The 121,896-nt window shown below is 47.9% G+C and overlaps 1 protein-coding gene across 1 annotated transcript; it reads right to left on the bottom strand.

Annotated features, from left to right (window-relative positions):
- Window positions 1-7,170: 7,170 nt before the first annotated feature.
- Window positions 7,171-115,272, bottom strand: LOC138258060 (nicotinamide N-methyltransferase-like). Its single transcript, XM_069205914.1, has 3 exons — window positions 115,096-115,272; window positions 38,130-38,331; window positions 7,171-7,975 (listed from the first exon to the last, which is right to left on the bottom strand). Exons 1-3 carry the CDS (start codon window positions 115,241-115,243, stop codon window positions 7,546-7,548), a joined length of 780 nt encoding a protein of 259 aa, XP_069062015.1. The 5' UTR covers window positions 115,244-115,272; the 3' UTR covers window positions 7,171-7,545.
- Between the last annotated feature and the right edge of the window lie 6,624 nt (window positions 115,273-121,896).

The following is a 121,896-nucleotide window of genomic DNA, read 5'->3' as shown; positions in this document are numbered from 1 at the left end:
TCAAGTGCAGCAAACCACTTGTTAATGTCATCCCCCTCCTTATAAGGGGGAACTATCTTGTGCAGATTCCTGGAATCATGCTCTTTTGCAGGATGACTATGGGGAATACTGCTGCTGCCACCATGGGTATCTAAACCCAACTTCTGTCTTTCCTTCTCTAATTCAAAAGACTGTCTATCCAAATCCAGCTGTTGCTTTTTAAGCTTCAGTCTGGTTTGTTCCACCCTCAACTTATTGAGTTCCCTCTCTAACATTCTGTCATCAGGGTTGGTGGGAGGGACATTTCTAGAAACAGAGCTATGATGGGAATGAACAGAAGGAGACCTGTCCCTTACAGAAGCCACCCTAACAGCTTGGTTTACAGAAACATTACTACCAGTATGGTGAGAATAAATGCTTTTGCTATGATGTGAGACAACACTATTTATTTGGTGTGGCTCATCATCATTACCATCTATGCTAGATTGTCTAGTAATGGGCAGGCTAGGAAGTTTCTTTCCTGAATCTTTTCCTGGGGGAGTCCCTGAATGAGATTGGGAACTATTAGGTACTTTTTCAACAGATGGGGCACCTATGGCCTTATCCTGTTCTCTAAGCATGTTTAGTAATAGTTCCAAGGAAGGATTCTTCCCTACACTCAAACCTCTCTCTATACAGAGACTCCTTGCTCTTTTCCAGCTAAGGTTGTCATATGCAAGTTTGGACAGATCAACACTTTGGCCTGTGCCAGACATTTTTTAGAGAGAGTTAAAGTGATAGAAAAAGAGAAAAAAGTTTTCAGAACTTTTTGGAAAGACAGAAAAAAAACTTTTTAAACTTTTAAGAACTTTTTGAAAGTTTAGAAGTACTTTTCAGCACTTAGAAAAGAGTGAAAAGAGGAAATGCAAAACTTTTTGGCTATGTGTATATACACTGACCTTGTTTTGTATATTTTTCTCTTATGAAAAGTACAATGACAAGAGTGGTAAGTAGTCTCAAGCACTTATCCCACCACTGCACAACCAATGTAGGAGGCTGGACTGGCTTGTAGTGAGTACCAAGGGGTACTTGCACCTTGCACCAGGCCCAGTTATCCCTTATTAGTGTATAGGGTGTCTAGCAGCTTAGGCTGGTAGATAATGGTAGCTTAGCAGAGCAGCTTAGGCTGAACTAGGAGACGTGTGAAGCTACTACAGTACCACTTAGTGTCATATGCACAATATCATTAGAAAACACAATACACAGTTATACTAAAAATAAAGGTACTTTATTTTTATGACAATATGCCAAAGTATCTTAGAGTGTACCCTCAGTGAGAGGATAGGAAATATACACAAGATATATATACACAATAGCAAAAATATGCTGTATAGTCTTAGAAAACAGTGCAAACAATGTATAGTTACAATAGGATGCAATGGGGAAACATAGGGATAGGGGCAACACAAACCATATACTCCAAAAGTGGAATGCGAACCACGAATGGACCCCAAACCTATGTGACCTTGTAGAGGGTCGCTGGGACTATTAGAAAATAGTGAGAGTTAGAAAAATAACCCTCCCTAAGACCCTGAAAAGTGAGTGCAAAGTGCACTAAAGTTCCCCTAAGGACAAAATAGTCGTGTTAGAGGAATAATGCAGGAAAGACACAAACCAGCAATGCAACAACTGTGGATTTCCAATCTAGGGTACCTGTGGAACAAGGGGACCAAGTCCAAAAGTCACAAGCAAGTCGGAGATGGGCAGATGCCCAGGAAATGCCAGCTGCGGGTGCAAAGAAGCTTCGACTGGACAGAAGAAGCTGAGGTTTCTGCAGGAACAAAAAGGGCTAGAGACTTTCCCTTTGGTGGACAGATCCCTCTCGCCTTGGAGAGTCGTGCAGAAGTGTTTTCCCACCGAAAGAACGCCAACAAGCCTGGCTAGCCGCAAATTGTGTGTTTGGCGTTTTTGGACGCTGCTGGGGCCCAGGAGGGACCAGGAGGTCGCAAATTGGACCTGAAGAGAGAGGAGACGTCGAGCAAGACAAAGAGCCCTCACTGAAGCAGGTAGCACCCGGAAAAGTGCCAGAAACAGGCACTACAAGGATGCGTGAAACAGTGCTCGCCAAAGTTGCACAAAGGAGTCCCACGTCGCCGGAGACCAACTTAGAAAGTCGTGCAATGCAGGTTAGAGTGCCGTGGACCCAGGCTTGGCTGTGCACAAAGGATTTCTGCCGGAAGTGCACAGGGGCCGGAGTAGCTGCAAAGTCGCGGTTCCCAGCAATGCAGCCCAGCGAGGTGAGGCAAGGACTTACCTCCACCAAACTTGGACTGAAGAGTCACTGGACTGTGGGGGTCACTTGGACAGAGTCGCTGGATTCGAGGGACCTCGCTCGTCATGCTGAGAGGAGACCCAAGGGACCGGTAATGCAGCTTTTTGTTGCCTGCGGTTGCAGGGGGAAGATTCCGTCGACCCACGGGAGATTTCTTCGGAGCTTCTGGTGCAGAGAGGAGGCAGGCTACCCCCCCAGCATGCACGAGCAGGAAAACAGTCGAGAAGACGGCAGGATCAGCGTTACAGAGTTGCAGTAGTCGTCTTTGCTACTATGTTGCAGGTTTGCAGGCTTCCAGCGCGGTCAGCAGTCGATTCCTTATCAGAAGGTGAAGAGAGAGATGCAGAGGAACTCGGCTGAGCTCATGCATTCGTTATCTAAAGTTTCCCCAGAGACCCTAAATAGCCAGAAAAGAGGGTTTGGCTACTTAGGAGAGAGGATAGGCTACTAACACCTGAAGGAGCCTATCAGCAGGAGTCTCTGACGTCACCTGGTGGCACTGGCCACTCAGAGCAGTCCAGTGTGCCAGCAGCACCTCTGTTTCCAAGATGGCAGAGGTCTGGAGCACACTGGAGGAGCTCTGGACACCTCCCAGGGGAGGTGCAGGTCAGGGGAGTGGTCACTCCCCTTTCCTTTGTCCAGTTTCGCACCAGAGCAGGGGCTAAGGGGTCCCTGAACCGGTGTAGACTGGCTTATGCAGAATTGGGCACCTCTGTGCCCAACAAAGCATTTCCAGAGGCTGGGGGAGGCTACTCCTCCCCTGCCTTCACACCATTTTCCAAAGGGAGAGGGTGTCACACCCTCTCTCAGAGGAAGTTCTTTGTTCTGCCATCCTGGGCCAGGCCTGGCTGGACCCCAGGAGGGCAGATGCCTGTCTGAGGGGTTGGCAGCAGCAGCAGCTGCAGTGAAACCCCAGGAAGGGCAGTTTGGCAGTACCAGGGTCTGTGCTACAGACCACTGGGATCATGGGATTGTGCCAACTATGCCAGGATGGCATAGAGGGGGCAATTCCATGATCATAGACATGTTACATGGCCATATTCGGAGTTACCATTGTGAAGCTACATATAGGTAGTGACCTATATGTAGTGCACGCGTGTAATGGTGTCCCCGCACTCACAAAGTTCAGGGAATTGGCTCTGAACAATGTGGGGGCACCTTGGCTAGTGCCAGGGTGCCCTCACACTAAGTAACTTTGCACCTAACCTTTACCAGGTAAAGGTTAGACATATAGGTGACTTATAAGTTACTTAAGTGCAGTGTAAAATGGCTGTGAAATAACGTGGACGTTATTTCACTCAGGCTGCAGTGGCAGGCCTGTGTAAGAATTGTCAGAGCTCCCTATGGGTGACAAAAGAAATGCTGCAGCCCATAGGGATCTCCTGGAACCCCAATACGCTGGGTACCTCAGTACCATATACTAGGGAATTATAAGGGTGTTCCAGTAAGCCAATGTAAATTGGTAAAATTGGTCACTAGCCTGTTAGTGACAATTTGAAAGTAATGAGAGAGCATAACCACTGAGGTTCTGGTTAGCAGAGCCTCAGTGAGACAGTTAGGCACCACACAGGGAACACATACATGCACACCTATGAGCACTGGGGCCCTGTGTGACAGGGTCCCAGTGACACATACATATAGGCCACAACCTTATGAGCACTGGGGTCCTGACTAGCAGGGTCCCAGTGACACATAACAAACATACTGAAAACATAGTGTTTTTACTATGAGCACTGGGGCCTAGCCATCAGGATCCCAGTGAGACAGTGAAAACAGTGACAAACATCCTGACATACACTCACAAACATGCCAAAAGTGGGGGTAACAAGGCTAGAAAGAGGCTTGCTTTCTCACACAGATGTATATGGTCGATATTACAGAAGACCCATTGGCAGATGTATGTCGACGATATTACAGAAGACCCATTGGCAGATGTATGTGGATGATATTACAGAAGACCCATTGGCAGATGTATGTGGACGATGTTACAGAAGACCCATTGGCAGATGTATGTGGACGATATTACAGAAGACCGATTGGCAGATGTATGTGGATGATATTACAGAAGACCCATTGGCAGATGTATGTGGTCGATATTACGGAAGACCCATTGGCAGATGTATGTGGTCGATATTACAGAAGACCCATTGGCAGATGTATGTTGACGATATTACAGAAGACCCATTGGCAGATGTATGTGGTCGATATTACAGAAGACCCATTGGCAGATGTATGTCAACGATATTACAGAAGACCCATTGGCAGATGTATGTGGACAATATTACAAAGGACCCATTGGCAGATGTATGTGGATGATATTACAGTAGACCCATTGGCAGATGTATGTGGTCGATATTACAGAAGACCCATTGGCAGATGTATGTGGATGGTATTACAGTAGACCCATTGGCAGATGTATGTGGTCGATATTACAGAAGACCCATTGGCAGATGTATGTTGACGATATTACAGAAGACCCATTGGCAGATGTATGTGGATGATATTACAGAAGACACATTGGCAGATGTATGTCGACGATATTACAGAAGACCCATTGGCAGATGTATGTGGATGATATTACAGAAGACCCATTGGCAGATGTATGTGGACGATGTTACAGAAGACCCATTGGCAGATGTATGTGGACGACATTACAGAAGACCCATTGGCAGATGTATGTGGATAATATTACAGAAGACAAATTTTCATTGTTATGAATGGTTGATTAGAATGTGAATGTAAGTAACATAAAGGTGGTAGCATCCTCGGCATAAATCACAGAAGCAGTTAGTTATATTAGAACAGCAGTATTGTGCTTTAGCTTGTTTGACATGTACCTTTTCCATTATAATATTGGCAACAATATGACTTTCTATCGTCTGAATATCTGTTAATATCTGTTTGACATCCACCATTATTTGAAGGGCTACAGACAACCTGAGAATGCAGCAGTGAGTTTATTAACCTATGTACACAGATTCCATATAGAAATAACTGAGAGAAAACAGGTTAATTGAACATATCTTTCAGTATTAATACTATCTAGATTTAGTGATAAATGAGACTTGTGTCTAGAGCTGTTATTAGCGAAACATATACCATGAAGCACACTTAAAACTACTGTGATGCATTATGTGAGATGCAGCCAATGACCACTAACATTGTGGAAGTAGTTGTGGACCATAAGTAAGTCTTTGATAATGTGGTACAAATTAGTATACCTCAGAAAATATGCTCTAGCTATTTAATAGATCCATAAAAACAAACATAAACATTTGTAAAGCTAAAACTAATGCAGGTGCTAGGAATGTAAAAAAAACATGATGGATTCCTGCTAGCAGTCTAGAACGAATACAAATGAGTAAAGACGCATGACTATACTGATTACTTAGTAAGAATGAAGTGATGAAGTATGAAGAAAGAACAAAGATCGATCATAATGTTACAATTGACTATTAAGATAAAACATGCATTCATTTAGGTAAAATTACACTTTAAAAATACAACTTATGGAACATAATTATACTTATATAAGTATAAATATAATGATGATGACAGTTGCTAAGTGACATCATCATTTCACTTACCAGTCTCCAATCCACCAGGGATTCCTGCGAAACCTTCCGTGTGGAGTATTCCATTCTCAATCCTCCCAAAGTTAGAGGTTAATGATCCCAGCCTGCTGGGCCTCCAAGCATCCTTTTGAAGCCAGGGAGCACACTCTGCTCCTCAGATCATTCCAGCACTTTTTAATTTCCTCCGGCGAGCGCCTGTTCACTCATTCACTCTTGTGATGGTTCTCTCCCACATTTGCCTTTTCTGGGTAATAGTTGAACAAGGGCAGCAAACAACCTTAGCTCTACCCTAATTATCTCATCCACCACAACAGATCATTCTATATCTGAAAATCTGGGGTTCCTTGCTCCAGGCATGTTACAGACAAAAATATAATTTTTACACATATCAAGATTAGGAGAGGGAACAACAAAACCTACTAAGAAGACGGGCTAAGCAACAAATATGCCCTGGGTCATATTTATGAGAAAGTCAAACAGCACAGTGCAGCAAGTTACCTTGCTGGGCTGCTCTGTGTGACAGAAAGGGCAGGAGTGTTCAGTATTTAAAAGAATATATAGGATTCTTGCCTTCTCCCTGCTCTGGTGTCTTTATGGCTTTCTAGCACCAATGGAGGCATCCTTGCACAATCATGCAGTTCTAAGGAGGATTGTGTTTCTGTAGGAAGGGACACCATGAGGCAGTTTGCACTTTCCATGCGTGCTACTCAATGCCGCACACATTGAAAGAGGAAGAAATGAGGGGAAATAAATATTTCTCCTTGTTACACCTCACCTGGGGGGTTGTAGCAGTCCTGGCACGTACCCAGGTCTACCACGTTTGGTAAATCCGGGAATGCATCAAAATCCATGGGTGTTGTGTGGTCCATAAGATGGTTCCAAGGAAGAAAAGATGTAGGGTGGTGAGGGTGGGACGTGGAGGTAAGGGTGGGATGAGGAAGATGAGGCTGAGGGGATGCAAACCAGGGCTGGGCCCATCCTCACTGTTGTGTTGTGCTATTAACAGAATACTGTTTAAACCTTTTGCAAATATTTAACAGAAACTATTTAAACCTAACATGCAGAACTGGAATCCCTCTGCGTCATGCAGTGTAGTACACAAATCATTAGAATTACCGACATCCTGTTAGTACACATTTCACTGTCGATTTTTACAGTTGTGTTTAAATACAACAAAATGTACATTGGGAGTTGGTAGATAGTGGAAAGAGGGAGGTAGCCCCCCCTTCCATGCAAAATATCCACTCAGTACCTGAAACATTGATGTATGGACATTAGCACACATTACAGAACAAACATACAAGATTTAAATTCCTTGCAAAAATGAGCAATTCTTTTATTGTAAGATTTGATTAACCTTTTCAGCTGCAAAAAGCTACCAGATGCAAGATCAAATCAGCAGGTTTCCCAATCACTGAGCTTCAATCCATATGACCTTGCAGTAAAGGACATGGAGTGATTGACTGAAACATAACATAGCACAGTTGAAGGAAGCATTATCGCCAGATACAAAGTCCAGCAGCCAAGCAGTGAGAGCAGAGCACCACTGATGTCAGTAGCAATGTGGTTAACAAAGGAGGAAACAGCAGAAACTCATTTCAGTACAGAGACCATCTATTCCAATATATTCCTTTCCTCTCTGTAGTTGTCATGTCTATCAGTTAGGATTCATAAGTACATTTAAAAAATTTTTCGAGCATGAACAACTATCAGAGCACTATAATCTGCCATGTCATATAATTTATTAACTGTCCTACGGAATACATGCAGCTCCTCGATGTCATAGTCAGCATCAGTTAGCGCTTTCCTTATAAAACTCTCATCCATACATAGATGGGGAAACTTGAAGCTCCCAACCATGTAAAAAGTGGCTTCGAGGCACGATATCATTATTAAATTCCCTCCATTTTTTAACAGTGATGATGCATTCTTTAAAGCACTGCAGAAGCCTTCTTTGTCTGTCACGTGAAGCTCCAAACAATGAGGCAAGATCAGGCAGTCAGCCGGAGGCAGGACGGTGGGAGAGAAAGGGTTACATTTGCTGATGTCATATTTAAGAATGTGATTGATTTTTCTTTGTAAGCTACTTTGCTTCTCAGGCCAGGCGTCCCTAAAAATAAATAGATAAACACAGTAAATTCTGGAGTAAAAACAAGTTCCTTTCTTTAACGTTATGACATGTTCATAGCTAGTTTTTATGATTATATATGCAATGTATGTAAAGGGAAGATATGTGTGTGTGTGTGTGTGTGTCTTTGTGTGTGTACATCCCTATACATTCCCCAAAACTACACAAACTGTATTTTCAATATTTAAACAAAACAAACATGCTATATTCACCAATGACACAAATATAATGATGCATGACAAAGTAATAATAGACAAAATTATATTTTCCCACAAAGTAATACATTCATTCCTCTAAAATGTACAGCTAAAATGACTGAACCAGTCATTTACATGACATGTTAGGAAGGCAAACATGTGTTATCATACATGGGATACACCTAACACCAGGAAAGAACAAGGAAATATGCTAATGCTTGTTACAGGAAATGTTGTTGTGACTAATGTTAGAAAACACAACATCCTCCAATTATCCAACTTGTCCCATGCATGTGAACAGGCACTTAGAGCCAGATGTACCACCAATTCATTTTGAGAATCTCTAATTGTGATTCATTGCAAATCGCAATTAGAGACTCGCAATATGAATTGTACAAATGTGTCTCAGGCACGTTTAGCGATTTCCAATGGGATCACAAATGATCTAACATTAATATTCATAGGGCAGGTTACAATTTCCCTCCCCATTGGGAAAGGCCACACTCACAGGGACTTCAGACCACCGTGTCTGTGACTACTTTTTAAATAAAGCAGTATTTTTTTAAATGCAGCCCCGTATCCTTAAGGGAAAACGAGATGAGATGCATTGCAAACAAAAAATGAAAAGTTTTCTTTACATTTTTTCAGTCATCAGAAGTCCCTGAGACCACTTGCTGCTCTGCAAAAATGTTGGTGCCACCATTCCGAAATGGGTATGACCAACTTGAAGCTGGTGGCAACTGTGGTGTCTGCAAGTGTTTTGCACCCGCATTCACAGTCACAAAACAATCTTACATACCACTGCAACTTGCTATTTGGAAGGGACGTCTTCGGTACGGTCCATCCAAAAAGTGGCTTGCTAGCCTATTTTGTGATTCGGTGAATAGAATACCGAATGCCAAAATGCTAATTCCATGTCGCAAATGGCCTGATTCTGTGATTTGGACCATTTGCAACATGGAAATAGCTACCTTCATCTGGCCCTACGTCCCATGATGGAATATCTGAAATATATTCAGAGTGCCAGATTGCACTGTTCTAGCCACAGATGGCTCATATATATATATATATATATATATATATATATATATATATATATATAATATAACCTGTTGGGAGTGTGCTTTCACAGAGGACAACTTTGTTTTGCTATAAATAACCGGCCTGTCCAGCCGGGAAAGCAGCACCACTGTACGTCAGAGCAGGTCTGTGTGACTAAAATGGATTGTCACATTTGAGCAATCTGGTTGGGATATTCACAGCAAATCCAACAATCTTACTTTGTATTTGCCTACATAGGTTATGTACTTTTTTCATTATTTCGTTTGGCTCCAGCAACCCACTTGGGGTAAAATGATATAATATGCAGGACTACCGTAACCAGCGTGCATTGTAACTCACTTGAGGCCCACTGGGGCGAGGCTGGTATTTAAAGAGACTAATCAGGCGCCTGTAATCAGACAAGCTGAAGAGCCACGCACTCTGTCTTTCAACAAGGAAATAAATATTTGGAACATTTCCAGGGTGAAATATTTGTATCTTTTTCTCTGCTGATCAAGGAATTTAACCCAGAAACATGAGTCACTAGGTCGTTATAGTTAGGACGTATTTTCTATAGCAAAAGTGTTTTTTGCTTTCCTAATAACATTGGGGTCATTTGACGAATCATTGCAAAATTTTCTGAAAAACAACAGACGCCACTTCAGTTGCTGTCTGGAAGGTTTTGGGGTCATCCATCAAGCAGGGGGTGAGAAATGGGGGGGGGTAAAAAAATGCATTTTCCCATTCATATCTCCATAGGAAAATTTGAACTGCAAAAGCGCCAAAACTACTGACCAGAAATACATTTTGCAGAAAGGTAGCTACTGGTCCAGAAGGAGACCTTTTACTATTTTGTGTAAATCTGCTCAGTAATGTTTGAGAAATTTACAATATCCCAATTTATATAGACAGGGACGCAAAGGATTCAAAACCTCTCCCGATCTCAGGCTGAGATCGGAATGGCTGGCAACACTTCTGTCCCAGGGAAAAATGTTAAAAAAGGGTCAGGGTACACACACCCTGACTCCTTCGCTCTGGTCCTGGGTTTCTTTGATAAGGAATGGTGATTTTATGGCTCTTAAATTATTCACAATATATTCGATTGCTTGCCTTACACGGAATTGACTCCTTTGAGGCAATGTGTGGATCTGTATATGTTTGGATTTTTCTGATGCTGAGTTTAAAAGAACTGAATAACGGAGAAATGAATAATCAGTGAAAACATAGATTTAAAGGCTGTTATGAGCTGCAAATGAAATCAACAGAGTTTGATTAGTTTTATTGAGATTATTACATTGAGTGTATTCACTGATTTTCTATTTAACAATGTCACTATAGTGCTAATGATGATTTGGTGTTATCGTTATCTAATCTACAGTCTCTCTTCAATGATTATACATATAACTTTTACAAAAGTGTATGAAAACAGGGCGGATTGCAGAGCCCCCGTAACTTTTAGCTCCCATTTTTCACTTTTTGCTGGTGTTTTCCTGACTTTGATGGTGCCCTGGGTACTATTAACCAGTCCAGGGCCGATGATCTGAGTAAAATGACTATGCAAATTAGGCTAGTTATAAATGGCTGAGTCAACCTATCTATAAGTCCCTAGTATATGGTAGGGCATGTAGGTTTAGGGACCACAGCATAGGTAGTGCACCCATAGGTGCACTGCTGAGGTGCCCAGTGTCCTTTTAAAGGCAGGCCTGCCTTGCTGGCTGCTTTTAAATTAAAGTTACATGCAAATTCGACTTTGGAATTAAAAGTAGTTCCAAAGTCTAAAACTACCTTATTTTACATATACGTCACCCCTAAGGTGTGCCCTATGTGCCCCTAGGTCTGTGTGTCATGTAACGATAAGGCAGGGACCTTATAAAAATAGTTTTATAAGCCCTGGTGAGGTAAAACAACCAAATTTGTTTTCCCTCATTGTAGTGATTTGCCTCCATAGGCTAGAATGGGGAGACTTCATCAAATTATTAGTTATAATAAATCCCTCATTGGATTTAATATAACTTGTGCAGGTAAAGAGTTTTGAACTGTACCTAAAACGTTGTCAACTTTAGCCCTGTAGTGCTGTGCTCTGATCCCGCCAGCCTCTGGCAGCCTGACCAGGCTGACTTGATGAGTTGTGAAATAGCCTGGGCTGAACACAAAGAGATGTGCCTGGGGGAGGAGGTCTCCCCTCGGCAGATGGTGAAGCAGGAAGGGGGAGGGCTGCCAAACTGGTCTTCAAAGACAGGGAAGGACATTTGGAGAAACCCTGCACCTCCCTTACATCCTGAAAACTCAGACAATTAGGTGTCCCCCTGATTAGATTAGGAGAGGGCAGGAGAAGGGCGTGTTTAACATTCTTAGCCACACCAGTGGGTGGGCTCAGCCAGATGTAACCTCCAAAAATCACTTTCAGCCATGATGAATTTTTGAGAAATGTTGCTCCCTGGGATTGATTTTTGCCACACTTCCCAGGAAGTGGTCATCACAGGGGGAAGGACCCTGCACCTGATTGGAAACCAGGACTCCCCTGTTTTTCACCCAGGAGCAAGGATGAAACTGGCAGAACTGCACCCACATCTCAGATCCCTACCATTTTCCAACAAGGAAGAACTACAGGAGAAAAAGGACTGCCCTGCTGGACCCCTGACCTGCACCTGTACACTGCACTCTAGAGGACTGCACCAGCTGCACACTTGGGCTTCACTCCAAGAAGGTCTTTGCCTAACTTCAACTGGGTCAAGGAGTGACTCCCTATTTGCTACAGGTGAAAAATTGCTAACCAGAGTCCCTGCACCAACTCCTGAAGAAACTGACCAGCTGACCACTGTCCAGTGGTCGTTTTGGAGTTTGTGCCAGGTGCATTCTGGGAGTTGTAGTCTGCACCTTCAAGGAGCATATCAGAGCTTCTGAAACCTTGGGGTGAGCTATGGACCTCAAAAGAAGCTTAAAAGAACATCTAGAAGAAGATCCAGTTTGGAGACGTTTGGAAAACTTTTGGGAAAAAGCTCCATAAAGGGACCGATCCACTGCGGCAACTCTAGCTGGCTTGCCTCAACGATGACCCAGCCTGACTTACAGGTTCATCCCAGTGAATAAAATCTCTGAAAAAGTAACTAAGTCTGAACATAGAAAGTTGACCGGGACCTCCCAGGCAGTGTATCCAAAGAGGGATCCAGGGAAGTCAGATCAAGATTCAGGTTTGCCCCGGTAGAAGGATTTTCACCTTGAAAAACCAACTAAGTCTGAAGGTAAAAATCTCCACGAGGGCTTTCGGGATGAGTATCCGAGGAAGAGTTCCAGGAGGTCGGATTGGACTGGCAACTTGGTCCCGCTGAAGAATATCTTCAAGAAATCAACTAAGTCCGAAGGTAAACTTTTGACCGAGGCCTTCCGCAGGCTGTAGACGAGCAGGGCTCCACCGCGGTCGGCCTTAAACTTTGACTTTGCCCCGTCCAGGTGCCAGATGACCAGATTGGCGCTATTCGTTTCTATGTTCTAAAAAGCATTAATTCTTTGAAAATTCAAATCTCCGTTTCCCTTTATCTGATTTTATTCATTTTGGTGTCATTTTAAAGATTAAAATACAATCTATTTTCATAAATTAGTGTTGGATTTTTATTGTGTTTGTGTTTTACTTATTTACTGTTTTGTGATTTTTAAATGCTTTACACATTTGTCACCTAAGTTAAGCCTTGTTGCTTGTTGCCAAGCTACCAAGGGTTGAGCTAGGTTTAATTTAATGAGACCTAAGTGGAGGTTAGTGGCCTATTGCTAAGTGTATGTACTTACCTGCCCATACCAATAACCCATTTTCCAACAAAAAGCAGAGTAACTCACCTATTCTGTATTGCTATATGATTAAGACCTGGTTGAGGTTGAAATGTGTTATGGAAGTAGACTTTTTGCCAATAAGCACTTGGGAATTACAAACAGATGGAGGGCTTGTTGCATGTTCTTGGAGTAGTTTGTGTTTTTCTTTAGGAATATGTAAGCAACCACGACTCAAGAGGCTGGGTGTCTATTTGATTCAGTTTTTAATGGAATAGGATCCGTAAGAACATAGTTGGAGGTAGATCCTTCTCCTACCTCACCAAGCAGGCCTGAAACATGCTGCTGATTCACCTCAAGCAGTCACCCTTGCTGGCTCAGTTCAGGAAGGACCTCAAGACCTGGCTCTTTGACTGACCTGCATCCTCCTTCACGGCCTTGATATCCCCCCAGTTATAAGTCATGATCTACAAATATTTGATTGACTGATTGATTATCAAAAGCTTCTTTGTTATGTAAGTCAACATAATAAAGTGCCATAAGGTTCAACTGCAAAACACCCATGGCACATTCCTCATGTTTCTGAGTTCCCCATCTACCTTTCCCTTGGTAATGTACGTTATTGTTGGGACAGTACCACAGACAGGCTTGTACATGGGAGTTTTCCAATATCTTTGCACTATTCTCATTACTGGTCCACTGCACCATCCCAAAAACTCCATCTTCTGGCATGGCCACTGTGAGGCTCCGTGCCAGTGGCAATACAGGAGCTCCCTCTACTGGCAGTGCCATTGTAAGACTTTGTACCTTACAGTACAGGAGCTCTTCTACCAGTACGTCGGTTGTGAGCCTCTGTGTCAATGGTAGTACAGGAGCTCCCTCTATTGGCACGGCCGCTGTGAGACTCAGTGCCAGCGGCAGTACAGGCATGCCCTCTACCAGCTGCTGTGAGACTGTCTGCCAGTGGATGTACAGGAGTTCCCTCTACCGGCATGGTAGCTGTGATTCTCTTTGCCTGTGGCAGTACAGGAGCAGCTCCCTCTGCTGGCACAGCGGCTGTGAGCCTCTGTGCCAGCCACAGTACAGGAGCATCCTCTACTGGCAGGGCCACTGTGAGACTCTGTGCCCATTGCAGTACAGGAGCTCCTTCTACTGGCATTGCAGCTGTGAGTCTCTGTGCCCGTGGCAGTACAGGAGCTTCCAAGACTCCTTGCCAGTGGCAGTACAGGAGATCCCTCTACTGGTACAGTGGCTGTAAACCTCGGTTCCAGTCCATCAATCAATCAGTCATTTGTAGAGCTTGTCAATGTCACCCCTATGGGTATCTGGGCACTGGGGTGCAATGTCTCTTTTGAAGCGCCAGGTCTAGAGTATCTTCCTGAAGTCTGCCACTGAGGATGTAGTATAGAAGGGAAGCGGTAGGCTGTTCCAGGCCTTAGCAGAGATTTAAGAACAAGAGTGGCTGCAGCTGGGGTTACACCAGATTCTAGATGTGTGTGTGAGGGCCAGAGGGCAAGAGCAGAGGTGTCTGGTGGGTTGGTGGAAGTGTAGACGTGGTTGATGTAGTCTGGTCCTTGGTCCTGTAGGGCTTTGTAGGCATGCGTGAGAAACTTCAAATGCCATCTCTTCTGGACAGGGATCCAGTGGAGGTTTCTCAGGTGGGGGTGATGTGGGTGCTACTGGATGGTCCAGGATGAATCTGGCAGCAGTGTTCTGCGTTGTCTGGAGCCTCTTTAGGAGCATTAATGTATTCAAGGCAACTGGTGATTAGGGCCTGTTTGATGGTTGTCCTGGTGTTGGCTGGGATCCATCTGAAGATTCTGTAGAGCATGCAGAAAGTGTGGAAGTAGGAGGAGGCAACTGCATTGATCTGTTGCTTCATGGTTAGCTTACTGTCAAGGATGATGACCAGGTTGTGAGCATGGTCTGTAGGTGTGGGAGTGGGTCTGAGTTTGGCTGGCCACCAGCTATGGTGCCAAATAGAGGGGGTTTTGCTGGAGACCAGGACTTCCTTCATGTCAGAGTTGTGCTTCAGGCAGGTAGTTTTCATCCAGTTGGCTACCGTGGTCATGGTGTTTCCGAGGTTTGTTCTGGTGGTGGAGGTGTCTTCAGTAAGTAAGAGGATCAGTTGAGTATCATCTGCGTAGGAGATTATATTGAGATTGTGGGATCTAACAATGTTAGCAAGGGGGGTCATGTAGTTTTTAAACAAAATGGGGCAGAAGGATGAACCTTGGGGTATGCTGCAAATTATGCTTTAGGATGAGGTGAAAGGGGATAGTCAGACTCTCTAAGTGTATCCCGTCATGAAGAGGGAATCCATTTGAGGGTGTCCTTTTGTATTCCGATGGTGGGTAGTCTCTTGAGGAGGGTGTGGTGGGAGATGGTGTCAAACTCGGCTCATAGGTTCAAGGAGGATCAGTGGCAGTGATGCATGTGGCCTTGGTACTGTGGTTGGAGCAAAAACATGATTGGGAGGTGTCCAGTAAGTTGTTTTCTTCCAGGGAGCTGCTGAGCTGCTGATTAATGGCCTTCTTGAGCACTTTGCCCAGGTAGGGGAGTAGAGAGACAGAACGGTAATTCTTGAGCTCCTTGGGGTCATCACAGGGTTTTTTCAGGAGTAGTTTGGTTTCCACATGTTTCCATTTGTCCGTAAAAACTGCAGACATGATGGAGATGTTGAGGATGCTGGTGAGTTCCATGCTCATGGTTCTGAGGTTGAATAGGTGGTGGAGGCATGGGTTGGTGGGTACCCATGGAGTGAATGGATGACATGATGGCTGAGGTGGATTGAGTGGTGAGTGGTGCTCATGTGGAGATCGTACTGTTGGTGTGAGCCGGGGGGTCGAGAACGTTTAGGTTGCAGTTTGTGAATTACGGGTCAAAGTGTTTGAAGATGTTGTTGATCTTGCTGTGGAAGTAGTCTGAGAGGATAGTGCAGACTTCTTGGGAGGGGTGGATGGTATTCTCTGTGTGCTGCTAGGTTGGATTATTCTTTGACTATTGTGAGATTTGATGCTGAGTCGATTCGTGCATTGATAGCTGCTCTCTTGGCCTCCCTGAGTTGTTGGTGGTAATTGCCGAGGGCTTCTTTATGGGCATTCTATCTGAGCGATTCCTGTATTGTAGTGTTGTGTCGCTATTTTAGTTGTATCTTCATACACGTTATTTTAGCGAACTAGGCCTGTCGCTGTGCACTTTAACCCAGATATAATTTGTTAAGCTTTGTTTAATATTTTAACATTAGCTACATTTGCAGTCTTGTTTTATTTTCTCTATCTAGCTGTTCTTTGCCTAGGCCAGCACTGCATTCTTAAACAAGACATTTCTTTCACCATGTGCTTTTCTCAAGGCTGTAGTAAGATAGGTTACCAGCAAACGTGGTAACAGTTTGGCCCTCATTCCGACCCTGGCGGTTTGAAACCGCCAGGGTGGAGGGCAACGGAAGCACCGCCAACAGGCTGGCGGTGCTTCCAGGGCTATTCTGACAGCGGCGGTAAAGCCGCGGTCAGATAAGGGGATCCAACGGTTTACCGCCGGATTTCCCCTGGCCCGGGGAATCCTCCATGGCGGCGCTGCATGGGGTTTCCGACCCCCTTCCCGCCAGCCTGTTCCTTGCGGTAAAACCCGCCAGGAACAGGATGGCGGGAACGGGTGTCGTGGGGCCCCTGGGGGCCCCTGCACTGGCCATGCCACTGGCATGGGCAGTGCACGGGCCCCCTAACAGGGCCCCACCATGATTTTTACTGTCTGCTGTGCAGACAGTGAAAATCGCGACAGGTGCTACTGCACCCGTCACACCCCTGCAACTCCGCCTGCTCCATTCGGAGCCGGCTTCCTCATTGCAGGGGCTTTCCCGCTGGGCCGGCGGGCGATCTTCTGGATCAAATGGTTTCATTTTCCCGAGTGTATTGCAACTCGTTTTCCTTTAAGGAAAACGGGCTGCAATACAAAAAAAAAACTGCTTTATTAAAAAAGCAGTCACAGACATGGTGGTCTGCTGTCTCCAGCAGGCCACCATCCCTGTGAGTGCAGGGAATCGCAAGAGGGTCGCAAATTGCGACCCACCTCATTAATATTAATGAGGTGGGTATTTGCGACCCCCTTGTGATTCCAGATGGTGTCAGGGACACCATTCTGCACATGGGTTTGCGACTCTGAATTTGCGAGTCGCAAACCCTTTTCTACCTACATCTGGCCCTTAGTGTGCATTAGGCCATAACTTAACCTTTATCTCAATCAGATTGCCTATAGTAATAATATCGACTATCGTTGAGTTGGCTATACTATTCCTAAAATCCCTATTTCATTAACAAAAATTAGATTTGGAACTAATGCATTGCAATGAAAGATCTTTGATCCTATTCTCATCTCTCAGCCCCCTAGATTGACCAGCTCAGTCTCCATTTTCTGCAAAGTATTGATGCACACTAGTGCTACACATCACTGTGAAATTACTTGGGACTCTACGAGCTACTTAAAGAACGTCACAGAGAATGCCAACTCACTGATATCACTAACAAGTATGATTAGGTAGCGCAGAGCACCTGCGTAGCTCAAACTGGATCACATAATAATTTTCTTAACATAAGGTAAACATAGTTCATCTCTGAGTGTGAGCAGCATGCTTTTCAGAAAAAAAAGGTTAGCACTGTAGAACACCAGAATCGCAAAGCCTAGCAGGTTGAGCAGGTCCATTCAATCCGTCTATTGGTATTTCAGCTGCTGGGTTGTGCGCTGGACCAGGGTGGTGCATCAGACATACCTGAGTACCCTAGCACAATGAAACTAATGCACTCACAGGGGGTAAGCAAAACTAGGCCTGCTGCCAGCATGAAGGGGAGGTAAGGGTGCATGTAGAAAATCAGTGCTGCCAACTCCTCCTCACTAAAGGTACGCCAGAGCTGCACCCCTTGGCAGCGCTGCCACCCACAAGGTGGGTGACTGCTGATGGCTGTCCAAGGGCCCTTGCGCTGCTGCTCCCCTGTTAACCATCCTCGCCCTGCTCGGCCATGGTGCTGGGTGGTGGGGTGAAGAAGAAAAGAAACAGGAGGAGAAGGAAGGAAGGGAGAAATAAGGGGGAAAATGCAAAAAGTCACAAACAGGACAAAATGGATGAAAAAACATGAACATTTTTAGATACAAGAAGAGACACTAATGCAATAAATAACAAGCATTTGCAATGCAATAGGTCTAGCATTTGCTTGAGTTCAAAGCTATTGGCGTTGTAAATGCATAACAGGACTTTTCTGGCCATATAGATTGGTCAACCCTGCCGCATAATATGGTCCTCTCTGCCGCAAACTTCTAGTGACCCTGAATAGAACTAAAGCACTTTCATTTACCTTCTTTCTCTATCTGCACCAAAAATGAAAAAATTGCCATTGTTTATTTTATTGTCTTATATTATTATTTTCAGAGGGAAGCGAAACACATTGTTCCACCGTGGCTTCTGTGGGGAATACAGCATTATGTTAAGACTGTGTTCAGACCTGAATGAATCAGATTAGGACTGGCTGAGAACAGAGAAGTCTGTCTGGTTTTGAGGGAACATAAATGAAATTAGGATGGGGGTAATGTAACTAGGACACCATGGGCCCTGGTGCAAGCAAAGAAAATGTCCTCTTCACTGCTGCTGAAATAGTAAAATACATTATTGTCAGTGTCCGATTGCTTCGTTAAGGCTCTGAACCTGGTGCTACTGCACCTGTTGCACCAATGGTAGCTACAACTCTGCGGTGATTCGTCCATTGTGGGGAAGGATTAAAAGGTTCAAGAAAGCTCTTCTCATTGCCCTAAGTTTACAGAAACAAACCTATTCTTTTTAGGAGGGTGACAATTTAGATTTTAAAGAACATTAGAGAAGGAAACATATTTAGAAACAATTTCGTAACCACTCATTACAAACTACTTGTCATAAACATGAGAGAGTGATAAAACAGAACCTATTTTCAACAGTGCAGGTTTCAGGAACCAATAAAATGCTTTACTCCCTCTTGAGCCAAGATCAATGTAACATCACATACAATTCAAAGGACACCCCTTTATTCTCCACAAATGGGGAACAGTACAACAACTGCACAAGAAACACAGCGCAAAATACATAATAGTGTAATAAAACTAAGCATGAACCCTAAGGCATAGTTAAATCACTAATACTGGGCCCACACGGTGTACCACGCTACATATCTGCAAAGGGCTCTGGCACCTTCTAATGGGTAGGAAGGGCTACTTATACTAAACAATACATTCGTCTTGCATCTCCTTGCCCCACAACCACATGATGAGTTATAAAAGGAGAAACCTAAATTCTTTACTACGTTTTCAATGTTCAGCCCCGAGACGTGTTCACCTTCCTCTTCATTACTGATGCAATGCTGAGCTAATACCACACGTTTATCTGACTACCAGCATATCATGCAGTGATGTCACCTACCCACGTGATTAGGGTAATGGTAGTCACGCTGTGCATGTTTTGGGTGATCAGCTCTTGAGCACTAAACACCGGGACATTTTGCAAAAATAGAAGAAGGACAATTTTACAACAAAGGAGCATTGTGGAATGGCAGCTCCTGTCAACATCAGAATGCAGAAAGGGCACAAAGAAAATAAATAAAGTTATTTTTATTTACAGCCAGCATCATGGATGTTAATTAAATTGCTTATTTATGACAACTGCTAACTGTACAAGTCGGGCAGCCTCGGGTTGCACAGAGTGGTTCACTGCAAACGGTCCCAACTCCGGGAGCCTCTTGAGCACAAACTGCAACTGTGAAACACGACCCCCCGCAAGCAAAAGAGCTCACTCTCGGCTAAGAAACTCCATCTCAAAAACATCCCCCTCACCAACAAAAGACCTCATCCTCAGCCCGATTGTATTGTTGCAGCAGGACTTTCGCACTTTCGTGGTGTCTGTTCATTCCCGAAATAGGCGCTTGTTCAAGCTAAAAAGACATAATTGAGAATATTCTAGCCTTTTCCCACCCTCCTTCTGCTCCTACAAGTTTTAACAAGGATTTGAACTGCAATAAGTCTCGCGTTCGCTCAAGTTAGAGCTCTGAGCGTTTTCTTGCCACACAAACTGAAAATAAAAAGTAAACCAGTTGATATAAGCACTGGTTCAAAGCGCTGCTGTGAGCTCCCAGAGACAGACAAAAGGAACAAGCATTTGCAATGCAAGAACAGAAAGTGAGCGAGGGAGAGTAAGGAATGGAATAAACAAAGTCACACATGACTGCAGATGAAAATAAGTAATAGACTAGAGCCCTGTTAATAGAAACAGGCTGGAGCCACTGAAACATCCAGCGCTCTGGTCAAATGCTATTAGCCAAAGGAAAAAGTAATCCCTAAGCACATGCTACATAGGCACAAGTGGAAGGGTACAAGTACTAGGGTCATGCTCCAACTGTGGAAAAGGTGGGACAAAGAGCGAGGATTGACCACTAGAAAGCAAGGATTTTTAAAGGACACTGAAACAAACCAGTGAAAAAGCGGAGACCCCACAAAGAAGTATAGAAGTATGTACTAAAGTATATACAAGAGGTCCCGAAGGCTCGACCTAAAAATGAGGGGTAGAACAATTAGAAAGATGGGAGATTGAGAAGATTATTGAAGGATGAAAAAACAGGTCCAGCACCATAAACAAAGTCAAAAACAAGATGGCCACGCCCATGCGAACCACGTGGTGCTGTTTGAAAGTGATTTTGAATGCAAGAACGTACTTGGCATTGCTTCTAACATAAAACAGAACGCGAACGGGTGAAACGAGGAACCTCCATGGCGGAGTTTTTTAACTACTTCATGGAGTTGCACATAGCACAACTCTATGAACTCTGCCAACTCCTAGTAATGAGGTCTGATAACTGAACGTAAACAAGATAACATCAACCCAAGGGAGCATGTTTGTAAGATGGCCAGATGTCGGCCTACAGCAAGTGGAATGGAGATCAGCTCAATAACAATAACAAAGTGCTTGTAGCGGAGCTTTCCGCAGGTGAAGAAAGACTCCTGAATCTCACTTTCTCCTTCCTTGGCCAGAACATTACTAATGATGCAAATACGCAGGATGTAACCAAACACTCCTGCTCTCATCTTCTACATCTGCCTCAGGTGCATATTATTTTTGGACAGTGAAACAGGCACATTGAGGATCAGTTAGCTGCTGTGTCTCCTCAGCCCATATCAGACACCTCACCACACTCCTGTGGCAGACAAGCCACTTCCTGCAGCACCCGAATAATCACAGGTCTACCTGATGTAACCTATGGTTACATCTCTATCAACACTGTTAGGCTCTGCTCATAGAGCATATTCATTGCCCCTCGACTCTCTGCTTCTCATCTGCTTCGTATAGCCTTGGAATAGCTGAAAAGGCTAACATGTCTACATAAGAGGCAAGGGAACATAAGGATTTCAGGGAGCGCTAGCAAATTGGCCACCTTAGCCAAAGAAACACTTCTAAATGTCTTTAACTGACCAACTTGGTGTAATAGAGACACAAACCTTCAGTCTGATTTTTAAAGCCACAAAAAGCCACCTTACATGGCTCTGAGTGGCTTAAAAAATCTGGAGTAAAGCAATGCAGCATAAAATGGTGTGTTGCTTTACTCTGCTCTAGGGAGACATTCCATGGGTTTTGCATAGGTGTTCCTGCGCAACTATCTTGGATTTTGACACATTCCCAGATTTACAAGAATTTGTTAACCTGAAATTGTTCCAAAATCTTAAGCCTCCCCAGGGGAGGGGATGTGCCCTTTCCCCATCACACAGTGCAGTGCAGCAAGGTTACCTGCCCTTCACTGCATAATAATCTGATAAATATGCCCCTATCATGTGTCCATAGGTGGCAAGAGAATGCTAGTGTGTCAAAGAATTGTAGCAAATTAACCATCAGACAAGGAAACACTTTTAAATATCTTTAAGTGACCATGAGTGGCTACTCATCTGGGTTCAACTTGGGCAACTTGGTTCTAGTAGAGCGTCAAACATTGATAATGTTGCTGTGGCAGAGGAGGATAGAGCTGTCCTCGTGGGCTCTTAACTTTGAGGTAAATAAGGTTCTGTAGTTAAGCTGATATATCCTTCTCCACATGCAGCCTGCCCACCTCTCGAATGAGGCTGAGGATCACTATTTGTTGTTAGCGCTAAAAGCTACAGCTGAATGATTTATCTAAATCCATGTTCATGTGTAAGAGGAAATGTTTCTGCTTTCCTCTCAAGATGGAAGTTTTCAGTGGCAGTTCTCAACCAATTGCTCACTTGGCGTATTTAAATCAAGTTATTTGTAGCCCTGAGTACTTCCAATTGACAGATTTTAGTCAAGTCCTCTGCAGGGCTTGACCCTTTCTACAGAGCCACCCAAACATTTTGCTTTTACACCCTTCTTTTGTTGAACTTGCTGTTGCCTGCTTTTATAACTCTTTACAGTTTACCAGTGCTAAATAGTGCTAAAGTGTTTCTACTGTCTCCCTAAGGCATGTTAAAATTGGCCAAACCTGAGTGACACATTTAATTTTGGTATGTCTCCCTAGTATATGATACTACATGTATCCAGGGCCTGTAAGGAAATGCTTCTTTGTTTTTCACTACCGTAAGACCTATCTTTCCTATTGGCTAACACTAGATTAACCAATAACATTTCATAAATTCTAACTTTGGATTGGAAGTAGACAACTTGGACTTGGACACAAATTAATTGTAATTAAAAAGCTCTCAAATGCAACAGTTGGATTTTAAGTCACAATTCTGAAAATTATCACTTTTTGAAAAGTAGCATTTACCTGTCCTAACCATTTGTGTCTTCTGTCACTCTCCTGCATCACATAACTGACATTAGCTTTGCAGTTGAGGTTTGCGTATTCTTTCAAGAAAGTAACACAAAGAGGACTAGTTGTTGGCAGATGGCTGGGGACGAGCTGTACCCTGCACCTATTGTACTTCAAACGGGCTTGCCTCTAGCACACACAACAGGAAAATAACACCAACCATTTGTAAGTAGTAGGCACCCTCATTCTTGAAGTAGGACACCTAACACTTTGGGCTGGTTGTCCCCAATCTAAGAAGCCTTAAATGCCTCAGAAACCTCAGTAACAATTGGGAACTCCTTGGGAACTCCTTGCCATCTCAGAGACCGGCAATGAGGCCTGCCCAAGCCCTCACTTAGAGCCTCCACCTGACAGTGGATGACAGGGGCCTGCCTCTTGACACTGACAGCTGACAGTGGTTCCTGCTGGTTGCTGTCCTTGGGAGGGGAAAAGAAGTCTGATCCAAGGTGGCACATTAACCTACATCACTTTGTTGGCCATGGCGATACTGTCCAGGGAGTGGGATGCATCTGTGAACAAAGTAAGGTTACGGAAACACAGATTCAGTCCAGCTTGAATGAAAAGTGAGTAAAACATTGTCTTTAGATTTTCCTGAGAAAATTGAATGCCTCCTCCAGCATTGCAGTCCACCTCTGTATGTTCGAGGCATAGCAAGGGAGTGATTTTCTAAAAAAAGTTGTTATAACTCATACTGCTGTCATGCACTGGCAATTATATGTCCTTTTTTGTGTTGATAAGAACTTCTGTGCCCTTTGATGACAAATCTCCAAAGAACATTCCAAAATGGTGCTACTTTTCACCCCAAACATGCAAAGTGTTGGGGTGGTCCATCGAGCAAAGACAGAGAAAAAGGGGGGAGGTCCCAAAACACATTTTCCCCATTTATTTATCCGTAGGAACCTTGGACACAGCTTTGATCTTAAGCTTAAATATCTTAGAATAAGATACTGCTGCTGGCTGCATTTACACAAAAATTGACCTGGAGAAGGATGCTAACACAAGCCTGTTCCTGTTATTAAACAACTGAGGAAGTTGAGGTCCTCCTTAAATTCTTTTGTTCAGCATATTCTTTTTAGAAGAAATGTGAGTGTCTCAAAAATATGGGGGTTGCCTTTTGTTATTGCAAATTCAACATGACTTGCATTCTATTCTTTACTCTCGCTTCTTGCATTAGCTTGGTTGGTAAGACATCAGCTTTTGTTAATCTTTTACTGACCATCATATAGCTTGACATTAAGTACTAAGAGCCTGATTTAGCGTTTGGGGGTTAGAATATTCTGCCTGCCGTATTGCAAGTCACATAAGATATAATGCACTTGTAATATGGCAGACAGGATACTGCATCACACATGTGACGGAGTATTCATCCGCCAAAGCCTAAGTTAGGTCCTGAGTCAGACAATTGTTCCCATGAACTGATTATAAACTCTTATATATGAGACTGGCAGATCTTTCTTTAAAACTGTGGGATTTCAAACTGTGATAGCCAACTTAGGGCCTGATTTAGAACTCTGCGGACAGGTTACTCTGTCACATTGGTACCGGAAATCCCATCAGTCGAAATCTAAATCCCATAGAATATAGTGGGATTCGGATTTTGGTTGATGGGATATCGACCTCCGTTGTCACAAAGTATCCCTTATGCCAAGTTTTAAAATAGGCCTTAGATTTTAGACTCATTGGTATTTGTAAAAATGCTTAAGTGTTGTATCTTTGCACAAAAGTCCAGTTTCACAAAGGGTCTATTCACAAAGTTAAAGTTGCATGTGAGTAAATCTACATTGATAACATTATACTGTTGAGTAACTTTACTACTTTTGGATATTTTTTAAATTTGTTAAAATGATGTATGGAATTAATCATATGTATTACCTAAAAATAATTGAATAATATATTTAAAAAACATAATGTTACATTAAATTCTGGATTCTAAAATGGATATTACAGCATTTTAAAATGTCATACAAAATATGATTAACTTTTAAATTAATTGTTAAATATTACATTTCAATTATTCATAGTTTTACATAATTTAAATTGTTTCATTTCATTTCAAATTACTTTTCATGGTGTGTTTTTCAAGTCACTATCTCCAGTGGTTTATGTTGGAGGGCGATGCAGTATCAGTGGTTAGCCAAGAGGTGTGCATGAATTACATCACATTTGATATGGATTACATATCCAATTGTTTTGGTTGCAATAACTTTAGAATAGCTCTTTGTGGAATGTAATTGTGTTACTCTTATGTTGATGGGTGAACATACCTATCTAAACTCCTACCTAACCCTCCCTTAACCCCTCCATACTCCTTTCCCTCCCATAATTACACCTCAAATGTATACTTATGTGTACAGGGACTCCATAGCTGTAGACAGAGATATCTGCACAAAAACATTTAGGCCCTCATTACAACATTGGCGGTAAAAGCCGCTTACTGCCATGCAGAAGACCACCAACACACCGCTGCGGCCGTGGAATTCCGCCACAGCTATTATGACTCACATCTCGGAATCCGCCAAAAGTCAGACACCCACACTGTCCGCCACACCAAAGGTCAGTGATAAACTGGCGAAAACAAACCGACACCGTAACGCCAACAGAAATACGTCCACACTATCACGACACACGAATCCACGTGGCGGTCTTTCAAACGCAGTATTCCATTGGCGGTACACACCGCCGCGCTCAAAATACACACACACATACAAAACACTGCCACATTGGACAATTCCAAATACACACACCTGATTACCATACACACACCACTCCCACACACCCATTACAATATAAAACACACACCCACATCACCCACAAACCCCTACCACCAAAAATTCAGAAAGAAGGCCAGAGAGAGACAGCACCAGCAAGAACAACAGCATCCACAGGCACACAACACCATCACCCACACAACTTCACGCACCTCACACCACACACCACTACATATCACCACACTTATCACCACACAATCCACCCCACACATCACCCACACCACCCCATGGCACGGCAAAGACACCCCAGGTTCTCTGGGGAGGAGTTCAGGGTCATGATGGAGGAAATCGTCCGGGTAGAGCCACAGCTATTCGGAGCACAGGTGAAGCACACCTCCATTGCTAGGAAGATGGAGCCATGGCGAAGAATAGTCGACAGGATCAACGCAGTGGGACAACACCCAAGAAATCGGGAGGACATCAGGAAGAGGTGGAACGACCTACGGGGGAAGGTGCGTTCCGTGGTCTCAAGACACCACCTGGCAGTTCAGCTGACTGGCGGCGGACCCCCACCTCCTCACCCACAACTAACAACATGGGAGGAGCAAGTCTTGGCGATTCTGCATCCTGAGGGCCTCGCAGGAGTAGATGGAGGAATGGACTCTGGTAAGTCAAAGCTTTACTATTACATCCCCCACTCTACCTGCATGCAATCACATACCCCCACCCTCACCCTCACCCCCAGCACCCCTACTCTTCACAAATGTCCCAACATCACAAACCACCCATCCCAACACCAAGCCCTGCAGGCAACAACAAAGCATGGACACACATCACCAAAGCATGCCCACTGCACATACCCATACAACCATCTAAACCATCATCACATAAGCTCCCACACAGGAATGCTAGCACTCAGGGTACACCGTCACCCACCCATTGCACACCATTACATACACAGATTTAATAACCATCCTTTTATACCTCTGCAGGACCCCTACCCAACGTCACCGGACAGGAGGGTCCACACATATCCACACTGTGAGAAAGTAGCCTCTTTCTAGCCTTGTTACCCCCACTTTTGGCCTGTTTGTGAGTATATGTCAGGGTGTTTTCACTGTCTCACTGGGATCCTGCTAGCCAGGGCCCAGTGCTCATAGTGAAAACCCTATGTTTTCAGTATGTTTGTTATGTGTCACTGGGACCCTGCTAGCCAGGACCCCAGTGCTCAAAAGTTTGTGACCTATCTGTATGTGTTTCCTGTGTGATGCCTAACTGTCTCACTGAGGCTCTGCTAACCAGAACCTCAGTGGTTATGCTCTCTCTTTACAAATTGTCACTAACAGGCTAGTGACCAATTTCACCAATTCACATTGGCATACTGGAACACCCTTATAATTCCCTAGTATATGGTACTGAGGTACCCAGGGTATTGGGGTTCCAGGAGATCCCTATGGGCTGCAGATCTTTTTTTGCCACCCATAGGGAGCTCTGACAATTCTTACACAGGCCTGCCACTGCAGCCTGAGTGAAATAACGTCCACGTTATTTCACAGCCATTTACCACTGCACTTAAGTAACTTATAAGTCACCTATATGTCTAACCTTTACCTGGTAAAGGTTGGGTGCTAAGTTACTTAGTGTGTGGGCACCCTGGCACTAGCCAAGGTGCCCCCACATCGTTCAGGGCAAATTCCCCGGACTTTGTGAGTGCGGGGACACCATTACACATGTGCACTGTACATAGGTCAATACCTATGTACAGCGTCACAATGGTAACTCCGAACATGGCCATGTAACATGTCTAAGATCATGATGTAATGGTGTGTATGCATGATCCCCCGAGTCTCTAGCACAGACCCGGGTACTGCCAAACTACCTTTCCCGGGGTTTCACTGCAGCTGCTGCTGCTGCCAACCCCTCAGACAGGTTTCTGCCCTCCTGGGGTCCAGCCAGGCCTGGCCCAGAAAGGCAGAAAAAAGGACTTCCTCAGAGAGAGGGTGTTACACCCTCTCCCTTTGGAAAAAGGTGTCAGGGCTGGGGAGGAGTAGCCTCTCCCAGCCTCTGGAAATGCTTTGATGGGCACAGATGGTGCCCATCTCTGCATAAGCCAGTCTACATCGGTTCAGGGATCCCCCAGCCCTGCTCTGGCGCGAAACTGGGCAAAGGAAAGGGGAATGAGACTGCCCAGAGCTCCTCCAGTGTGCTCCAGACCTCTGCCATCTTGGAAACAGAGGGGCTGCTGGCACACTGGACTGCTCTGAGTGGCCAGTGCCAGCAGGTGACGTCAGAGAATCCTCCTGATAGGCTCTTACCTGTGTTGCTAGCCTATCCTCCTTCCTAGGTAGCCAAACCTCCTTTTCTGGCTATTTAGGGTCTCTGCTTTGGGGAATTCTTTAGATAACGAATGCAAGAGCTCATCAGAGTTCCTCTGCATCTCTCTCTTCACCTTCTGCCAAAGGAACGACCGCTGACTGCTCAGGATGCCTGCAAAACCGCAACAAAGTAGCAAAGACGACTACTGCAACCTTGTATTGCTGATCCTGCCGCCTTCTCGACTGTTTCCTGGTGGTGCATGCTCTGGGGGTAGCCTGCCTCCTCTCTGCACTAGGAGCTCCGAAGAAATCTCCCGTGGGTCGACGGAATCTTCCCCCTGCAACCGCAGGCAACAATAGACTGCATCACCGGTCCTCTGGGTCCCCTCCCAGCACGACGAGCGTGGTTCCTGGAACTCAGCAACTCCTTCCAAGTTTGCTGGAGGTAAGTCCTTGCCTCCCCATGCTAGACTGCATTGCTGGGTACCTCGTGATTTGCAGCTGCTCCGGCTCCTGTGCACTCTTCCAGGATTTCCTTGGTGCACAGCCAAGCCTGGGTCCCGACACTCTAACCTGCAGTGCACAGCTTCGTGAGTTGTCATCCGGCGTCGTGGGACTCCCTTTTGTGTCTTCGGGTGAGCTCCGGTTCACTCCTCTTCGTAGTGCCTGTTCCGGCACTTCTGCGGGTGCTGCCTGCTTCTGTGAGGGCTCCCTGACTTGCTGGGCACCCCCTCTGGCTCCTCATTCAAGTGGCGACATCCTGGTCCCTCCTGGCCCACAGCAGCATCCAAAAACCCTAACCTTGACCCTTGCAGCTAGCAAGGCTTGTTTGGGGTCTTTCTGCGTGGGAACACCTCTGCAAGCTTCTTCAGGACGTGGGACATCCATCCTCCAAAGGGGAAGTTCCTAGTCCTCTTCGTTCTTGCAGAATCAACAGCTTCTACCACCCGGTGGCAGCTTCTTTGCACCCTCAGCTGGCATTTCCTGGGCATCTGCATAATCTCGACTTTGTCGCGACTCTATGACTTGGTCCCCATGTTCCACAGGTACTCTCGTCCAGAAATCCACTTTGGTTGCATTGCTGGTATTGGTCTTCCTTGCAGAATTCCCCTATCACGACTTCTGTGCTCTCTGGGGAATAGAGGGTCTTGGGGTGGGCTATTTTTCTAACCCTCACTGTTTTCTTACAGTCCCAGCGACCCTCTACGAGCTCACATAGGTTTGAGGTCCATACGTTATTTGCATTCCACTTTTGGAGTATCTGGTTTGTGTTGCCCCTACACCTATGTGCTCCTATTGCAATCTACTGTAACTTTACATTGCTTGCATTACTTCCTTTTGCTATTACTGCATATTTGTGGTATTGTGTACATATATCTTGTGTATATTTGGCATCCTCATACTGAGGGTACTCACTGAGATACTTTTGGCATATTGTCATAAAGTACCTTTATTTTTAGTATATCTGTGTATTGTTTTTTCTTATGATATTGTGCATATGACACCAGTGGTATAGTAGGAGCTTTGCATGTCTCCTAGTTCAGCCTAAGCTGCTCTGCTATAGCTACCTTCTATCAGCCTAAGCTGCTAGAAACACCTCTTCTACACTAATAAGGGATAACTGGACCTGGTACAGAGTGTAAGTACCCCTTGGTACCCACTACAAGCCAGGCCAGCCTCATACACACACCACCAACAGAAGAGGCCCACAGTGATGACAGCACCTCTATCCAACTGGATCTAGATGACCAACCCGCCCCATCGGGGACCTCGGGATAGTCGGTTCCCCTCACACAGGCACAGGCCACCACAGACCTTCCCCCCTCTGGAAACACCAGCACAGCACCCACCCAGCGGGCCCATACCTCCGTCCCCAGGACACGTCAATAAGCTGTGTGTCCACAACTACAGGGAATTCAGGATAACCCACCACCCCAACAACAACACAGACCAGGGGGCAGTGGTAGTGGGCACACGGTCCAGGGGACAGAGGCACTGGAACACAGGGGAACTGGGAGGGCTGTTGTGCAACAGGGGGAGGACAGGCCAAGGGAACCCACTCTCCACGAGGCCCTCTCCTCCATCATGGGAGCCTACCACCACTCCCAGGAGACGATGGCAACGGTACTGGCCAAGTTTCAGGACACCCAGTGCCTGCAGGAGGAACAGTATATGGGCTTCAGGGAGGAACTCAGAACCATCAGCTCCACCTTGGGCACCATCTTAGGGGTGCTGAAGGAACTACTCAATACCAGGAGGGACACTGTGGCGCTACAAGTGGCCGTTGACACTAGCATGGACGATGAACTGCCCACCACCTCCGCCGGCGCTAGTGGACAGGACTCCCCGTCACAGGACCACCACACCAGCACCCCACCCCCTGCAGAAGGAGAACCACTCCGCAAATGGTCCCTGAGATCCAGGAACAAGACAGAGCACGATGCCAAGACCCCTGCCAAGAAATGAGACCACCCTGATTGTCATCCTTCTGTCCCACTTTGTCACCCTGTCCATCCATCAACTGCCCCAGCTCCACTTCCTATGCCAATATGGGCAATGCACCTGTGAGACTAATAGACTGGACTCTGCCATGGACATTCCTCCGCCATCACCCCTCACCATTTCACTACCCCCTCCAATTTTGAGCATTTAAATAAACACACCTAAAGCACAAAATTATCTGGAGTCTGTCTGTGATTTCCAAATAGTGTATTAGCAATTACAGTGACAATTTTGTTTTTTAAATAGTAATGTCGACATACCTATGTCACACAGCTCCAGTTCATGAGGAATCTAAGCAGATGTCACTTAGTGGGACCCACATCTGTGAAACCGGAAGGGAAAGTGACAACTCAGTGACCATACACTGGGTGAAAATGACAAACAGTAGAGAGGAAGTAGTGTTAAAGTACATGTAGTAGGCAGGTTTGTATTCTTACCTGTGTCTCACTGGAAATATTGCAGGATCACTGAGTCCCTGTTGTGCATGTCTTCTTCCTCTGCTTCCTCCTCATCACTGTCCACAGGCTCCACAGCTGCCACAACACTGCCATCTGGACCGTCCTCCTGCAGAAAAGGCACCTGTTGTCGCAAAGCCAAGTTGTGAAGCATACAGCAGGCCACGATGATCTGGCACACCTTCTTTGGTGAGTAGAATAGGGATCCACCTGTCATATGGAAGCACCTGAACCTGGCGTTCAGGAGGCCGAAGGTCCGCTCGATCACCCTCCTAGTTCGCCCATGGGCCTCATTGTAGCATTCCTCTGCCCTGGTCCTAGGATTCCTCACTGGGGTCAGTAGCCATGGCAGGTTGGGGTAACCAGAGTCACCCGCAAATGGTGAGGGGCAACTGTTAGACACACACTAACCTGGAGGGACAACCCCAGACCCAGACAACCATTCCCACTGACTTGCTTCCAGGTGCTCACCTAATAGCCATACACAGTGCCTCTGGAGTTGACCCATCACATAAGGGATGCTGCTATTCCGCAGGATGTAGGTGTCATGCACTGAGCCAAGGAACATGGCATTCACATGGGAGATGTACTGGTCTGCCAAACATACCATCTGTACATTCATAGAATGATAACTCTTCCGGTTTCTGTACACCTGTTCACTCCTGTGGGGGGGACCAAAACCACATGGGTCCCATCAATGGCACCTATGATGTTGGGGATATGTGCCTGGGCATAGAAATCACCCTTCACTGTAGGCAAATCCTCCACCTTAGGAAAAACGATGTAGCTCCACATGTGTTTCAGTAGGGCAGACAACACTCTGGACAATACGTTGGGAAACATAGGCTGGGACATCCCTGATGCCATGGCCACAGTTGTTTGAAAAGAGCCAATTGCAAGGAAATGGATCACTGACAGCACCTGCACTTGAGGGGGATTCCTGTGGGATGGCGGATTGCTGACATCAGGTCTGGCTCCAACTGGGTACACAGTTCCTGGATTGTGGCACGGTCAAGCCTGTAGGTGATTATCAAATGTTGCTCCTCCATTGTCGACAGGTCCACCAACGGTCGGTACACCGGAGGATGCCGCCATCTCCTCACATGTCCCAGCGGACGGTGCCTATGAAGGACAACAGCAAGCACAGTGTCAAAAAACTCAGAGGTACGTACCCACAGTTTACCCAGAACACTAATCATACACAAAAGGTGTCCTGTATGCGTTTTGAGTCTAGGCCTAAGTATGTGTGACACAGTTGGAAATGAAGCCATGTGGGCCCCTGAAATGGCGGCTGCCTGACCTCTGAAGTGGGACAATGGGATGTGAGGTAACTGCACTGGCGTTGTACACCGTCGCGGTAGGCGGTCAAAGACCGAGGCGCAATGCTGCATTGGTTAACATTGGACCCTATGGGTCCCAGGAGCCAATGACGATGTGCGCCGGCGGTGACGGTATGCACCGCCGCAGATGTGACCGCCATTTTCTATCTGTTCAATCACTCGATACCTGATCTTTGACAGGAGAGGACCTACACTGCAAGTGCTGCTGTGACCTCGGTCTGGAAGTGACAATGGCTCGTGCGTCTGGTGAAAGGGCCCCTGCATTCACATCGGAGGATTTGGAGAAGCTTGTTGATGGGGTCCTCCCCCAGTACACGCTACTCTACGGTCCTCCAGACAAACAGGTAAGTACACAGGGAGCATGTTGTATGGGCTATGCCTGTGTGAAGAGGTCTGGATGTAAGAAGGAAGGGGGCAGAGTGCTGTGTGCATGAAAGACGGTGAATGCATGTGCCACATGGCAAGGGTAGGGATGGGGGCCACTCACTTTGACGGTGCAGTTGGTAATGACTCCTCTTCTCCCCTGTACATTTCATGTAGGTCAGTGCCCACCAGAAGAAAGATATTTGGCGTGCCATCGCCAAGGACGTCTGGACCCTTAGTGGTCTACCACAGACAGAGCAGCCACTGCCGGAAAAGATGGGAGGACATTCGCCGCTGGAGCAAGAAGACGGCGGAGGCTCAGCTGGGGATGGCCTCCCAACGTGGGAGGGGTGCCCGTCGAACCATGACCCCCCTGATGTTCAGGATCCAGGCGGTGGCCTACCCGGAGTTGGATGGGCCCTTGAGGGCATCACAGCAGACACAAGGGGGTGAGTACACTCTCATTCGGCTGACTTTGCGCGCAGTGGAGTTGCCTGGGTGGGGGAGGAGGGCTGTTGGTTTCCCAGGCCAGGGCGAGTTCCGTAGGCTAGGCCCCTCCATAAGGCAAGCCCTGTGGCACCCCACCCCACCTCTGTAGAGTGCCAAGTACAGCTATTCATGCCCCTGTGTCATCTATGTGTGCAGATGTCGTCCATAGCCTTGTAGGCCATTTCCCAGGAATTGAACTGTGGAGCCCAAGAGCGCGGCGTAGTGCAGGGGGCTTCTGTGTCTGTCTTGTCCGCCAACGGTAGCGGTAATCCATGCACTCAACTCTTCTGTATCCCCCCCCACTTTTTGTGGTCTTCCTGTTCTTGTGTGCATTAGTATCATCAGGTGGAGGAGCAGTGGCACTGGAGCACGAGGGAGCTGCATCCCACATGGCCCTGGAGGGTGAGACAACAGACTCTGAGTTCACCAGTGGGACGGAGGGTGAGGGGAGCTCCACGGTGGGGACAGGAGCTGACACCAGCGACACAGACTTATCCTCTGATGGGAGCTCCCTTGTGGCAACATCTGTGCACCCCGCATCTACAGGTACAGCCGCCACCCCCCCTACCAGCACCGCCCTCCCAGCAGCCCCTCAGCCTTCGCCCCATGCCTGCTCACCCAGGAGGGTAGCATCACCTTCGCCCCAGGCACCTCAGGCCCTGCCCCAGTCACCCCTGCTGCCCTCAGTGAGGAGGCCATTGACCTCCTCAGGTCCCTCACTGTTGGGCAGTCTACCATTTTGAATGCCATCCAGGGTGTAGAAAGGCAGTTGCAACAAACTAATGCATTCCTGGAGGGCATTCATTCTGGTCAGGCGGCCCTTTAGGGAGCTTTTCAATCTCTGGCCTCAGCACTGATGGCAGCCATTGTCCCCATCTCTAGCCTCCCCCCTCCAACTTCCTCCACCCAGACCCAATCCCCTGTACCTCTGCCTATCCCAAGCACACCATCAGACCAGCCTGCACACACTTCACCACACAAGGGAAGCTCAGGCAAACATAAGCACCACACATCCCACAGGCACTCACGCAAGCAACACACACATGCAGACACACCAACATCCACTGCCTCCACTGTGTCCCCATCCTCGTCGTCTCCCTACTCCCTCCCAGTCTCGTCTACACTCACACCTGCATGCACTACCTCTACAGCCACTACGTCCCTCACCAGCACACCCACCAGCACACCCCGCTCACGTGCAGTCACCACCCCCACTACCATTCACACGTCCCCAGTGTCCTCTCCCAGTGTGTCTGTGACACCCCCTCCCAAGATACACAAACGCGCGCACACACCCACCCAACAGCCATCCACCTCACGACAGCCTCCAGCGCATGCACCTGCACCCAAAGTCACCAAACGTACACCTCCTACTACCACCACATCTTCCTCCACTCCCAAACCCCCTCCAGCTACCCGTCCCAGTGTGCCGAAAAGAATTTTCCTGTCCAGCCTTGACCTTTTTCCCCCACCTCCCCCACCCCATCCATCTCATAGGTCCCGAAGTAGTACCTCAAACACAACACCTCCGGGACCAGTGGTGCCTGTAGTCACAGGTATGTGGAGTGCACCGGCCACCAGGTCAGTCTGGCACGGAGCCACAGCACAGCCAGTCCCCCACCTGTGAAGCATCAGAAGTTGGCCAGTGCCCAGCGGGAGAGGGGGAAGACTCCAGCCACCAAAGCCGCTCCCAGGGGTCCCATTGGCAGTGTGGAGTCAGCTGTGGGGAAGGGCCACAAGAAACCCAGCAAGTCTGGGAAGGGCTGCACGGCGGAGAAGGCCGCCATCATCCCTGCTGGCCAGGAGGCCACCGCCAGCCCCAGCCCAGCTGGCCAGGAGGACACCGCCAGCCCCAGCCCAGCTGGCCAGGAGGCCACCGCCAGCCCCAGCCCAGCTGCCCAGGAGCACACCGCCAGCCCCAGCCCAGCTGCCCAGGAGGACACCACCAGCCCCAGCCCAGCTGGACAGGAGGCCACCACCAGCCCCAGCCCAGCTGCCCAGGAGGCCACTGCCAGCCCCAGCCCAGCTGGCCAGGAGGACACCGCCAGCCCCAGCCCAGCTGCCCAGGAGGCCACCGCCAGCCCCAGCCCAGCTGCCCAGGAGGCCACCGCCAGCCCAACTGATCCATGTAGGACCGCCAGCACAAGCCCTGCTGGGCCGTGAAGGATCGCCAGCACAAGCCCCGCTGGGCCATGAAGGACCGCCAGCACAAGCCCCGCTGGGCCGTGAAGGACCGCCAGCACAAGCACCGCTGAGTTGTGAAGGACCGCCAGCACAAGCACCGCTGAACAGGGCACCGCCAACTCAAGCACCGCTGAACAGGGCACCGCCAACTCAAGCACCGCTGAACAGGGCACCACCACTAGCCCATGAGCGGCAGGGGCACTGACGCAACTGGGTCAGTCAAGGGGTGAGTGATGCACTCTGCGCACAAAGCCCCCTCCAGAACCAGTGGAGAAAGGCATCCACTACCTCGGTCCTTGGCAGGATGAAGCACTCTGGGCACAAAGCCCCCTCCGGAACAGGTGGAGACATCCATCCACTACCTCAATCCTTGGCAGGATGAAGCACTCTGGGCACAAAGCCCCCTCCAGAACCAGTGGAGACATTCATCCACTACCTCAGTCCTTGGCAGGATGAAGCACTCTGGGCACAAAGCCCCCTCCAGAACCAGTGGAGACATCCATCCACTACATCAGTCCTTGGCAGGATGAAGCACTCTGGGCACAAAGCCCCCTCCAGAACCAGTGGAGAGATACATCCACTACCATAGTCCTTAGCAGGATGAAGCACTCTGGGCACAAATCCCCCTCCAGAACCAGTGGAGACATCCATCCACTACCTCAGTCCTTAGCAGGATGAAGCACTCTGGGCACAAAGCCCCCTCCAGAACCAGTGGAGAGATACATCCACTACCATAGTACTTAGCAGGATGAAGCACTCTGGGCACAACTCCCCCTCCAGAACCAGTGGAGACATCCATCCACTACCTCAGTCCTTAGCAGGATGAAGCACTCTGGGCACAAAGCCCCCTCCAGAACCAGTGGAGACTCTCATCCACTTGAGAGACTGTGGCTTTGCACTCCCCAGCATTGAACAGTGGGCAACCCACCCACTTAGAAGACTTGAGAGACTGTGGCTTTGCACTCCCCAGGATTGAACAGTGGGCAACCCACCCACTTGGGAGACTTGAGAGGCTGTGGCTTTGCACTCCCCAGGACGTAACAGTGGGCATGTGGCCCCCCTCGTGGATTTGGCGTCATGCACTCAAGTGGCTGAGGTGCCCCCCCCCTTTCCCTCCCCCTGAGGTGCCTGTTTTGTTGCTCTCTGATGCCCCTGCAGTGTTCTCTCCATCATGGTCGGGGATCTTGTGTGGGCCTCGCCCATACCATGTGGTCCCAGTGTTCCACAGACTTTCTTTGTGCAGTACCTGGACTTCTATGCCTGGTATTTATTTTGTACATGGTGTATATAGATATTTCTGCCTACTTGTTTGTAATATATTCTGATGGTTACAGTCATTTTCTTTGGTCTTTGCATTCTTCCGGGCGGGTTTTGGGTGTGTGACTGTGATGTATTGATATGCAATGGTGTGTGTGTTGTAGTGGGTGAGGGGGTGGGGGTTGGCGATGTTTGCGTGTGTGTGTCCCTGTTTTTTGCCACCCCCCCTCCCCTGTGTCGTAGGTGCAGTACTCACTGTGGTCTTTGCCACCGGCGTTCGTGCTCCTGGTAGAGGAGCAGGAAGACTATTGCAGGTAGGATTTGTAGTTCCGGTTCCATGGTGACCTCGTTCCTCGTGGAGTGTGTAGAGGTGAGCGTTTTCCATTCAAAATTCCTGTGTCCGCTGTGTTTTTATCCGCGGTGTATCCGCCCGGAAAAGGTGGCGGATTGGCCTGTCATAATAGTGTGGGCGGTACATTGTCTCCTGCGATGTTTGTTTGTACCGCCGTGGCGGTCTGAGTGTTAAAGTGGCTGTCTTTGTTGGCAGTTTCCGCCACAGTCGTAATTGCAATTTTTTGACCGCCGGCCTGTTGGCGGTCTTACCGCCGCATTAACACCGTCCGGCAGCGTTGTAATGAGGGCCTTGGCATCTTGTAAATTCACCATTGATTTGATATGGCTGTTATTGTACAATGGTAGAATAGGTGAAACAATGAAACATTTCCTCTTTTGTTCTTTTTGTTAATGTCCATATACTATTTGTAATGTTACAATGTTGACATTTCATGTTTCATATGTCCTATTAAGTTTAGGAAATGATGTACAAACCGATGGATCACAAATACTGATTGAAAGTTGTGCACCGAGTTCTTTTGAACTATCTGTACAATAACCTAGGTAATAATAAAGTTGCATTGCAACATTTCTAGTTACATCAAGTTTCATAAAAGGCGAGCACTTTTTGTGACCCTCAGTGATTGACTCCAAACACAAGGATGAATGTTTACAGCACACCAAAAGCCCTGCATTTGAATTCCAAAATGGGATTTTTTGCGAAGTAATCCATGTTCTGTGCAGGAATCTGTGCTACTGCTGCAAACAACATCCCATTTGAGTACGTCATTTACAGGAGAAGGCCTCCCAGCACAGTTCCTAAAGGGGAAGCTGTCCAATGAACGACACCCCTTTTTGAAATGTGTTACCACACACTTTGGGTAACTTTTCAAAATGTCATTACCACAAGTGCAGTCACACACCAGTGATACATGTCATTGCTAATCATAAAAAGAGGAGGAGTCCCTTTCATGACTGCTTCTGTTTGGATTGAGAATGAGTTTCTAAACCTTTTTGTGATACAAAAAGTATTTAACAAATTACAAAGTGTGTTTGGTACATGACAAACCACCAGGTTTTTCAACTACACAATGATTTCACACATCACCTGAAGTGATGCATTTAAAAGAAAGGTGAGTGGTTTTTCATTATTGCTCACTTACAGGCTGTAAGATCGAAACAAGTTTGATGAGGGCCTGCAAATCTATAATATCAACAGTGAAATAGAGGAATTAACAAGCTGGTCTTCTTTGAACACTTTGGAATTAGTTTCATGAAAGTAAACCTCCTCCCTTGGTGCTAGGACTGCTGGCAAGGTAAACAAAGGGAGACATTTGTAAAACAAAACTAGTTGCAGAATTCATACCTATTCCCCTCACAAAGTGCCATTGCTGCATCACTCCAGTCCAGAGCTCCAGGTTCATTTCTCTGCCACTTCTCCATCACTGCAACACATTGATCAGTTGAGCCACCAAGAATGATTTCTGAAAAATAGTCACAGGCTGGAAAAGTCCATTGAAAATAAGGAGCAAAGGACATCTCAATCAGCAGCTCTCCTTTCACACCACCTGGTAAAAATAATGCGCAGAAATGGATTATTGATTACGTTTTTTTGCAGAAATTTTAAATAAATTCCCTTTGAGCACTCTCTTAAGTCTCCTTTAAATGAATGTAAATGTAGTTATGCTTTGGTCCCATTCGCCACACATTTTAGGAAAAAGTATTCATACACAATTGTAGGACATGGAGCTAAAAAGGAATTCAGATTGAAAATTGTAGCTCTAACACACAATGCATATACACTTGAGTTTGGGACCAATTTGGAAATGCTAGTAAATAGCGGAAAGGTCCTCCTTTGATATTTTGTAACCTTCTGTCACATCTTTTTAGCTGCAATGATCAGAAAATCAATCTCAGCCTATTACAGGATAGGTGGCAAAGAAGACTAATAAACAAATATTCTGTCGTTTCAATAGTCACTAATCTTAAATTCAACACTGAAAAGATAGAAATACAGTTCTTCAGCAGGAACACTTGCCATGGGACTCCAACAGATGACTGGCTAAACTCAGACTCACACAAATACCCAGCACCGGTGCCAGGAACAACAGATCCAGTGTCAACAGCACACTGGGCATGATGTTATAAGTCAACAGCATCATTGCTTACTGTTTCCACACCCTGAAAATACTGATGAAGATCTTCAAATGGCCCCTTCAAAAAACTTGCAGTGACTAGCAAGTTGGACTATGGGAATACCCTCTACGCTGGGAGTACCAAACATCTCACCAGAAGACTACAAACCATCCAGAACTCAATAGTGAGACTCATCCTAAACCTTCCAGATAGAACTCAGATCTCACTACACGTTGGGGAGCTCCATTGTCTCCCAGCATGCAAATATGCTAATTTCAAACTACTTATGCACACATTCAAGGCACTACACAGCTTAGGCCCCACCTACATGAACTGTAACATCTTTTTCTTCCAACTCCCCACGTACCAGAGCTCCACAGATCTCCTATTCAATGCATACACAGAAACACATCAGGAGGGAGAGCATTTTTTCAAATTGCTCCTAAAAGTGCCTCTTCCAGCAGAAAAAGAACCCTGCCTACAACACAGACACCTTTGCACCTAGGCGCCTGTGTTGATGCTAGGCAACCAAAGGGCACCAGCGCAGCAATGAAGGACAGAAATGTGCGGTATTGCAGGGATTCTGTGTAATCCTGCCCTTTCCCTTAGATGCAGTGCAAGGCACCAACAGGACTAGCTGTGCTGCCCTGTATCAAACGCTCATAAATCTAGGCTTAAATGTCAGCTGCTACAAATAGCAAATAGCCTTGAAAAGTTGTAATAGATTTACCAGTGGGAGCAATCAAATATTAGATACAACAGATCGAACTGCTAAGCCTTTTACGAAAATGGAGCTCCTTTTCCCCATAATTTGCCATAGGGGTAGAGATATCCCTCTGATAAAGACAAATACTTTATTATTTATATTCACTGGTGAGAGTTGTTACTACTTTTGAAATGTTTACATATATTTCCAGTGATGATTTGTTCACATTTTATGATTTCCCTTCATTTTGTATGAACTGTTTGCACTACTTAATGCATGTTTGTGTTGTTACATTTTGTGTTATGACCCTACAACACCTTTTTTCAATATATCTTTATTTGACATCTTGTTCTATACTTCTTACTGAAAGTGCTTCAATTTTAGTTTGTGGAACCCTACACCTACTTGCACTTTCACTGTGTATTTCCCCATGGCTCATAACAGTTTTCACAAAAATCTATTACTGCTATAGCAGATTCTATAGGTTTAGGCCTCATGCAGCAGAGCAGTTGCTCCATTTTCATAAGGTTATCTGAACTCACAGATAGCAGCACCATCTCTCTAACTCCAAAGCATTCTCAGATGAAGTATGATTGGATGTCATATAGCAGGCATCTACCCCTCAGGTTACATAGATTTGACAGACTTCATCAGCAGGGCTATCCATGAAATAATCATAACTTTATTGACTCCAGCCTCTCAATGCAGACTTAATAACTATGGGCCAGATGTAGCAAGCATTTTGCATGGTGCAAACTGCGAAAATCGCAGTTTGCGCCATGCAAAATGCCGTTTGCGATGCTCATTCACAATTTGCAAGTCGGTACCGACTCGCAAATTGTGAATGAGACTCGCAAATAGGAAGGGGTGTTCCCTTCCTATTTGCGACTCGCATCGCTATGCTAATTGCTTTGTGACCGCGAATTCGGTCGCAAAGCAATTTGCAGTTACCACCAGTGTCACACTGTTGGTAACCCATTCTCAAAAGGGAAGGGGTCCCCATGGGACCCCTTCCCCTTTGTGAATGTTGCCAAAAAGGGTTTTTCAGAGCAGGCAGCGGTCCAATGGACCACTGCCTACTCTGAAAAACCGAAACCAAATGGTTTCGTTATTTTTTTGTTTTTTTTTGCAACTCATTATCCTTTAATGAAAACGGGCTGCAAAATAAATTTAAAAAACTGCATTATTTGAAAAGCAGTCACAGACATGGAGGTCTGCTGTCTTCAGCAGGCCACCATCCTTGTGAGTGCAGGGACTCGCTATGGGGTCTCAAATGCGACCCACCTCATTAATATTAATGAGGTGGGTCTTTGCGACCCCATAGCGACTCACAGAAGGTGTCTGAGACACCATTCTGCATATGGTTTTGTGACTCGTAAATTGCGAGTCGCACTGAGTCGCAATTTCCGAGTCGCAAAATCCAATTTTGCTACATCTGGCCCTATATCCTCATTCCAACAAGCCCTCTTTGCACACTATGATATTGTACCCAGCTCATGTACACCTAAGGATTCGTGTGGACTCACCCACCTGCAGCATTCGGCTTTCATATTTTCTAGCAAGTCCCCTTCCTTTGGTAGAATTTTGAATCCTTACTTTCACCCACATAATTTTGCCTTCTCTCTTCTGCTGTACCCCTCTCTCCTACAAAACGAGATCTCCATTACTCCCCAATTTCTGCAGCCCCCACCTCTTGTGGCACCCCACATATACCCAGCTTAAAGAATCCTTATATTCTCATGAGATCCTATGCACCCTGTATCCGCTTCCCTCAAATATACCATTCACACAGCTCCCTGAAATTCTGACTTGTGGATCAAGGAGCACCACAGTCATATATCTGTGCATTATTCTTTTCACCACTCCTCCTTCCAACACAGGGAAGGAGCAGATAGAAATGTGAAGTCTGTACGTAGATTGTGTGGTAACAAGTTTATTTAATAATCTCAGACCTGTTTACCTGAAAATGGTTTTCTGAGAATGCCAGAGCTGTGCTCAATTTAGCATGTATGGTCCACGAAAATATTTCTCTAAATATGTTTCTGCCACTCCAGTATACACAACTCCAATGGTCTAGTGTAGAATGGAGTGGTGTAGAGTGGGGTGGCATTCACTGGAGTGGCATAGAGTAGAGCAGTGTATACTGGAGTAGCATAAACTAGAATAGCATGGGGTAGAATGGTGTGCAATAGCGTGACATACACTGGAATAGAGTAGAATGTAATAGCATACACTGGAGCAGCATACAGTAGAATGGCGCAGAGTGGAATAGCATAATGTGGGGTGGCATACAGTGGAAGAGCATAGAGTGCTGTGGCATAAATTGCAATGGTTTAGAATGCAATAGCACATATTGTAGTAGCGTATAGTGGAGTGACGTACATTGAAGAGGCATAGATCAGAGTTGCATACGTTATGATAACATAGAGTGCACTAACATAGAGTCGAGTGTGTACAGTGTATAGTGGAGTGGCATAGAGCGGAGTATACTTGAATGGTTAAGAGTGTAATAGCATATAGTGGAGTGGCATACATTGACGAGGCATAGATTGGATTTGCATGTGGTATGATAACATATAGTGGACTAACAGAGTGGAGTTGTGCACAGTGTAATAGTGTATAGTGGAGTGGCATAGAGCAGAGTATTTTACACTTGAATGGCTTAGAGTGTAAAAGTGTATAGTGGAGTAGCATACCTTGGAGTGGCACATAATGGAGTGGTGTAGACTGAAGTGGCATATAGTGGCATGGAGTGGAGTATAATAGCATACAGTGGAGTGACTTACATTGGAGTAGCATCCATTATCATACAAAGTAGAATGGAGTAGCATACAGTGGAGTGCCATGCCAGGGAGGGCTGTGGAGTGAAGTAGCGTATGCTGGAGTAGCATACAGCAGAATGGAGTAGAATTGAGTTGCATGCAGTAGAATGGTGTAGAGTTGAACAGTGTATAGTGGAATAGTGTCCAGTGGAGGGGCATACAGTGAAGTGACGTAGACTGGAATGGTGTACAGTCTGAGTTTGTAAAGTGTAAGAAAATAAAGAATAGTGGCATACAGTGGTGTTGTGTTCAGTGTAATGGCATAGAGCAGAGTAGTGTTGAGTGGATTCTCATACAGTGGAGAGGCATAGAAGGGAGTGGCATAGGGTGAAATAGCATACAGTGGAGTGTCTACAGTGGCGTTGCATACACATTTATATAAGATTTAGCAGCAATGTAGATTATGGTGTGCAGAGTAACGCAAACCTATGAATTGAGCTGCCTTGCTTTTCTCCAGCTTTACCAATCAATGCCTTGCGTTGCTTTATGAGTCTGACTTAAGTATTGCATTGCCCATTTTACACCATGAGTGACACAAGTTACTGCAATCCAATAATACAGCTAGTCCTAAGTTTTATTATGGGCCATGGTATACCATGATACCTTAGCATTATTATCTGGTACATGGAGATGACAAGCCTGTATATAATTAGATAATGGCTGTTACTAGAGAATAAAAAGGCAGCCATATTGCTTTTACTGCACTTTGGCTGTATTCAATGTTTGGACCTCAGATATAGGTAAGTAGTAGTTCCTTATCCCTTACCACTTGGTAATAGGCAGTGAAATGTATTTATATATTTTTATATTTTTTTGGTATGTTTACAGCCATGTACCATTGTAGGCATATATTTATGAAATGTTTGTGCCACCTTAACGTCATGTTTTTTTATGCTACAGCAGGGCAATCCTAACTCCATGTTTATATTTTGATGCTGGAACCGTCTAGCATCAAAATTTCAAAGTTAGTTCCATTTTTAGGTAGCACCAATCCACCTTGCATCTCATTGCAACAATGAGATGCAAGGTAGGCAGTCCCTTCCTAAAAACGACGCTAGCCCTCTAGCGCCATATTTATCTCCTGATGAAAAAATGACACATACCAAGGAAGTGGACCGCAAAAATGGCGCTAAGTCTGATTAGCGTCAAAATGTAATGCCTGGTCAGACCAGGCATTAAAAAGAGGCCCACACAACCACTCAAGAAAAACACACAGAAGGAGTATTTGAAACCTCCAGGAGAACATGGAAGTGGTACTGCTCCAGCTTGGCACATGCCGCAGACGTCAGTGAAGACAGCAGGTTCCTCACCACCACCGCAGCAACCCCAAACACCATCACAGCAACCACAAAGGCAGCTCAGAAGGTGGGAGAGGATCTTCAGACAGTGCACAACCATCCTTGGCCTCAGGGAACATGATGTGATCAGGTTTTACCGACTGAACCGGTAGTCCATTGTACGCCAGCTGCATATCATATCAAAGGTACAAACTCACACTACTATTCCTCCGAAGACAAAACTCTTTGCTGTCCTCCAGATGCTGGTGTCTGGATCTTTTCAGATAACGGCTGCACAAGAGGCTGGTATGTCCCAGTCATCCTTCTCGGTCCTCCTACCTAAGGTCCTGGACGCCATAGTAGGACTCAATAGGAGTATAAAGAACATACCTGGCCTTACATGCACCGTATTAGGAGACCCATGTGAAAAATAACTGTGCCCCCTCCCAAAGCCTGCATTGTGCATGTGTTGAAAATGTCTGTGATAAATCATGTATTGGAAACTAGGATATACTACTGCACAAAATTAGATCATCCTACAAATGTGTGATACACACCCTCATACACTTGATGGCTGGCACAACCATCATCTGCCACAAAGGGTCACTAAGTGTCGCACTGCATGCATAGTGCCACATGGTAAAATGCATGGCACAGTTTGGCTTTGTGGTTGTACTATGGTGTCTCTACATCTGACGCCATTGTGGTGCAAGGTGGTGGCAGGTTCCATCCAACAATAGGACTCTGCTTCCAATATGGACTACACAACACATTTTTGCTAAAGTATAACCATCATTTTGGAATCAATTTGAAAACTACCAGGTCCTTGAGCTACTACGCAAGATTGCAATGTCCACCAACACCGTCCAATGAAACCATTTCACAAGAACAGGAACATACACTATACCACAAGCAACTCTGAGTCACCACTGCACCTACAACTCACAACTCCCATGGTATATTCCAAACCACTATCAAGCTTTACCAACACATCTTCTCTCATTCTTTTGCAGCCGATCAAAGTTATTGCATACATCCATGGGTCATGACTCCATTTGCCAATCCAACAATGGTGGAAGAGCGTGCCTACAATGAAGGGCACAGAAGGACACACAATGTGGTGGAGATGACATTTGGGCTTCTAAAATCAAGGTTCAGGTGCCTGGCCCTGACAGTAGGAAGCCTCTTGTATGCTTCACCACTCGTATGCTAAATCATACTGGCATGTGCAATCCTCCACAACATCTGTGTCAGAACAAATGTCCGCTAGGATGAACAAGTTGATGTCTCCAGTGAGGAGGAGGATGATGATAGAGCAGATAACTTGGAGGAGGAACAACAGAACACTGCTGCAGGAGTTTGCAGGAGACTCCACATTGTAGAGAACTTCTATACATAGTGACAGGGCTAACAACATCACATTGTAAATAGCACAAATAAAATATGTTGCACCTGATTCTCCTTGGTTTACTCAGTCTCCACTACATATATCATTTGAAAGTGACTCAAACCTCAGGGATCAGGTAAGAAACACAAAAGTTAAAAGTCTAATAGCAAAATGGGCTGTGATGTAAGAGGGTCTACTGCCTTCATCTCACATATCAGTGACACGCAATTCATGGGCACCTGACTCCTGAAGGCCTAGATCCATGCACCACTACATATATTGTCCTGTCAAGTGGAGAATGTGCTAATTCCTAGCCCATTCCCCACAACAACACCATGCCTGCCAAGATGTATGCAAGGGGGGCACACATGAGGTAGGGGCTGCAAACAAATGAAATTCAAGTAATGTTGGAACTGAACACTGTCACAAATCAGGGTGATTGCTGCTTTGGCTCCATGGTACATGTGTGACAAGGGGAGCACATCATTGATAACTATGGGCCTTCAGTAATTGTCCAGGGATTGTAACCAATGTCAGATGCAGAGCCTGCACAGTGTATCCATGGGATTATGTCCTGGCACTGCCACTGGGCACAACCCTGACACATGGTGGACTGTACCTCACCTATGGCATACACATGTGGCTGTGGAGTGCGCAATGGGTTTCCAGACAAATTAAGCATCCATGGGTGAAGAATCACTATTTAAACACATGACCCATTGTCAGGATCTAAGATTTTAATTGGACAATGCACCACCAAAGAATCGTCTGGGTGGAATGTAGGCTGTTCCACTCCCTATGTACATAAGATGCACACTTGTCACACAAATCTGCTGTCTTGACACATGCCTACAGCAAATCCCGATAAACATGTGAAGACTGGTGTACAGGTGTATGTCCTAGGTAGCAACGAGTTTGCTAGTATCAGCAATGCTTGACCTGTGTCAGCATATTTACCTAGTATGCTCTGTAGAACAACATCACACAGCACATAGCAATACACACCACTCATTGTCACTCACATGACATCGCAATCAGATGTGGGATGTGCAACTATGTCCAGCAATGTTCAATAATGTCAGAGACCCATCATGAAACTGAATGGGAGTAGAACTAGGCATATATGTTGCATTTGGCTAATGATAAATACACCCCTGAGATGATTTCATACCTCAACTTCATTCAGTCATGGTAAGAGTTACCTAGGTTGTGGCATGCTGGAAGAACTGCATACCCATGTTCAACAGAGGATACGGATAGGCAGCTGAGAGATACACACAGCCACAGATACTTGCAAATACAACATGGAAGGTCTCTTGGAGACAACACAAGTGCTTTGCCAGATGTAATGTCATGTGTATGTGGCACTCATTACATCTCACAAATACCATCATTGGGACTGCAATTATCATGTAGCCAGTAGAAGGAGATGTGTACATCTACAAATTACACAAGTCACATGTTGCATCCTGTCCATGTATGACCATACAATGTTGTTGTAGAAGATGTGTAGACAGTGTAAGCAGCCTAAAGAATGGGAGCAATGGAGGAGACAATACCTTATCAGAAATGCAGGAAAACATGGAGAAGGAACACACATAGACCAATACTGACTGTGCAACATATCAATTGTCTGCATGTCAACATTCAACATATGTACAGAGAGGGTGGCCAAGTCAGTACATAACCCAGTCATGTTTGCCACTACCATACCCTTGTATTTGCTCATCACATGCCACCATGACAGGAGGCAGTGACAGACAACACCATTTGTACCCTGGCCCATTCCCAAAATGTAAGTCACAACAGATATGCAACACCTAAACAAGCTGCAAACGGAAATAACTAAGGACATCAAATAATGAGACATGTCCTACAAGTGCAAGTACCCAGTCCGCTGTACATGAGAGATGAAGGCTGACATCAAGTACCACAGAGGAAAATGTGATATCCTCGTCTGTTTGATCACAATTGTGCATGTGTCTGTCTGCAGGGGTGTGTGCATTGTTCTGCTGAGTAGCAATCATGAAGAGTCTAGACCCCGCTCAAAAAACCCAAACACCACAGCTCTGGTATGACATTGTCAGGGGCCTGATGCATGTGCACACAGTGCTGAGAAAACTGGAGCTTCATTAACCTGTCCATCCAATCACATGCAACCATGGGTTTGTGTTGCCACCCAAACCCACATAGTTGTGATGATGAGTAGGCTGCCATTTAGGCCAGACTGTAACATTGCTACACAGTGGTATTCCATTGTATGTGACAGCCATAACAAACTTCATGTGGACAAATGTGAGTGTCTAGTTGGTGGCATGCACACATATACCATATATCTCAGCACACATGTACCATTGTACTGGCTCAGGCATGGTAATGGTATGGATTCTGAACAAATTGCAACCTAGCACAAAAGTAAGGGCATAGGTATCACAAGAACAGTGACTGTAAGACTTGAACTTCACATGTGTTCTGACATACAGAAACATAGGTGGCACTGATGTGACTACATATGCAGTTGTCAAATGTCAACATTTGTCTATGCAGTAAGATAGTAATGTGAGGATTCACATCCCATGAACACACCAGAGTGTTCATATGTTACAGAAATGACACTACACATGTCTTTACACTAGGCATTGTAGGAAAGTACCATCTTGCCTGGCATGTTACCCCCATTTTTCACTGTATATATGTTGTTTTAGTTGTATGTGTCACTGGGACCCTGGTAACCCAGGGCCCCAGTGCTCATAAGTGTGCCTGAATGTGTTACCTGTGTAGTGACTAACTGTCTCACTGAGGCTCTGCTAATCAGAACCTCAGTGGTTATGCTCTCTCATTTCTTTCCAAATTGTCACTGACAGGCTAGTGACCATTTTTACCAATTTACATTGGCTTACTGGAACACCCTTATAATTCCCTAGTATATGGTACTGAGGTACCCAGGGTATTGGGGTTCCAGGAGATCCCTATGGGCTGCAGCATTTCTTTTGCCACCCATAGGGAGCTCTGACAATTCTTACACAGGCCTGCCACTGCAGCCTGAGTGAAATAACGTCCACGTTATTCCACAGCCATTTTACACTGCACTTAAGTAACTTATAAGTCACCTATATGTCTAACCTTTACCTGGTAAAGGTTAGGTGCAAAGTTACTTAGTGTGAGGGCACCCTGGCACTAGCCAAGGTGCCCCCACATTGTTCAGAGCCAATTCCCTGAACTTTGTGAGTGCGGGGACACCATTACACGCGTGCACTACATATAGGTCACTACCTATATGTAGCTTCACAATGGTAACTCCGAATATGGCCATGTAACATGTCTATGATCATGGAATTGCCCCCTCTATGCCATCCTGGCATAGTTGGCACAATCCCATGATCCCAGTGGTCTGTAGCACAGACCCTGGTACTGCCAAACTGCCCTTCCTGGGGTTTCACTGCAGCTGCTGCTGCTGCCAACCCCTCAGACAGGCAGCTGCCCTCCTGGGGTCCAGCCAGGCCTGGCCCAGGATGGCAGAACAAAGAACTTCCTCTGAGAGAGGGTGTGACACCCTCTCCCTTTGGAAAATGGTGTGAAGGCAGGGGAGGAGTAGCCTCCCCCAGCCTCTGGAAATGCTTTGTTGGGCACAGAGGTGCCCAATTCTGCATAAGCCAGTCTACACCGGTTAAGGGACCCCTTAGCCCCTGCTCTGGCGCGAAACTGGACAAAGGAAAGGGGAGTGACCACTCCCCTGACCTGCACCTCCCCTGGGAGGTGTCCAGAGCTCCTCCAGTGTGCTCCAGACCTCTGCCATCTTGGAAACAGAGGTGCTGCTGGCACACTGGACTGCTCTGAGTGGCCAGTGCCACCAGGTGACGTCAGAGACTCCTGCTGATAGGCTCCTTCAGGTGTTAGTAGCCTATCCTCTCTCCTAGGTAGCCAAACCCTCTTTTCTGGCTATTTAGGGTCTCTGTCTCTGGGGAAACTTTAGATAACGAATGCAAGAGCTCATCCGAGTTCCTCTGCATCTCTCTCTTCAACTTCTGATAAGGAATCGACTGCTGACCGCGCTGGAAGCCTGCAAACCTGCAACATAGTAGCAAAGACGACTACTGCAACTCTGTAACGCTGATCCTGCCGCCTTCTCGACTGTTTTCCTGCCTGTGCATGCTGTGGGGGTAGCCTGCCTCCTCTCTGCACCAGAAGCTCCGAAGAAATCTCCCGTGGGTTGACGGAATCTTCCCCCTGCAACCGCAGGCACCAAAAAGCTGCATTACCGGTCCCTTGGGTCTCCTCTCAGCACGACGAGCGAGGTCCCTCGAATCCAGCGACTCTGTCCAAGTGACCCCCACAGTCCAGTGACTCTTCAGTCCAAGTTTGGTGGAGGTAAGTCCTTGCCTCACCTCGCTGGGCTGCATTGCTGGGAACCGCGACTTTGCAGCTACTCCGGCCCCTGTGCACTTCCGGCGGAAATCCTTTGTGCACAGCCAAGCCTGGGTCCACGGCACTCTAACCTGCATTGCACGACTTTCTAAGTTGGTCTCCGGCGACGTGGGACTCCTTTGTGGAACTTCGGCGAGCACCGTTTCACGCATCCTTGTAGTGCCTGTTTCTGGCACTTCTCCGGGTGCTACCTGCTTCAGTGAGGGCTCTTTGTCTTGCTCGACGTCGTCTCTCTCTTCAGGTCCAATTTGCGACCTCCTGGTCCCTCCTGGGCCCCAGCAGCGTCCAAAAACGCCAAACGCACGATTGGCAACTAGCAAGGCTTGTTGGCATCCTGTCGGCGGGAAAACACTTCTGCACGACTCTCCAAGGCGAGAGGGATCCGTCCACCAAAGGGAAAGTCTCTAGCCTTTTTCGTTCCTGCAGAAACCTCAGCTTCTTCTGTCCAGTAGAAGCTTCTTTGCACCCGCAGCTGGCATTTCCTGGGCATCTGCCCATCTCCGACTTGCTTGTGACTTTTGGACTTGGTCCCCTTGTTCCACAGGTACCCTAGATTGGAAATCCACAGTTGTTGCATTGCTGGTTTGTGTCTTTCCTGCATTATTCCTCTAACACGACTACTTTGTCCTTTGGGGAACTTTAGTGCACTTTGCACTCACTTTTCAGGGTCTTGGGGAGGGTTATTTTTCTAACTCTCACTATTTTCTAATAGTCCCAGCGACCCTCTACAAGGTCACATAGGTTTGGGGTCCATTCGTGGTTCGCATTCCACTTCTGGAGTATATGGTTTGTGTTGCCCCTATCCCTATGTTTCCCCATTGCATCCTATTGTAACTATACATTGTTTGCACTGTTTTCTAAGACTATACTGCATATTTTTGCTATTGTGTATATATATCTTGTGTATATTTCCTATCCTCTCACTGAGGGTACACTCTAAGATACTTTGGCATATTGTCATAAAAATAAAGTACCTTTATTTTTAGTATAACTGTGTATTGTGTTTTCTTATGATATTGTGCATATGACACTAAGTGGTACTGTAGTAGCTCCACACGTCTCCTAGTTCAGCCTAAGCTGCTCTGCTAAGCTACCATTATCTATCAGCCTAAGCTGCTAGACACCCTATACACTAATAAGGGATAACTGGGCCTGGTGCAAGGTGCAAGTACCCCTTGGTACTCACTACAAGCCAGTCCAGCCTCCTAAGGCATGTACCGACCTTCAGTAATACATGTGTACATACCATCACCTGCAATTAAGATGCATGGGGAACCATATGTTACACATATAGCTAGCATCATTAAGTAAAAACCAACACACCAGAGAGTGGACACACATGCACACTTAAATTGTCAGGGGTAACATGATGTTAACCCAGTCCAAGTACACTGCATTCTCTGAGTACAATTTGTCATGGTTGTCAAATGCATTACCATGTGTTGGACATAGGCCATCATAGTCCATCATATATATATATATATATATATATAGTGTTGTTGGTATGTGTACATTTGTATATCAAACATGACAATGTATTACTCCCACAAATTAGTAATCAAACACAAATGTACAATCATAGTACACATGTGCCAACATATATGTGGACACAGTGTAGCTACACATGCACATATGTACAAAGTATGAGTCATCGCATGCAGCAGACTCATTAAAAAACCTATGGATTCAACATACCAATGTCACCGTTATGACATGCAGTATCGTTACACACATGTAGCCATAGCATATATACAACATTGCTGCATAGCCCATGTGACATGGTAAGTGAATCTAGGTGCACTCAATATCTACATTCCAAAATTCCATGCAATCCCACCATGCGTAAAAATAAATGACGCAAAGCATCAAATCTGCACTTTGCAATGTCAGTAAAAGGACGCCTGGGCCCTGAGCGTCTATCACATGTTCACATGCCTTTTCACACACCATGGTGAAAAATCAAAGCTTGACCATCATGCATCAAAAATGTAGATGCATACGCATATAACATACTATTCTCCTAAGCTAAGAGACGTCTATTTCCTGAACGTCTATCACGCGTCCACATGCAATTTCAAACAAAAAGGAGAAAAATCAATTCCTGACCGTCATGCGTCAAAAATCTACACGCATACTCACATACCATACTAATCTCCTAAGCTAAAAGATGCTTAGCCCCTGAACGTCTATTGCATGTCCACAGGCAATATCACACAAAATAGGACAAAAACAACGCATGAGTGTCATGACTGGAAACGTGACGCACAGGCCCAGGTAGTGATGAAACAGGACATCCTGCTTGCAAACATGGTACAGTGAGTCCACTTTCACCTTCACTTCACAGTCTTATTGTTTGTGATTGTGTGAGGGTGTGTGGCGCTGGTGCTGGTTTAGAGATTTAGGCCCTCATTACGCCGCCCGCCAAGGTTGGACCACCGAGCGACCGCCTATGTGGCCGCAATCCTGCCGGCCGCATTACAACATCACCGTTGGGCCGTAAAATTGGAGCTGGCTCCTAATGGAGCAGGCGGTGTTGCGGCCGTGCGACAGGTGCAGCTGCACCCGTCACGTTTTCACTGTCTGCTGTGCAGACAGTGAAAAGCAGGGTGGGGCTGTGCCTGGGGGGCCCTGCACTGCCCATGCCAAGTATATGGGCAGTGTAGGGGCCCACAGGGGCCCCGTGACTCCCCTTCCACCAGCCCTTCTATGGCGGTCTCTACCTCCATGGACAGGCTGGCGGGAAGGGGAGTCATAATCCCCAGGGCAGCCCTGTCGGATTATAACCGTTGGGACAACAATGGCGGGAAACCGCCAGTGCTGGCGGTGCAACGGCGGCGCTACCGCCGCGGTCATACTACGGCAAATTGTACTGCCAGTCTGTTGGCGGTACAATCGCCGAAACAACCCTGGTGGTCTTTGACCGCCAGGGTTGTAATGAGGCCCATAGTATGTTTGGCGAGTTTATTGTGCTGTGTCCTGTAGCTGTTTTATTTTATTTGTCTTTAAACCTGTCTTTTGTATTGTAAGTGTTCTGTCTCTGTATTGTGGGGTGTTTGTCTGGGGTAGTATAGTTTTTGGGGTAGTTGGGGTAGTCATAGGGAATTCTTTTTTTTTGGCTGAACTGCATTTGCAGTCCAATATGTCAAGGAAAGGGAGGATGGCCAGGATGTTGGCCGTGAGCTGGGGAGTTTCATATGGCTGGTACTGGTCATTCAAGGCTACCCACAGAGGCCAGGTGGCTGTAGTGGGGCAAGATGCTCCATCACCTGACAAGAGTGTTTACAACAGGAAGGAACAACCACCAACTGAAGCACTGCTGGGCAGACCTCATAACAAGGTAGCAAGATCTGCTGGATCTTTTAGTTCACAAGATGGTGGAGCAGTTGGTAAGTATCCCATTTCCATACAAAGTCCATTTTTGCATGTGCATAACAGTTGCAGATATGTTTGAGTACTCCATGTCATGGTTATGGATCTGCACATGTCGTATGCTACCTGTATATAGAGCCTCAGTGCCACCATAGGCCTGCCATTCAAATGTACAATAATGAAGCTAAGGCAAGGCAGATGTACAATTTTCCCTGTACAACCATTACAAAGTGTTGTGATACATGCATCGGGCAACTCAGTATTGAGCAGCACAACATGATGTCTGCGCCATGCATCATGTTTAGGAGGCAAATGTGTAAGCCACAGGGAAAAATGAGAAATACCTAAATTCCATATCTTATGCACTCTGAAAGGCTGACGGCTGCTGAGAGCAGGTGTAATAAGGGGGCATATAAATGTATGTGGTGGGCCCTCATGTACTCAGCAGAAGTTGTGATGATCTGTTGTGTTGCAACTCCTGCTGAGTACATCATTTACCTACACATAAATAGATGCAGTTCAACCCTGCCTGCATCATGCTGTGTCTTAATTCTCATTAGACACACACATGGCGGGGGTAAGGTGTGCACTGAGGGCCACAAGGACTGTAGTGATGCACTTGGTGCTGCACCACTGTTGTTCAATCGGCCCCTTTGTGTAATTGACCAAGGCTATGTAAGGAAGCTTGACCATGCACTGGGTCCAGACTACTAGTACTTTCCTCTTCCTGTACATTGTGTATCACACACACCCTTAACTATGTCTATTACCACACACACATGTGTTAAATTAGTTCCACAGGCCTACTGCATCTCACTGACAGTATGAGGCTGCCCTGCATCTGCTCTATCACTGGCACAGTAACCTGCACCAAAAAATGCATCCTCGGACCACAGAGCAAGTGTGTCTGTGTTGAGGCATATGTCTAGGCCCATGTTCTTATCCCTCCCTGGACAAATAATAGCATACCATGCCAACAATTGCTGGCCACACACTAATGGCAATACATCCATGACTTCAATCAGTCAATGTGCTGGTAGGTACAATTATTTTCAGATGAGTAAACCCCCATAGCATTATTGATCAAGTGGTGGCACACACATATTACTTATTTCACACAGGATGAATCACTGAATTCCTCAACACTCTGGAATGCCCACACAACCCCTGGCCAGTTGTTTGTCAGTTTGCTGTGACAATAAGGTAGATGTCTACAACATCTGGGGCAGGCTCAAATGCTAGGGGTGTCACATTGGGATAGCCACTGCAACAACCATCGCATACCCCTCAGATGCAGTATACATGTCCGTGCAGTCACATAGGGTTTTGGAGGTGTAGAGCTAACAAGCACTTGCATGACAATGTCATGTATAAATGGTGCAGTGAGAAGCACCACTGGAGTGTCAGGGACAGTGATGGTTTGTAGGTGCATGGGTCTACATTATCTGAGACTATGGTGGTCATTATGAATATGGCAGGAAACACTGCACTGTCGGCAGTGGCAGTAACTACCACCAGCAGGCAGGCAGTCCGGTCCGCCAAATACTGAAGCACATGAGAAACAAGCAGCAGGCCATCCACCCACCTCCATTTTGGTAGTACCGCCGATGACAGAGAGGCCATCTTCAGCCCACCCGAAAGGCCCTACCCGCCCACTAAATTAAGAAACACCATGTAGGAGGCTGGCCTGGCTTGTAGTAGGTACCAAGGGGTACTTACACTCTGTACCAGGTCCAGTTATCCCTTATTAGTGTAGAAGACGTGTTTCTAGCAGCTTAGGCTGGTAGAAGGTAGCTATAGCAGAGCAGCTTAGGCTGAACTAGGAGACATGCAAAGCTCCTACTATACCACTGGTGTCATATGCTCAATATCATAAGAAAACACAATACACAGATATACTAAAAATAAAGGTACTTTATTTTTATGACAATATGCCAAACTATCTCAGTGAGTACCCCCAGTATGAGGATGCCAAATATACACAAGATATATGTACACAATACCAAAAAAATATGCAGTAATAGCAAAAGGAAGTAATGCAAGCAATGTAGAATTACAGTAGATTGCAATAGGAGCACATAGGTACAGGGGCAACACAAACCATATACTCTAGAAGTGGAATGCGAACCATGAATGGACCCCAAACCTATGTGAGCTTGTAGAGGGTCGCTGGGACTGTAAGAAAACAGTGAGGGTTAGAAAAATAGCCCACTCCAAGACCCTGAAAAGTAGGTGTAAAGTGCACCTATATTCCCCAGAGAGCACAGAAGTCGTGATAGGGGAATTCTGCAAGGAAGACCAACACCAGCAATGCAACCAAAGTGGATTTCCTGATGAGAGTACCTGTGGAACAAGGGGACCAAGTCCAAGAGTCGCAACAAAGTCGAGATTGGGCAGATGCCTAGGAAATGCCAGCTGTGGGTGCAAAGAAGCTGCCACTGGATGGTAGAAGCTGTGGATTCTGCAAGAATGAAGAGGACTAGGAACTTCCCCTTTGGAGAATGGATTTCCCACTTTGTGAAGAAGCTTGCAGAGGTGTTCCCACGCAGAAAGACCGCAAACAAGCCTTGCTAGCTGCAAGGGTCGCGGTTAGGGTTTTTGGATGCTGCTGTGGCCCAGGAGGGACCAGGATGTTGCCACTTGGATGAGGAGACAGAGGGGGCGCCCAGCAAGATAGGGAGCCCTCACAGAAGCAGGCAGCACCCGCAGAAGTGCCAGAACAGGCACTACAAATAGGAGTGAACCAGAGCTCACCCGAAGTCACAAAAGGAGATCCCACTACGCCGGAGGATAACTCAGGAGGTTGTGCTCTGCAGGTTAGAGTGTCGGGGACCCAGACTTGGCTGTGCACAAAGGAAATCCTGGAAGAGTGCACAGGAGCGGGAGCAGCTGCAAGTCACGCGGTACCCAGCAATGCAGTCTAGCGTGGGGAGGCAAGGACTTACCTCCACCAAACTTGGACTGAATAGTCACTGGACTGTGGGAGTCACTTGGACAGAGTTGCTGAGTTCCAGGGACCACGCTCGTCATGCTGAGAGGGGACCCAGAGGACCAGTGATGCAGTTCTTTTGGTGCCTGCGGTCGCAGGGGGAGGATTCCGTCGTCCCACGGGAGATTTCTTCGGAGCTTCTAGTGCAGAGAGGAGGCAGACTACCCCCACAGCATGCACCACCAAGGAAACAGTTGAGAAGGCGGCAGGATCAGCGATACAAGGTTGCAGTAGTCGTCTTTGCTACTTTGTTGCGGTTTTGCAGGTGTCCTGAGCAGTCAGCGGTCGATCCTTTGGCAGAATGTGAAGAGAGAGATGCAGAGGAACTTTGATGAGCTCTTGCATTCGTTATCTAAAGAATTCCCCAAAGCAGAGACCCTAAATAGCCAGAAAAGGAGGTTTGGCTACCTAGGAAGGAGGATAGGCTAGCAACACAGGTAAGAGCTTATCAGGAGGAGTCTCTGACGTCACCTGCTGGCACTGGCCACTCAGAGCAGTCCAGTGTGCCAGCAGCACCTCTGTGTCCAAGATGGCAGAGGTCTGGAGCACACTGGAGGAGCTCTGGGCACCTCCCAGGGGAGGTGCAGGTCAGGGGAGTGGTCATTCCCCTTTCCTTTGTCCAGTTTCGCGCCAGAGCAGGGCTGGGGGATCCCTGAACCGGTGTAGACTGGCTTATGCAGCGATGGGCACCATCTGTGCCCATCAAAGCATTTCCAGAGGCTGGGGGAGGCTACTCCTCCCCAGACCTGACACCTTTTTCCAAAGGGAGAGGGTGTAACACCCTCTCTCTGAGGACGTCCTTTGTTCTGCCTTCCTGTGCCAGGCCTGGCTGGACCCCAGGAGGGCAGAAACCTGTCTGAGGGGTTGGCAGCAGCTGCAGTGAAACCCTGGGAATGGTAGTTTGGCAGTACCCGGGTCTGCGCTAGAGACTCGGGGATCATGGGATTGTCTCCCCAATGCCAGAATGGCATTTGGGTGACAATTCCATGATCTTAGACATGTTACATGCCCATGTTCGGAGTTACCATTGTGACGCTGTACATAGGTAGTGACCTATGTACAGTGCACGCATGTAATGGTGTCCCCGCACTCACAAAGTCTGGGGAATTTGCCCTGAACAATGTGGGGGCACCTTGGCTAGTGCCAGGGTGCCCACACACTAAGTAACATAGCACCCAACCTTTACCAGGTAAAGGTTAGACGTATAGGTGACTTATAAGTTACTTAAGTGCAGTGGTAAATGGCTGTGAAATAACGTGGACGTTATTTCACTCAGGCTGCAGTGGCAGGCCTGTGTAAGAATTGTCAGAGCTCCCTATGGGTGGCAAAAGAAATGCTGCAGCCCATAGGGGTCTCCTAGAACTCCAATACTCTGGGTACCTCAGTACCATATACTAGGGAATTATGAGGGTGTTCCAGTATGCCAATGTGAATTGGTGAAATAGGTCACTAGCCTGTGACAATTTAGAAAGCAGAGAGAGCATAACCACTGAGGTTCTGGTTAGCAGAGCCTCAGTGAGACAGTTAGTCATCACACAGGGAACACATACGGGGCACACTTATGAGCACTGGGGCCCTGGCTGGCAGGGTCTCAGTGACACATACACTAAAACAACATATATACAGTGAAATATGGGGGTAACATGCCAGGCAAGATGGTACTTTCCTACACACCACACCACCATCAGTTCCGGGGCGTGAACCACTGCCAGGCAAAGCGTCGGGGAAATGGCCCATATAAAGGCAAACACTCACCAAAGGCACACAGAACACGACAATGCAGACATGGAGTGAGAGTAGGAAATAATCCCAGTGCTTCTCCTTGCCATATTTCTCCAGGACTGTGACCAACGACGAAGACGATGACGGTAAGTACCGCAGCCTAGTACACATGGGAAGAAAGGCCACAGTTACACAACACACCCTCCCCACCCACACCGTGATGCACTCCCAACCCCTCCCACCATCCCAACCCATAGATACCATAACAAGATGTACTTACCAGACACAAGCTAACAAATACCTGCACCAATGCACACACTAGTGCACACCACACCCCTACAGTGAGATGCTGCACAACAGCTCAATGTAGCACCAACAGCTCAGCTCGGCACCCAAAGTTAATAACAAGAAATAGTAAACAACGTCCAAACAAGGTCATTGGCCAGTCCATAAACAAGTCCCGTAAGGGCAAATATAGACTACACTTGACTCCTACGGTGACAAAGGAAACTCCCCTGAGAAGGGGCATCAATGGGACAGCCAGGCACCTCAAGGAACAGGGTGGCGGGGGGTGTCAGGTCTTGAAGGGGCGCTCTTGGGATTAGGTTTTATGATGTTTTATGAGAGGGTTTGGGCTCGCCCTTGGAAGGAGGGGTAGTGGGCCTGGACCAGGGGGTGGGAGAGGGACCTGGGGCAACACAGGGCTTCTTCTTCCCTGGGAAGGGGCACAGGAATGGGCAGGGTGGACCAGGGTGGACTTTGACAAGGAAGGAGTGGACTGGGCTAGGACATGGGAACGTTTAAGGACAAGACGAGGTGGGCCAGTGGGTTCAAACATATCAACACAGGAGAGGAAAAGCTTTTTAGGTGCAGTTGGAGGGGATTTGGAACCAGGTCTGGGAGTGGAGGTTGAGGGAGTGGTGGCACTAGGTGTAGGTGTGCTGGATGTGGATGCAGGTGCCTGTTTAGTCTACTTATGTATGGTGGATGTGTGCATTGTGGATGAGTGTGAGCGTTTGAGTGTTTTGGGAGGGGGTGGACACAGTGGGAGAAGGCAGGCTGTCAGTGTATATGGATGTTGTATGGGTGTCTGCATGTCTGGTGAATGTGCTGCAAGTGTATGTGAATGTAGTCGTGGTGAGTGGAGGTGTGGTGTCTGGGGTGCATGACTGGATGCCAGCTGTTGTGGTGACTGCAAGAATGGGGGCAGCAGCAGTGACTGAGGGTGCAGTGCATGTGGGTATGCATGGTGAGGTGACAGACAGAGAGGCGGGGGAGGCTGACACAGTGGGGGAGGTGGATGTTGATGCGTGTGCTTTAATATGTTGGGTGTGTGCCTGCCTGTGGTAGGAAGTGTGGTGCTTGTGTTTCTCAGTGTGCTTCTTGTGTGTTGATTTGTGTGCATGGCTGTCTGTATGTGTACTTGGGATGGCTGGTGGGAGTGGGGTGCTGGAAGGGGTAGAGGTGGTGGGAGGGGGGACGGAAAGACCAGGGGCACAGGCCGCTGTCAAAGAGGAGGCCAGAGCATGAAAGGTTTCTATAGGCCAGACATGGCACCATGCATGCCTTTGAGGTATGCATTGCATTGCTGCATCTGGGATGCTAGTCCCTGAATGGCATTCACAATGGTTGTCTGCCCTACAGAGATGGTTCTCAGGAGGTCAATAGCCTCCTCTGTGAGGGCAGCAGGGCTAACTGGGGCAGGGGATGAGTTGCCTGGGGCGAAGGAGACACCCACCATCCTGGGTGAGTGGGCACATGCAACTCGGTGGGGAGCAACTGGGAGAGCGGTGATTGTATGGGGGTGGTGGAAGATGACAAAGAATGGGTGGGCCCAGTAGGTTCTGCCACCACCAGGGATCTGCCATCGGAGGAGGTATCAGAGTCACTACCTCCAGTGATAGTTGCTTCGCCTGTAGTACTCCCCTCTCCCTCCAACCCACTGGTCCCCTTGGCGTCGGTCGACTCTGCTTCTTGGGAACCGTGGGATGCAGCATCCTATTCGCCGGTGCCACAGCTCCCTCGCCGGGTGATTCTAATGTACACAGGGACACAAGAGCACATGGGTGGGGAAACAGAAACAAGAAAGGAAATATATACTTGCTGGGACACATACACTCCCACTCAGCTCAGGCACAAACCATCAGCAGACACAACACATGTTATGAATGTGCCCCTGACTGGTAGGCATTATCCCACAATACACTACATTTCCATCCTGACCCACTACTGTGATAAACTTTGTGACGTGAAATACGATGCCAGGCCAACACATCCTAGGACACTATCACACAGACATGGAGGGGGGCAGGACAGCAGGGACACACCTGTCTATGTGCCTGGCACTAATATGCATGCACCCCTTCGCATCTATCTACACTCATCATAGTGGCATCACAACAGTGTTGGCACTCACCCCCTTGTGGCTGCTGTGCTGCCTTCAAGTGCCCATCCAAATCCGGATTGACAACTGCCAGAATGCGGGCCGTTAGGGGGGGTCAGGTTCCAACGGACACCCCTCCCTTGTTGGGAGGCCGTCCCCAGCTGGGCCTCTCCGGTCTTCCTGGCCCAGCGCCTCAGGTCCTCCCACCACTTCCTGCAGTGGGTGCTCTGCCGGTTCTAGACCCCCAGGGTCTGCACTTCTTTGACGATGGTTTGCTACAGTCCCCTCTTCTGATGGGCGCTGACCTGCATGGGAAACACAGAGTAAAAAAGACAGACGTGTTGGAACCCCACACACAAATGCCATGCCTGTTCAAACACATGGCCCATGGAGACATGCATTTGGACAAATTTCAAGTCAAACACTTCTAGACACACTACTGGTGAGCAGTCACACAGCAAACAAAAATGCTACAGGCATCCGAAACATTCACACGCATCTAAGAAGGACAAATAGCAAATCGCCTGCTCCTCTGGTGGCCCATACAACTTGGCATACAGGGGTAGGACCTCATCCATCTGCTTCTCCAGCTCCTCCGCTGTGAAGGCTGGGGCCCATTCCCCTGTAACACGTGCCATCTCAGGGACCAGAGTCAGGACACAGCAGCACACGCAGTGGAGTTCTTCCCTTCTCGTAGTACAGGAGTCAAGTGTCAAGGGCCTGTCAAAATGGCAGTAGATACCGCAGGGGTGTGCACCGTCACCGCCGGCGGTGATCATGATTGGTCCAGGTTCTCCATTGACAACCATGTAATCCAATGATGAGGAGCACGGCTGTGAACACCATTGACCGCCATGACGAGTTACCCCAGTGGAATGAAGTCACTTCCACAATACAATACCTGGATGGCAGGAGGCTGCTATTTTGCATCCACCACGTCTCCATAGCCTGGCCGGGGGCCTCATCTATGGCCCCATTCCCTCTCCCTTTCGTCGAGTACTGACATGAGTACTGGTCCCCCACATGTAATCATGGTTGGAAGTGTGTCTACAATGTGATGCCATTTTGACTAAGACACCTCACCACACATTAGCCTGACAGGATTACCTCATTGTTTGTGTTTGTGTGCGTTACATATGTGTCACATGTAAAACATGAATTGTGTCACCATGTGATGCAAGTGTATGTCCAAACTCAAGATGTGTTCCTTCATCACCCATAGGTACAGACCCAAGTTGCGAGGGAGAGCCCCATCTGTTTACAGACCCCTGGTAGATCTGGCCACCATGGAGGAACGTCACATCATCATAATTTACCGACTCAATCGAGCTACAATCCTTGACCTCTGTGCAGAAATGGATACTGTTCTGAAGCCGGCCAATAGGAATCACCATGCCATACCTACAACTGTGCAGGTACTATATGTGCTCCATTTTTGGGCCACAGGCTCATTTCAAATGACAGTGGGCATGGCTGCAGGGGTATCTCAGCCAATGTTCAGCCACATCCTGTCCAATTTCCTGAATGCATTCATTCAACACTTGCAAATATATGTCCAGTTTCGCCTAAGGGCTGATCTAACTGCCATCAAATCAGGATTCTATGGCTTTGTAAAGATCCCTCATATGATAGGTGCCATTGATGATAGCCTCATAGCCTTCATACCCCCAAGAGTAAATGAACAGGTGTTTCGGAATCATAAAAACTGTTACTCCATGAATGTCCAGTTGGTGTGTACTGCTGAGAAGTACATTTCACATGTCAATGCAAGGTTTCCAGGATCAGTCCAAGATTCATTTGTCCTGACAAACAGCAGTGTGCCACACATGAAGGGACAACTACAGAGGGACAGAGCTTGGCTCATAGGTGAGTGTGTATGACACTGGATCTGTTACTAGCTGACAGGCAGGCTATATGCAAATAGATTGCGTGTGTTTCAACCCTCTTTCACCCCCTTTTGCAGGGGATTCTGGGTACTCCAACATGCAATGGCTCCTGACACCTGTGAGGAAACCCAGGATAGATGCAGAAAGGAATTATAATGAGGCACATGGTCACACTAGGAGGGTGATTGAGCGGACCATAGGACTCCTGAAGGCAAGATTTCATTGCCTCCTTCTCTCTGGACGATCCCTGTGCTATGTCCCTGACAAGGTGTGTAAGATAGTGGTAGCCTGCTGCATGCTGCACAACTTGGCTGTGAGGAAAGCTAGCCCACTTCTGGAAGAGGTGGATGCTGTCCAATCAGCCTTGTCACCTCAGAGGAGGGATGAGAGTGATATTGAAGAAGAGGGGGAAGATATCAACTCCAGGACCCCGCTAATCTGGCTATACTTCCAGTGACTCTCAGGTACATTTCCTATGATTCTGATGGCTTCACCACATTGTTTCAGGCTGACTCATATAGTAAGTTCTGTGGTGTCCTTTGCCAGTGATAAGGCGAAATCATGACTGAAGTGGCAGATGCCAGTGCATGCAATAGAATGTACAGTGTGACATATTTCAGACACTACTGTCTGTTAGACCCCCTCCTGCAATAAAAGCAGCATTATACTGGTAACTGGCTAAAGCATTCACAATTGATAGCTCATATTGATTAAGGACAGATATTTTGAGTGCACAGATGTTTTTATTCCAAGTCAAAACATCCATGGGTGTTTGGCAGTGGAAGGGAGTGGGCACATGGTGAACAACATACTCAGATTCAATTGCTCAGTTGTTGGTTGCACAGGGGTATCGTCCATGGGGCCATTGGAAGATGGTGAGATGCCAGTGGCATGTCAACGAGGTGGCTCAGTGGCACACAAGGGAGACAGTTCAGGGCAGAGTCACTTCCTGGCGCTGGGCTTGGCCTTGGCTGGTATTTCAGTGGGATGTTTGGGCCTGAGGGCACGTGAAGGTGGGCTGCAGGGGTAGGGGTGCTGGTGTCCTGTGAGTCCTTTGGCAGTGCCACCAGTCCAGTGGATGCTGCAGATGTAGATGGCAGGGCAGTGTCCTGGCTAGTGGTAGGGGCCTGCAGGTGGGTAGAGGACTACCCACAAGATGGATGTTTGTCTGGCACCGCAGCATGGAGGCCAGGGTGGCAATGAGCGTTTTTCATTGCTCCATGTCCTCCTGGTGGTGTGCTACCTGCAGCCTCTCATTCTGCACCAAGGTGGCCAGGATTTGGCCCACCCTGTCCAGGGAATGGTGGTATGCCCCCAGGACCTCGGAATTCACCTCCTGGGCAGCAGCATCCCTCCTTGGGCCACCCCCCTGGGCCACTGATTCCCTCCCACTGGCCCTAGCCCCCTGTGCCTGTGTCCTCTGCTCAGGGCTTGCAGTCAGACTTGCAGTTGGCCCTTCATCATCCTGCCTGGTGGTGGGTGGAGACTCTGGCCTCTGTACATGTTGGCTGCCAGTCCGTGGCCTGGTGACACTGGTGTGGGCTTATTTGGCCAGAACTGATGGTGGTGGCTGAGTGGTAGGGGTGTCAGTGGTGTCCTGGGTGGGGCTTCTGGAGGGTGACTGTTCAGGGCTATGGGATGGGCCAGGGATTTCTTCTGTGTCCAGACATCCTTCTGCACTCTCCTGAGTGGGGCCTCCGTCTTCAGGTGGAGGACTGGCACTTCTTGACGTCTCCGTCTGGGTGGCAGGGTGGTGGTGCCTGTGTGTGAGAGAATAGAGATGTGGGTGTCCTGCACTTTCTTGTCAATTGCAGCACTGGTCAGCAGTAATTAGTGGTTGAATTCCCATGTAGTGGCATGCAAGGTCCCTTTGTGTACATTTTGAAGCATTTATTGAGGGGGGTGGTGGTGCATTGTGGGTGTTGTAGTGCAACTGGGATTCCATGCATGGGTTGGTGACTGTTCATACGGGGCTGGATGATTATTTGTATGAGGGATTGTGGGCATGCAGGTGACTTGGATGTGAGTATGTGGGTGTTGTGGACTGGGTAGGGAATGGGGTCCTGGTGGTAGTGAGAGGGATGGGGTGATACATGCATTATAGGTGTGGTGACTGTTAAGATATTGTAGTTGACTTACCCAAGTACAGTCCTCCTGTGACTCCAATGAGGCCCTCCGGGCACAGGAAAGCCAGGGTTTTCTCCTCCCAGTCAGTGTATTCTGTACAGTGATGTTGTGTCTAGATGCCATGTAACAAACCTTCCCATGCAGGTCATTCAATTTCTTCCTGATGTCATCATTGTGCGTGGATGGTTTCCCACTGCATTGACCTTGTTGACTATCCTCTGCCATAGCTCCATCTTCCTGGCCAAGGGTGTCTGCTGCACCTGTGCCCCGAATAGGTGTGGCTCGACCTTGAGTATTTCATCCACCATGGCCCTTAGCTCCCTGTCTGTGAGTACTTAGGTGGTGCAATGGTGTGTGTTGTGGGTGGTGTATTGTAGGTGTATTGGTGAGAGTGCTGTTGTGTGGTTGTGTGTGTGGCTTGTGATGGTGATTGAGCAATGTATGTGTTTTGGTGGTATATTTGTGTGTGTGACTTGTGTGATGGTGAGTTCAGTGTATGGGTGTTATGTTTTCAATATCTGTTGTGCTATTGGTGTTGCAAAGGATTGTGGGGCGTGTATGTGTGTGTTATAAAGTGTTGTGGATGTGTGTCAGGTGTGTGCTTTTCGAACTTGCCAATGTGTTCATTTGTTGTTGGTGGGTCCCATTGCTGGCCGTGGCGGTCCGAGCAGCCAATGGTCGCTCGACATTCACTGTCCGCCGATCTGATTTGTGCATCATTATTTGGTGGGCGGGGGATTTGTCTGCATGGTGGAGGCGGGGTGAGGTGTACTGCCTTTCTGCTGTCCTTGGCCCTGGCGGTGAGTGGAGCTTGCAAAATTTTGGGAGGGTTGACTTTTTGGCATCAGTATGCGGCGGTATGCAGTTCACCGCCATTGGTGATCCTTTGTTCACCGTCAGCATGGAGATAGGCGGTGATTGCCGCCAAGTTCATAATGAGGGCCTATGTGTGATTGACTGATCAGAGATGTTTGTCAGTTGCTCTGATCTACCACTAGGATGACTTTCTCACTTAGCCTAACAAGTTGAGAGTGAACAATGTTGTCCATTAACTGATATGTACAAATTACACTAAGCAATGTATTCATTCATGCCTTGCAGGTAGACCTCCTCCCTACACCGTTGGTAAGGTGGCCCGATTTAAAGGCGTGACAGTCCTGTCTCCGCTGAACTCGTAATGAGGGACAATGTGTCCCGATACAACCCTTTAGCATGTATTGAGTATGTCACATGTGCCTCCCCCTTCTGCCCCTGCAATTTAACCTATATTTGTGGTGATTCTTGGTAGCCTGCACTGTCTGTTCTGTGATTCCAGTGACCAGCTCCTCCGGGATGACCGCTAAAACCATTTCCTCCAGCTCATCCTGCTCCTCCAGTGGTACAGGGCTTCCACCTCCAGTCTGCAGTGCTGCCTTTCGGTTCCTGGCAAGTTTCTCCTTAGTCCTGCGGTTGCAATCATGCCTGCGCTTCTTGCACTTGTGACGGTCCTCTTCACCTTTGCATTGCTGTTGAATTTGTCCACTATTTGCTGCCATATTGCGTCTCTCCTACCAACTGGAAATTTGGGGGTGACCAAGAACTGGTATTGGTGCTCCGTCACCTCTCTCTGACCAGCAAGCCATGCTCCTCCTCGCTAAAGCGACACTTGCACTTTTTCTTCTCCATCTCCTGGGACTTTTCTGGACTCCCCTGGCAGGTACTTGGGTGCTTGGGGTCTCTCCTGGCCTGAAAAATCCATCTTCTCTTGCAATTGCACTCTTTCCTGCTTGTGCATTTTGTTTTGACGCTAATGCAGTAAAAAAATTGTGCTAAACCTTTTGCGACATATTTACATGCCTCAAAATGGTTTAACGCCACTTTTGCAGCATTAGCGTAATTTTTCCTTACGGCATGTCGCAGATTGTAGCGTCATTTTTTTTTACACTAACCATTCTTTAGCGACATCCTACTTCATTTCATAAATATGGTGCACAGATGGCACTAAGGAATGATGCTAGCTCACGTAAAAAAAAAATTATGCTGATCATTTTTCATAAATATGCCCCTTAGTGACACATAATTTAGTGAAATTCAGCATAGACTGGAGTGGTGTACATTGTAGTGGCATAACATGAAATACTGTAAAGTGGTGTAGCAAAAAGTAGAATTGCATTCAGTGGACTACTGTACAGTCGAGTGTAGAAGAGTGGAGTGGCATAGAGTAAATAGTATAAAGTACATTGATTTACAGTGGAGTGGCATAGGGTGGAACATGTTATAGTAGATTAGCATAGAGTGAGGTTGCATACATTCAAGTGGCATTGCGTAGAGTCTTGGAAACTTGGAAAGTGGAGTGCTGTGTTGAACACATTTTCAGTCATTTGTATTCCAATACATTCTATTGTACAACACTAGAGTGTATTGGCATAAGGTTGCTGCAAATTTGGACAGTAGATTGTACGGGTATAGAGTGGAGTAGAGTCTAGTAGAGTGATACAGAGTGTAGCAGAGTTTTATAGAGTGGAGAAGAGTCTAGTAGAGTGACATAGAGTGTAGCAGAGTTTTATAGAGTGGAGTAGAGTCTAGTAGAGTGACATAGAGTGTAGCAGAGTTTTATAGAGTGGAGTAGAGTCTAGTAGAGTGACATAGAGTGTAGCAGAGTTTTATAGAGTGGAGTAGAGTCTAGTAGAGTGACATAGAGTGTAGCAGAGTTTTATAGAGTGGAGAAGAGTACAATGGAGAGGTGTGGTGTGGAGTGCCGTACAATGGAGTTACGTAGATTGTAGTAGTTTTGAGTGGAGTAGCTTATAGTGTGTGGTAAAGCACATTAAGGCCTACTTGGAACCTTCTTTTTGAATGCACATTTTTCCTTAGCATTTCTTTTGTACTGGTAACCTTGTACATGTTTTTTTATTCCTTTAGTAATGTATTGAGAAATCACTGTACATGTTGCTTGATTCGAGTAAGTGTTGATGCCATCTAGTCTGTACACTCCGTCCAAGGTTGAGGACATAGAACGTGGTGCCCTAACTATTCTGATTGTGCGTGGAGATTGCCCTTCATTTGCAGACATATTATAACATTGAGCCTGCACCTCTGACACAGTGTGGCACGAATGGTGTTTGCATCATAAAAACGACCTCTGTGCCATAATCATCATGGAAGGAAATATAATGGGATTATCCTGGAATGAGGCTTGCTTTGCCTGAGATGCAACTTGGCTCACACTGATGCTGATCCTGATTCTGACCTCTACCTTGCACATGACAATAGCCTTCACTACACACAAATGGCTTTCTTGATTCCCGGTACATTTTACTGGGGTGCATTGCATATAAAATGTTAAATGACCAAGGCCCGGTTTTTCTAAAAAAAAAACAGTTTCAAATGGTATTCTCCAGGCATGGCCCTACATTCAGCTTCTGCTAAATTTGCAGCGGTCCCTAGATTTAAATGGGTCTCATGGGGAGTCAAAATCTTTGTGTTGGTAGCAACAAAAACCTGGAATGGGATGCCAATGCACATCAAAGTGCCGCCCAACCTACTAGCATTCATGAAAGCTCTTAAAACTTGGAGGCAGATTTAAGAAGAATGGCACTGCGCCTAGTGCAGCGCCACTTTTCATGAACCCCTTTAGCGCCTCACTACAGCCACCATGTGTGCGCCGTATTTAAAATACAGTGCACCATGGCGCAGGGTAGGTGGCAATAGCGTCAGAATATCTGAGGCTATTGATTTGACGTACTGTTCAGGCTTAGCACCAACATTTTGGGAGATAGAGGCTAATTGAAAACAATGGCGTTTCCCCTTTTAACTCCTGCTCTGCATTAAAAAAATGATGAAAAAATGACACAAAGAAATCTTTTAGATTTCTTTGCGCTATTTTTTCAGCCCTCCTAATGGGGGAACGCCCTCCTTGCATTCATTATTCCTGGCGCAGGCCACTTTGTAAATCTGTTGTGGTGATTTTCACCTCATTGGGCCACACTAGCATTAAAAAATGATGCTAATGTGGCGCAAGGAGGCGCTAGGGGCTCTTAAATGTGCCCCTTGGTTATTTATTTTTGAGTAGATTTCCTCTTTTCTTCTATGTTACTTTGCATTGCTAATGTAGTCAGCGCGAAGACGTCCTTGGGTAATTGAGAGCTTTGAAAACTAATTAACATAACATAAATGCTCAATACAACAGTTTCACATCTTTCTGGTGTCTTATCTCAGATACCCTCACAACTAAAGGTAGATTTGGTTTAATGAATTCCTTAGAAATTTGAGTAGTCTTTTTGAGGTTGCAAAACGCAGCTGGTATCAAGGTTTATTTATGGGCTCAGATGGGGCACTCTGAGCTGGCTAGGTATTGTGTCAACGTTTCCCTTTACTCTGACATTTATGTTGACCAGATACACAGTCCTACTTGAGCCGTAGAAACTGTATAAAGAACTAAGTTTAATTATTTAACTTTTTTGTCAAAGGACAGATATTACAATATCCACAAGGGAAGCAGCCTAAGACTGGAGGATGATCTATGTTGTTCTCAATGTTTTTTGTGTATTGGTCAACCGAAACTCCTTTAAGAGAGACACAGGGCAAGCAGGAGCTCCTGGGTCCAACCCTCGGGGTCAAGGCTCTTTACTCCTGATGTTAACATGGATGTTGAGGAACTATGTCAAGTGCCCCTTCAGCAGTTTCTACTCAGTAGTAGCACAAGACGTTCTTCAGCACACATAGAAGTGCCAAATTGCCATTGCCGATTGTTTATGGTGGAGGAAGAGATACCTTCCTGAACATAAACAATCACTCCCCTCAACGCAGACACCCTTGCACTATGGTGCAAGGATGCCTGCGTTGGCCAGGCAGCTTAATTTAGTGCCGGTGCCAGGGGAAACACAGGGCTGCACCGTACTCTTATACGGCACAGCTTCGTGTTTCAAAATTGGCACAGTGCAGCACTGTTGATTTTGATGAAGCACCGCGCTGCTCCAGTTTCTTTTAAAGCTGGCCCCTGGTTTTATGAAACAAGCAGTATTTATTTACAAACAAAAAGTATAATACGGTGTTCTCAAACAATAAACACAGTCCACTAAATCAGTAACCTAGTGCTTCAATGGGTGGGTTCCTGGATCCCACTCCCCTCGCTAGTGGTATTGAAGTGAGTATTCCCCATTTTTATAGGCAACATTCAAGGTAAGCCCCACTAAACGTCTCATTGTCGGGAGTCCTACTCCAACTTCAGTTAAGCTCAAAGTTTTCCAGCAATGAAGCACTAAATTGCAGGCAAGTTACCAGGGCCTTCTAGACCATCAATCAGTCTTACCCACACTGGCAAGAACTGCATGACAGGATCCTCCAAATGTGCCTCCTTGTGGGCATGAAGTCGGCAGAGGCTGTCCCAGGTAAGTATTGCACATGACTTGTAGGAACTGTATAACATGGCACCATCTACGTCTAGGTCAGGTACTTATTTAACAGGTCTCCAGTTTAGTTGTAAGGTACCCAAGTGCTCCCTTTTTACCTTAATGCTGAGGTGTTAGGGATTAATCCTCCTTAGCTAAATCAGAAACTCTTATTCTAGTCTGTAGGTTGTTCAAGATTGAATCTTTAAAAGGATCACCCCACTGTGGTGTTCCCTCTTGAATCCTATTCTTTAGAATTACTATCAAAGATAACATTCTGGTTAATTGCAGACAGGCTGCCACAACATATTTGGCACAACAGGGACTCCCTAAAACAGGGGAGGCTGCAGCTACCTTTATGGTACAAGCCCACAAAGCTTTTGAATGCAAAGTTTTCTATACATGGGCCAATTTCCCAGCAGTAGACACAAATAAACAAACATTTTCTGCATACAATGAGATGACAGCACCTAACCAATACAGACTAATATGACTATATTAATAAGCATAAAGCAAAAGCTCCAATGAGGGCAGTTCTCTCACAACTTGAATATCAGGGAATGAGAGAACCTTGTGTCTCTCCAACAAGTAATTCTCTTTTTCCTGTCATGAAACCTGATCATCTACTCTTAGACAATATACATTTTAACAGTCACACATGCACTTTTGCAATTTAAAACTCACTCAATATGGTTATAAAGAACAATATAGGGCCTCATTACGACCCAGGCGGTCTTAAGACTGCCAGGTTTGCTGGTGGTGGTTGGACTGCAGTCAATGTGGTGGTCCGACTGCCATATTATAACCGCACCTCATCGCCACTTTTCCATCACAGGACAGACTGGCGGTGCTGGTAGTCCTAATCTGCCAGGGCAGCGCTGCAAGCAGAGCTGCCCTGGGGATTACGACTCCCCTCTCTGCCACCTGTTTCATGGCGGTAGCACCGCAATGAACAGCTGGTGGAGATGGGGTGCAGGGGGCCCCAAGGGGGGCCCTTGCACTGTCCATGCATTTGGGATGGGCAGTGCAAGGGCCCCCCTGGCTGGCACTGTTGCGATGATCACTGTCTGTTTTGCAGATAGTGAACATCGTAGCGGGTGCTGGTACACCCGCAGAACTACAGCATTGCTGTCGGCTCTATTATGAGCCGGGGACAGTACTGTAGGCTGTTTTCCATTGAGCCAGCAGGTGGAAACTCTGTTCCCGCTTGCTGACCCAGCAGGAAACTCATAATGGACCCCACTGGGAGGCGGCTGCACTGGCGGCAACCTGCCCCATCGGGACTTCAGCAAATGGGTTTTTCCGTCTGCCAAAGCCATAATCGACCCCATAGACTGCAAAAAAGTCTGTATAGTACGTTAAAAAATACAAAGTGACATTAGACATTTTCAGTGCTTTTCCCTGTGTTTGTTGTCTGAAGGTAGAGACAAACAGCATTCTCTGCCCTAGGCTCAAAGCCTTAGAGGTATAAGAACAATCATGGCTAATTCACTGCCTGAGTAAGATGAAATTGACCTGTGTGGGTGTGTGAGGGGGAACATGGCGGGCAGCAGTGAGCACGCGCGCTGAGACGCATACCTGAGCTCCCCGGCTCTGCTCCGCTCTGCTTCCCATGAAGGATCCGTTTGTCCCGTCGCGTGCAGGCAGCGAATGAGCACAGGGAGATGCTCGTACGCTGGAAAGGAGTCCGGGCGGCAAATTGGAGCTGAGCCGCCCTGGAGCTCCGAAGAAGCCGCCGAGCAGTGGCTCGCGTTTCCCTCCGGGGGATTGGAGGCAGAGGCAGCACTAGTACCAGCTGACCTGCAGCCTCTCGGAAGCCAGCATTTTTGGAGTTTGCTGAGCCTCTGGATTCGGGTCAACAGTTAAGCAAGCCGGCTCATGAGTTTGGGGCCCATATTTCTACCCCTCTACCAGCCAGAAGTTTTTCAGCTAAGGCCACAAGTAAGCTTTAAACTTTGGGGCATATTTATACTCCGTTTGCGCCGGATTTGCGGCGTTTTTTTTAATGCAAATTCGACGCAAAACTAACTCCATATTTATACTTTGGCGTTAGAAGCGTCTAGCACCAAAGTTCATGGAGTTTGCGTCATTTTTTAGCGTGGACACCTACCTTGCGTTAATGATATGCAAGGTAGGCGTTCCAGTCTAAAAAATGACTCCCAGGCCTGTGCGCCGTATTTACACTCCTGTGCAAAAATGACGCACGGGAGTGGGCGGGCCTTAAAAAATGACGTCTAGCCGCGTTAGCGTCATTTTTTAATGCCTGCTCAGGGCAGGTGTTAAGGGACCTGCGGGCTCGGAAGGAGCCCACAGGTGCCCTCCCATGCCCCCAGGGACACCCCCTGCCACCCTTGCCCACTCCAGGAGGACGCCCAAAGATGGAGGGACCCACCCCTGGGAACTTAAGGTAAGTGCTGTATTTTTTTTTTTTTTGTGGCATAGGGGGGCCTGATTTGTGCCTCCCTACATGCCACTATGCCCAATGACCATTCCCAGGGGACATAAGTCCCCTGGGCATGGCCATTGGGCAAGGGGGCATGACTCCTGTCTTTGCTAAGACAGGAGTCATGTTAATGGCGTCTGGGCGCCAAAAAAAAATGGCGCAAATCGGGTTGAGGCGATAATTTTGCCTCAGCCTGACTTGCCCCATTTTTTAACGCCCAAACTCCATTTTCCCCTACGCCGGCGCTGCCTGGTGTGTGTAATTTTTTTTGACGCACACCACTCCGCAGCGCCGGCTAACGCCGGCTAACGTCATTGAATAAATACGCGCCCGCATGGTGCTTCAGAATGGCGTTGGCCGGCGTTAACTTTTTTGACGCACAACTGCGTTGGCGCAGTTGTGCGTCGAAAAGTATAAATATGGCCCTTTGTGTACACATAAGGGGGCACAAAAACTGGGAAATAAACAAGGTGACCTTTGCAGGAGGGAGGATTATAATGAAAAAAATAAAAAAAATAAAGCAGAAGTCTGTTAGGACTAGCACCAGGGTTACCCCCTCTCTGTTCTTGTGTGCATTAGCATCATCAGGCGGAGGAGCAGTAGCTCCGGAGCACGAGGGAGCTGCATCCCACATGGCCCTGGAGGGCAACACTACGGAGTCTGAATTCACCAGTGGGATGGAGGGCGAGGGGAGCTCCACGGCAGGGACAGGAGCTGACACCAGCGACACGGACTCGTCCTCTGATGGGAGCTCCCTTGTGGTGGCGGCAACATCTGTACCCCCTGCATCTACAGGTACAGCCGCCACCGCCCCCACCAGCACCGCCCTCCCAGCAGCCCCTCAGCCTTTGCCCCATGCCCGCTCACCCAGGAGGTTGGGCATCTCCTTTGCCCCAGGCACCTCAGGCCCTGCCCCAGTCACCCCTGCTGCCGTCAGTGAGGAGGCCATTGACCTCCTCAGGTCCCTCACTGTTGGGCAGTCTACCATTTTGAATGCCATCCAGGGTGTAAAGTGGCAGTTGCAACAAACCAATGCATTCCTGGAGGGCATTCATTCTGGTCAGACGGCCCTTCAGCAAGCTTTTCAGACTCTGGCCTCAGCACTGATGGCAGCCATTGTCCCCGTCTCTAGCATCCCCCCTCCAACTTCCCCCACCCGACCCAATCCCCTGTACCTCAGCCTATCCCAAGCACACCTACAGACCAACATGCACATACCTCAACACACAAGGGAAGCTCAGGCAAACATAAGCACCACACATCCCACAGGCACTCACGCAAGCATCACACACATGCAGACACACCCACATCCACTGCCTCCACTGTGTCCCCCTCCTCCTCGTCTCCCTCCTCCATCCCAGTCTCGTCTACACTCACGCCTGCATGCACTACCTCTACAGCCAATATGTCCCTCTCCAGCACACCCACCACCACACCCCGCTCACGTGCAGTCACCACCCCCACTACCATTCACACGTCCCCTGTGTCCTCTCCCAGTGTGTCTGTGACACCCCCTCCCAAGATACACAAACGCAGGCACACACCCACCCAACAGTAATCCACCTCACAACAGCCTCCAGCGCATGGACCTTCACCCAAAGTCACCAAACGTACACCTCCTACAACCACCACCTCTTCCTCCACTCCCAAAGCCCCTCCAGCTACCCATCCCAGTGTGTCCAAAAAACTTTTCCTGTCCAACCTTGACCTCTTTCCCACACCTCCCCCACCCTGTCCGTCTCATAGGTCCCGAAGTAGCACCTCAGCCACAACATCTCCGGGACCAGTGGTGTCTGTAGTCACCGGAATCTGGAGTGCACCGGCCACAAGGGCAGCCAGTGTGGCTTGGAGCCACAGCACAGACAGTCCCCCACCTGTGAAGCATCTGAAGTTGGCCAGTGCCCGGTGGGAGAGGGGGAAGACTCCAGCCACCAAAGCTGCTCCCAGGGGTCCCGTTGGGAGTGGGGAGTCAGCTGTGACACCTTCCAAGGTGGGGAAGGGCCACAAGAAACCCGGCAAGTCTGGGAAGGGCAGCACGGCAGAGAAGACCGCCATCAGCCCAGCTGCCCAGGAGGCCACCGCCAGCATTAGCCCCTCTGCCCAGGAGGCCACCACCAGCACCAGCCCAGCTGCACAGGAGGCCATCGCTAGCACCAGCCCAGCTGCCCAGGAGGCCACTGCCAGCACCAGCCCCTCTGGGCCATGAAGGACCGCCAGCAAAAGGCCCGCTGGGCCATGAAGGACCACCAGAAAAAGGCCCGCTGGGCCATGAAGGACCGCCAGCAAAAGGTCTGCTGGGCCATGAATGACCACCAGCAAAAGGCCTGCTGGGCCATGAAGGACCTCGAGCACCAGCCCCGCTGGGCCATGAAGGACCGCCAGCACCAGCCCTGCTGGGCCATGAAGGACCGCCAGCAGCTGAGACCCTGCAATGGAGACCGCCATCTCAAGCACCGCTGAGCAGGGCACCGCCATCTCAAGCACCGCTGATAAGGGCACCGCCATCTCAAACACTGCTGAACAGGACACCGCCATCTCAAGCACCGCTAGCCCATGAGCGGCAGGGGCACTGACGCAACTGAGTCCGTCACGGGGTGAATGATGCACTCTGGGCACCATGCCCCCTCCAGAACCAGTGGAGAGACACATCCACTACTTCTGTCCTTAACAGGATGAAGCACTCTGGGCACCATGCCCCCTCCAGAACCAGTGGAGACTGTCATCCACTACCTCTGTCCTTAACAGGATGAAGCACTCTGGGCACCATGGCCCTCCAGAACCAGTGGAGACTGTCATCCAATTGTGTGACTGTGGCTTTGCACTCCCCAGGATTGAACAGTGGGCAACCCACCAACTGTAGAGACTTGTGAGACTGTGGCTTTGCACTCCCCAGGATGGAACAGTGGGCAAGCCACCCATTGTATAGACTTGTGAGACTGTGGCTTTGCACTCCCCAGGATGGAACAGTGGGCAACCCACCCACTGTATAGACTTGAGAGACTGTGGCTTTGCACTCCCCAGGATTGAACAGTGGGCAACCCACCCACTGTATAGACTTGAGAGACTGTGGCTTTGCACTCCCCAGGATTGAACAGTGGGCAACCCACCCACTGTATAGACTTGAGAGACTGTGGCTTTGCACTCCCCAGGATTGAACAGTGGGCAACCCACCCACTGTAGAGACTTGAGAGAGTGTGGCTTTGCACTCCCCAGGATGGAACAGTGGGCAACCCACCCACTGTATAGACTTGAGAGACTGTGGCTCTGCACTCCCCAGGATTGAACAGTGGGCTACCCACCCACTGTAGAGACTTTAGAGACTGTGGCTTTGCACTCCCCAGGATTGAACAGTGGGCAACCCACCCACTGTAGAGACTTGAGAGACTGTGGCTTTGCACTCCCCAGGATGGAACAGTGGGCAACCCACCCACTGTAGAGACTTGAGAGACTGTGGCTTTGCACTCCCCAGAATGGAACAGTGGGCATGTGGCCCCCTCGTGGATTTGGCGTTGTGCACTCTAGCGGCTGAGGTGCCCCCCCTTTTCCTCCCCCTGAGGTGCCTGTTTTATTGGTATCTGATGCCTCTGCAGTGTTCTCTCCGACATGGTTGGGGATCTTGTGTGTGCCTCGCCCATACCGTGTGGTCACAGTGTTCCACGGACTTTCTTAGTGCACTACCTGGACTACTATGCTTGGTATATATTTTGTACATGGTGTATATATATATTTCTGCCTACTTGTTTTTAATATATTACAATGGTTACACTAATTTTCTATTGTCTTTGCATTCTTCCAGGGGGTTTGGGGGGGTGTAACTGTGATGTATTGAGATGCATTTGTGTGTGTTTTAGTGGGTGAGGGTGGGGGTGTTGCATGTGTATGTCCCTGTTTTTTGCCTCTCCCTCCCCTGGGTCGTAGGTGCAGTACTCACCGTGGTCTTCGCCGCTGGTGTTCGTGCTCCTGGTAGAGGAGCAGGAAGACTATCGCAGGTAGAATTTGGAGTTCCGGGTCCATGGTGTTGTCGTTCCTCATGGGATGTGTAGAGGTGAGCGTTTTCCCTTCCAAATTCCTGTTTCTGCCGTGTTTTTATCCGTGTTGAATCCGCCCCAAAAAAGGTGGCGGATTGGCCTGTCATAATAGTGTGGGCGGTACATTGTCCTCCGCCGCGCTGTTTGTTTGTACCGCCGTGGCAGTCGGAGTATTAAAGTGGCTGTCTTTGTTGGCGGTTTCCGCCACAGTCGTAATTGCTATTTTTTTACCGCCGGCCTGTTAGCGGTCTTACCGCCGCTTTAACACCAACCACCAGGGTTGTAATGACCACCTTTGTTTGTTTCACTGACTGAAAACATAAAAAAGGGGTTCTTAACCTCAGAGGCGAATCAAGCTGAAATACGATTAGCCTATGAGTCCTTGGATAAAAAAATAGATCTTTTGGCTTTGCTTACCCAGGCACTTGAAGAGTCAGTGGAGACTATGAGAGAGGATCTGAGAAGGAATAAGGAGGAGATTCAGCAGTTAAAAGGAACGAAACGGGACTTGCAGGAGAAGTTGGAATATTTAGAAAACAATTCAAGAAGGAACATTCTTAGAATTTTGAACGTCCCGGAGGGAGTGGAGGGGTCTCTCTGATTAAAAAGGTTATCCCTTTGGATGAGAGAGAGGATCAGATTTTCAACAATATTCAGAGAATGCATCACGACCCTTTCAGGAGGAACCCAAACATCAAGAAACCGCAGAGGATCTTGGCAAATTTTCAGACTTACTCGCTGAAAGAAAAAATTCTTGGAAAGGCATTACATCTCGGTCCCTTGGAGACTGGGGGTATTACATTTGAAATCAGGTCTGACCTCTCTAGGACAGCATTGAATAGGCAATGGGAGCTAGGAAAACGTTTGGAAGAATTAAAAAATGTAGGTGCCGAGTCCCGGTTAAAATTTCCAGCCAACCTGCACGTGATGTTCAATAACAAAATGTTTAACATCAGGGATCCAGCTGCGGCGAATGATCTTATAGAAACTATAAGGAAGGGGAAGACGGTTTAAGGAAGCTGGGGAGGTCAATGCATTTCAAAAGGGGGCCTAAGGGCCTATCAATGGTGGTGGGGGTTCTCCTTAAAGGAAAACAAGGTGCATTACAAAAACGAAAAATGAAATGTTTTTGTTTCATTTTTTCAGAGCAGGCAGTGGTCCATAGGACCCCTTCCCTTTTGCAAATGGGTTACCACCCATTACAAAGGGCGCAAACTGCGATTGGTTTGCTACCGCGTTCGCAGTCACAAAGCAATCCTGCATTGCGACTCGCAAATAAAAAGGGAACACCCCTTCCTAATTGCGACTCGCAAACCAGGTTACCGAATCGCAAAACAAGGTCTGTGCATTGCAAAGTGCTGTTTGCGACGTGCAAACTGATTAGTACATCTGGCCCAAGGTCCCTTCACCCACTCTCATTCACCTCTTAGTGCTTCGCTTCCTTATTCTTTCCCTAGTTCTTCTTTAATCCCTTCACAGTCTTCTTTAATTTTTAAGACTGTGAAGTGATTCATTTATTTTCCCCTTTATACTTTTGTCTATTACAGTAACTGAATAAGCCAAAGGTTAGGCACATAATGAATCAATGATCAGTGACACCCCTCTATTCTATAGCAAAAGCTCGACCTACCCACCTAATCCTTCTAACTTACCCTGCAGTAGATTGAGACACAATTCCTTTCCCTGTTGCCCAGAAAATGAATTTGCTGGAAATAATTTGTGGTGGTGGGTGGGGCCAGTTTTGAAAGTGGGACTAAGTCCCTAATTTGATTTCAAGTTTGGTTTAAGGGATACTCTGTGACGAACATGGCACATACAATCTATATAACCTGAGGAGGAGTTAAGGGTCATGGTGGAGGAAATTGTAAGGGAAGAGCCACAGCTGTTTGGAGCACAGGTCCAGCAGATTTCCATTGCCAGGAAGATGGAGCTATGGCAGAGAATCCTGGACAGGGTGACTGCCGCGGGACAGCACCCAAGAACAAGACACAACATCAGGAAGAGGTGGAACGACCTATAGGGGAAGGTACGTTCCTTAGAAGCAAGGAACCAGCTCGCCATACAGAGGACTGGCGGTGGACTCCCACCTCCTTTCCCACAGCTCACAACAGGTACTGGCATTACTGCATCCTGAGGAACTCGCTGAAGTTGCCGGAGGATTGGACACTGGTGAGTCAACATTTACCACCCATCACCTCCTATACCTGCATGCCATCACACTCCCTCACCATCACTCCCATCACTCCACTACATCCCATGCACTGCACCTACACATATAATTAACCCCAATTCCAAGCCCTGCATGCTATACCAACGCATGGTCACCCCTCCCAGCCCTAAAGCATGCACAGCATAGGAAAACTAACATTCTCACACTACATCACTATACACAAGAAAAAGGTGGCAGGGCAACACCAATGATAGAGGGGAAGCCAGGGATGTACAATATGTTACAGGCATGAAGCATAATACATCACTTACATCCATACAGGTGCCCCAGCCAATCTCAGTGGAGATGAGGGTTCACAACTATCCAGTCCCCCAACAGAAGATGCCCCCCCTGATGACAGTAACTCTGGACTTCAGGAGCTGGATGACTTACCTGGCCCATCAGGGACCACTGGACAGCCGGTTACCAAGCCTGCTCACAGGCCACCACAGAGCCTCCCCCATCAGGATCCAACACCACAGCACGCATCCAGCGTACCCACACCTCTGCCCCCAGGACACGTCAATCAGCAGTGTGCTCACCTGTACAGGGACCCCAGGCCACACCTCGCCACCAAGACAATCAGGAACCTGGGGTCAGTGGCAGTGGGCACACCGTCCAAGGGACAGGGGCACACACCAACAGGGACACTGGGACAACTGCTATGCGCCAGGGGGAGGACAGGACCAGGGAACTGACTCTCCAGGAGGCACTCTCTGAGATCCTGAGAGCCTATTAACATTCCCAGGATACGATGGGCCAGATCATTGACAACGTGCAGGAGAACAGGCGGCTGCAGGAGGGGTAGTATCAGGGGATCAGGGAGGACTTGCAGGTCATCAACACCACCCTGACGTCCATAGCAGGGGTGCTGGCAGACATGGCCAACATCATGAGGTAGGCAACACAATATCAGCGGGCCCCTACCACTAGCCAGTCAACTGAACAGCCCTCCACTTCTGCTGCTGCTAGTGGCCAGTTGGCGTGGCACAGGACCCACAGGCCACCAGCAGCCTTCCCCCTGCAGAAGGTGAACCACCCTGCAAACGTTCCCTGCGACCCAGACAGCAGCCAGAGACAATTGACAAGACGACTGCCAGGAAATGAGTCTTTCCTGATTGTCCCCCTTGTGTCTCACACTGTCACCTTGTCCACCTTGAACTGCCTTTGCTCCCCTTCCTAAGGCCACTTGGACACTGCAGCTGTGCTGCAAACAGACTGGAACAATACCCTGGACTTTTCTCCATCATCACCCCATTCCATTGCACTTACCCCTCAATTTATTAGCACTTGAACACAACTCAAATACTTGTATGTCATGTGTTGAAACAGTGTATTAATGGAAACAGTTACATTTGTTTCAAATAAACTGTACAATGTGAGAGCATAGAAATAATTACCTGTAGCTGGCTGTGGTCAGCACATTAGTACACAGTTGTCATTGCACCAACATCTGTAAAATGAAAATCCATAGGTGATAGTAAGTAGAGTTAAAAAGTAGGCAATGCCATCATGCCACAGCCACACAGAATACACAATAGTCATAGAAATGTGAAATTGCACTGACTCACCTGTGTGTCATTGGAAGTACTGACGGATAACTGTGGTTCTGTTGTCCTCATCTTCAGCCTCTTCATCTTCACTCTCATCAGGGTCTACTGCAGCCACAGGGGCATCTCCAGTCTCCTCCTCCTGCAGAAAAGGTACATGGCGTCTGAGGGCCAGGTTGTGCAACATGCAGCATGCCATGACTATCTGACAGACCTTCTCGGGTGAGTAGCACAGGGATCCACCTGTCAGATGGAGGCACCTGATCCTGGCCTTCAGGAGGCCGAAGGTTCTCTTGATGATCATTCTGGTTCGCCCATGTGCCTCATTATAACGTTCTTCAGCCCTTGTCCTGATATTCCTCACAGGGGTCAGCAGCCATGATAGGTTTGGGTAGCCAGAGACACCTGAAGGTATTGAGAGACAACATTAAGCCACACACTATCCTATGAGGTTAACACCAGAGGCATACACTAACATACACTGGGTGGGGACCAAGGCTCACCTATTAGCCGCACCCTGAGCCTCTGTCGTTGGGCCATCACATTGGGGATGCTGCTATTCCTCAGGACAAAGGCATTGTGCACCGACCCAGGATAGTTAGCATTGACGTGGGAGATGTACTGGTCCACCAGGCACATCATCTGCACATTCATTGAGTGGAAACTCTTACGATTCCTGTACACCTGTCCATTCTGGGGGGGGAGGGGGGAAATGCAATATATGTCATTCACCCCAATAATATTGGGAGTATGTCCCATTGCATAGAATCCGGCCTTCACAGTGGCCAAATCTTCCACCTGGGGGAAAGCTATGTAGCTGCACATGTGTTTCACCAGGGCAGACAACACTCTTGCCAGCATGATTGAGAACATTGGCTGTGACATTCCTTCTGCCAAGCCCACTATCACTTGGAAAGAACCTGTTGCCAGATAGTGGAGCACTGATAGCGCTTGCACAAGAGGGGGGATCCCAGTCGGATGACGGATAGCGGATATCAGGTCAGGCTCCAACTGGGCACACAGCTCTGTGATTGCGGCCCTGTCCAGTCTATAGTTGAGGATAATGTGCCTGTCCTCCGGTGCAAGTCCACCAGGAGTCTGTACACGGGGTTTGTCTCCACCTCCTATTCATCCGCAGCGGTAGGTATCTAATGGACACAAGAGTGAGTAGGCTGTCACAGTTTGAATAACTAAACCGCAACATCAGTCCACATGGTGCACTTATATATTGGGACAGTGTAAATCTCGAAGTATGTGCCTATTTAACATGTGATGAAGTAATTGTCGATAGACCTGTTCCCTCCCCTGAAATGGCGACCGCCTGTCCTGTATGGAGTGACAGGTGGAACTGAGGTAATTCCACCACATTGGGCGTTGTGGCAGTAGGGGGTCTTGCACCGCCGTGCAATTCCTCATTGGATAATATTGGGCACTATGGAGTTCAGTGGCCAATGGGGATGTACGCCGGCAGTGACGGTGTCCACCGCCGTGGACGTGACCGCTATTTTCTAACTCAATCCTCACTTGTTTCCTGACCATCAACAGGAGAAGACCTGCACTGCTTGTGCTGCTGTGACCTGTGTCTAGAACCTACCATAGCTCGTGTGACCGGGGAAAGGGCCCCAGCCTTCACTTCGAGGAGTTGGAGCAACTGGTGGATGGGGTCCTACCCTAGTACGGACAGCTGTATGGGTCTCCAGACCAACAGGTGAGTACATTTTGGGCATGAGGCATGGATGCATGGAGATGTGTGTGAAGGCATTGTGTAAGGTTGGGTGGGGGTTGGGGGATTGTCTGTTGGTGGTGTACATGTTGTGAGCTGGCCTATGTGTGTGCCAAAGGTGATGGAATTGGGTATGGTGGGCCATGTATGTGACAGGCTGGACTGTTTGTTAAATGGAGTTCTCCTGTATATATTACCTCTGCAGGTCAGCACCCATCAAAAGAAAGGATTATGGCGTGCCATCACCAAGGACGTGCAGACCCTGGCGATCTATGGCAGGTGGAGCACCCACTGTTGGAAAGGGTGGGAGGACCTGAGACGCTGGGCACAAAATACCACGGAGGCCCAGCTGTCGATTGCCTCCCAATGAGGAAGGGGTTCCCGTCGGACCCTGACCCCCCCCTGATGGTCCGCATACTGGTGGTGGCCTACCATAAGCTAGATGGGCGCTTGAGGGAATCACAGCAGCCACAAGGGGGTGAGTACAGTGGGTTTCATTACATGTTTTGGCTGGTGGGGTGGTATCCGGGTGGCGGATGTGTGTTAGTGGATGTCCCTAAGGCCATGCCAGACATTGCAGCATGGGTCAACCGAAGGGTAATGGCTGTATGGCAAATACTGGTAACCTAGCTTGTTAGTAGTCCATTTCAGGCAGGGCATAGTGGGTCCCAGGTGTGCTGCAGTTGGTGCTGTGTGTCCCTCATCTTGCCTTAGGGACTAGCCATATCACTGGTAGTGCAATGCATAGTGCATAAGCCTGTTCCCTGTGTGTGATGGTGAGGTGCATGCCAATGGTGGTGTTGGTGCAGTCATTGACCAAGTGTATCCTTTGTCTCCCCACCTTTCTTGTTTTGTCCTCCTGTCCTTGTGTGCATTAGCTGCATCCCACAAGACCCAGGAAGCAGAGTCCACTGACGCCAAGGGAACCAGTGGGACGGAGGGTGAAGGGAGCACCACAGAGGAGACTGGAGGAGACAACACAGACTCTGATACCTCCTCTGATGTGAGCTCCCTGCTGGTGACGGAGACCTCTGTCACCACCCCAGCTGCATTACAGCCACCACCCCTGTACCAGCACCAACCTCCCAGTAGCCCCTCAGTGAGTTGCCCGTGCCCACTCACCCAGGAAGGTGGGCATCTCCTTCACCCCAGGCACGTCAGGCCCTGTCCCAGTGAGCCCTGCCGCCTTGAGTGAGGAGGCTATTGACCTCCTGAGATCCATCTCTGTAGGGCAGTCAACCATAGTGAATGCCATCCAGGGGCTGGCAAGCCAGAAGCAGCAATGCAATGCATTCCTGTGGGCATTCACAGTGGATTGGCGGCACAGCAGAGATTGATTGAGGCTCTGGCCTCCTCTCTGATGGCAGCCATTGTCCCTGTTTCTACTGTCCCCCCTCCAACTAGCACTTCCCAGTCCCATTCTCCTCAACCCCAACCTGGGCACACATGCAGACGACCATGCTCACAAGACAACACCCAAGAGTGGCACAGGCAAACACAAGCTCCACACTTCATCACACAAGCACTCACGCAAACAGCATACAGTTGCAGACATGACAACATCCACTGCCTCCACTGTCCCCACTCCTCGTCCTCCTCCACCTCCCTCCCAGTCACGTCCACACTCACATCTGCATGCACTACATCAACATCTACTACCAGCATCACCACACCAAGCAGAACACACACCTCACTGGTAGACACTTCCGTAACAGCCATGCATGCGTCCCCTCCGTCCTCTCCCACCCTGTCTGCCCCCTCCTAAAAGACACAAACGCAAGCATTCACACACCCAACAGCCATCCACCTCACATCAGCATACTGCCAATGCACCTGCACCCAGGTCCAGCAGACATACTCCTCCAACAACCATTCCCTCATCCTCCACTCCCATTAATCCTCCCGCCTCCCACCCCACCATCCCTAAAAAGCTTTACCTTTCCCAATTCCACCTCTTCCATACCCCTCTACATCCCTGGCCTGTACGTGTCGGCAGGGTACCAAGGACACAGCACAGTCCACGGGGACAGTAGTGGCACCACCTACTTGTGTTGGTAAGGATACCACACCTCCATCGAAGGAGCCAGCACCACCAGGAAAAAAGGGGCATGTACCACCTGGAAAGAAGAGGAAGGAGCCTGCACCAGCTGTTAAGACGGGGAAGTAGCCTGCACTACCTGGAAAGCAGGGGAAGGAGCCTGCACCACCTGGACAGAAGGAGAAGGAGCCAGCAGCACCAGTAAAGAAGGGGAAGGAGCCTGCACCACCAGGCAAAGAGGGGAAGAGCCCATCCACCCCTGCCAGGAAGGCTAAGGGATCCAGGCCCCATATGCTGGAGGAGATAAAGCACTCTATGCCAGCGGAGGCTGTAAGGCTGACACCTCCACCACCACTAGCTGTCACGGGTCTCCCACCAAAAGTGCAGCCATCGGACAGTGCAAAGGCTGCCCTGGAGGCTCCTCCACCCGCCACCACAATGCAGCCATCAGACAGTGCAAAGGCTGCCCAGGAGGCTCTTCCATCCACCACCACAGTGTAGCCATCAAACAGTGCAGAGGCTGCCCAGGACGCTCCTCCAGCCACCACCACACTGCAGCCGTCACCTCCAGCAGACGCCATGTAGCCCACACTCCATGGGCTGATGTGCGAGTTGCCCCCTCCAGAATCATTATGGAAGTCACCCACTCGAGAGACTGTGGCCTTGCACTCCCCAGGACAGAGCAATGGGCATGTTGCCCTGTCCAGAACCAGTGGGAAAGTCACCCACCTGAGAGACTGTGGCCTTGCACCCCCCAGGACATAGCAATGGGCATGGAGCCCCCTCCAGAACCAGTGGGGAATTTCCCGTATTCGGCTGAGGTGCCCCCTACCCCATCCCACTGAGGTGCCTTCCCACTTACAAAATGATGCCCCTGCAGTGTTCTCTCTGGATGTGTCAGGATACAGGTTGGGCCTTACTTTGCCCTGTGGCCTTGTGTGCCCTTATGACTTTGGACTGGGCATTGACCCTCTATGAACATCTGTAAATATTTTTGGTTCGTGTGGTGTGTTTTGCTATGCTGATACATTGTTAGTACTTCAGCAATTTGGTCCGTGTTTTATTATGCCTTGTGTCATGTGCATTGGTTTACATGTGCAACTGGTTGTGTGTATGGTTTGTGTGTGTCGGGTGTGTGTTGTGCGTTTGTGTGTCACTGTCGTTTTTCTTTCTCCCTCCCTTGTGTGCTAGACAGATGTACTCACCATTGTCGCCTTCGTCGGCGTTGGTGTTCCAGGTGGAGCATTACATACAAGATCATCAGAAAGACTTGAGGTTCGGGTTCCATGGCGGCGTAGGTCTTCCCTGTGTCTCCAATGGTGAGTCATTTCACTTCTGAGCTCTGTTTCCGCCAGGCTTATGTTGGCGTTGGTACCGCCCCGTAAAAGGTGGAGGTTTGCAGTGTCTTAATATGGTGGGCAGTACTTTGTCTTCAGCCTGGCTGTTGCCAGCTACCGCCATGGTGAGTGTTGTTTCCACCCTGACGGTTGGTGTGGTACATTGGCTGTCTATGGGAGTTATAACCGCCATGGTCATAATTTGGCGGAACTTGCCGCAAGCCTGTTGGCGGTATTACCACCACTTTATCACTCACCGCCAGGGTCATAAAGAGGGCCTATACCTCTAAATGGTATTTCTTTTAGATTTGAAAAATACAAATGATGGAGGATTGAAGTTAAGCTAACCAGTTAAAAAAAAGTATCATTGTCAATAAGGAAAATTATACTGCATTGCCAAATTGGATTGTGCATCTCCATGCTTCATGAAATGTCTGTCACTCTTGTGTGCGTGGTTGAACCTGTCCAATATGTGAGCTGGATTGTTAAGCTTCCGAGAAGATTTATTTGTGCAGGATAGGACTAGGAGGTCTTCATTTTGAATAACAGTAACTGTATTTTGGAGTAAAGGAGATGCGTGAGCACTAGGCCTAAGAGTCTTCGCCATTATTATGTTTTCTCTATGAAGTTGATAACTTTCTACTTTTAGCTGTTGAGGTAATTCTGGCCTTAGCCCCTCCATTCTCCTGCTTCTGATTAACTCTGCTCCAGACCCACGCTGAGCGAGGTAGACCTGTGTAGTGCACTGATGTTGAAGAACAACTAGAGAAAAGGAACCAGAGTATTTTGTGTAGATTTGTGTTTGGTGACTAAAGTGACTGGTCTGGTCTTTGCGGAACCAGAAAAAGGGAGTTCACTCTGCAGGTAAATTTTACTAAGTTTTATAATGCCAATCACTTTCAGGAAAAAAATGAACTCCCATCAGCCCCCAAACATTGCAAATCATCAAAATCAAGTTTACAAATTTATTGAACTCCCTCACTGTCATCCACGTCATCCATCACTCACAATCACTCAATATATCACCACTCATTTGTGCAATAGTTAATAGTTACCTCTCCCAATCCAAGCATGGTGTTTGATACAAACTATTATCTCCTCTGATGGTAGCAACACATTAGAATTTGACATTGGTACTGATAGCCTTTTAATCAATGATTTTCTGGCCCAGAGAAGTAAAAAAAGGATAGACAATGGCATGTGAGTGAGGCAGGTATTGTCTCCAATGTTCTGAAGGGAATGTGTGGGCTTTTTCACTGCACATGGGTCAAACTTAAATCTGACAACAAATGTGACAAAAAAATGGTGGTCCAGCATAAATTGGACATGAACATAATAATCCACTAGCTATTTTTTGCAAAGGAAAAAAAAGTTAAATGAGAAATATTTAAAGAGTTCTGTGGTGGCTCTGGCATACTAGGAAAGGGGAGGTTCACCCAGAAGATGGTCAACAAACACACTTGATTCTGACCAATCATCCTCTTCCTCCTGTGGTGTTTTAGGAAAGTGGTATAAAATGCTGGTTCATTTTGATCATGGCTAATCACTCCATGTTTTGAGGTGGCAGACTGGTCCTCTTTAGGGCAAAAACTGTGCCAGCTACTCTGAACACATGTTCAGCAGACACACTGGCTACAGGACAATCCAGATACTTTACAGCCAACCTGCTGAGCTTGGGCCATTGGCACATCTTCTCATTCCCAAACACCAATGTGTTTTGACCCACATAAACATATTTTGGGTCATCCAGATACTTCTGGAACATCCTCTGAGGAGCCATTTAGGCTTCCACTTGCTCAACCTTTTTTGTCTTTGTCTCGGCACTGGACCTAATACCTGGCACTTGAAGCCAAGCCAATGCAAAGGTTGGGTATGATTCATGTCAGCTTTTGTTGCCAGTGCTCTTGTTGCTGGTGTTGACTGCTGTGAGACAAGACTGGGCCTCTCTGGAAATTTAAGACATCTCCTCAGAACTATGAAGTAGAACTCTAAGTTCCAGCAATTCTTTTTCAGTTGTCCATCTTGCTCAACAATCCACCTCTTGTATTTTGAAACTTCCCCTTCATGAAAAAGGAATGAAAGTGGGACGATATTTTTTATAGTGTGGATCAAGTAGGGTGGCACAGATTTACTCTTTTGATGAGATAATGTCATGTTACAGCCTTGCACTACAAGCCAAGCGATACTTTAGGCTCTCAACTAAGGCATGTGATTTTGTGTTTTCATTCACACCTCTGAGGTCAAACCTTCAGACACCTTTTTTAGTTGAGACTGTAGCAGAGGCAACAGGAGAGCTTGGCCCATTGTACTATCCTCCTTGCTAACTTCCAGCGTAAAACCTCAAAATAGAGCAGCCTTTGTATCAGACAAGTGACTAGGCCCCATTTGCCCAGATCCAAGGTAATAGTTTCCCAATTGCATCCCTTCCTCTTTGAATGATATAGCCATTGGTATGTCTGTACTACTCAAACAGATATGACAACATATATTATGTTGAGTTTCAGTGTGTTGGCACCTCCTGTGTCAGGGCTTTGACCGGTACTCTGTTAGCATGCTAAATAAACTGAAACTGCTTCTGGGCTTAAAAGAATAGATGAAGTGAGTGCAGATTTGTCTACAGGTAGTCAGTATGGAGCTGACTATGGTGGTCATTATGAACATGGCGGTCTGGACTGCCACGCCTGCGGTCATTACCACCAACGGCATGGGGGTCGAGACCGCCATATTCTGAACACAGTAGAAACTGGCTGCAAAGCAGCCAGTTCACTACCCCCCACCCCCAGGCCAGATTTGACTGCTGAGCCGACTCTGGAAACATTCAACCTGGCAGTGGAGGCCGGACAGGTGGTAGGATTATGATCCCATTTCCACCAGGATTCCCTGGCGAGTTACCCCGCCAGGAAATCCGTGGCGGAAAGCACACAGTTGATAGGAATAATCATTCCTGTCACCTCTATGTGACACGTGAGGCCCCTCCACCTTTCCACTACACCTACCCACCTCCCAAGCCCGTGAAACAGCCCCCACCCCCAAACCCCAAAAACCAACCCCCCAACCCTCCACCCCCAAAACCCTATGTTGGTCCCCCAACTCGACCCTCACCATCCCCCACCCCCTACCAACAGGTCCCCCCAAACCCTAGCCCCCACATCCACATGCACCCATACACTTACATGCACACACGCAATCATGCACTCAGACACACATCCCCCCACATACATTCAGGCACACACCCATGCACTCACACACACCCCCCCCCTCCACCCTTCCATCTCGGACAGCACTTACCTCTTCTGTTATGCTGCTCTGGGAGGGACAGACTCCCTGGTTGCTGCTCCGCCACCATCGCTGCCTCTCCATACACCGCCATGCCTATAACTGCTTCATTATAGGCGTGGCGGTGTATGGTCTGACATGGCAGTGAGGGTGGAGCAGCATCCACCCCGTCTCTTCCGACCGCCAAAATGGCGCATGACGGCCCTCACCGCCATGAATGACAGTGAGGCTCCATGCATCATTATTTGGTGGGATGCCGGTCGTAAACTCTGGCAGTCTTTCATTGACCGCCAGAACGGTTGGAAGCGGGGCATCCCGCCGAGTTAATAATGGGGGCCTATGTCTTCTTTTTTTAGAACGTCTTGCGCAACCAGGTTGATGCGGTGCACCAAACACAGACCCTGAAATAGCCACAGTATGCCATGGCCTTGACTATGTTACTGCAATTGTACACAGCAACAAATCCAATTCGGAGACCTATGAGTTGCAGCCATTCTAACACCTTGCTATTAAATTTGTCCAACATGTTTGCAGCTGTATGTGATTTCTCCATGGTGAACATGGCTACTGTTGCATGCTGCTGAATGCTCTTAAAAATTTCTTCAGGGCTTTACCCCCACAAAAGAGATCCAATGTGCAGTGATGCACATGTAATCAATAGCCTGACAACTGGTCCACATGTATGTCCTCAGGTACATAGGCCCTCATTCTGACCCTGGCGGTCGGTGATAAAGCGGCGGCCAACCCGCCAACAGTCCGGCGGTCCAAAATATGCAATTCTGACCCTGGCGGGAACCACCAACACAGCCCGCCGCATTAACACTCCGCCCGCCACGGCGGAACAAACAAACAGCGCGGCGGTCCCCGCCAACAGCCAAGCGGCAGACAATGTACCGCCCACCCTATCACGACCCACCAATCCGCCACCTTTTCCGGGGCGGGAGCACCGCCGATAAAAACACGGCGGAAACAGACTACGAACGGGAAAACGCTCACCTCCACATACTCCACGCGAGATTCCGGCAGTATGGAACCCGAGTTGCAGGTCATCCCCGCACTCCTATACCTGCTCCTGTACCAGGAGCACGCCCGGCGGCGCGGAAGACATCGGTGAGTACTGCACCTACGACACAGGGGAGGGAAAAGATTACCGGCACACACCCACCCACCCACACCCACTACAACACACACATCAATGCATTCCCACAGATCACTGTCACAACCCACAAACCCCCCCCTCCGAAATAATGCAAAGACCAAAAGAAGAGATCTTAAACGGGCAGATATATTGAAAAATGGACAGCAGTAATCCCAATAAATAAATAAACTATGTACAAAATACATACATCTACTAAATGTAGTCCAACCACTGTCCGTGGACCACAGGGGTCCTGAGCAAAGGGGCAAGGCCCAGTCCCACGACAAGAACTCCACGGAGAGAACACTGCAGAGGCATCAGAAAGAAAAAAGGACAGGCACCTCAGGGGGAAGGGAAGGGGGGGCACCTCAGCCACTTGAGTACACGACGCCAGATCCACGAGGGGACTCCATGACCACTGGCCCATCCTGGGGAGAGCAAAGCCACAGTCCATACAGTCCATACAGTGGGTGGCCTGCCCACTGGGCCATCCTGTGGAGAGCAAAGCCACAGTCCATACAGTCCATACAGTGGGTGGCCTGCCCACTGGGCCATCCTGGGGAGAGCAAAGCCACAGTCCATACAGTCCATACAGTGGGTGGCCTGCCCACTGGGCCATCCTGGGGAGAGCAAAGCCACAGTCCATACAGTCCATACAGTGGGTGGCCTGCCCACTGGGCCATCCTGGGGAGAGCAAAGCCACAGTCCAAACAGTCCATACAGTGGGTGGCCTGCCCACTGGCCCATCCTGGGGAGAGCAAAGCCACAGTCCAAACAGTCCATACAGTGGGTGGCCTGCCCACTGGGCCATCCTGGGGAGAGCAAAGCCACAGTCCAAACAGTCCATACAGTGGGTGGCCTGCCCACTGGGCCATCCTGGGGAGTGCAAAGCCACAGTCCAAACAGTCCATACAGTGGGTGGCCTGCCCACTGGGCCATCCTGGGGAGAGCAAAGCCACAGTCCAAACAGTCCATACAGTGGGTGGCCTGCCCACTGGGCCATCCTGGGGAGTGCAAAGCCACAGTCCAAACAGTCCATAACAGACTCCACTGCCACTGGAGGAGGCATGTTGGCCAGAGGACATCCTGCAGCCCTGCCCGAGACAGATCCTGCCCTGCCACGTCTGCCAAAGGGCCAGCGGTTCCTGCCTGGAAGGGCCCAGTTCAGCGGTTCTTGAGACGGCGGTCCCCAGCGGAGCGGTGCTGGAGATGGTGGGGCCCAGTTCAGCGGTTCTTGCCTTGAAGGGCCCAGTTCAGCGGTTCTTGCCTTGAAGGGCCCAGTTCAGCGGTTCTTGAGACGGCGGTCCCCAGCGGAGCGGTGCTGGTGACGGCGGGGCCCAGTTCAGCGGTTCTTGAGACGGCGGTCCCCAGCGGAGCGGTGCTGGAGACGGCGGGGCCCAGTTCAGCGGTTCTTGCCTTGAAGGGCCCAGTTCAGCGGTTCTTGAGACGGCGGTCCCCAGCGGAGCGGTGCTGGAGACGGTGGGGCCCAGTTCAGCGGTTCTTGCCTTGAAGGGCCCAGTTCAGCGGTTCTTGCCTTGAAGGGCCCAGTTCAGCGGTTCTTGAGACGGCGGTCCCCAGCGGAGCGGTGCTGGTGACGGCGGGGCCCAGTTCAGCGGTTCTTGAGACGGCGGTCCCCAGCGGAGCGGTGCTGGAGACGGCGGGGCCCAGTTCAGCGGTTCTTGCCTTGAAGGGCCCAGTTCAGCGGTTCTTGAGACGGCGGTCCCCAGCGGAGCGGTGCTGGAGACGGCGGGGCCCAGTTCAGCGGTTCTTGCCTTGAAGGGCCCAGTTCAGCGGTTCTTGAGACGGCGGTCCCCAGCGGAGCGGTGCTGGAGACGGCGGACATTCTATGGCCAACTGCCCATTGCCTGGTGGTGCCCTCCTGGGCAGCGGGGATGGTGCTCCTTCAATGCCCACCTGGGCTGTGGGTGGTGGGGCCCTCCTGGCCAGCTGGGCTGGGTCCTCCCTGGGCAGCGGCTATGGGGGTGGTGGGCTCTCCCGGGGCAGCTGTGCCGGTTCCTCCCGGGGCAGCGGCTATGGGGGTTGCGGGCTCCTCCTGGGCAGCTGTGACGGGTCCTCCATGGGCAGCAGGCCTGCTGCCTGACTTCTCCGCCTTGCTGCCCTTGCCCTCCTTAGTCGGGAGTCTGTGGCCCTTTCCTCCCTTTGGAGCTGTGGCTGTTGACGGTGGCTGGCTAGTGTCCTGGGGGGATATAGAACCCGGGCTCCGGCGGCGGCCCTTCCGCCTTCTGCTCCTCTTCCCAGGGGGTGGGCTGGCTGTCCCCTTGCTGCTGGGCGAAGATCCAGACCTGCGGGCTGGTGGGCTCCAATACCCCTGCACCCTTGTCAAGGGGGCTGCAGGGCTGGTGGTGGCTGAGGTGCTCTTCTTACCCCGACGAGAAGGAGGGGGGGGCTCAGGGTCAGGAAAGAAGGTAGCAGTAGAGAGATAGATTTTCCTGGGACAATGGATAGTGGTAGGTACAGTGGGAATGGGAGTGGAGGGAGAGGATGTGGTTGTAGGCGAGACAACTTTGCTGTCTTTGGGTGCAGGTGCAGGAGCGGGAGGCTGTCGTGAGGTGGATGGCTGTTGGGTGGGTGGGTGGCTGCGTTTGTGTGGTGTGGAAGAGGGGGTGACAGACACAGTGGGAGAGGACACAGGGGACGTGTAAATGGCAGTGGGGTGGTGACTGCATGTGTGCGGACTGGACTGGAGGGTGTGCTGGTGATGGAAACACTGGCTGATGGTGAGGTGAATGAAGGTGTGAGTGTAGACGTCACAGGGAGGGAGGAGGGAGACGAGGAGATGGGGGTCACAGAGGTGGTAGTGACTGTTGGCATGTCTGCATCGGAATGTTGCTTGTGTGAATGTCTGCGTGATCTGTGGTGCTTATGTTTGGATGAGCTGCTCTTGGTTGTTGAGGTGTGTGCAGGCTGGTCTGATGGTGTGGGTGGGACAGGCAGAGGAACAGGAGACTGGGAGGAGGGAGTTAGGAGAGGGAGGCAGGAGACAGGGACAATGGCTGCCGTCAGTGCTGAGGCCAGAGCCTGGAACGATCGCTGATGGGCAGCCTGACCCGAATGAATGCCCTCCAGGTACGCATTGTTGCGATGAACCTCCCTCTCCACCCCCTGGATGGCATTCAAAAGGGTAGTCTGCCCAACAATGAGCGTTCGGAGGAGGTCAATGACCTCCTCACTGAGGGCAGCGGGGGTAACAGGGGCAGGGCCTGAGGTGCCTGGGGCGAAGGAGATGCCCGGCTTCCTGGCAGAGCGGGCACGGGGCGAACGCTGAGGGGCTGCTGGGAGGGCGGAGATGGTGCGCTGGGTGGCGGCTGTACCTGTAATGGCGGGGGGCACGGATGGTGCCACCCCCGCAAGGGAGCTCCCTTCCGAGGACGTGTCCGTGTCGCTGCAGGGTCCAGTCGTCCCCGTTGTGGAGCTAACCTCGCCCTCCGTCTCACTGGTCCAGTCAGACTCTGTGGCATGGCCCTCCTGGGCCATGTGAGATGCAGCTCCCTCCTGCCCCGATGCCACTTCTCCTCCGCCTGATGATGCTGATGCACACAAGCACAGAAAGACAAACAAAAAGGGGGGGGGGAGAGAGAAATAAAGAGATTTTGAGTACATGGATCACCGGTACAGTTAGCGGACATGACAGACACAGATGCCCCCTGCACTAAGTTGCGCACTTGGGGTCCCCTACACATTCCGTGGAACATGCCCTACACGCCTAGAGTTGACAACTGCACCCATGGATGACACGGCCCAGGGATGGCTGTACTGGCACACTACTGAGGGTGGTGGCTGGGGACACAGGGGCTTACGGGGGTGCCCAGCCTACAGATATCGCCCTGGCCTAGGGGTACCCACAGCCCTCCTCCCCCACCCAGACACCTCCACTGCGCGACAACAGAGTAGATAATGCTTGTACTCACCCCCTTGTGTCTGCTGTGCTGCCCTCACGCGCCCATCCAAATCAGGGTAGGCCACCGCCAGGATCCGGAACATCAGGGGGGTCAGTTGACGGCAGGCACCCCGCCTACGTTGGGAGGCCATCCCCAGCAGAGACTCGGCGGTCTTCTTGGTCCCGCGGCGGATGTCCTCCCACCTCTTGCGGCAGTGGGTGCCCCGTCAATGGTGGACCCCCAGGGTCCGGACTTCCTTGGCGATGGCACGCCAAATCCCGATCTTCTCATGGGCACGGACCTATGTGACACGTACAGGGAGGGAGAAATACCACGTTCAAGTTTGTCTGCATTTTCGTAGCCAGTGGCCCAACGCCCCCCATCCCCGCCAGGCCCCCCGCCAGGCCCAACATGCCCCCCATCCCCGCCAGGCCCCCCGCCATGCCCCCCGCCAGGCCCAACATGCCCCCCATCCCTGCCAGGCCCCCCGCCAGGCCCAACATGCCCCCCATCCCCGCCAGGGCCCCCGCCAGGCCCAACATGCCCCCCATCCCCGCCAGGCCCCCCGCCATGCCCCCGCCAGGCCCAACATGCCCCCCATCCCCGCCAGGCCCCCCGGCAGGCCCCCCGCCAGGCCCAACATGCCCCCCATCCCCGCCTGGCCCCCCGCCATGCCCCCCGCCAGGCCCAACATGCCCCCCATCCCCGCCAGGCCCCCCGCCATGCCCCCCGCCAGGCCCAACATGCCCCCCATCCCCGCCAGGCCCCCCACCTGGCCCCCAAGCCAGCCAGTGGCCCCAAATCCATATTGAATTAAACTCACTTGTTGGTCTGGAGGACCGTAGAGTAGCGCATACTGGGGGAGGACCCCATCCACAAGTTTCTCCAACTCTTCTCCAGTGAAGGCAGGGGCCCTTTCCCCAGGCGCAGCAGCCATTGTCCCTTCCAGACCGAGGTCACAGCAACACTTGCAGTATAGGTCCTCTCCTGTGAAAGTTCAAGTCGCAAGTGAATAAGTAGATAGAAAATGGCGGTCACGTCCGCGGCGGTGTGTACCGCGGCGGTGCGTACCGCCACCGCCGGCGCCCTTCGCCATTGGCTCCTGAAACCCATAGGCTTCAATGTTAACCAATGCGGCTTCGCGCCGCGGTCTTCGACCGCCGACCGCCGCGGTGTGCCACACCAGCGCATTGACCTCACATCCCATTGTCACACTTCAGAGGTCAGGCAGCCGCCATTTCGAGGGTCCACATGGCTCAATTTCAACTGCGTCACACAGGCCTAGGCCTTGCATAGCCACTCAGACACGCCATTCACTGCATTGAGAATCGTTTACTGTGCAAGCTGTGAGTACGTACCTGTGGGTTGCTTGACTGTGTGCTCCATGTTGTCCTTCCTAGGCACCGTCCGCTGGGTTTGGCGAGGAGACGGATGAATCCTCCCGTGTACAGGCCGCTGGTGGACCTGTCGACAATGGAAGCACGCCACATTATCCTGACCTACCGGCTTGACCGTGCCACTATACATGAACTGTGTGCCCAGCTGGAGCCCGACCTGATGTCCCCCATCCGCCAACCCACAGGGATTCCCCCTCTGGTGCAGGTCCTGTCAGTACTCCACTTCTTGGCAAGTGGGTCATTTCAGACAACAGTGGGAATTGCTTCTGGGATGTCTCAGCCCATGTTTTCGAAGGTGTTATCCAGAGTGTTGTCGGCCCTGATGAAATACATGAGGAGCTACATCATTTTCCCTGAGGTGGGCGAATTGGCTGCAGTGAAGGGTGATTTCTATGCCCTTGGACATATTCCCAACGTCATTGGTGCCATTGATGGGACCCATGTGGCTTTGGTTCCCCCAAGAGACAGGGAGCAGGTGTACAGGAACAGAAAAAGTTACCATTCCATGAACATCCAGGTGGTGTGTTTGGCTGACCAGTACATCTCGCATGTAAATGCCAAATTCCCAGGGTCAGTGCATGACGCCTACATCCTAAGGAATAGCAGCATCCCTTACGTGATGGAACAGCTAGAGAGACACCGTGTATGGCTATTGGGGGACTCTGGGTACCCCAACCTGTCGTGGCTACTGACCCCAGTGAGGAATCCCCGGACCAGGGCAGAGGAACGGTACAATGAGGCCCATGGGCGTACTAGGAGGGTGATCGAACGCACCTTCGGCCTCCTAAAGGCCAGGTTTCGGTGCCTGCATATGACAGGTGGATCCCTAATGTACTCACCTAAGAAGGTGTGTCACATCATCGTGGCCTGCTGCATGCTTCACAACCTGGCTTTGCGCCGCCAGGTGCCTTTCCTGCAGGAGGATGGTCGAGACGGTGGTGTTGTGGCAGCTGTGGAACCTGTGGAGAGTGACGAGGAGGAAGACGACGGGGCTGAAACAGACAACAGGGACAGAATCATTGAACAGTACTTCCAATAGGACACAGGTAACAATTCAAACATAATTTAGTAAATGTGTACTACTCTCCTGCATCTCTGCTGCCTGTCTATTTGCCCCAGTGTATGATGACTGAGTTGTGGCTTTTCCCTCCCTATTTCAGATCTGGGGTCCCCACTACGAGTCCTGTGCTTCGTTTCCCCATGGACTACAGCTTTGTGGCAGCTGTTTGTTGACTTCACTATGTACAAGGACATATTTGCACTGTCATGTCAATTACAATATTTTGAAATCACAGCCAGACTCCAGATAGTTTTGTGCAAAATAGGTGTTTATTTCAGTGCTCAAAATGGGATGGGTGGTTTCAAGTGGGTGGGGGCTATGGTGAAGGAATGTCCATGGCAGAGTCCAGAGTAACAGTCACACAGGTGCATTGTCCAGAGGCCTGTGGAGAGATGGAGCATGGGCAGTTCAAGGATGGACAGGGTGACAATGTGGGACAGTGGGATGACATCAGGTAGTATCCTTTGCTGGCGGGGGTCTTGACATCCTACTCTGTCTTCTTGCGAGATCTCAGGGCCCTCTTGCGGGGTGGTTCTTCTCCTGCAGGAGGTGGGGGTCTGGTGGGCTGCTGTTGTGCGGGGGCCTCCTGTCCACTAGCGCCGGCGGAGGTGGTTGGCTGTTCTTGGTCCAGGCTAGTGGCAGGGGCCCTTTGTTGTTGTTGAGTGTCCATCCTGGTGTTGATGAGGTCCTGCAGCAGCCCTACCATGGTAACCAGGGTGGAGGTGAGGGCTCTGATGTCCTCCCTGTACCCCCGATAGTGTTCCTCCTGCAGTACCTGGATCTCCTGGAACCGGGCCAGTGCCGTCGCCATCGTCTCCTGGGAGCGGTTGTATGCTCCCATGATGGTGGTGAGGGCCTCGTGGAGAGTGGGTTCCCTGGGCCCGTCCCCACCCTGTCGCACAGCTGCCCTCCGAGTTGCCCTGTTTCCCTGGGCCTCTGCCCCCTGGCCGGTGTGCCCACTACCACTGCCCCCAGGTCCCTGTTGTTGTTGGGGTGGTGGGTTATCCTGGGTGCCCTGTAGTGGTAGACACACCGCAGATTGACGCGCCCTGGAGACAGAGGCATGGGCCCGCTGGGTGGGAGCTGTGCTGGTGTTCCCAGAGGGGTTTGGGTCTGTAGTGGCCTGTGCCTGTGTGAGGGGAACCGACTGTCCAGAGGTCCCCGATGGTCCGGGCTGGTCATCAGTGTCCAGGTCGACAGAGCTGCTGTCATCGCTGACGGCCTCTTGGGTGGGGGGTGTGGAGAATTCTGGGCCCTCCGTGGTGGTGTGTTGACGGTTGGGTCCTGCAGGGGTATAGAGGTATGGTTATAGTTTCAATGTGTGGCATATGGGTGTATCTGTGGGTTCCCGTGTCCCCAAGTGCTGGCATTCGTGTGTGGGGGCTTTGGTGAGGGTGGCTTGTGGGGGGGATGTGTATATGCATTGGGCATGCTTTGGTGATGGGTGTCCATGCTTAGTGACGCATGCAGGCCTAGGTTTTGGGATGTGTGGGTTGTGATGGTGAGACATTGGCAGGGAATAGGTGTGCTGGGGGTGGGGGTGAGGATGGTGGTGGGTGTGAGGATGGTGGTGGGGGTGAGGATGGTGGTGGGGGTGAGGGTGGGGGTGAGGATGGGGGTGGGGGTGAGGTGGGGTTCGAGGATGGGGGTGAGGGTTGGGGTATGATTTGGCATGCAGGTGGGGGGGAAGCAGTAGTGAAGCTTCAACTTACCAGAATCCATTCCTCCGCCGACTCCTGCGAGGCCGTCAGGATGCAGGATGTTCAAGACTTCCTCCTCCCATGTTGTAAATTGTGGGGGTTGAGGTGGGGGTCCTCCGCCAGTCTTCTGCACGGCGATGTTGTGCCTGGATACCATGGAACGCACCTTCCCCCGTAGGTCGTTCCATCGCTTCCTGATGTCTTCCCGATTCCTGGGGTGCTGTCCCACAGCGTTGACCCTGTCGACAATCCTCTGCCATAGCTCCGTCCTCCGGGCAATGCTGGTGTATTGGATCTGTGTGCCGAAGAGCTGGGGCTCTACCCGAACGATTTCCTCCACCATGACCCTGAGTTCTTCGTCTGAGAAGCGGGGGTGTCTTTGGGGTGCCATGGAGTGGTGTGTATGATGGGTGGGGTGGAGTATGTGAAGTTAAGTGTGTTGAGTGTGGTGGTGTGTGTTGTTTTGTGTGTGGATATTGTGTCGGTGATGGTGTAGTGTGCCTCTGTGTGATGGTATTCTGTGATCGCTGATGTGTCTCTCAGTGCTTCTTTTCGGATTTTGGTCGAAGGGGTTTGTGGGTGATGTGGGTGTGTGTTTTATATTGTATTGTGTGTGTGGGAGTGGTGTGTGTATGTGTATCAGGTGTGTGGAATTCAAATCGGCCAATGTGGCTGAGTTTTGTTCGTTTGTGTGTATTCTGACCGCGGCGGTGTGTACCGCCAATGGAAAACCGCGTTTGAAAGACCGCCGCGTGGATTCGTGGGTCGTAATGGCATGGGCGTATTTCTGTTGGCGTGACGGTGGAGGTTTGGTCACCTCCACTTTTCCGCCGACCGCTGGTCTGGCGGTCTGTTGTGGCTGTCGGATTTTCGGAGGTTTGGCTGCTGCGGGTCAGAATGACCGTGGCGGGTTACCGCGACCGCGGCGGAATTATGGAGGATTTCTGACCGGCGGTAGGCGCCTTTTACCGCCGAGGTCAGAATGACCACCATAGTGTGGACAACCCTTTGCTGTAAAACGTGTCCAACCAATTGCAGCACATTGTGATGTAGCACTTGAACAGCAACTCTGGCAAAATAGGTCAGACTTGGAACCTTTCCTTTTTGGGCGGATGGCTGCCACGAACTCAAAGAATCCCACTCCCTGCACAAAAGAAAAAGGGACGAGTTCCCACGCGAACATTTGTGCCAACATGTCATTGGGTGGTTGCGGTCGTAGGGCCTCTCCTGCCTAAACATGTCCATGACAGTAGCCTGGATTTTCTTCTTTTCTGGGGCCACTGACACAGGTGACTTTTGAGATGTAGGTGGTGATAGACACAATGTGGGCTGTGGTACAGTCACCGTAATCCATGGTGTCTCCATCTGACTTTGAGGTCCTCATTTACAAGCCCTTTGTGCCACCCTTGTATCTTTTTGTGACACAATGGTGGCAATAGCAGTGTACGTCACTTATATGTTTAAGGTACTTATACGTATATATTTATATATTTACAAACTGACCCACTGGGCCCAATGCATCAGTTTGTAAAGCCCTATGCAGGTTAGGCGTGCTAATGGGAAAAGCCACGTTGAACTAACACAGTGAAATTCACAACATTTCACTGCATCATTCTGTTACTTCACTTTGTCAAAAAATGTACTGCCTGCTTAGAGCAGGCATACAATTGGTGCAGGGCTTTTCTCTATGAGAGACTCATCACATTGCTGGAGATGCACCAGTTTAACAACCCTAGTCTAGCAATACTTGAATTTAGCACCAGCAGATGCATCTGAATTCCTTATGGATCTGTGAAAACATGTGCCATTGGGCTCTGCATTGTAAATACAAGGCATCCATGGTGTTGTTAGGGGGTGTGGGGGAAGTGCACAAATTCTGATGCATTAGAGGTGATTCATCAGATTTTTGTAAATGAGGCCCTGGGTATTCCTGTGTGATTGTGAGGTTGCTGAGGCGGTTGATTTTAGTTCATTGCTGGGGACAGGGCTGCTTTGCATGAGGATGTCACCATCTTCTTCCTCACCTTCCACCATTATTTGACCAGCAGTATGTGTTGTTTCCCAGCTCTCCTCACTTTCACCAGCCAACCACGTTCAACAACTTTTATAAGGTGCTCCTCCAACTGGATTGCATGATGTTTTTTCATATGGGTTGTCTGGACTCCAGTGCCATAGTGTGAACTGGACCTAGGTGAGAGTGTCATTGCCGCTCTGCAGTGCATACTTCTATTGAGGTAAAAGTTGGTGCAGGTCTCTGCTGGCGGCTTACAAATATGGGGGCTGGAGGTGATGGCTGTGCCAGATACTTTGGAGCAGGTTGGATAGTAATGTTGAGTTTTTCTGTACCAGCTTCCACAATGACTGCCTCATCATCATCATCATCCCCTTCCATGATTCTAAAGCTTTCTGGAACTTTTCTTTTCCCTTGCCTAACTTGGTATCACCCAGACTCTGCAGGGGGTCCATTCCATGTCCCTATCACCCTCATCAGAAGTGGTGCTTGGAAGAAATGGTGGAATAGTACCTTTACTTTTTCTTGCTGGAGATCTGGGAGCCATTGATTCTGCAAAAGGAGGTTCTTGCTTGGCAGGAAGCTTGATCACCTGTTCTGCTCCAACTTCAGGAAGATCTGCTATTGCTGGATGTGGCTGCTTTCCACGTTGCTTTGTTTCTTGAAACAAGTGGGTACTACTTTGAGAAAGGGACAAATCAAGTTCAACATCACTGCTTGTCGATGTTGCAATTATTGCAGTGGCTGCCTCACTGACAGACATGGTCTTAGGTTTAGGTTGGGGTGTTCTCTGATGCAGGAGTGTTGCTCCCAGGTTCCTCCCTAGAGGATGGTGTGGCAGGCACAAGTCTTCAGAAAAACAATAAGGTTGGCATGCTACTGGTGGAAAGCTGCTTCTTCTCACTGACCACTTTCTTGTGGGCAACTTTCTTTGGGGCCATCGAAAAGCTCTCAGTTGACAGTGGCACTAAGCTTCCCTATGTGGAAGAGATTGGAGTACTGACCTAACTCTACAGGCCTCCTCATTGGCAGTACTGTGGGTGATATGACGTCTCTTCCCTACTTAAAAGCAACCAAGCAAGAAAAATATGTAGTTGTTGAAATATGGCATTGTTGTAGGTTGAAATAGTAAAAACAAATGCAATATTAGTGAGGCTGGCTACTCATGTGATAAAATCGATTTAATCAATAACTGTAAATTTTAACCACAGCAACACACTATACAATTTAATTTCAAATCAGACAGAATAGTGTGCAGCTATTTGTTTTATCTCCATCTATTTTGAAAGAAGATACCTGTGGTGGTCATAGGGAAGTGCATGGGTAAATGGAATAATCCTCAAATCACCTAAGGCTGCAAAGTGGCCCAGGGGAAATGGATTAATCATTGAAAAAATTAATTATGCTGCTGATATGTTTCAAGTGGATCACAGCCAGGGTGCCCAGTAGGAAATAGAATTATTATACACCTGAAGAAACAGAATATAATAAAAAACAAGAAATTAAAAAATAAAATACAAAATTAAAATTAAAAAAGACAAAAGAAAATGAAAACACCTAAAATAAAAAATAAAAAAAGTAAAATGAAATAAAAATTAAAATAAATAAAATAAAATATAAACTTAAATTAAACACATGATCAATAATTGCCAATGTTTTTATACAGGCCTATGGCAAAGGCACACTGGTTGGAAACACAGAATGGCTTCCAGCTACACGGCCAATCAACAACAAGGAGCAAGGGGGCATGGCAAACAAAAAACATGTGCAAGCCTATGGCAAAAGGACACTGGCTGGGATGCACAAAATGGCTGGCAGCCACATGGTCAAACAACAACAAAAAGGAGCTAGGAGACATAGCAAACAAAGAACACATGCAAGCCTATGGAAACATGACGCTGACTGGATGCACAAAATGTCTGCCAGCCACATGATCAAACAACAAGAACAAGGAGCAAAGAGGCATGGGGAACAAAGAACACATGCAAGCCTATGGCAATCGGACACTGGCTAGATGCACAAAATGGCTGCCTGTCACATGGTCAAACAAAAGGGAGGTATGTGGAACAAAGAAAAAATGCAAGTCAAAGGCAAAAACACACTGGCTAGGTGCACAAAATGGCTGACAGCCACATTGTAAAACAGCAATAACAACAAGGAGCAAGGAGAAGAAAGAAAATATGCAAGCCTATTGTAAAGACACACTGGCTGGATACACAAAATGGGCTCCAGCCACATGGTTAAACCACAGCTGCAAACAATGAGGCATGGAGAACAAAGAACACATGAAGCCTATGGACATAGACTACACAAAATGGCCCATGGCCACACAGCATGGAAAGCAAAGGCAAATGGTGGATAAAGACAAACACACGCACATCCACTGGCCAGAAGGAGGCATGTTGGTAACACTGAGGAAAACACTAACATTAATTCATCAATTCAAAAGGTGAAAATTAACTGAGCTATAAAACTTTCACAACGCACATCCTTCTATGCTATCAAATACTACCCGCAACATGTAAAATGAAATGCAAACAATAGCCACCATTTTAAATTAAATCCATTGTCATTCCTGCCCTAAATTAAGCTTTAAAAACATACACCATTGAAGCATTTCTTTCATACACTAATGACTACTAGTACTGGTCCTACTGGTTTGATGGCACTTTAAAAATGTATGACACATAGTAAAATAATATTGCAATTGTTCCCTAACATGTAGAAAAGGTACTAAGCTGTGTAATAATTTTTCTTTACAAAAGGTGAAAAATTAATGAATTGCAGAATAAATAATAACTATCTACATACATAAACTCCAGGCTACCCACAACTATACAATTTAAAAATCGAATTAAAGTACAAAGAAATACTGGTGCATGCCCAAGCACACCAACAACACCCTTATACAAAAGGTTTTGAATCTACTTGTGTGATTTCGCAAAAACATATATCCAACGGTATATTCAGGGGACAAAGAGAGTAATCATTCCACCTCGAAATCCAAGTGAAAAGTGATGAGGAGATGGACAATGCACAGGGAGAAGCCTGCTTGACAGGAACAGGAAATTGGGATCTCTGGGACACTTCCTTCCTGTTTGAAAAAAAAGGCTCTCACACTAAAAAACAACTTGAGGTTTCCATTGGAGAACAAAATCCATGAAAAACTCTACTTTTGACTAAATTTAGCAGCATCTCAAGTAGAAAATATACTCAAGTGAGTTTGTGGCAAATCTCACACATGCATACGAATTTGGGAATTCCGCTGGCAGAGCTCTATGCCTAAGCCTAATTGGCATAAAACAACAACACTAGCTGCTTGTCCAACAGTTTGTGGTGTCATGAAAAGTAGTGAATTCCAGTCAATTCCCCTCAAGAAGAAGGGTTTGCATAGTCCATCTGAATGATGGATTATAGCATTGATTCTGGCACAGATCCTGAATTCCCTGCACTAATAGTGTGCAATTCACATTATTTTGTCCAGTCTTATAATGACAACTTGCATTACTGGTGCATTAATGGATTCAGAGATGCAAAAGGGAATACTATCAAGCATGAACTGGTTTGGGAAAAGGCGACACATCTTTGAGATTTTCTGCAACGGGCTCATGTAATTCGTACATTGAGTCACCAACATATTATAATACACATTTCAAGGAATTCAATGGATGCTAAAGATGAAAAAGCAGTGGTTCAGACTGAGGTAGTAGTTGTGATGACTTGTTCACATATGAGGGTGTATGATGACATTATGGTTGCAGTCACTGCTTTACACAGTGGTGCTCCATTACCAAAAAATATCCAGCAAAATATTGATGAGTGATCAAAATATTCCCTTTGCTCTCATTCTCTGAGGGGGCGATCAAGTGATATTCAACCACGACTTCAGGCTACAGCTAATTATACCTGCACATGAGGGGTTGGATATGCGCATGGTGGTGTGGGGATAACAGTTTCTCTACTTCAGAAACTTTACTGGTGAAATGATCTATACAAGCAGATGAAACAATATGTCTCCACATATGACATTTGATAACAAATTTAAGTTCCACCTCCTCATGCCCATCACAGACACCCATCTTAGTTGCAAACAAACCCCTCCAATGTGTATACTTAGATCATTATGGACCTTTAAATTCTGATGGTGCATTTCAGTACATCCTACTACCATAGATTCATGTTATCGATTCCTATGGGTGTGGCTACGGTGATCAACTGATGCTTGAACCGGTAATAAAGATCTACAAGTCTATGTAGAGACATATGCAGTAGTGACATTGGCCTGCCTATCCTGTGTGTTCCTCTAAGGCTTACAGGGGTACTATGGGAACCCTGGGTGCTACTGTGCCTTACTCTTCTCCCTATTACCCTGAGGGAAACTCTGCAGTAAAAAGACAGAGCCATGACTTAAAGCAGTTCTTAATAGCTACAGTATTAGGTTCAAGCAGTAGTTGAATCCATCACTTGTATGGAGTCCATTGAGTTCTAAATAATCTGCTTAGAAGGTCTTTGGAAAGCTGTACTTCCTAAGAGGTCATTTTGGCATCCAGATGTATGCTCCGGATCTCAATAATCCTGACACAATGGCAGCAGATGTGCTTTTTGCCATAAATGTGTCATGAGGACCCTTTTTAATACCCCGATTGGGCCTCCTGTTTTAGCTTAGTTTTACATCTCTTGCTTTTATTCAAGTTATATACACATTTTATTCATGCTAGCAATACTGTCTTTGGGTAAGGGTTTTAGATGCTTTTATTAGTTTGCTTTATTCCGGGAAAGCAAAGTATGCGCTGCTCATTAATCAGCCTTTGTACCACACATACTCAGTATACTGTGTCCAAAGCTGTGAATTGCAGTACACAGTATGCCGACTTGTGTTGCTAGCACAGGAGCCAGCTTCTACCTCCAAGACACAGCACTAAATCAGAACTTTGGTCCCAAATGTGACATACAGAATTGTAGAAACTACACATTGCCCCAAAGGGGGTAGAGAGCATTCCGGTCATGATCATCCAAGGACATTTACTTCATGACAGGCAGTTTTGCTCGTGCTGATCTTACAGCTCCCTGAGAGGATTGCCATCTACATGACACACCAATTCCTGATTTTCTATCTAGGTATTTGGCTGGGGTTAATTTCTTAGGTCAAGACAGGCAGATGGTTACAGCCATCTAGGACAACACACATCATGGTGGGGAAGTTTATCTTCTTTACCTTGATTGTAATGTTAATTACATTGCTTTGTTTCATCTGCCAAATTATCACAGCACATGTTTTGTATACTTGATTGCAATTGTTTCAATACATGTATTGAAAAGTTATCTCACATCTTGTGTCTCGCTTTTGCATCCCTGAGTACCTGAGTGAGTGGATACAATCTGTTTCCACGGCTTTCCTCGGAGACAGAGTGCCATGTTCAGTTTGCAGTAATCACCACTTACCCTTATGGGTTCAGAGGTTTCGGTGAGACACTGTGAGCTAACCAGGAGTAAGGCTGTAATCTAGTACTGGTGTGGGTTGCTCCCAGTCTCCCACACTTTGGTCACATAGTCCTATTACTTAAATAGGAACCACATAACAAATGAATGTTTTGCTGTGTAACATGATTTACAAGACAATAGAAAGTTGTTGGATTTATTATAACAATCAGTTTGATGCCAAACTTCTGGGACTTTATTAATTAAAAATGATGGTGGTCATTATGACCCTGGCGGTCCTCCGACCGCCTGGGTTAACGTGGCGGTATCACCACCAACAGGCTGGCGGTGTTTACTGCCACATTATGAGTGTAGCGGGTTGGCCGCAGCCAACCCGCCAGTTCACAACTCATACCATCATGGCAGTATAACCTCCAGGCCGGAGATGTACATCTCCGACCAGACGGTCCACAGTGACGACGGTATTATGAGTCGGCCTACTACCATGGTTTCCACAGTGGTAGCATCGCCACGAAAACCATGGGGGTAGGACTACAGGTGACAGGGAATTATTTCCCTGTCATCGGTAGTCGGCTCTTCCACCCCTACCTAGTAAGATCCTGACCCCCTCAACCCCACTACAGTCACAGCGCCCACCACCCCCTACAGTCACAATGCCTCCATTCCCCTGCAGTCAAAGTGCTCCCATCCCCCTACAGTCACAGCACCACCCACCCTACCTACAGTCAGAGCGCCCCCATCCCCATCCTCACATGCCTGCACCCACATGCACCACGCATACACCCATTAACCTACTCATTCAGACAGGTATTCATTCACACTCATCCATACGTGCATTCACTCACACATACACGCATCTATACACGCAGTCGCTCACACATACTCACACGCATACACACTGACATGCAGACACGCACTCATTCACACACTCACACACACATTCATACACACAAGCATACACCAAACACACACACAACCCCCCACCCTCCCATGCCCCTCCCCTGTCGAACGCCTGACTTTCATTGTTCAGCGAGGAGTTCATCCGGCAGGGAACAGGAAGGGATGCTGCTACCGCCAGCAGTGCCCTGCCAGCAGGACACCGCCAGGCCGTATGTAGGGCCATAATACGGCTGGCGGTATCCTACTGCTGGGGCAGTGCAGGTGTTAGCACCGCCCAGGCTCCCAGACTGCCAGCATGAATACTGTGAGATTTCCACTCACAATGTGGCAGAAATCCGCCAGTGTCTATAATCTGACGGGCGGGAGACCGCCAGCACTCCGGTCTACTGGTGCCCGTGGCTTTGGGGGTCTCGGTGTGAGAATGCCAAAGTCATAATGGAGGCCAAAGTCTCCCCATGTTAGCTTATGGAGCCCATTCACAACAATCAGGGAAAGAAATTGCCTATTTTTCACTCACCAGGGCTTATAAAACATCTTTTATAAGGTCCCCGCTTATAGTTACACTGCTCCCAAACCTGGGAGCACCTGGGGCACACCTTAGTGGTGACTATGTAAAAATAAAGTAGTTTAAGACGTTGGAAATACTTTTAATTCCAAAGTCAACTTGGAGTTAACTTTAACTTAAAAGTAGCAAGCAAGGTATGCTTGCCTTTAATATTACACTGGGTAACTCAGCAGTGCACCTATGGGTGTATTACTTATGCTGTGGTCCCTAAACCTACATGCCCTACCATATACTAGGGACTTACAGGTAGGTTGGCATAGCGAATTAAAATTAGCGTAATTTTTATGATCATTTTAATGAGAGTACAGGCCCTGTGACTGTTTAGCAATGCCCGGGGCAACATCAGAGTCAGGAAAACACCAGCCTAAGTGGAAAATTGGGGCAAAAAGTCAGGGGGCTTGTGCAGTCAGTACAGTTTTCTTCCCCAGGACCCTCCCCCCCAGCCACACACCAGGAGACTTAGCCAAACCCTGAGAAGGTCTTCCTGGCTTGTCAGGCACGGAAGACAGTGAGGAAAACTGGCTGTCCTTTTGCATGGACTACACTGCCTCACATCCTCCTGTCATGGTCACTCGCTCTGGGCAGTGAACCATCCCAGCAGTAAAAGGGCCCATTTTAAACTGAAACTTCCATCTAGGGGGTCTTTCTCCTCTCTCTCTCTTGAAACGTAGGTAGTGAGTTACCCAGCTCCTCTATCCCTAACTTGCCAGGACAACACCTAGCTTACCCAAAGAAATTCTGCAGCACTTGAGTAACCTCAACATGACCAAAAGGGTCAGGGGGCCTACTATGCTTTTGGCCAAGTGCAGTGCTACCATGAAGGCCAGCATCCAGCACAGGCTACTGACAGTTGTCAGAACCCAGAAGCACACCCTGAGCTCTCCACTGACAGGTGGATGAGCTGCTTTAGGGGCAACTGTGGGGTCCTGCCACTCCTCTTGCTGTTTAGAGGGAGGGGTCACCACATCCTGTGGCAGACACCCTTCTTCGCCTCTCCCTTCTGTCAGTGTAAGGGCACCTCCCTACAGCTGGGCAGCATCCTGACTACTCAGGACTTCCTGGGGGTTAGGTGAGACCCGACCAGTGCCAACTCACTGGAACTCTCCTTAAGAGTGGCCTACCTTTCCTTTTCCTTTTCCCTTTTCTTGCGGATCCCTGTCTCCTAACTGTAGAGACTAGTTCTCTAGGACCTTGGGTTGGGGGGGTGCCCTGGGCAAACATTCTGTCTGGGATCAGACTCACCTCTAGGAGGTCGCTGCCCAGGATACAATCTAAGGGGAGGTCAACACTGACTACCACCCTAGAGCAGTAAAGGATACCCTCCCTCTCTAGGGAACCTATGGCTCCAGCTTTTGTGGTAACCTCACCTATGGCTATCCTGTCTCCCCTGGCCATACATGTCTGGGGACATCAACCAGGCACTCACTATAGTGTGACTGGCACGTGTATTTCTCAGTAGTAGTGATCCCATTGATCTGAATGGGGTAAAAGTGCCTATTCCCACTCTCAGGGATCACCAGCTTACCATCTGGACCTATCTCCCAGCCCAATGATATGAGGTCCTCAGCATCTGAGGAGTCCTTCTCTATGGCTACACTGGGGAGCCTAGTACTAACCACCTTCTTGGAACAGACTGCATCCTCCTTGAAGTGACTTGTCTGCTGACAGTCAAAGCAAGCCTTGTTGTCCAATAGCTTCTTTAACCCTGGGTGTCCCTGCCTCTGCTTGTCACAGGGGTACTGGGATTTACTTTCTCCCTTTTCAAGGTTCTGGGGTAAAGAGGGAGCCTCTGTGATGGGCTTACGACCTCCCTCTTTAGGTTTTTGGGGACCTAACCCCCCCCTTCCTGGATTCTACCCCTGGGACTTGACAACCCCTCTGGTTCTCAACCACTCATCAGCTGCCTCCCCCAGCTCTGTGGGGTTGGTCAGCTTAGAGTCCACTAGATGCTGGCGTAAAATCTCTGAGATACAATTGGTTAGGATGTGCTCCCTCATGCTCAAATTGTATAGCCCCTCATGAGTATGTTCTTTCTTACCCTGTTTCCAGCCCTCTAGTGCCTTAGTTGAGGTGTCTACAAAGTCGACCCAAGATTGGGTATTGTCCTTCTGGGTGTTCCTAAACTTCATCCTATACTGCCACGGGGTTGGGACCGAACTTTTGGATGAGGCACTTTTTCATATTGGTATTGGACTCTGTCACGGGCTACTCGTAGTTTGTGTCTTTGGCCCACTGGAACTGCAGAGAGGTCTTGATTTTTGGTTCTGCCTTGACCCAGGTAGGGACGGCCCTTTCTGATAGCCACGGTGCTGCGAATGGAAGAACACCAAAGGCAGTCGGTGCCCTCCAGAAGGAGTCCCAGAGGAAAAAACCCAAAAGGGAAAAACTCAAAGCCTCAAAGCAGGAACTCCCTGGAACAAAAAAGAAGTAAAAAGGTAAGTCTTCCAACAAGAAAAAATAATACTGAAGGAAGCTGGAACAGGCGAGAAAAATATAACTGGCAAAAAGTAGCAGGAGCGAAGATCACCACCAAAGGAAGTGTTGCAGCGCAAGGTGAACAAGAATCACTCACCTTTTATAGCCAAGCATAGGAAAGGACCAACAGGAAGTAGAAAGTCACCATATTGGATTGGAAACGGAACATATAGAGAAAAGACACCATGTTGAAAAAGGTTCCTAAAGCATGCAGGGAAAAAGAAGGCATGCTGGGAAGAAGAAAGAACATGGCAGCTGGATAAGTACATACATACAGGAGGAAAGGAAGAAAAAGAAAAGAAAGAAGGAAAAAAGGTCAGGCTACCAGGTAAGTGAGGGGTGTGGGGGAAGATGCCCAAAGAAATAGTGAGGGCACCCTGTGCCCAAAACTCGCAGAGACCCCATGCCCAAGTTGGGGCCTAGAGCGAAAAAATTGAGTACAGCCGTCTCAGACTCTGTATCATCCTCTTTTGGGGTCAACACCCTATCCCTCCCAGACACTGGAATCAAGTCCCCTGGGAAGTGATCCCCAGTACTTAGGCGTAACCATCTTCCTCTTGATAAGCAGGAACAACTGACTTGGGCAGTCTGGGACAAAACCCACCCCCCAGGGACACCTCAACTTCTATATCACTGCCACCATCTCTTTGTTTGCTCCTTGCCCACTTCTTCTTCTCTAGGGCCAACTTCTCTGCCTCCAGCGCTATGAGGGCTACCTCTCTATGAGGTCCAGTTCTGCTTCTTCTTGGGCTGATACCACAGCCACTTTTCATAAACCTACCACAGAGTCAGAAGATAAATCTTTGAACGAGGCCTCTCCCTCAGTGTAGCTGAGCCCGGCTCCATCGCAGTCAGCCTCAAATTTTGACTTTGTCCCGTCCAAGTGTGACCAGATGTCCTGATTGCTGTGTTTCCTTTATTGGGTTTTTGTCGTTTCAGTGTCATTTTAAAGATAAACATATATATTTTTATAAATTGGTTTTGAATTTTTAGTGTGTTTTGTGTTTTACTTATTCACTATTTTGTGATTTTTAAATGCTTTAAAATTTTAAATGCTGTCTCCTAAATTAAGCCTAACTGCTTGCTGCCAAGCTACCAAGGTTTGCGCTGGGATTAATTTATTGAGCCCTGACTGGATATAAATATATAGTCTATATCTAGATAGATAGATAGATAGATAGATAGATAGATAGATAGATAGATAGATAGATAGATAGATAGATAGATAGATAGATAGATAGATAGATAGATAGATAGGTATTTTTTTAGTTGTCTACTTAATACTGACCCTATTAAAAAATGGCCACATCAGAACATATAACTGGGCGACTTGTAAAAATTGTTTCCCTCTAAGTAAAGGTAAAATGTACTTTTGTTTCAAGGAACCACAATGTAGCTAAGCAAGGAAATGCCACTGACCCTCTCCCGGGACAAACAATCTCTTAGAATTGTTTAATTCTGTTTCAGGCCTTGGTTTGTCCATATCATAATCCACCTTAGTAAGGGGCAGAGTGCTAGCAGATCTGAAATAAAGGTCAAAACTAACTCTTCTTGGGCAATGTAAGAGGCTGTGGATTGGGGGACTGATAGTGAATGTCTCAGGAATATATTTTCCACAAGGTATAGCTCATTGGCCTCCTTATAGCCCCTGATATCACTTCCATAACTCACCAAGGAAACACTTTTTGATTGGTCGAGTGTGACCAGAGCCTTAACTGCCCTTGCTTTTAGGTAAATAGAAAAATCAAAAACAGATCCCACTGCTCTGCCCATTTCTTTTGGCCCTCACTAACATGGCCCAGGAGCCCTTATCATCGAACATGACCCTTTCATAGGGTTAATTTTGATTAACAACACAAAAGAATGATGGACGGAATGCTGACAATGCAAACACTCTCCCCCAGTCACAGATCTGGGTTTAATCCATCGTTTTTTTGCTGCCCATGCCATTCCAGTTTGGACCCAGCCATATGCAAATCAGTCTCGACCCTGTTCCCCATGGGAACAGTCCAGCCCGAACTGCCAGGCCAGGTCTTCCCTGGACTGGAAACAAGCATCGTGGGACCGGTTTCGGGGTTTCACCCCTCATCAGCCAGGCTAGCTTGAATCCAGTGGCATGGGAAGCACGGGACCCACGTCTGGGCATACCCTTCCCACTTAGGGCGACATTAACAACACAAAAGAATGATGGACGGAATGCTGACAATGCAAACACTCTCCCCCAGTCACAGATCTGGGTTTAATCCATCGTTTTTTTGCTGCCCATGCCATTCCAGTTTGGACCCAGCCATATGCAAATCAGTCTCGACCCTGTTCCCCATGGGAACAGTCCAGCCCGAACTGCCAGGCCAGGTCTTCCCTGGACTGGAAACAAGCATCGTGGGACCGGTTTCGGGGTTTCACCAGAAGAGTGAAGGAATCTCCCTTGGGGTGAAGGAGTCACTCCCCTGCTGCAGCAGGCACCTACTTTAACAACAACCGGCTGCCTGGATCCCCTCTCCTGCTCAGCTGCATGAATCCTGCATCACTGGTGGTAGACTGAAGTGGTCCCGACAGTCCTCATGTCCAACTGTCCAACTTAGGTGGAAGTAAGAGCTTGCCTCCCCACGCAAGACAGTACCCCTCTTCACCGCATGTTTTGCAGTTGCCAAGGCGTATTGGCATCTTTCCACGAAGTTCTTCATGCTTCTTGCAGCTCTGGCCCCTAGCACTCTATCCTGCAACATACAGCTTCCTGAGTGGCAGCATGGGAGCCTTTGTTGTCATGCTGGATGGACCCCTTTTGCACCTTCCTTGTCCCAGTGCTGTAGGACTCCTGTGCATGCTGCCTGGTCTTCTCTGGGCTCTCTGAGTTGCTAAGAGCACCCTTTAACTCTTCCTCCTGGGTAAAGTCCACCTGGTCCTTCCCGTTTCCAGGCAGCGCCATTTTCCTCTAACCGCGAGCTGTGTGTGTGCCCAGGCCTGTTGGCGGACTCCAGCGGCACAAACCAGACTGCAATCCTCCATCTAGTGTGGGAAATCACTTGCACCAACTAGGAACCCAACTCTGTCTTCTTGGGTGCAATACTGACTGGTCTTCCTCACTGGTGGTTCTTCTTTTGCACCTTCATCTGAGTTATCAAGGGATCCTGTTCTCCCTGGACCCTTCTGTGCTTCTTGGACTTGGTCCCCTTCTTCCTCAGGCCCTCAGGTCTAGGAATCCACTGTTGGTGTCTTGCAGTCTCTTCTGGTTCTTGCATAATCCTTCTTTTTGTTTGTCTGTGTGCTCTGGGAAAGTTACTCTGTTTTACTCCTGCTTTCCTGGGCACTGGGGTGGGTTCTAGTATTTACTTTTGGGGTTTCGTAGTACTTCCAGCTTCCTACACTTGCCTAGGTGGGAGACCAACTTTCGCATTCTACTTTCTTAGTTTGTGGTTTGTGCTCCTCCAAGCCCATTTCAAACTATTGTGATTTTCAATAATTGCACTGTTTTCTAACTCTTTTTATGCCTTTTTCTGCATACTAGGTTATAAAAGTTGTGCATTGCTTACCTCCTAAGGGAGTATAGTATCTATGCTATTTTTGGTATTTGTGTCACCAGAGTAAAGTGCATTTATTTTTGTATCAATTAGTATTTTCTTTCAGGTGTGTGAGTACTAAATGACTAGACTAGGTATTGCATGGGCTTCACATTTCTTCAAGATAAGCCTTGACTGCTCATCCACAGCTACCTCTAGAGAGCCAGACTTCTAGATACTGCCTACAGTACACTAATAAGGGATAACTGGACCTGGTTCAATGTACAAGTACCATAGGTACTCATTACAAACCAGGCCAGCCTCCTACAACACAAACCTCCAACCAATAGACATGCCCTTAGTCTTAAAATACATTCTTCCTCTAAAATCCTATTGCCAAAATTCAAAGGGTGAATAATTTGGGGTCCTTTCCTACCAAATTGAATGAAAGGGATATGTCTCTTATCGAGCTGTCAATGCACTGAGTAGTCTATTTATGAGCTGGTTTGTGTTACTCTTGTGCCACACAACATGGTGCAAGGCCACTTTGCATTACCCTGAGTGGCTTCATCAATTTCGAGTACGGCAGCGCACCACAAATTGCTGCAATGACTTACTCTGCCCTGGGAAGGCATTCCATGTATGTTACATGATTGTTTACCCTCAACTCCCATGTTCCAGATTTACCAGAACTGGTAGACGTGAGAATGTGCTAAAAGTATCTTTATTTCTCCTTGTTACTTTCTCTTTCTATGTGTGCTGTATTCTGCAGCACTCATAGAAAGAGGAATATTACTCTCAGGATGTTTTTATGCAGGAAGGTGTCCCTTTCTGCACAAAAATATTCCTGCATGCAACACCATGGTGCAAGGGTGACTGCATTGGTGCTGGGCTGCCAAAAGTGTAATAGTGCAAGGGAAAAGGCAGAAATGCGCTGCATTGCCTCAGATTCTTGCCCTTTCCCTTTCTCGCATTGCAGTGCAGCAAGTTTACTTGTGTGCTTCACTACTTGACATCCCCATAATATGCCCCTAAGTGGCCATTTTTCATTCTTCCCCTGAAACCAACCCGATTGACGGGACCCAATGGGGCTGCAGCTGTCTTTGAGTTGCTTGTGTTTAATTTCAGAAAGGATCTGGCTTGGCAGTTTGGGCTGGACTTGTCATACTGAAGCAGTACCAAGTCTACTTTGCAGATGGGTGGGAACTAATATGAATTGGCACGGTGAGAAAAGATCAATGGGTCTGAACACTACCCAGAGCAATTGCTAGTGGTTAGACAAACTGCAAACATTAATCTTATTATGTTTTGTGTGTTTGCTGACATGGTGGTGTCTGCAACCTTTTGTGAGAGCTTGATCCCTTTTTTTAATGTCCACGGGTCTCATGCATGCCAGAATCAGCAGCGCCTTACACACACAGTAGTGGCCCTTATTAACCATGCATCAAGCAAGTGTTTCTACTTGGACTGAGATCCTTATTTGCTTTGAATAAAAGGCCTCACATATTACGCTCTAAATAGGATGAACTGTGCAAGGTGCTTCCTCGGACAGCCCCCTACTCCATCGGCCATCAGAAGTAGCTTGCTGTTTTGAAAAGGCACCATTGCTGGAAGGCTGGTGGTCCTCCCAATTCCAAATATGGTAGGCAGATCCTCATTTTGTTGGATAGAATACTCCTTCTCATCAAATACATGACAATACATTAGAATTATGTTTCTGAAGTTGATATGAAAAAATATCACAAAAAGTACAACTATTTTATATTTTATTATGTATTATCAATTATTACAAGCGATATATAGAAATCCTTAAAAGTAATTCAATTGTATTTTAATAAAATAAAACATAATTTATTTTTTGATCATATTTAAAAAATACATTAAATAATATGTTTAACTATTTTAAATAGTTTTGTTTAATTATTTACTATATGGTTTTCTTGTAAGACCCTACCTTTTTTATTTTCTGTGGGAGGGTGTTAAATGTCATTGGTTGGACTTGTGTGGTGCTGAACTAGCAATGCCTTTTTGTGGCAACAGTACATTTTCTCTCATACATTTGCTCCCCTCCGTGTTTCATGCGGTGTAGACACTCATATTTTTTTAACTCCCAAAGTTATAAAATACCCAAAATTGTAAGGGTAAAGTTCGTAGTGGTAGATTTACCTTTGTAAATTAGGCCTACAATGTCCAAATATAACACAACATTTACATTTGTAATAATAGAAAATCAACTGCCCTATACAGAAATGTGGCAGGGAGACTGACCTTAAAATGTGCCCTTGAACGTGCAATATTAATGCTTGCGCAAGCTAAAGGGTATGGGGGGCCTATGTTTTATGTATGATGTGATTTGATTCTAGTTTATGCAATCTATAGTAGAAGATACTCAGGTATAATTGTATTATCATGAAATAGTGAAATAAAATAGTCATAAAAAGAACTAACCAAATACGCTTCTATACATGAAACAGAAGGATTTCAATGGTTCTTGTATTTATTGGACCAGACCTGTAATACAATTGGCCCCATCTCAGTTTCTAGTGAATTCTTTACATTGAGTTGAGGAAACAACCTCTTGTGTCAATTTCAATTTTCTAATCTTGAAATCTATATTATTTGTGCAACAATAGCAACAATATGTTGCAACATTGCCACTCATCTTGCTTTTCAACACACAATGTACAAGACACTATGAATAAATGGCAAATATTTATATACTTTGCAATGTACTTTTAGTTGTCAATGTGTTGTTGCCAAAAGCACAATACTTTACATGTGATCACTCTGTCAATTGTTATTCCCACATTTGATTTCACTAACGACATCAATTTGCAAAAAATATATGGATCATTCTTGTCTTTAAATAACCAAAACCGGTGGAACAACTAATGCACTGAAAGCAAAGAAGCTCTCATAATTGTTTTCAGAGTTCAATACATAAACATTAAACTTATATCTGTACAAAAGTAATGCTTCTCCAAGCACCCAAAATTACATAACAGTTGTTATAGAAAACATAACATGAATACACATGAATTTTACATACCTGAGGTAAAGAATCTGTTGAATAAAGGTAATATACGGGTAATCGAGTCATGAAAGAAGGGAGAATCCTTTGCATGATATATACTGATCACCTTAGTTGGATCTAAGTGTTGATCATGGAGCTCTTTCAGCTCAGACAATGATGCCATTTTCAACTATGCCAATGTTCAAACTGTACTTCTTCTTTCTGTGCATCTACACTTATATTAACTAATATAAATATTGCAAATTATTGAGTCGCATAAGTCAATTTGATTTGCATGTGCTCTAAACCTCATTCCAAATTCTATTCTTCTTTGAAGTCAGCTGAGTGAAGCTCATAAAATTGATCATTCTGTTTGTAAAACATAATGCTGCTTGGTACAACAAAGATACTACTGTAAACACAATGTTTGTAAAAGTCCTTAAAAACATGCACTTGCAGCTATTCACTCTTTGAACAAGCTTGGCATTGGGCTTTTTGATTTAAGTTATTTTTCTATTGTGGAATGAATCTAATTAGTATCACAAAAATACTCAAAACTTAAACTTTAACTGTGTGAATTCCTGCTCAGCCCCTCATACCTATGCCCCAAGCAGCAGACAGCCAACAATGTTAAGGTAAATGTAAGTTAAAAAACATGCTAAAGTGACCAAAGTGATTTAGAAAAATATAGAAAAAGGTAGTGAACAAAAAGGCACTACAAAGACACCAAGATCATCAATTTACATCATGAGGAACCAGTGATATGAATTCCCTGATTCACTAAGGTACACCTTTGAGTAGGTTTATTACTTTTCATTATTCATCAACTGTACTTTTGTAGTACGTTCAACAATACAAATGGCCAACCTCTAATACTACAACACCCTCCCATATTGTAATGGGGGTAGGAAATTTAAATAAAACCCCACAGGAAAAAAGTTAAACTAAATTAAAATAATTAGACTTTTTTAATTGGTAAAAACATAGGAATTTTAAATAATTTTAAAAATATATATAAAAATAACATCTATTTGTTCAAACATAGGGGGTCATTACGAGTTCAACAGGTGGTTTTCAATGTCTGTCAAACTTCCGACGGGGAGGTTGCCGCCACACAGGCTACAGGCGGATTAGGATCTCCGCCAACTCCAGTCCACCGGAATCCAAGATCCTGGTGGTACTGGCAGTTTCCTGGTAGTCCGAACGCCAGGGTTTTGATGTGGCAGTCAGATCTCCGCATTGGCAGCGGTTCAGACCACCACCGTGAGGGTGGCGGTCTATAGACTGCCACACTCGTAATGAGCCCTATCGACTTTGTGTAAAGTTTGCCCTTTAGGATGTAGGGACAGGACTGGGAAAGAAATTATCACTCTGGGAGAAAGAATGATAAATATTCATCCCAACACTTTGGACTTGGTTTGGAGTTGTGTTGGAATAATCTAGCTTAACATCAAGCCCTAAATGTCTCTGAGAGGCAATGGATCATCAGAATCCTTACCTCAGCTAGACCTTGTAAACAATGAGAAGGTAATTAATCAGAATTACAAGAAGTTATTATAAAACTACATTTTTTGTGAGAAGTACATGACAAACTCTGGCATGCAGGTTAAAACACAACCAGGAGAAATTAATAATTAATGACTATTTGCTTCCTAAAAGGTAATATGGACAGTAGTACAAGGGGTTACTACTCATTAACGATTAAATGAGCACTACTCTGAAAGAAGACTAGTTACAAATTGTGTCAGAATGTCGAACATCTTAAACTAAAATGGTACAAATGTGAAGTCATGGAGAAAGTTTGTTAAATTGACCATGCAACCATGGTGCACAGATTTGCATAGATTTGGTCTCTCAGTGGGTGACACACGCACAAACTGCATGGTGTGTCCCACGACTGTTGGCAAACGCCAGGGAGGGGTTTTAAAAATTCTTCACATCTGAGGATTTTTTAATTTTAAAAACCCCTCTGGAGACAAGGAATAGTGTCTGTGTCTCCCTCTGACCCCCACCTGCCCATATGTGATGTCAGCCCACCACAAGGTTTGTTTTCCCCACCGGAGCAGGAAGCAGAGGTAAGGCCACTTTCTGCTCCAGTGGGGAAAATGGGTCCGCAAGTATAGGAGGCTGGACTGGTTTGTGGTTGGCACCAAAGGTACTTACACCTTATACCAGGTCCAGTTATCTCTTCTTTGTCCCCATGCTGTGGGACTCCTGTGCACGCTGCTTGGTCTTTTGAGGGCTCTCTAAGTTGTGGAGATCCCCCTCTGTCTGCCCCTCTTGGGTAGAGACCACCAGTTCCCTCCTTGTCCCTGGCAACTCCATTTTTCACTATCCTCAAGCTTTGCGTGTGCCAAGGCTTGTTGGCGGAATCCAGCGACGCAAACCAGACTGCAATCTTACATCCAGCGTGGGATATCATCTGCACCAACCAGGAACCCGCACCCGTCTTCTTGGGTTCTCTACTGACTGTTCGTGTTCACTGGTTGTTACTCTTTTGCACCTTCATCCGGGTTACCAGGGTCTCCTGTAATCCCTGGACTCTTCAGTGCTTCTTGGACTTGGTCCCCTTCTTTGACAGGTCTTCAGGTCCTGGAATCCATTATTGGTGTCTTGCAGTCTCTTCTGGTTCTTGCATTATCTTCTATCATGTGTTCTTGTTTGTTCTAGGAAACCTAATGTGATTTACTCCTCCTTTCCTGGGCTCTGGGGTGGGTTCCATTACTTACCTTTGGTGTTTTCTTACAATCCCAGCGCCCCTCTACATACTATACTTGCCTCGGTGGGAAACTGACTTTTGCATTCCACTATTTCAGCATATGGTTTGTGTTCCCCCAGGCCCATTGCAACCTATTGTGATTTTCATTATTTGCACTGTTTTCTAACAGTTTTTATAGCTATTACTGTATTCTAGTGTATATACTGTGTATATCACTTACCACCTAAGGGAGTATAGTCTCTAAGGTATTTTTGTCAGCAAAATAAAGTACCTTTATTTTTGTAACACTGAGTATTTTCTTTCATATGTTTACGTATTTGTGACTACAGTGGTATTGCATGAGCTTTGCATGCCTCCTAGATAAGCCTTGGCTGCTCAACTACAGCTAACACTAGACAGTCTGGCTTCTAGACACTGACTGCATTTCACTAATAAGGGATAACTGGACCTGGTATAAGGTGTAAGTACCTTTGGTACCCACTACAAACCAGGCCAGCCTCCTACATTCAGCTACACAGGTAAGCACCTCTCAGGGGAGGGCTCTGGCATCACCTGCTGGCACTGGCCACTCCGATGATCTCAGGGTGCCACACCACCTTGGAATCCAAGATGGCAAAACCCAGGGACACCCTTGGGTGGTGATGGACAAGGAAGTGGTCATTCCCCTGCCCTTTGTTCAGTTTTGAGTCAGAGCAGGGACTGGGGGTTCCTGAACTGGTGTAGACTGGAGTATGCAAGGAGGGCACCATCTGTGCTCTTCAAAACATTTCCAGAGGCTCTGGGACGCTATCTCTCACATGTCTGTAACACCTATTTCCAAAGGAAGCGGGTGTAGCACCCCTCTCCCAAAGGAAATGCTTTGTTCTGCCTTCCTGGGCTTGAGCTGCTTGAGCAACAGGAAGGCAGAAAACTGTCTGTGAGGTGGCAGCAGCTGGGGTTGCCTGGAAGACCTCAGAAGGCTGTATAGCAGTACTGGGGGTTGACTGTGGAGCACCCAGAGTGCATCAAATTGTACAACAAATACTGGAATCAGCATTAGGATAGAATTCCCAGTTGTTAGACACCTAACTTGGCCAATTTCGGAGTTATCATTGTGAAGCTGGAAATAGGTATTGACCTATGTCCAGTGCACGCGTAAAATGCCGTCCTCATACTCATGATGTCTGGGAAAATGGGCCTGGATGACCTGGGGGCACCTCTGCTAGGCAGGGGTGCCCTCATACACAGATACTTTGCACCTTGCTTTCAGGGTTGAAAGACCTGACATGTAGGTGAATTATAAGTCACCTGGTGTAGTGAACATGGCTGCAATGGCAGTCTTGTAGAAGTCTTTGCGTGGGCTCCCTATGGGTGGCAAAATAAATGCTGCAGCCCATAGGGATCCCCTGGAACCCCAATGCCTTGGGTACCTAGGTACCATATACTAGAAACTTATAAGGGGGCCAGTATGCCAATTTGCAGTGTAATACTGAGTTACCAGTATGTAAGGATACATTTAGACACAGAGATAGCATGAGCACTAAGTTCTTGATTAGCAGGACTCCAGTGACAATTTAGGAAGCAGTGAAACACACTGACAAGCAGGCCATAAACCATAAGCAATGGGTGCTGACTAGCTGGATCCCAGTGACACAGTCAAAGCACAATGACAATCAGGCAGAAATTGGGGGTGACATTCCAAAAAGAGGGTACTTTCCTACAACCCCCAAATGAGGGACAATAAGGCTAACCTTGCCCAGGTGAATCTTCATTGTCTAAGAGGAAATATCTGGAGAGTCCATCTGCATTGGAGTGGTTACTCCCAGGTCTATGTCCCACTGTAAAGTCCATCCCCTGTAGGGAAATGGACCACCTCAACAATTTAGGGTTTTCACCTTTCATTTGTTTTAACCATAAGAAAGGTTTGTGGTCTGTCTGAACAATGAAGTGAGCCCCAAATAAGTATGGTCTCAGCTTCTTGAGGGCCCAGACCACAGCAAAGGCCTCCCTCTCTATGGATGACCAACACTTTTCTCTAGGGAACAACCTTCTACTAATAAAAGCAACAGGTTGATCGTGGTCCTCTGAGTTTAGTTGTGATAACCCTGCCCCAACCCCTACCTCAGAAGCATCTGTTTGGACAATAAACTTCTTAGAATAGTTTGGGATTTTCAGGACAGATGCAGTACACATAGCCTGCTTAAGCTCCTCAAAAGCTTTTTGACAGCTGGCTGTCCATAACACTTTCTTGGTCATTTTCTTTGAAGTGAGGTCATTAAGAGGGGCAACAATGAAGTCATAGTCCTTGATGAACCTCCAGTAATACCCAGTGAGACCAAGTAAGGCTCTGACATGGGCCTGAGTAGTAGGGGGAGACCAGTCTATAATAGTCTGGATCTTCCCATTGTAATGGTTCAATCTGTTTCCCACCAACTAGGTATCTCAAAGAAACCAACCTTCCCCATCTGGCATTTTGAACCTTGATAGTGAGGCCTGCCTTCTGCAGGGCCTCCAAAATGTTCCACAGGTGGACCAGGTGGTCATACCAGGGGGAGTTGAATATAGCAATATCATCTAGATATGGTGCACTGAAAGCTTGCAAACCTTGGAGGACTGTATTCACCAGCCTTTGGGGAGTGTCAGGTGCATTCTTCAAACCAAAAGGTAATTCCCTCCAATGGTATAAAATGCAGTTTTAGCTTTTGCATCTTCTGATATCTTGATCTGCCAATACCCTGCAGTCAAGTCAAAGCTGCTCAGATACTTGGCAGATGCCAGTGTATTTATCAGCTCATCTGCCCTTGGTATAGGTTGAGCATCCGTCTTGGTGAATGTGTTGAGCCCTCTGTAATCAGCACAAAATCTCATCTCTCTTTTACCATTGTGAGAATGCGGTTTGGGTACTAGTACCACTGGCTGGTCCTGGGGCCACCTGAGTGCTCAATCACTCCTAAGTCCAACAACTTCTGAACTTCATATTTAATGCAGTCCCTGACATGGCCAGGATGTCTATAAATCTTACTTTTGATAGGTAAACTGTCTTCAGTATCTATGGTGTTTTCACACCAAGTAGTCTGACCAGGTGTCAGAGAAACAGCTCAGAAAATTGACCCAGGAGGTTCTTGCTGTCCTCCTTTTGCTCTGTTGTAAGGCAGCCTGCAAAGATAACTCCTTCAACTGAGCCATCAGCTGCAGTGTTGGAGTAGAAGTCATGGAGAGGGTCACTCTCTTCCTCCTGCCCCTCATCAGTGGCCATGAGTAGGGTTAAGTCTGCCCTATCATAAATGGGTTTCAGGCGGTTCACATGAAGAACCCTTAGGGGACTTCTGGGAGAGCCTACGTCTACTAAATAAGTAACCTCACCCTTCTTTTCTACTATGAGATGTGGACCACTCCATTTGTCCTGGAGTGCTCTTGGTGCAACAGCAACAATACCCACACCTTCTGTCCTGGGTGGTACTCAGTCAGGACAGCCTTCTGGTCATGCCACTGTTTCTGTAAATCTTGGCTTGCCTGAAGGTTTTTAATGGCCTTTTTCATGAACTCAACCATTCTTGATCTTAGGCCAAGCACATAATTAACATTGTCTTGTTTAGGGGGCTTCAAAGGTTGCTCCCACCCCTCTTTGACAAGGGCAAGTGGACCCCTAAAAGGGTGACCAAAAAGGAGTTCAAATTGGCTGTAGCCCACTCCCTTCTGGGGTACCTCCATGTAGGCGAAAAGGAGGCATGGCAATAGGACATCCCATCTCCTTCTGAGCTTTTCAGATAGTCCCATGATCATACCTTTGAGAGTTTTATTAAACCTCTCAACCATTCCATTTGTCTGTGGATGATAGGGTGTGGTGAATTTGTATGTTACACCATACTACTTCAACATTGCTTTCAAGTATGCAGACATGAAGTTACTACCCCTGTGTGATACTACCTCTTCGGGGAAGTCCACCCTGAAAATGTTCGCAAGAGGGCCTTTGCCACTGCAGGAGCTGTAGTGGTCCTTTAAGAGATAGCTTCTGGGTATCTAGTGGCATGGTCTACTACCACAAAGATGAATCTATTGGCAGAAGCAGTAGGAGGATCAAGAGGGCCAACAATGTAAATCCCAACCCTCTCAAAGGGCACCCCAACCACAAGCAGTGG

This window comes from Pleurodeles waltl, chromosome 2_1 (genome assembly GCF_031143425.1).
Source record: "Pleurodeles waltl isolate 20211129_DDA chromosome 2_1, aPleWal1.hap1.20221129, whole genome shotgun sequence".
NCBI lineage: Eukaryota > Metazoa > Chordata > Amphibia > Caudata > Salamandridae > Pleurodeles > Pleurodeles waltl.
This window is presented reverse-complemented; position numbering and strand designations above follow the sequence as displayed.

What these genes read in the sequence shown, in the direction of transcription:
- LOC138258060 (XM_069205914.1), bottom strand. Translation starts at nt 115,243, where the DNA reads ATGGCATCATTGTCTGAGCTGAAAGAGCTCCATGATCAACACTTAGAT. An exon ending in CAACAGATTCTTTACCTCAG is followed by an intron (nt 38,332 to 115,095) that starts GTATGTAAAATT and finishes TATTTTTACCAG; the next exon opens with GTGGTGTGAAAGGAGAGCTG. An exon ending in GCACTTTGTGAGGGGAATAG is followed by an intron (nt 7,976 to 38,129) that starts GTATGAATTCTG and finishes ATTTATTTTTAG; the next exon opens with GGACGCCTGGCCTGAGAAGC.